We start from the raw sequence: 126,109 nt of genomic DNA, 5'->3' as shown, positions 1-126,109 counted from the left end.
CAGCAGATTAATGATTTAATTTTTTTTAAAGGACGATGATTACAGCCATGTTAAGTAGTCAGGAACTGATCATATGGGTGGATATTTGCAATTTCGTCATTTATAATACAGCTAATGCATGATCACATCTTTTAGAATCAATAGCAGATTGGCAGACTCAGATATCTAATGCAAGCTGTTGACTGGTCCACAAATCAAAGGAGAATATTCTGAAAGGACAGAGAAACACTGCAAGTAACAAGGGCAGTGATCAGCACAGCTGGTGCAGAAAGCCCAGGGGCAGAGTCTGCAGCCCGTGCTCTGTGCAGATGTGACGTGGTGCCACGTACACAGCAAACCAAAGGGCAGCAGGGCCTGGGGTCATCGAAAATGGGACTTGTGGGCACTTCAAGAGTGGGAACTAAGCTGAAAAGAAAGCACAGAGTGAAGAGAGCATCTCTTCTGGAAGAACAGAAGAATTGTTTGTGACACTTGGGTTTCAGAGACACATTTGGTGCTACAATTCAGCCAGTGGAAAAACAGCATTAAAGCTTCTAATGATTATTTGCTAACACAAATAATATTGACTTCACTCTTGGATAACTCTTTTAATCCCCTTATGGTGTTGCCATGGAATCAACCCATGATCTTGGCAAACTCCTGTTACATATGGGCAAACATAACACTTGCAACCAGTAAAATAATTATTTTATGTATTTTGTACATCAAGATGAGGAAAAAAAAGTAAGAAAAATTTAAAAAAACCCCACAGAGATGGTAATGACATTTTTTTAAAGGATATATTTATTCTGGTCGACAAATCACTGCTACTGCTACTGGCAGATAACACAAAAATGCTGGCAAATACTGGAAAGAGGAGTGGTAAATTACAAAGATGAGCTAATCATACAGACCAATCTGAAATATTTGGGAAGCAGAAAACAAAAGAGGCTTGAATTCAGTCAACATCCCATGAATGCACCAGGAACAAGGCACTGAGGTCCTTTCTACAGAAGCAGGGCTGTATCTGCAGGGAAGTGATCCAGAATAGAAATTACAGATTGCTGCTGGTTGGTATGAGTGAAGTTCAGAGGAAACCACTAATTTCTATGTCAAGGCAATGATTGCTGTAGCATTTGGATTAAAATGTCCCTAAAATTTGCTTTACTCTTTGTAAGGAAGTAAGTGGACATCAAATCCACAAGGCTGCCTTTTACCTACAGCCAGACCTCTGATAGCAGGAAGACAGGAGTAGATAAAAGTGTCTTCAAATGCACATTCCATTTACTTCTGGGAAGCAGTCATGTTTTTCACCTCTGAATCTGTGTGCTGTTTTCCTCTGTCATGATTAAATGGTCTGTAACAAAAGCATAAAATAAGGTGATTTTACATCTCTTCATAGAATTGCTGAAACTGAGCCTAGAATACTGCTTTCAGTTCTCGTGTCTGCATTTTAATAAGAAGGTTAAAAGTTTGGAGACAATTCAGGGATGAAAGGAAAAAAAAGAGTTCACGGTTAAGAAAAATCTTCAAAGGGTAAATTTACTTAGAGTAAATCTTTTTAACTGACTGAAAAGGAGATTTTGAGGAGAATTGTGATTAGCAGGAATTAAATATTGAGCACACCATAAGGAGAAGTAATGAATTTTCACTCTTTTCATCCATCTACTCTAGCTGAATGCCTTTTAGAGTCTGATTGAGCTTAACACTAATTTCTGAGCTAAAACCAGACACAGAGTGGTGAAAGGGACACTTATTTTTTTTTTTAAGTTGATTTGGTTCTTTGGTTCTTCTGTAACAACATTGACCCAGACAGCAGTTCCAGAATTTTACCAATAAATTCCTATTTGAAGAATCAGCCCAAACAGCCATGGGCACACAGCATGGAACAGATGGCCCTGGTCTTGTTCATATCTACACAGCAGGTGAACTTTGGCTTGCAGGTGCAGCTGCATATCTTTGAATATTACCTTTCATTTTATTCCTAATCAAGTTGAAGCTGCAATGTGGTGTGAGTTTTGCCTTGTTTTGCTTTCAGGAGTGCTTTGAATGCTCCCAATGGGACATGAAAAACCCATTAAGGGTGAATGGAGGCAAAATGAGCTTTCAGTCACTTCATGTTGCCTAGATATGGAAGAGAAACTGTTCTAGCTTCATAATGTGACCTATGTTTCTTTTACCTGACAGCACTGAACTCCTGCCATAATAAACTCTGCAGGTTTTCTGACTCTAGGCTCCTGTCAGTGAAGGAAACTTAAGGATTTGAAGGGGTTTTATTCATTACTAAATACAGTTCCTTGTTATTGAAAGCAATTTGACTTAATTTTTTACAACCAACTTTAAGTTAGAAATAGTGTATATTTTTACTAAAATGTTAATTTTAAAAGCTTTTTCAAAATGGTAATACTTTGATTGTACTTTTTTATTCTTTTTGGGGGAGTATATATTCATTGATACATTTATGACTATATATATATAAAATTCAGCACATACCTATAGGAGTTTATACTAAACTAGTTTATATCCTCTTTTTTTGGGTTGACATTGTAATTTTTAAATTAAATTTCTTTCCCTTGGCTGTTTCAAAAAGTTAATATATATATATTGTGCTATAATATAGCATTTAGCTGGGGAGTTATTTTTACTGGGTTGATGCAATTAAAATACAGGCTGGAAGAATTTGGAACCAAAAAAAACCCCTTCTTTTTCTAAAAAAACCCAAAGAAATAGAAATTATAAGTTAGCAATATTTTAAGCTGAATCCAGATCCAAGACTGATTGAGTTGGATTTCTAAAGTTATAATGCAACTCTTGTTATGCTTTAGCTTACCAAATTTAAGACACTGAAAAAATCACCTAATAAATAAACTTAATGTACATAATTATGATAACATTTGGTGGTTTTTTATACCATGATCAAGATATTTTAACTTTTGAATATTTCTTTTTCTCTTCCATAACTGGCTTTTGACTATAAAGTGATGGATCTCGCCTGTGGCATGAACTTTGGAGCCCAAAGTTCTCTTAAAAGTCAGTGGTCATTCTTGGAACCACATTAAAGTGAGCTTTGGGCTTCAATATGACCAATTCTTTGGTAATATCCTGAATATAAGTATGTAAGTAGTCATGCTAACTGGAAGAATAACTTCCTATTTTCTGTTTAGACCAAGCTTCATTTGTCTGAAGGATGATTTGAAAAGAAGGTATCACCTACTCAAATGCAGTGAGATAAATTTAGATTTAAAGGCATGGTGCCAATTTTGCATTCACACTTAAAGAGTGCTTTAAAATCCATTGGCAAATTCTGAGGGAACCTTCCTAGAGAAATAGTTCCAACTTTAGAAACTTCCATCTTTGACAATTTTAATGAATTTTATTATCTTTAATATCCCAACACTTTTTTCTGGAAAAACTCAGAGCAAACCCTGTGCACATAAAGTCCTCCTTGGGCATTCAGGGTTCCAGTTACTTACTCGGTCATCCTGGAGCTAAAAAAATGTGTTAAAACTATGCTGAAAAGCAATAAACTGAGCAAAATCTCATCCATCTTCTCAATTTTTATGTGGAGGGATTAGGGATCACCAAATGTAAGTTTAAAAGAAGTCTGGGTTTTATTACTGCTTTTGTGTGTGTGTATGTGTACATTACCAGTGTGAGAAAGTTTCCTGTTTACACCTAAATCATGTACAGCTTACACCGGCTCCCTTAGGGTTACTGGGGAGGTCCTAAGAATGGCTGAGGACAGCCCCCCAGCACTGTCTCATTTTGTCTGGGATGTGGGTGAGAAACACCTAGAGGTGTTTAACCACTCTCTGGTGTAAAGTACCACACACTTGCTTTGGTAGTTTTACATCTAGTATGCTTCAAACTACTACTTCTGTACTCCCATCAGATCAATACATGCATCAGTTTGCAAGAGCTGCCTACTTTAGACTGAATTTCCTCTGGTATAAATAGATTTTGCTGTGGTGGCTACTCTGACCTTCCTTTGTGATGTAGATACCTCAGAACTGAGCAGTAACTTCTGCCCAAGAAAGGATCGAAGCTATTTCCACCCCTCCCCTGCCTTTTCAGCAAATATAAATGTGTGTGTTGTTTCTGATGATTCATCTGCTAGAACTGGAAGAAAGAACTTGACAGTCTGCAGTATGAGACAAATAATGTACTATATCTCCTTGGGTTTACTTCAAATTCAGTAAATTAAAAAGAACACATATTGCCCACGTGGGAGTGGAAGCTTCAGGTCTTTTAAATCTCAATTTCTATAAGCTACAAAAATACAATTAATTTTCCTTACAATCTTCCAGTGTTTGATATGCCTGCAGATAATGTTAGAAATGCTTGAATTGCTGTTTCTTGACAGTGGGTGAGTCATTTCCCAGGTAGCTCAGGAACTAACCCTCAGCTCAGGCTTGGGCTGCTGGCTGAATCTCTGGTTGTTCCTGTTCTTCCTCTTTGATTGGGCTGCCTGGTCTCCCAGGTTCTTAGAGCGGGTTTGCTCTGGTGTCAGCATTTCTGTCTCCATCACAAATCCAGTGAAGGCCTAACACTCAGTTCCTAACAGCCTGGCTCCAGTACCATTGCCATTTATTGTGTGGGTCTTTGATATAAGAAGATGAGAGCTGGGATGCTGCCTGTTCTATTCCAATACCTCTATAGGCAGCTCTAAGAGAGTTTGGATTCCCTGGGGTCAGGTTTGCCCATGCCAGTTGTCTCTTCTTGTCAGCTGTGTTTGTTATAATAAAAGATATTTTATCTACCTGTAACCTTGCCTTCAGTAACACTGCTTGGTCTGGACCAGCTCCTGAGCAGAGAACAGCACAAGCCTAATTCTAGTCAAAATTAGAACTAGGCTTCAACTAAAAGCCTAATTCTTTGTCAAATTCATCTTGGAAACTAGGGACACTTTCATCACTCGCAGCATGTGGAGAAGAAAAGGAGATTGAAGATAAATGGGAATAGGTGAACAAGAAAACCCCAGAGAACTAATAACACCAGACAGCATCAAGTGCTGTGCAGAAAACAGCTGTAAAGTAGGACAGCTTTTCCCAAGAAGCAGCTCCAAGACTGTGCTCCCTGCTCCTTCAACTCTGTTTTTAATGGTATTCTGTTCCTACAGCCTCAGTGAACACCTGAAGTCTCCCTCCTTGAGCAGTGGGCTTCAAGAGGAGAGAGCACAGGAACATTTCTGGCCTGGTGTGATTGTGCCTGCAAATTCCTTGTCTGTGTCTTCACAAGAATCAAAAGAACAAGGGTGGAATTGTGGCCATACTGAAGCTGCAGGACCTTCTGCATCCATTCAGGACTACAAGGAATACACCAGTCAAAGATTACTTTTTCTAACTCTAAAATTTCATAAATACTCTAACATCTGCTTTTAACCAAGAAAATGGGTCAGAGACTGGGGAATTAATATAATTGGAATCGTAATTGGCATTGACAACATGGATAATGTATCAATAGTTGTAAATAAGCAGAAAGCTCTGATCCTTATTTTTGAAACTTCTTTAGACTAATGATACATACTTGAATTGAAATAAAAGTTTGATTTGCTAGACCACAATCTATAATTTATAGTGTGTCCTAGATTAATAGTCTTCCGTGTATATTTAGACAATTGATCTACTTGCAAACTCAGAAGAAAATAAGATTGCCCGTGCACGTAGAGGGAACAGGGAATAATGAGATTACACATTGGAACGGGCTGCCCAGGCGGCTGGGGGAGTCACCATTCCTGGGAGTGCTGAAGGAAAGACGAGGTGGTGCTTAGTGCCACGGCCCAGCTGCTGCCACAGACCGGATTCCAGGATCCCGGCGGGCTTTCCTGCCTGCACAATTCCGTGACTCTGTGACCCCGCCCTGCCGGGAAAGAAAGACAGACAGACAGACAGACAAGACAGACAGACAGACAGACAAGACAGACAGACAAGACAGACAGACAGACAGACCCCCCCGCCCCTCTCCCCCCTCTCCGCCCATAGCCCCGCCCCCCGCATTAAGCCACGCCTTAAGCCACGCCCCTATCCGCTCTGGCCCCGCCCCCGCCGCTGAGCGCGACTTCCCGCGCCTTTCACTTAAGCGTAAGCCACGCCCCGCGGTCTGGCCCCGCCCCCGCCGGGGTCGCTGCGCGGTGACGCAGCAGGAGGAGCTGAGGCGGCGCTTCCCGCCCTTCCTCCTCCTCCTCCGCGCCCGCCGGACGGGGACAGAGCAGCGGAGCCGGGGCTCCTCAGCCGCTGCCGGGGCCCGGGGGAGCAGCCGGGCTGCCTCCGGCCATGGTGGCCCGCTCGTCGCCGGCGGGGCAGGAGCAGGCGCGGCGGCGGCGGCCGCCATTGCTGGCGGGGGCCGCGGTACTATGAAGGATGGAAGCGGACGAGGTGACGATCCGGGAGCAGAACTTCCACAGCCAAGTGCGGGAGTACACGGTAGGTGCCGCCGCGGACCCTCCCCGAGCTGTCACTGCTCTGTGCCCCGTCCCCGGGCGCGCTGTCCCGCTCTGTCCCGCTGTCCTTGCCTGCCCCTCGCCCCGGTGTCGGAGGGGCCGGGCCCTGTCGCGGTGGGAGAGGCGAGTGCACCTTCGCGGGGTGCCGCGGGGGCTGCGGGAGCCAGCGCTGACCCCTGGAGGGTTTTGCTCTCGTGTGCCTTCGGCGGGAGGTGGAGATGCGGTGTGTGCTCCGTGGGAGTGCCCTCGGGGCAGGTACCGCTGCAAACACCTCGGGGGCAGCGCTCGGCTTCGGTGGGGATGGCTGCGAGCCGACAGCATGGGTGTGCACAAGAATCTAAAGGTCAGGGGCCAAGAGGATGGACCGGGCTCTGCTCGGTGGTGCCAACCACCAGGAGATGAGGCCATGGGCAGAAACTGATGCACAGGAAGCTCCACTGAGCATGAGGAAGAACTTTTACTGAGCACTGGAACAGGCTGCCCAGAGGAGCTGTGGAGTCTCCCTCCCTGGAGGTATTCAAGAACACCTGGATGCAATCCTGTGCCGCGTACTTTGGGCTGACCCTGTTTGATCAGGGAGGCTGGACCAGCTGACCCACCGTGGTCCCTTCCAGCCGTGACCCATTCAGGGATTCTGTGAGCACCTCAGTCCTCAGGTGCAGCCTGGTTCCCGTCAGGTGTGCATGGGATTTCATGGTATTGCTTGTCATACTGGGATTCTGCTGCCTTGCTGGGCTGTCTGCAGTGCTGTGTGTAACTTTGATGTTTTCCCTGACTCCTCATGCCCCGTGCTTTCCCAGTGGAGCACATGGCAGTGCCTGTGCTGTCCCATCTCCCTCAGCCCTCTGTAGGCACATACAGCACTACACCCTGTCTGCAGACAGAGCAGTTTCAGTTTCCTCCTTGACAGCCTCGTAATTGTTCTCAGGACTATTCACATCTGATAGAGGTGTTTTGATGGGGCTCAAGTCTCTCCTATTTCAATTCCAGGAAGGAAATACAGGCTGCACAAGGGAGACGTGCAGCACCGTGTCCTGTGAACTTGCTGTCCTGGCTCAGCAGGACAGGGAATCATGGGAATCATATTTTCTGTGCTATCCCTGTTGTTTGGGGAAAAAACAGATTTCTTGAATTAAAATTTCACAGTTTAGCTTTAAGTGTTTTTCAGCCTTGTTGGGAGACTCTAAAATACCGTGGTTAAATGATTTATGTAGCACTATGGCTAGGTCACTTGATAGCAGACTTGCATGGAATGTGTTAATTACTCTTCTATAGTGTACAAATCCATGTTAAGACCTTTCTTGTGAAATATTCTATTTCAGGGACTTATTTTTCTGGACAGTGCAAAACAAGCCTGTATGAGGAGAACAGCTACTTTTTGGGGATTTTTTGGAATTCTCTTCCTTGGGCATGGACATAGTGTAGTGTATGTCCTAGAAGTCATAACTAGTGGAGGGCACTAAAAGTAAAATACTTCTTTGTAAAAAAGGTTCTAAGTATTATCTTAAATCACCTTTGTGGTGTGGAAACATGAATGTATGTTCAAATCTTCTTTCTTTTCCCTCATGTCTGTTTTTCCATTTGTATTCCATTGTGTGCTGATTATCTCCTACTTACTTTCACCAGAGTCTTGTTCTGATAAATTGGATGTTACACATTGTGGTTTCATTCAGTAGGAAACAGACTTCTGAGTCTGAAGGAATGGCTGTGTGCAGCCTCTCTGGGTACTGTTACAGATGGTGAAGTCTATTAAATTCTTAAGGAACTAGTTCATCTGTACTGCAAGTACTCCTCCAAAGTCAGAGGGATTTTGGAGTCTCTCCGGAGCAATTGGTCAATCTCCCTACTGTGAGATCATGTGAGAAATCACAGAGGACATCAGTAACTCATATTTTAGAGGTGCAGTGTTGTTTTGTTTGGACAGTGGACTCGGAATAGTCTTGCTTTTGAAACTTCACTTTGATCTTAATATTCATCACAGGCCAGCTTTGTTATTGTTTAATCAGTAGGAATAATAATAACAATGTTGCCTTCTAAATCATACCTTGGTACAGTTGTGATCTTGTCTTTAATTTATGTTGGAGCACCAGAAGGTTTTATGAGTGCATGGAGTGCTGCCACCCCCATCTGAGTGTGCAGCCCCCTGTGGCTCCCACGTGGCTGCAGGAGAATATTGCAGATGTAAATGCATTTGTGGTTAGCCTGAGCATGCTGGAGCACCCAGAGTATGTTGCTTACATGTGCAATTATGTTAACATCCTCTCCTTGCCAGTCCTGCCCTTGCTGCTCATGAAGTTACACGGTGAATAGAATTTCTTAAAATATGCAAATAGACAGTTGTTGTGTGGGCAGTGGGTGTAACCATCAGCCCCTCAGCTGGAGAGGGAACATATTCCACTCTGACACGTGCATTAAACCTTGATTCCAGCTGCAGGTGGGCTGGGGCAGCAGAGCACTTCAAAGAGGCACTTGACATTACAAGATGCAGTGGCTTTAAATTGAAATAGGGTAGCTTTAGGTTAGATATGAGGAAGAAATTCCCTAATGTGAGGACAGTGAGGCCCTGGCACAGGTTGCCCAGAGAAGCTGTGGGTGCCCCATTCCCTGGGAGTGTTCCAGGCCAGTTTGGATGGGGCTTGGAGGTACCTGCTCTAGTGGAAGGTGTCCCTGCCCACGGCTGGGGGCTGGAAACAAATGTTATTTAAGGTCCCTTCTGACCCAAACCATTCCATTCCAGTTTGTTGTGGAATATTACAGCAGAGGAGACCTCTCTATGCCTGTTAGAAGCAAGAGAAATTTCTGTTGTCTGTTAGAAGTACCTTTGAAGAGCTTGTTGTGTGGCACAGTCTTTACTGGAAGCAAAAATGATACATTCATGAGACAAGATAAATCAAAGTAAGCTGATGTAGTTGAAAAGAAAATCCTTTTCACTTTTCTCTTACAAATTTTCTTTGAATACATACAGAATTTCTATATTGTGTTCTCTGATGGAATCAGAGTCCTAAGGGCACACTGAGTTTAGCTTCAGTGTAATGCTTTATTTCTGTTTCATGTATTCTCTCAACTGGCAAGCTACAAAGTTTTCCATAAAGTTGTGTAACATAAAAAAAATTCAAGGCTTGTTATGCTTTTGCTGGTGGTGCCTGTCTCTTTCTGCAGGTGCCAACTTCTGCTAATTCCACCTTCAAAAACCAAATATTTCTGAGACATGTTTATAGATTGAGCAAGGGTAGTAAAAGATTATTCTTTAAAAAATACATCCTTCATCTCCTTTTGAGGTGACTCAGTGGTTTAAGGCTTAATATAACTCAGGCCTGTTTGCTCTTGACCTCATTTGGAGTGTTTGCATGGCACCCGTGTTTCAAGAGGGAGCCTGTTTGCAACAGAATCATCTGCCTTGGATTTTGTTGCTTCATGAGGATCATCTGTGCTACTAGAAGGTGGTTCACTCCCTAGTCAGGCATGGCTCTGCAAACATGAGTCTGCTCTGTGGAGGATCTGGTGTTTTGAACAGTTGTTGAAAACACCAAGACTTGGTTGGAGTCTGAACTTTAAAATTCAGATGCAATGAGGTAAATGTGGAGACTGTGAGCTGGTGACCCAGTGTAAGAGACATGGCACAGCCAGCAGTTTTCTTGGAGTCAGTGAGATCGTTGGCTAAAGGCAGCATCTTTCTGAAGAGCAGCTTTAGCTGATTGCAAAGTACAGAAAAGGGTTTGTGTGCTGTACTTGGTCACTGTTTGTATGAAAGAGTTGAAAAGGCCAGACAAGATTCTGTTAGTTTGCCCTTCTTGGTCCTTTAGATTCATTTATAATTTGCTGAGATCTTGCACATGCATGGAAAATTTTTGAACTTCTAGGGAAGTGCTTTTCCCTTGGGTCCTGTTATTATGCCTGTTTATAAAGTGTTCCATGTTCCACTGGTATTGTTGTGAACTGTTTATTTCAAATGCAAATGGAGCAAGTGCAATGCTTGAGCCTCTTTGTGGTCCCCTGGGTTTACTTTTTAGAATATTAACTTCCTTTTTTTCCAGTTTGAGGCTTCTATTCTGCAGTATTAGCTTGTATTTTTAAAATTACAAGCTAATTGTTTTGTTCTTTTTCCACTTAAAAATGTAGGATTTTGACTATGTAAAAATATGCACATACACCTGGTGATGAGGGTTCCTTGGCAAATTAAATACACTGTGCTTGCATTTATAATGTGGGGAGAACTGGGAAAGAGCACAACAGAACTACTAGGTTTTATTATCAGCACCATAGAACTATTAGTTAGGCATAAACATAGTATATTTGGAATTAAGTTTATTATATTAAATATGTAATAAATCAGTCCTGGTAGAATAAGTTCAAATACAAAAGTGCTGTTATAACTTTTAAGTGTTCCATGCAAGTTCAGGCAGATACGGAAACTGGTGTAATATGGAGTTTTATGTTAAGTGTGATGTGCTTCCATTTGAAGGACTAAATGTTTTCAGGGGTGCAGGCTTGAGATGTTAAATATTCTGAGAAACTTAGTTTCTTTAATTCTTACGTTAATTCAGTGTGGCTACTGCTGGTGTTTTTCCTCTATAAGGTGTAAAATGAGGGAGCTGATTAGAGCACTTGACTTTTGTTGGTAGCAGGCTCTTGTCTGTGACCAGTTGTGCATCCTTAAAAACCTGAGATTTCCACAGACTCTTTTTCTGCCAGCAATGATGATATTCTGATTAGAAGTGTGGGTGATTTGTAAGAACAAACTTATTACAAATACTGAAATATTTTGTTTGAATGCTTATGCAAGTTTATTTTTTATTAAAAAAAATTATGCCTTTCAATTTTTTTTTTCACCTGTACACTGAAAACTTGAGGACTACTTTATATCTTAAATGGCTTCTTGTATTTCAGAAAATAACTTTGTCTAGATTTCTCAGCATTGCTTCTTTTTTTTCCCCCCCTTAATATTTTGGGGAAGATTTGTGACCGAATAAAGAAGTAGCAGTGATGTGAGAGATAAAGCTGAAAGATTGATGCACATTTAACATAATTAAATATATAAAATGTTGGCATAATTCTGTCATCTTAAAAGTGTACTTTCACTTGTAAACATGGGTGCTGTACTGAACTTTCAGAAGTGATGAATCATCTTCTGGCTGTTGGTCCTGGGGATCAGCACTGTGGGTCCATCTGGAATCAATAGGCAGCTCAAAATACTTGGCATGGACAAGTGCAGAGAGATACTTATTCCCAAAACAGAAACAGCTTTTGGAGAGTTCCACTATTTCTGTTTACGTGAAATAAGCATGAAAGGCTGAAGTGTAAAAATTCGTAAATAGTTACAGTTCAGAATAATTCTTTTTGAGTTACTGGTGTTTGTTTGGAGGAGCAATTGACCAAAAGGGCAGCACACATCATGGAGGGTACAGGCATATGTTTAAGAAAATTTTGTATTAAGGTGTAATCAGACTTGAGAAAATCCAGTGAAAAGAGGAAGAACTGACAGTAAACAAAACCAGCTTTTCATAATGTGACCTAAACCAAGCATATCCATCTTGGGTTTTGTTTGAGTGACTGGGCACGGAGTAGAGGGACTGGGTAAGATGGGAGGGCTGTAATAACAACTCAGTCTTTGATCTGGGGAGGTTGCTGGGTGTTCCTGAGCACAAGACCCTCTGGAAATGGCTGTTTTCAGAGAGGTTAAAGAGAGTTGAGCAGGTGACCAGAGTAGCAGAGGAGATGGTGGTAAAGTCAGAGAGAGAATCTGAAGCACGTTGCCACTGACATTATGATGAACTCAGGGCTCGGTTCTGTAGACAAGGATGGAATTTTGGGTTGAGAAACACTAAAGGAAACATTCCATTCATTATAAGTTTACTGGTTGTATTTGAAGATTATGCAAGATTATTCACTTTGTTATAAAGTGAAGTGCTTTCTCCTTTCCCGTCTTTCAGCCTTTCCTATTTAATTTGGTATTTATCTTTATTTAGGAGGGCAGTGATAACTTTTGTTGAGTAAGTCTTAACTTCTGCATCACTCTCTACTCCCACGCTCTCCCCCTTACCTTGAGAACCACTGACTCTTTCATGTGTGCTGTCAAATGACTTCTTGAGAACAGTCTTGCTCAAGAATTTAAATGACTTCTAACGCAGGAAGAGGAGAGACTTTGGAAGTCATGACTGGAGTTTGTTTTTATGCATCCAGTGACAAACAGCCTTGGTTGTTGTGCCACTCTGGAGGGTGAGCACAGAGCCAGGCAGAGGTGACCTGGAACAGGCTGCTGCTCTGACCCCCTGATTAGGTGTGACAGGTGACATTGCTTCATGCTTTCACAGCTTTGACCTGTGCTCTTTGGGACCCAACTGAAAGACGGTTTCAAAACTCATGTTGCAGTTTTATCAGCTGGGTGTTGAATATTCATGTACAGTATGTGTTGCTCCCCACACAGAGCTTTCTAGTTTTTTGATTTGCTGGATGTGTTAAAAGTTGTTTCTAACTACCATCAACATGATTTCAAGAGAGAGCCATGGACTTTGTACTGTTCTAACATCTAAACATTTGAATAATTTTTGAAAATTTTGATTAACTGGAAAATACAGAACTATGTTTCAGTTTCTCTATTTCTGAATCATGTGTGCTCCTGCAGCAGGTAGTGTGTATTGATGGCATTGAAGTTTGCAGGTTGCTGGGTTAATGTACAGAGGACAGAAGCAGTGTATTGTGTGTTATTTTTCCACCTTTACTTTCTTGTGTGGTTTCAAGGATAGGCTTTGCAATTGTCATCAAAACATGGTGCTTCAGCTCTGCTGTTTTTTTAAGTGCCTGTTTAGGCCTTGATTATCCAATTTTTTCCATTATCTAACTGGAATTTCTGTTTTTAATGTGTTTGTGGAAAAAAAATTGTGCTGATGAGTTTTAGTTGAATTTGACAATAGCAACATGTCTCAAATATTTGCTGATTTTCAGACTGTGATAACTTTTATCCAGTAGAGAGTCTGCATAATTGGTGAGAATTATGGAAATATACAGCTATTGCAGGTTAGGTATTTTGTGTTTTGGGAGTGGGGGTGCCACTTAAAAATGCTCCAGGATACATGTGTGAGGAGACAAGGAAGAGTGTTTTTATGTGTTAGGATGAGAAAGTTTGTCAGCTCTGTCTTCTAAGATCTTCTGCATCTTGCCCTTAAAATTAATATTGGTTGAAGAAGCTGTGTTAAATAAATTGTTTACCAAGTCTGTATTAATGAGGCTTTTGGGGTTATTTTTTCAGAAATGGATTTTTAATGGTATGACTCTGGAGTTTTGATATAACTGATTGTTACAGCCTGACTTTCCAGTTTTTGAATAATGCCTCATTCAGGGACAGAATGTTAGAATGATCTAGGTTGGTGCTATTTTGTTAATTCTAGAGTGTTTTTAAATCTTGTACCTATGCTGAAAAACATTTTTGACTGAAGGGCTGTAGAAGCTGGTTTTTATCTTCAGCAGAATTTCTAGTACACAAATATATTTATATATATTTATAATTTATTTATATTTGTAATATATTTATATATACTTATCAAATAGAATGTATTTTTGAGTATTTCTTACTTTCTGTTAGATCCTGGGTGTTTATTCTAGATGAGCAAGTCTAGGCACCTGCCTGTGAACCATTTATAATTTCTTCATGACTTAGGAATCAAAAAAAGTGGGTCAGCCTCTTGCAAATGTTTTAAGCCAGGGAGGAGTTCTGAGAATAGACCATACATGGAGGGGAATCATAGGTATGGAGAGCAAAATTCATCTGTGGTCATAGACAGTCATAGGACATATTTGATATTTTCTCATAAGGTTAAATTTAGTGTGTCATGCCAAGTGTATAAAGCTGGCTGGTTTAGAGTGAACTTAATCTCACCACAGCAGAGTTCATGTCTCCTTTGAGAAAAATGAGATTTGCAGAGCAGATGATACAATGAGTGCCAAGGTCAAGCTGAGACCATAGATAAAGATTTAGTTTTTTTAGTGTGCTTTGTTGGTTTGTCACTTACTGTTGACACATCCAAAACAGGTGGAATGCCTTGTTTGCTTTTTAGGTGTCAGTGGGATAATTGAGTTATTAGAAATAGACCAGGCAGAGCTGCTTGTCTCCACCTGTATTTTCTTGCTGTTTATTCCCACCATCTTTTCTATGAGTAAATAAAAGCAGTTGCCAAGTGGGACAGTAGGAGGAAGCTTTTTAGTTGCCTTGTGGTATTGTAATGCACATTAAAATACTTGAACAGCATTAGAGCAGTAAGAGATGGGTGTGTAATGGTGTGTTTGTTGTTCTCTATTACAGAAATTAAAACCCAGAAGGGCAACACTATTATTTTCTGTAGATAGTAATCACAAGCAAAATACTGACTGTTTCATTTTCAACACTTAAACATGTAAATAGACATATTCTACATGGGAATATTACCCAGAGTGATCTGTGCCTTCTCTTTTCTCTGTGCTGTTTTTTACTGTTTAAGGAAAGGACACATTCTGTAAAGTAACTGCTAGAAGTGGAAATGTTTTCATGTCTGTAGCCTTGTTTTGTGTATCATTTGCATAGAAATGCTTGTGGATGTAATAGCAGTAACTTTATTTTAATACTGACATGGCCACTTCATTTTAAAGTTACTTCCTTTCTTCCCTTACGTTTTGGAGCTTCTTGATCTTTCATTTCCTACACAGTATAGCAGAAAGTTGTTTGCTGTTTGTCCCTTGCTCCTCCAGATTTTCCCTCTTCTACATGCTAGTATGCAATTAAATTGGAGGAAACACTTATTTGCTTTGATGCTTTTCAAGTGGAAATGAACCTGTGTTGAATCTGTGTTTCATCCTTGGAAGCGTGTTAGGTTCAAGAACATTACTAAGGTGTGGACATCTCTCTGGGAAGGAGTTCTGTGGTGGTTCCTTGCTGCTAAAAGTTGTTCTGCAAGATGTCTGGCTCTTTCACAGTGGGAGGACATCCCTGACACAGCCCTACAGGGGCCTGTGCTCAGATTTAATAAACACCTTCATGAGTGACCTGGAGGAGAGCATAAATTATGAAGTGACTACGTTTGTAATGGTGCTTATTTCGTCAGGTTGAGTGGACTCTAGGCTCCTGCTCATAGGGTCAGCTATGGTATCAGACTGCTTGGGGCTTAAAAACCTCCAGAATGGAGATCTGTAGCCTTGCTGGGCAACTGGTTCCACTGCTTGGCTCCCCTCATAGAGGGGATTTCTTCTTACCTCTGTCTCATCACCATGGTGTGCTATATAAATAGCATCCTGTACACAGAAATGCAGCTTTTAATGTTCACACACACAAATTGCAGTTGTAAAAGATGGTTGAATCTTGTTTGTAAGAGGGGGGAAAAGAGAACCTCACACATTTTGAGCATAGCCTTTCTTAGCATGAAAGTGTAGCTGTTATACTTGCAACAGAAGATGATGCTTTCCCAATCTGAGTCATGCATTTCAGTGCCAGAGTTTTAAAGATAATGCACATGGACAAATTAGTGTCAGCTGATCTTCAGTAATTGTCAGTGGGATAACTAAAATGTGATTTGACCTGGTTCAGACTGTTACTGCTCGTGTAACCTTCAGTGCTGGCCCTTAGAGGCAGATAATGCATGTAATTCTCACAGGAGCTGGGAGATGTGTGGTACAGATCCAAAAGTATGGTGTGGATCATACTTGGATGCCTTTGGATAAGAGATCCAAGGGTATGACACTGTGGAAGAGTTGGTTACAAGAGACATAAGAACGTAGTGTAGTGTGTCTCCAGAAGCAGCCTCTCCTGGCGTGTCATCTAAGCAGGAGCAGAAGGCACTTCCTTTCCCAAATAAAGATTAAGGGCTTCAGGAAAAGACAGATTTCTTTTTGCATGTCATAGCAGAAGTTGTGTTTAGTCCTTGGGAAGAAATGCAAGTGAATTATATGTTTGAGGTTTGAAGATTTCTTCATGTGCCATCTGTTTAAAAGTAGCCCCGGGATGTGGCACAGAGTCCACGTGTCTTGTTTTCAATTACTGAGTGCTATGGAGGGGACAGGCACACAAAGACATAAAAATTATTAAGAATTGCTTTGGATGACTGTTTGGCTATAACCATGGACAAGTCTTGGGCTCCTTGTAATTTCTTTTATATTTTGATCCACCTGGTTAAACATGGACAGTGTGTTTCCCCTGTAAAGTCAGAATGTACCCTGGTTGTGTTTAAAGTAGCTTCCCAGTCTAATTATGGCAACAGATCCACAACTGCTTTGTCCCTCAAACGTGGAATGAATTTAAGGAAATACACTTTAAGATTGAAAGGTATTATTTCTTGTGGAGTGGAGGATGTCAGAAATCCTTATTCTTCACAGTTGGGTACATTGTCTGTACAGTGCCTTGACTGTCTCCTCAAGTAAAACCTGGAAAAGCTTCATTCGAGCTCCAGTGAAAAACTTGCAGAGAACTTGGGGATCTGAGGAATACAGCTCATCCTAGATTTGCAGCATCCTTTTGTCAGCTGTTGTTGTAGAGATGGGTGATGGCTTTAACAACTGCTTTTTGGTTGGAAACAACTTGCAATATAATTTGGATTTAACATTGTATTCCAATGTTGCCTCTAATACTGACACACAATTTCTGAAGGAAAGATGGAATTAACAGAATATAGGCTCTTGTTTTTACTGAAGGTATCAATGTAGTTTTGTGTATGGTGTTCTTTTGTGTCTAGTGCCCTATTTCAGTATGACTACCTGTGCTTTTTAATAAGTGGTTAGAAATGGAATTGATAGATGATTGTATGTAGTGTGACATTAAGGTGTGGTTTAAAAAAACAAAGACATGAACTTGAACAATGAAACCAAGTTTCTACTGAAACCTGAGAGCCACTCTGCTGTAAGCAACTGTGGAGGACAGTGCTGATGGATCCAGTGGCAGGAGGTCAATGCTGAGTTACCAGTGTGGTCCTCAGCCTGAACAGAGACTAGGCAGAGTTAAGGGGAATAAAGAGGATATTTACTGAAGAGCCTTCAAAGGCCACAGCCATGGTTCTGCCTGGATGGCTCCAAGTTGGAAGCAGAAGAGGGCTTGGTCACAAGAGCTCACATTTTTATAAATTAATACAAATTGTCCAATTACAGCTTTAGCCCATGAAGTCCCATCCTTCTTGTTTTTCTCTCTTCAGTCCACGTTGTTTATGCTCTTGGGCCTGAGATCCAGATTGGCTGTCCTTGGGTCCAGGCTAGAGAAGGAATTGTTGTGTCTGCCTGCTCTGTGAAGAGATCTTGCTGTCCCCTCATTTAAAACCCAGACCCACACCTTGCCATCCCCTAAAATGAAACCCAGACCCACACCTTACTATTCCTTTATTTGAAACCCAGACTCACACACCAAAACAGCACAAAATCAGAAAAAAAGGAAAACAAAAAGCTAAAACCCAAGGTATCAAGGTGAGCATGGACAAGCATTTTCAGTGCAGCAAGAAGGATTTAGTGCTGTTACCTACAGCTGTAAAATCTTACCTGGAGTGCTGCATACAAGCCCAGCCACTCATAATTGAGAAACATGAACTGAAACTACAGCAAATACAAACAAGGCGGGATGTTTCTTTCCTAATACAAAAATATCCTGAAACAAACAGCAGTATGAGGAATAGGAGGCCAGGGTTGCAGTGCTGACAGGACAGTGGAGCCTATTCTTCAGCTATCATAGGCAACACATTCCTTTTCCCCAGCTTAACTGAGTTCTACTCTAAAAATAGTTGGGATGCTGACTTGAGCTGTTTCCTTCAGAAAGCTATTCAGAATGCATGGTTAGAAACAGTTCAGGATCAGAGGTTTCACTGAGTGTGAATTGGGACTGCAGTGATGTTTCTGAGTTTGCTGTTTAACTTGTTTTGGTCAGTAATGAAGGACTTTTAATCCGAGTTCCTTTTTGAGATCATAAAGTTTTCACTTAATAGAATTTATTTATTTTCTAGCCAACAATTTCAAAATTTTGTGGATTTTCAGTAATAAACAGTTTTATAAAACATTTACAAAGTTGTTCTCAAATCTGACAGAAGTAGAGGGGGAATTACACCAGGATGTAGAGTTACCCCTTATTGCTGGGTTGCAGAGTAGTTGTTATCTAAAACCAGAAATCCAGCATTTCACAGTTTGTGTTACTGGACAGCTTTCATCTGCTCTGCCCTCAAAATACCTCAGTTATCTCAGTGGTACCTTGTAAGTACAGACCCACATTTTCATTATAACCTTGCTATCACAGATAGAATAAAGGTCAGCTGTTCTATTTGAAGGTGTAAACAAGACTGCAGTAATTTTTATTCTTGTTTTAAATAAAATCAGACAAAAAATGAGCTTAACTCTATTTTTCTTCTACACAGGTTATGCTGTGTTATTTGCATCTGACAGATTTTGAAAGAATTCACTTACCCTGTATATGTGATACCTGATTTTCAAAAGTGGGTGCCTAAAATTAGATGTCTCTAGCTGTAGCCTTGGTCTAGTTTTCAGAGACCTGGAAGCTTAGAGAAGGATTCTCTTTCAGCACTGGCGATGCATTTTCCAATACTGACAGGACGAGCTGTGTCAGAGTACTCTGAAAAACCAAGGCTGTTCTCAGTTTGTTTTGCTCTTCCTGTTTCAAAAATATACCTACTTTTTTTTTGTTAAATCTTAATAACATTCTTTAGAGTTACTTATTTAAAGCACTGAATTCTTTCTCAAAACCATTTCTTCTTTGAGGCATCCTTAAAGTTGGAGTGGTAAGCTCTATTCAGATTAAAGATTGGAATTCGGAGATCTTGTTATGAAATCTCATTTTTACAGTGCCTGTATTTTGGGTGTTGCTGCTGTGTTTCCTGCACAGAGAATGAGCTGGGTTGCCACTTTCAGACTTACAGCACTGTTGTCCCAGGGAGGGACCTGGAAGTCACCCAAATGTCATACTCAGATACTTGGCTCTGCTTGGGTTTTTAAAATGTGAAATGTCTGACTCCACCAGAAATATAACACTTTCAGTTTATATTTATCAGTATTTATTAGAAAGTCTATCTTTCATGAACAATACATCGTTCTCCACTTGATTTGCTGTTTTGGATGCAGTATTGTTACTTAGATGCAGATTTATCAGGGCTATGATCACTACCTTCACTTTCATTTTCCCTTTCTCTTAGGGTAGCCTTTCTGCTCTTGATTTTTTTTAAGACAGTGAGTCTTAAAAGCAACAAATCTACAAATAATAGCTTAAAGCTATTGTCAGCTATTGTCCAGTGGAGTAAATTTCCAAAATGGAATGGCATGTTCCATTTCTGACTGACTCATGTGTTTAATAGGCATAGGCATCCAGGATTAAGGAAGCAATGTTGAGCCACTGATGCCTCATTCAGGAGCAAATAAAATGTGTGGGGTTTGTTTTTGTGTTTTGTTTTTTTACCCCACAAAGGCTTGGGGGGTTAAAACTTTGCTGCTGTTCAATTCCTTTCCTATAATATTTCCAGCATGTTTTTAGGTGTTTTGGTCTTATTGTATTGTAATGGTAGTGCTAAAACTTATAAACAACTTGGTCCAAGGCACTGTGGGCTGAAGGTGTATCTGACCTAAATAAACCACCAACCTTGTGAGAAGGGAAGTTGTGCCCTTGGCTTCTGACTGTGAAGGAAACATCATGTTTGATGAGCTCATGCTTGGACATCCACTGTAGGCACGAGTCTTTGTGTGTGTTGTCACCTGGAATTTGATTCAGGACAGGATGCACATAGTAAACATGTTTGTTTCTTTCCACATGTGTGACAGCATAGTCCAAAACAGATCCTCAAGAGCCCATTATGTAAAATACAATTACCCTTGGGGTAGGTTTGAAGGGGATACAAAGCCTGATAACTTTTACAAATCAAGTGGATTCAAACTTCAAAAATCAGCCCAGCCCACTCCACTCACTGTCCCTCAAACAAAAAATCACATTGTGAATAAGTATTTTCTCAAATTTAGATAAAACTTGCTGACCATGTAGTTGATACAGTACCTGTTGCTCTAATCAAGCTGTTTCAACGAGTTTAACTTTTGTTAATAAGATATAAAGCATAACAGTCTTGAAATTTACATAAAATATGCTGATATTGATCTGAATTAAATTTTAAATTGTTTAGACTAGATTTACTGCTTATTATAATCCAGGCATTTCTTCATGACCTAATGCAATTTTTTTTCCAGATCTGTTTTCTCCTGTTTGCTGTTCTCTACATCGTTTCCTACTTTATAATCACAAGATACAAAAGAAAAGCAGGTAAGAGTAGAATTTTTTAATGTGTCAAAAAAAAAATTGTTTTTCAAATAAATAGATTATTCTTTTTCTGTCCATCTCCACAAGAAAAGTGGAAGAAACAGAACTTTTTGTTAGGCTCCTGGTCTATGGCAGCCTGCACTGACCTGGTTGTGTATGGCAGCCAACATGTTAATTGTTTTGAGATGGAGGAAAGGGGTTCATGTCAAAGTAGGTGCTTCTGCCTCCCTTGCTTTCAGCTCCTGTTGTTCTCCTTTCACATCAGCTTTTCCAGAATAAGTATCTTCAGCTGTGTTTTGGCAGCAAAATCAGGTTCTGAGCTTTTGCTAGTAAAGTGAGAGGTTGCCAGTGCTACAGAAGGGAAGTAGCATTATTTCTTCAGAAAGTTCTGCTCTGATCAGGTACAGTTATTATTTCAGTTGTATTAACCTCTTTGACTTCACCACTGAAGTTTATAAAATACCTTGAGATAATATTATATTTTTTTCCCTTTGGAACCACTGTTTAATTTACATTCTAAAACTAGTCTGTAGGAACCCCTGTCATTTCCTTCAATATTTTTTTCTAAAGACAAATAGCGTAAAAATCAGTATAAAAATCACAGAATCTTTGATTTTTGACAGCTTATCTGGGACCTTGGTGCTTGATAATAGTCAGGCTTTAGAAACATTGTTGTGTATGGTGATCTTGGTGCTTTGAACTTTATTGGAAACTGTTTGTGAGTGACCTATGTTAATGTAGAGCTGCTGTCATGGATGGATTTGTGTTTTAAAAAGTAAACTTTTTGTGGAATTTAATTATTTGGAAAAAAGGCACATCTCTGTAAACATAGGAAGAGAGATACTGTCTTCTGATCCTGATATGTATTTTGGACATCAAAACGCTGCTGCCATTTGGAGATGGAAAGAACAGGAAGGGGAAGCTGGTTTGGCAAACACTGTTGGATGCAAAGACACTTTTATTACCTTTTGTTGGCAGTTATCTCCTCAGCTGGGAAGAGGAACTGCCCTGCAGCTGCCCTGACTTTGTGAAAGCTCTGTGAGCATGTACTTAGGCACACTTTGTAGCCTGCTATGATCTTCCTGATGAGAAATGCTTGAAGTGTTAACACAACTCCAACTCTTTCAGGACAAATTGTTCACTGCTTTTTAGCCAAAATGATTCATAAGAGACCTTTACTTAGTCTTTCAAAACACCATGAGGTATCCATCAAAAAAAAACAGCAACTCCAGGTTCTTTCACAGAAGAATTTCAAAATAGCATGAGGTTAATGGTTGTGTGTTTATTTCAACTGTGTGCATGACTCTTAAGAACTTAAATTTATTTTAAAATTCAAGAATAAATAAAGTCAGGTGTACTATCTTCAATGGAAAATAGGAAAAAATTTAGAATGCCGAGTGTAAAATTATCTCAAATTCAGAATTTTTTATTTCAAAATGCCTGCATTATTTCAAGTTTAGAAATGCTTACTTTTGTGTACTGATGGGCATAGAGAAGTGTGTAAAGAATAAATGAAGGATGTGTTAGTGATTCATCTGAGTTAAATGTTATTGTTTGAAAAAGATTGTTTTAGTGAAGTATTAAATGAGGATTAAGTGAATAAAAATGGTCTAAAATGTGAAGTATCAGAAGGAAGTCATGGTATCTTAAGTGCAAAACAAATAACAAGAATACAACTACCTCTCCTTCCTCCTCTCCCCCAGATCCCCAGGAGCTGGGAAGAGGAGTAAGTAAAGGGAAGCAACTGAGTAGTCATCACTATTGCTCTGGGTATTCTTTCTTGTTTTTAAAAGTGAAATAACTTTGTTACATTGATGAAAAAGAGTTTGACTAGTGAAAAAACAGCATGAGACTATTAATTTTTGGAAGGAACCTTCTTAAAATATTGATGCTCATGAATTGTATTAGTCCATCTGAATTTTAATTGTAAATTAAAATGATGCCTATCTATGTACATTTTAGCCTGAAGAAAAACAAATGAGTATTGAATATAACCTGATGTAATTTAATTTTCAGATGAGCAAGAGGATGAAGATGCCATCGTTAACAGAATATCGTATGTATAGCTCTTCTTGGCAGAACTTCTCCTGAATGTATTGTTGTGATAGGAATCTTCTGTGCTTCCAAATAAATAACAATCTCTTTGACATATTTAAGTATACTTTAAATAGACTGCTAGAGGTTCAGGGAAAAGGATTTGGTGTAGTGGCACCTTGAGTTATGAAAAGTGTTGTGAAAGTTTGGTTTAGGCCTTTTTTCACCTGTGGTTCTGCTGGTAGGTATGAAGTTGGCCAGAACATTGCAAGAGCTGGAATTGAGTGCAAGACATGCATTTAGGTCTCCAAACATGGGTGTTTGGATGGGAGGTGTTGTAAGTGGCCACAGCAGTGGATGGAAGGGAGGCAGTGATCCTGTGAAGCAAGTTAGCTCTCTCTGAAGAAGATACCTTTGATCAGTGTACAAAAGCTGCAGGAAGGTGACAAGTGGAAGACAAGCACTGATCTCTCCTTTGCCAGCAGCTTCTCCTTATCCTCTTGCTGTGTGAAGTTAGAGATGAGTATCTCCTATTTGAATATGCCTCAGGATGTGCAGAGCTGCCCTGGCTGGTGCTGCCCTCCCAATTACATCATGGGCTGAGCTGTGTGAACTGGCTCCTTCTGTGTCCCAGTGCTCCTGGCTTCCCTGGTGCTGCTGGCATCCCCTTGGAAGGAGAGCTTGGAGAAAAGTGTTGTTGTAAATAGAAAATGTTCTTTTTCCTTTCAGCCTAAGCTTCTTTAAATGTGCATGTTATTTTCCTAAAAGCAATAACTCTGAAACATATGTAAATAGATTTTTCTTCATGGCATAATTGTCAGGATTTGAGGTGTGGAGGGATGAGAAAACAAAGGCAGAGGGCTGTAGCACTTTGCTGTAGTTTGTTAGGTTTCCCAGTTCTGGCTTAGAATACTTAAACATCCTTAAATAGAAGGAAAAAAATCTCAGAAGCCGACAACAACATATAAGAATATAAGAATATTTTAAAAGTTGAAATTACTTACTCATACTTTCTTTTTGAAATATTGTATGAATGAAAAATGGATTTGTAGACTATTAAGGAAAAGTTTACAGATGCTGCTGTTGTAGGGATGTTCTATTTATTTTGTCATGCAATTTTGCATTGAGAATTATTTCTAGTTTTATTATAGCATTAGATAAGTTCTGTAAGAAAGTTTTGTTGATCTTATTTGTTTTTAAGGACAGTTCTTTTTAATGCCACAAGATGGCATTTGATGTTAGTTGTATTTGGGATCTAAAAAGAATAAGCTGAAATATTTGAAATGTTTCTGACAATTTCTGTATATTGACTTTACATCTATGAGATGGGAACTTGAATAACTCCTTTGTGAAAAAAACCCAAGGTTTTTTTTTTTAAGTTTGGTGTTCAAATATTTATGTAAAATTGTACTGACTCTTTAGTGGTAGAATGTTGCTCTGATTTTGAAAATTGTGCTAAGAATGTAGAAACTAAATATTTTTTATTGTGTATGTGTCTGTGTGGGAAATTAAAACTGACAGAGGAGACTGGTGAAAAGATATTTAATGAACTCCAGTAGTTTAACCTTTGTATTACAATAAAATTGAATGCATGCATGTGCCAAAAGAGTAATTATGGTAGTTGGAAAAACAAATTATTTGTATTGGGTTCTGTAAGCTATTTTAAATTTGCTTTTTGAAAGTCAAATGTTTTGGAAATCGCAATTTCTCCTGCCCATTTATAATATAAGAATGTATTGCCTTTAGACACTGATTAGCAGGTAGTTTAATTACTTTTTTCCCTGCCGTTCAGAGCATGTTGGTGGTAACAGTGGTACATTTCTTTAAATTTCAGGCTGTTCTTGAGTACCTTCACTCTAGCAGTTTCAGCTGGTGCAGTCCTGCTTCTACCTTTCTCAATAATCAGCAATGAGATCCTGCTTTCTTTTCCACAAAACTACTATATTCAGTGGTTAAATGGCTCACTAATTCATGGTTAGTACTCAGCATAATTTAATTAAAATCAATGTCTTGGTTATATGTGCCCAGATATGTCCTTATTTTCAAACTGATAACTCTTTTCATTTAATATGCTAATTGTTAATGTGCTGTTGGCTAGTTGGTTTTGCTGCTGTGTGAAATATCACAAAAGTCTGTCTTAACTGTTCTGTTCTTTTTTTAAAGAATTGTGCAGGCTTGATGGAATTAAACCAAATTCACTGCTTTGAACATTAATATAAATAAGAGCTACTAGAAGCTAACTTGAAACATGCTGTTCACACTTCTTTATGTTAATGCAAGATTTATATGCCTTTCTCTTTATGGTGATACCTATAAATTTATTCTCAAAATAAAAACATGTTTTATGAAACTTGCTAGCTGTGGGCAGCTCAGACGAGATAGTTAAATTCAGCTGTTGGTGATTTATGTGCAAACAAGGAAAATTGTGGAATATAAATACGTGATAAAGATGTGCAATAAAATAACTGATGGAAACAGAACATTCTTTTCTAGGTTTGTCTGCAGAAAGTATGTTCACTGTATGAAAATATTTAATCTGGTACAAATAATTTACAGGTTAACTGTGGTGTTCTCTTTAGTCTTGTGAAGAGAGAGCAATTTGACTTTGGAGGGTTTTGCTTGGAAAAGTGCATGCTTTTTGCTAAATGTCTAATAATATTCACATATAGCAAATTCATGGATTTCTGGATCCCTGACTTGCAAGGATTTTTTCTTTTTTAGTTTGGGGTTTTGTTTTGTGAAGTGAGAGGTGCGAAGTGATGTTTGTAGGACATAAAGGAATAATTCTTCACAGCAGGGATGGCTGAACAGTGAAAAAGGCTGTCCAGAGACACTGGGAGTTCTTGAAAGTATTCCAAAACTCAGGTGGCCAGAGCCCTGACGGGTACCTGCAGTTTGGCTCTTTAAGGGCAGGTCAGACCAGGTGACTGTACAGGGTCTTTCTAATTGAGTTATTTTATGATGTGTTTTGTGACATGTCGTGGAGATTTGCTAATTTGGTATGTCTCCTACATGGGAGAAAAAATCCCAAGCAAAATAAATGTTTTTACATAGATTTAGCTGCTCAGACATTTATATTCTTTATTCCCAAACATGAGAAAATAAATTATTGGAAGATGATTCAGACACAGAAGGAAGGATTATCTTTGGAAAAAGAGCAGTAAAATCCATCAGAGACTGAAAATTATATGAAAACCATTTCAGAAATTTTTACTGTCACTTGTTCCTCCGGCAAATTTGGGTTAGTAAGAAATCTGGAATCGTTGCTGTTAAATAGGAAAGCCTTTGAATTTGCCAGTGACCATCTTTTAGCGTGAGGATGTTTGAAAATACCGCTTTATGGATACACAGTGTAATTTCTATTTGGCCAGTCCAGCAGCAGAGGCTAACAAGGAGGGGAATTGGGCATTCTGGCGTTTCCAGGTGTGTGCATTGCGGGTGCGATGGCGGGCAATGGATTTGGGGCGAGTTCCGGCGGTTTCGGGTCCGCGCTGGCCCGGGGCCGGTCCCTGGGGCTCGGGCTCCCCCGCGCGGCCGCGCCCGGGAGCTCTGAGGGCGCCCGGCCCCTCACACCCGGCCCGCACCGCCTGTGGCCTGTGTGCTGCCTCGAAAATGCTGCCCGAGCCTGTGTTGCTTTAAAACACTTCAGTGGTTTTTTTTTTTTTTTTTTTTTTTTTTTTTTTTTTTTTTTTTTTTTTTTTCTCCTCCTAGATTTGTGGTTTACAGCTATCATCTGATAGCTGTACTTGAAGTTGACGCTGAGGGTTTTATTCTGTAGGTTGTTGCATTACGTCTGGCAAATAAAAAAGCTGAAAATATATGTCTGAAACTTTTGAAACTAGGCAGAAAGGCCGCACCTGGATCCAGTATAAACACACTTAGCTAATTAATGTGCTGGACTAACCCAGAACTAGTTCTGACAGCAGTGCTCCCTTGTGCTGCTTTTGGGTACAACCACCAGGTGGGGGTAAAGCGTAATGAAACTGCCATGAGTAAGAAAAATGGGAAATTGCTTGGGGTCTAATCTGTTCGCCAAAGCCTGAGAAATTTTTAATTTTTGTGTTTTATTTACTTATTTTATGGGGGATAATCTTTGGTCACTACAAATGAAAAAAATTCTAATTGGCTGCTTAAAGCTTTTCTATATGTTGATGTCAAGTGTCCTATGAAATTTTGTGATGCAGTCAGTATAGTAGAAAATAATTATTTTTGTGTCTATTTTAATTTGACTTCTGAACTATTAAATGAGGATGAGAAATAGAGAAGATCCTTACTCTGAGGGAAATGCATGTGCCTGTCAGCAGCAGAACAGCACTGCCCTTGTCTTTAACTTTATGTGCGTATTGTAACTCTGTAGTTTAATATTCTGTAAATGTGTTTCCTGTATGCTACTAATGTGTAAATTTATGGATTTTAACTTTTTAGAAATCACCCTGGATGTGCACCAGTCTCCTCTCCCTTAAAATGCTCAATGTTCTCTGCAGCTCCTGAGCACTGTTTTCTGTTGCAAAATACTCGTGTAATAGAGCTGCTGAAATTAGGATAAGCAGGTATTCAGCTTTGCATCAACTGAATGCATTCTGTCTTCAGTTAGAGAAAACTGCTGAAATAAGACTCCCACCCCCATCAAGTTGTATTTCTACTCTTCCTCTGGTGTCTTTTTTAGAGGGGGGAAAGAAAAAAAAGTGCAGACTGCTGGAGTTAATGTCCCCTTGTAAGGGCTGTTAATGACATTCCTGCTGATGTTGCTATGCCTGAATGTTTCTCGAATGGTAACAGGAGCTTCCTGGCAAAGCAAATTCAAAAGGAAAAATCCCCCTCTTTGTTAACTGGAGTTTAGCCACCTTTAGGCACTCTGTTTTCTTTAGCAAATGAGTGTTATATTTCACGCATCTTTTGGAATTTTCTTGTTTTGTTTTCTGTAGCCTGTTTAGCTGAGTTTGGTTGCTGGTGTCCTGCTGCTGTCAGTTGCTGAAGTTCACTTGGCCCCCTGTTCCCCTCCAACTTTTATTTCTCCTTCAAGTTTGAATGCTGTCATTTAAGAAAAAAGGAAGACTATGATAGAAGCATTTTTTGAGAGGGTATAGGCAAAAATCACTGCTAAGTTTTTTACACTTGGATCCAATTAAGAAATTTCTCTTGATAAAAATGAGTACCCTGGACATCCAGTAAATGTTTTTTCCTTCCCTATTCTTTGCAAAGTGGCAAGTTTCAAAGAGGAAAAGGAACAAGCCTGTACATGGGAAGAAGGAAACGAACAAGGCTGTTAAATTTTTTTTTTTATCATGGGGAAATATTCTTTTCTGAGTGATATTCAGGTGATACAACACAGTCCTGCAGAATTGTGGAAATGTGTGTGGTTTGGAGAAGGAGGGGAAGGAAACCTGTTTTTCTCTACAGACTTTTTTTTAAGGATGCAGAACATGTGACAGTAGTTAGACCTGTTAGCTACTAAATTGCAGATAAGCTTCTGCTTTTATAAAGCAGAAACACTGCATCCTGCACAACTTCTGATAGGATGATTGATGATGGATTCATGTTTAAGCACCAGAAACTGACTGTTCAGAAAGTGTTCAGCTTAGAAAGTCTTAGTAGAGCAGATACCTTAGCAGAGATTAGTTATCACTTCAGCTTGTTTTCTAAACCCTTTCTCTTCCTGCAGATGTCACATGTGTCTTACAGATGTCCTTGTTGTAGTGAGTTGTTGATTTTTCACATAGATCACAGAGTGGTTGAGGTTGGAAAGGCCTCTGGAAATAACCTGCTCCAGGCAGGGTCACTCGGAGAAGCTGCTCAAGGCACTCCACTTTTAGGTTTGAGTATGTTGAAGGATGGAGATCACAAAACCTGTGGTCAATCTGTTGTACTGCTTGAGTACAGTGGCAGTGGAAAATGTTTGGGATTTTTAGTTTATTTGGTGTTTTATTTTATGAATAAGTAAATTTTCTAGTTTTTCAATTCATGCTTCATTACCTCTCCTCAGTTTAGTGGATACCACTGTAAAGATCTGACCCTGCATTCCTTCCTCCCTCCCTCAGCAGATATTTATGTACATGGATAAAATCTCCCTGAGTCCTCTCTTCTCTGCTCTCTGTTTGCCTGTTGAGGTTCATCAGAGTTGCAGGACACTGCTCCCCATTCTGTCTCTTGAGCAGGTTTGCAGGGGATGTGCCCTCTCCCACCACCCAGCTCCCTGGTGAAGGTGTTTGACCCACCATCATTCTCCTAGCGTGTCCACAGCATTGGTGACACAACCCTGGGAGCCCAGAAGCTCAGCCACTGTTCAGTCCACCTCAGAGTCCACTTACCATGCCCATACCTCATTAATTAAGCTGTGAGGGGGTTCATAGGGGGTGATGTTGAAAGCCTTATAAAATTGAGATGAAAATATTTGCTGCTCTTGTTTTGCCTGCTGAGCCAGTCATCCCAGTGTGGAAGGCTGCTGTTACCATGATGTCTTCTTCTGATTTGGAGGTGATGATGGCATTTGTGCCCTCCACATGTTGAAATCCATGGTTTGCTGGGAGAAATATGGGAGAAAGGGAGTATACAGAGCTGGATTTTGTGAGATTTACTGAGAGTAGTAAAATACCTTTGTCCTGAGAACTTCTGCAGTGGTTCTCTAAAGAACCTTCAGTGAGATTGTGGAAGTGATACACCTGAGCTTGCAGTTTGTCTCCCAGGGTTTCAGACATTTGCTATTGAAAGGTAAGTTGTATCCAGGTTTTGTTTGAAGATCATGATGCAGGGAAATGAATATTTTCAGCAGTGACCTGTAAATAACTATATCCATAACCCCTGGCACTTGTACATACATTACATTGTTATATGTGAAGGAGGAAAATGTGATATATTTAACTGTGAAACTTATAATGTAAACTTTTTGTTTGTTGCAGGTTTGTGGAATCTTGCCTCTCTTTTTTCAAATCTGTGTTTATTTGTGTTGATGCCCTTTGCATTTTTCTTCCTGGAATCAGAAGGATTTGCTGGCTTAAAAAAGGTAGGAAAACACTATTAAATACAGAGTAATTGCAGTGTACACTTAATTTTCAGCCCTTGTTTCTGATGAAACTGAAATTACAGATTGGGGAGGATTTGGTGCTGGCATGTCTGCTTATGTTGAAGGTTGTATACAGCTGCACACTCTGGCATGGGCCAGGTATACTGGGGGAAAAAGGACTCCTTAAAAGCCGTGTGTACTGAAATAAAGAAAATTATGTTAAAAAATCAATTATTCAATCATGGGGTTTTTTTTGGGAAGAAGTTTCTGTGGGGATGTTAAAAGGAGAGAAGGTTCAAGAAATGCACTAGGAATAAAATAATAAGGAAGAGGAGGAGAGGTTTTTTGCTAATGAGAAGGGTGGTTAAATAACAGATGACCATGAGAATACAAGATTGATTTGTTAATTTTAAAGATTACAGACATCCCAAAAAAGGTTCAAATATGGTGGATATTAACAATAATATATTAAAAAACATGTCGTAAAATATTCAACTTAGTTCAATATATTCAGGGTAAGAGGGCTGAAGCAGGCTGAGGGCTGAGTAAAGCAGGGAACTTGGCAAAGCAATTTTTGAACAATAAGATAATGATTGTAATAATACATGAACTAAAGAAATACAGTGAAAAATTACTATAGTGGGAGGCACATCAAAATTAATTTCAAATCATAAATATCAAATAGATTAAACTGGAATCAGTGTCTGGGGACCAATTTTAGCAGTTTTCCATTAATCTTTATCATCCACATGATTACACTTTTGTTTTTAATGATACTACACTTAAGGGAATTCCACTCCCTTTGGATGACAATTGTCAGAAAGCAAAGGGTCTTGGAAAGTGATCTTGAAATCTGGAGAATTAAAATGAATTAAAGATGGATGCAAAAGACTATGAGTCACTGAAGCATGGCATGTAAAGCCATTAAGGAGTAATTGTGTTTGGAAGGGAAACATCATTCCTGGTTGCATTGGCAGGAACTGGCATGAAGGCAGTGAAGTTACCATTTTGGTTCTTGGTGGGATTAGGGAAAGCTCAGCTGAGGTGTTCCATCCAAGTTGGGATTTTTGGGCTCACTTGAAAACAGAGGACAGCAAAACAAATGAAAAACAACTTGGGAACTACTGTGTGTAGGAAAATTTTAATTCAGAGAGAATAATGTGGAGAAACAGAGACTTATTTCCACAGCAGAAGGTACTGGTGGATCACAGCCATGCAGCTGTGTTAGAAAACACCTGCAGGGCCTGGCCCAGGTGGTGTGTGAATGTTGTCTGGTGTCACCTGGGCATTGCTGTGCATTGACCAAGCTGCAGAAGTAGCCAAGGTCACTTCAGTTACGAGTTTGAGTGACCAAACTAATGCATTCAGCAAAGGAGTTGGGTGGTGGGCTGCTGTGTTTAACTCATCCATCTTGGCTGGAAAACACTTTGTTCTTCATTCACTTCAGGTATCTACAGGGCTGAGAGGTTTTGGCAACTCTGCCTTTCCAGTTTTCATGTGGAGCCCACTCCATTTTCTTTTTGACACTTAAGTATCTAGCCACAGCTAATATTTATCTTCTTAAAAATGTGTTAACTGGTTTCACTGGGGTTTGTGTTTCCTGCAATCCAACAAAGCCAAGGATTCTCTCCATTAGAATACTGGGTAAGATCCTTCTGCTGGTAGAGTTCTGTTGGCTCCAACAGATGCTTTGTGTATCCCAGCTATGTGAAACTTGCACTTTACAGGAAACTTTTAATAGTTAATGTGGTACTTTCTTATGGTAGTGGCTATCAATGAACCCCATTCAAGATCAATCAGATCACTATTGCACATTTATGCTTGAAAGCATTTGTGAGATAAGATGGGTAAGATAGAATCATAATCTTCTGTAGATGCTAGGGAAAATATGATTTTTTGGTGCTTTGAAGTTTGCTTCTTCATGGGGACACGTGAGGTCAGGTTTTAGTATCAAAATCCACTTATTGGAGGGGAGGAAATTCCATTTTGCTTTTTTTTTTTTTTTTTTACTTTGAGTTCTGGATGTTTTTGCACCATCCCAGAAGCCAAGTGTGGTTCCTGGTACAAGTACTCCAGGATTTTTTCCAATGTCTGTTCTATCTCACTTCTCTGTTTAAATTTATCCAAAATGGATGGAATTGTTTTGCCAATTTGAAGTGAGCCTTGAAGCTGCTGGTCAGGATTGAGGCGTTGTTGGATGTTGTAATATGAACATACCTTGTCTTTGCTTTTCTTGGAGAGTAAGTGGCAGATGGCACTTCTGGACTAAGGTGGTAGTTAAATGTGCTGTTCTTTTCAGATGCTGATGTAAATAAAGGGTTCTACTTGTAATAGTTGCTAGATATGTTTTAAAGAATTTTATCACATACTTGGGTGATTAGAATCTGGGAAAATTCATGATCAATCAAACTCATGATTACATGTAAGGTTTTCAGTTCTGGCATCTGTGAAGGAAAGGTATTTCCCATCAAGTTTTACTTTCAGTAGATTTTTGTTGTGTTTGTTACCTCTTTTCCAAGAAGATTTTGGGACCATGATTGCTTTATAGAATGTTGGCATTTGAACAAATTATTTGTGTGTTAATTTAAAAAAAAAGTCATATTTTGTCATTCATTGCATCAAAGTAATGGACCAGAGAGATAAAACATTGTTCAAATACTATTACTGTGCACTGGAGAAATCAGATTTTGGTGATCTCAGTTTAAAAGAACATTTCATACATTTGGCAAAACTTACAGCATTTAAGAGAAGAATGATCTACTGTAAATGTGAAGACATTCAGTAAAGAGGTTTGGCATGGATCTTTAATCTTTCAGTTGGGAGTTGGGAAAGCAGCTGGTTCTAGATACCCAGCTCAGATAAAAATTTGGATAAAAAGACTGTTCCAGTGGAAGCTTTTATGCAGGTCCTTTTGTCATTGAAGTGCCTTCATCATAACGATCAAATAGGTCACTTGGGATATAGGTGTGTGCACTGAAGATGTCTATTTGAAGGTCTTAATATATCAATTACTTGTTGGACGTCAATAAAAGTTTTGAAAGTGCATAATTAAAAGAGGTTCATTCCTGAAATTGAAATGATTTTTTCATTTTTTAATGGATGCCTTTGTTCAGATTAAATAGCAACAGTAATTTTAGTCATTATCACGTGTGGGTCTGACTCCTGAAGATTTTAGCCATCTGTTTATCACAGACTGTGCTATAAAAGTTGATTGTGTGTATTGACTGTAATGTGATTTTTTTTTGCAAGCTCTGATATTTCAGATAGCTCATAAATTACTGTTGTGAGCTTTGTATAACTTTTCATTCCATGTTCCTGAGTGGTAGCATTGCTCCCTTAACTGTTCTGAATCAGAATGGGTTTGATTAACCATCTTCCAGTTTCCCATGGCCATTTTCCCTGGCTGCTGGTTTACTTTCTAGATGGCACATGGCCTCTTTGAGAGGCTCTCTTGGCTTCCCCAGGGCAGCAGTTTAAAACAACCAAGGGCTTGCATATTGTGCAGAAGAGAGAAATAGGGAAATGAGTCACTGGCCATGGATGGATGCAGTGCTGCACTGGAGTTCAGACTGATTCTCTGCTAGGTTTTCATGAAATCCACTGTGTGAATTCAGAAAGGGTATTTTGGGCCTGGGGGGGCTGATCAGGCCCTTCTGAAGAGCTTAAATGCTGCTCTTTACTCTTGTTCATTTCCACTGGAACAATTCTGATGTCAGGACAATAATAATATTATTATATATAATAATATATTGGTAATAATCCAGCCAATACTGGAGCTGTATAATATACATGTGTATATAGGTAATCTTGATATATGTATATATGTGAATATATATATATAATGTGTATGTATGTCTTTGTGCATCTGCCATGTGTGTATGTGTGCACACACATTTTTGTGTGGATTGGATTTTTTAAGACTTTGAATTGTGATACATTCCAGCTTAGCCAGTGCTGTTAACTGAGCTGTTGATTCACCTGATATCACTTTAATCTCTTCCATCAGTATTAAAAACTGTTTTACATCTTTCTCTGTTCTTGTCTTCTTTTGTAGAGACTGTGCATAAAATTATGTTTCTTGTTTAGATAATCTTCTAGTTCTTTGTTACTGATATGCTCCAATTGTAGTTATGAAACAAAGTTGTCAACAGTGTTTCTTAATGTCAGAATTAACCTCATTCTAACAAAAAAAAGAAAAATTGTGCTATTTGCACTTGAGTAGGTCACAGTGCTGATGTTTCCATGTGTGGTAACAGACTGCACAGAAAATTACATGTGTGCTGCTGTGTGAAGCAGGCAAACATTTTTGAGGAGATAATTGCCATACCTTTTCTTGACCTTTAAAATATGACCTTTCTCTTGATGTAACTTCAATGGAAATTTGTATTTATTTGAAGTTAACAAAGAGAAGGATGTTTTGGAGTAATTTCCTTTTAAGAAAATACAAATAGTGCAATTTACTACTGCAAGAAACTGGAAAAACTAGGTATTGCATAATCACAAGTGTAGTTTTAAAAAGGCTTTATGAAGTATATTACCTTAATACTGATCTTTGAACTTGTAGTCATAGCATAAAGTTTAACATGAGCGACAGCAACATCCTGACCAATTATCCAAATTATCCAGACATCCCAAAATGTTCAGAACACAACACACAGAGTCTGTGGATTAAGAGGTTAACTCCTGGAACATCAAAAGAAGTGCATGATAATAAAAACAAATAGTACAAAAATTTGAGGTAACTTCCTTGCTTAATTAATTAGGTAGACCAGGTGGAAGCGAAGAGGCCAGAGCTGGTGCTCAGAATGTCTATAAAGCTGAGCAACATGACAGCACAATGGAGGAGGAACAAAGATTTTTTTAATATACTTCTATCCTGTGTCACAGTTTGAAATTGTCCTGGTTTATGTCCCTTTTGGCAAACTTACATAAAAGTGACCCTGTACTGTATTTTATGACCAGATGACTTTTTTCCCAGTGGCTAATTTGTATCAGACCCCCATCTTAAAGAGACACAGAAATGAGTAGGAAGTCCAAGCCGGTTTGTCTCAATGAGCTTTCATTGCATGCTTTCATTATTTTTGCTCGTTTTTGCCACTGATCATCCATAAATTGTTGGAAATGAGTGATTAAGGAAGTGCTGCTTAGTGTTAGTGGCACATGCACATTCTTGGTATGTTTTTTGTGGGTGAGAGGAAATCGTGTACTGCACAAACAAAAAGGAAAACTCCTGCTGGGAACCTTTCAAGGAAATTTAACTTGCGTAATGTTTTGATCTTGGTGTTTATTACAGAAAATAAGAGTAATATTTCACCAGCTATTGTTATGTGTCAGCTAGTCTCTCCATCTGCTTGCCTTTCCTTGATGGCTCTTCCCAAATTCTCAGTTTATTTTTTATAAAACACCACTTAAAAATGTAGCAGTTTGTTCATAAGCTGAAGGCAGGTGAGCTGGAGCAGTGGTCAGAACATTTATTGTGTTGTGCTTGCTACTGTAGAAAGATTTGGCTGTTGTGGCTGCAAAGCCCTGCCTGTGTTAGCAGCTGCAGCTTAACCCGTGCAAGTAAAACATGGGGGTGCAGGTTCCTCAGAAATAGTGAAATGCAGAGGTCTTTGCTTTTAGAGGCAGATTTCTTTTCTTCATCTCTTTTAAAAATATGTTTTGTAAATAAAATACTTATTTGGGGAGAGGATGAAAGTTGAAGCTTTGCAAAAATACTATTATTAACAATTTTCAAACTGCTTTTTTTTGTTGTACTCTGCTGTTAGCTTGCTGAAAAACCATAGTCTGTATGTCTTCTATCTCCTCAGTATTTTATTTGATTCACTTTTTTAATATAATGGCTTTTCCTAGTCATTGCACTATGAAATAGGACTGAACTAAGCTTGGGTTTCTGATGTATTGTGTTGCAAATTCCAGGTAACTAAACATAGTAATGAATACAGTGAAAAGTGAACCTGTTGCTTTTTTATTTCTTGGTGGCTATGAAAATTTTAATTTCTGTATTTTTCCTTATAGAAAATCTGTACTGCCAGCTTTGCTGTTTGTACCAGTAGAACTCTGGTACATCTGTAGGTGTAGACTACTGTAAAAGACATTTTACAGTGTGTGATGACCATGTAGGAAGTATGTTCAAGGTTAGCTTTGAATTATTTACATTTAGAAACTTTTTCACTTATCTCAAGCAGTTTTCCATGGAAAGAAATTGTTCCTATATTGCAAAACACTGGGAAATAAGTGGCTTGGAAATCTTTTCCAATATGAGATGATCTCTAATTAAAATTAGTTTTTAAAATTTGCCTTGATCTTTCTGTAAAATGGATTTAGAGAGTTCAAGAATCTTGAATGTTGTTTGCAAACAGAATTTCAGTGTGCTTTGTTTACTTCTACCCCTGACTGCAGTACCCAAAGGCCACTGTGTGTATGGCTCACCAAATAGTCCTGAGGTGCCCTGATGGCAGTGGATGATTATTTGGCATTTAAGCTCATATTTATTTGTCTATAAAATCATTTAGCATGAACTGAGACTTTAGTGCTCTGATCTCTATGAAATGTTTACTAGTATGCAACTGAATTATTGTACATTATATTACAACCCATTTACTCATTCCATTAGTAATACCAGAGACAAAAGTTGTTTAATCAGTCACATCAAAGGCAGCTGTTTGGGTTTGAATTTTTGACATAAACTAACTTGTTAAGTTCAGATATGAAGTCTAGTTTTTAAACTGGAGTCCTTTAAAATGACACCAACTAAAATTTATTAGAGTTTAGAAGCAGATCCTGATGATTCTGGAATTTTGATTTGGCAAGTAGTTTGATTATGCTTTTTCCTGCTTCTATTTAAAATAAAAGTAGCTGATAGTTGTACAAACCCATAGCATAATCTGTAGGATGTAAGGTGCAGAGTTAAGGACTGTATTTAACTGTAGATCTTGTGTTAAGGATGGTGCCTGCTGAACCTTTGTGTGGTTGCTGCTTCCACCCAAGTCTCAGAAACAGCTTGTGCATGGCTGAATGTAGAATGTGTTTGAAATTTGTAATGTAGAGGGTAACCCCATCTAATACTAACAATGAGAAGAGCTCATAGAACTTCTGGGAAGATGAGAAGGTTTGGTATAACTTGTTGGCATGTAACACTGACAAGTCTTACACTGAACTCTGAAAACATGTTAAAATTACAGCTTTACACTACCAAGTCCTTCACTTGCATTTCTGCAGAGTTAAAAAATTTCTTACCTTGCCAGTATATGTATTAGCAAATTAGAGTTTGGTGAGTGATTGGCCTGCTTCTGTGACTGGAATCTGTAACTCTAGTGTAGATTAGTGTGAAAATGAAAATACCTTTGTAAAAGTCATGTCTGTTTGCAGTGATGTCTGCTGTCCTTTCACTATGGCTGCATGAAAATTGCTACAGGTAAGTCAAAAGAGATTGGGAATCCTGGTTGTGGTGGTTTTTTTTGTATTTCAAAATCTTGACTTCAAAATACTTTTTTTTTTTTTTTCCCCTGAATGTCTGTATTTAGACATTTAGGATCAAAGGCTGTGCAGGACAGGTAAATAACATCCATGTATTTGTCAGCTTAAGGCCATACCATGTTTCACTGAGAGTGAGATAAAAATAAATTCAATAATCAGTGGCCAGGAGAGAGAAACTTGCTAGGCGATGAATAATGATTTAATGTGAATTAAATAATTTTTATGGTTAAAAAACCATTTAATGGTTTTGTATATATATATAATATTTTATCAGGTTTTTATTAGACTTCTTGCTTAAGTCAGTTGGGGACATTATATGCAAAAATCTGCCTTTTTTATATTAGCATAGGAAATCTGTGGTTTGTTGAATACAAGTAACAGTTCTGTATCTGGGGACAGCTGAGGGGGAAATAAGGGAATGCTGGTTGTTGCACACATTGGATCAAGATGTGATGAGATGTGATCTGTGCTCCGTTTCATTGAAGTAGTTAAATGTCAGTTGGTTGCTTCCATAAATTAGATGGTACTTCGTTTAAAGAGGCCTCAGTGTAAGGTACAAAAAGTAGGCTACCAGGAGATAAACTGATGGTAAAGTTTATTTGGTACAGCTTTTCTGCACTGGCTGCCTCACTGCCACTTCATTATCTGGGCAGGGCTTCAGCCTTTCTGCAGCTGTGAATAGAGTTGAAATTATAATTACTTTTTTAATCAATTCTGTAATGTAGATAGAAAATCTAAATCAGGTTAGTTTGTGTTCTGGCAGTGTTTTAATGTATTTGAGCTGTGGAAATTCATACTTGAGCTGATGTAGTATTTTTACACTAATATTGCTAACAGCAAGATGAACCTAGTGTTGTTAGTAATATTGGGATAAAAATACTGCACAAAGAAAGTGGTGTTATTTTGAAATGTGGTTTTCTGACTGACACATTATGAGTAGGTAGAGGCATCTGTAAAACTACTCACTTTTGGAAGCTAGCACTGGAGCATTGGTTATTGCACCTCACCCCAGCCAGGAATGGGCTGCATTGCTAAACTTTTGTGCTTTCCCCACGCCTACGTTGCCCTGAACTTACACATTTGTGCTGTATGTAGCATGCTTATGCTTTGTAGAATTTCCACAGTTTCTGTTAAGAGCCTTAACACGTAGCTGGAAGCCTGCAAATGGAATAAGAGGAGAATATTTTCCTCTGCTGCTCTCTTAGTGGATTAATTGAAGGGTTTTTTAATGGTTTTTATTTGGTTTTAGGGTAGCTTACAGAGCTCTGCATGAGAAAAAGTGTTAAAATATGTTTAAACATGTTATATACTTCTACTGCTTGTAAAGTGGTACAGCTACCAATGCTGAGCTTCAATCTCTTATTTTATCACTGATGTAAACTGAAGCACAGGATACTAAAATATTTCTTCTTCCTAAGACACTTTTTTTTAGGCAGAAATAAGTAGCTTTTAAATTTTGTATGTATGGAGCATTATTAATGTCCTCTATAGACACTTCTGTTTGTGGAAGATGATAGCTGTGTATCTAAAAACCTAGAGATGTATTTTTAATTTATTTTACTTGTCAGTTTATAATAGAATTCATGTAACAATTTAATACTGAAATGTTTCATGGAAAATTTTGCTATCCTTTGGGAAGGAAGTATTTACACATGCAAGATCCCTGAAATAGCTGTGATTCAGATCCCTTTCTTAGTCAATGGAAACAGGCAAAGAATTTGGCATACCTGAGTTAGAGCCTTTAAGAGGCAGTGTGAGCATCTTCCCATCTCAGGGTGTTTGGATTTATTTCAATAAATTGTCAGAAACATTAAATTGATTTGCTGTTAGTTTTAGTTGAAGGATATGATTTGTTTTATAAAAGTGGCTGGTTTATGCATGAGGACTGTCTTATTAACACTTGAATATTTAAATGTTTCCACATTAGGCAATGTCTTCATTTGAGTCTCCATTGACATCAAGTAGTGACTGTTCAGAACAAAAACTGTCTCTATTTTAAGTCTATTTATGCACTTTTTTTGCTTTCTAATAAAATTTAAAAAGATTTTACAGATTTACTATAATTGTAATTTTAATTCACAGAAGAAAATTTCCAGGGAATTTTATATTAGTAGTTGAAAGGTTTAACATAATGTCTTAATCATAGAGAGGCATTTTCTGATGGGTTTTCATTTATTAAATGAACGTTCACTAGGCAAACACCACTTTTCATTCCTTCTCTGAAAGCACTGGGTTTTTGATACTGATAACCATGTGATATTTAGACTTGTAGTCTGTATTACTTACTTAGTATTACTAAAATTACTTCACATTATGGATTGTTCTGTATTAGGAAGCACTTATTCTGAACTGACAAGGAGCTTATAGATCTGTAGTGAAAATTTGTGAGGCAGACAACAATTTTATTTACAAAGGAGGGGAGGAGGGAGAACCAAAGACTTTCACCCATCCCTGTCCATTTTTTTTGGTACTTTTTTCAAGAGTATCCCAGCTTCTTAATAGGAAATTCCAGCATTCTGATGCTTTGGCCAGTTCCTAGCAGTGTGCTTTTTTCTTGGGCTTATTCCCCCTATCAGGGCATTAGTAATAGACATGACTTCAGGGGATTTACTTTTGTTTTCTTTACTTATTTCAGAACATTAAAAGTGACCTTTGTGCTTGTACATGTCATTTGCTTTTGGTAACTGTCTTCAGGGTTTCATTCTGCCAGAAACACAATCACAAATTCCAAGTCTTTCTTTATACTTAATGTTACTTATCTTAATGCTCTGCCAAGCTACAAAGAAGTTGGAAAACATCTATTTATCTTCCTATCAGGCCAGTCTAGCAGGAAAGATTCTTTCTGATCCAAAAGTAAATGATTAGAGGGAGACTCATAGTGTCAGAAATCCCACAGCTCCCATGTTGTTGTTGCAGGTGGCATTGGAAAGTCTGGGAAACTTGGTAGGTGGAGGGAGTGGATCATCTGAGAGCTAATTAGTGAGAGCTGGGCTAGTGAATGGAACAACAGAGCAAACTTGTGGGGGGAAGTGACCATTTTACTGTGATCATCCTTTCATTTCTCATTTCCCTTCTCCTCAGAAGGTGTGGGTTGGATGTCCACAGATCTGCATCCATCCCTTTTATTGCAAGCTGCCGCAGGGCAGTCAAGTGCATCTGACAGCTGTAGATTGTAATTATTTTATTATAGTTAGTGTCTGCTTGCATTTTGGCTGCTATTCTGTCTAGCTTTTCCTCACTTTAAGAAATTGGTATGTATTCTGTATTCTGGTGTGTATTCAGATACAAAATTTGTAAGCAATAACACATCAAATGTACTATTTCTCTGTTGAATTTTCAAGAGCAATGCCTAATGTGGAAGGGCCAGCTCTTTGCTTGAGTAATTTCAATTCACGTATTTGAAACAGTGCCTTAACTGCTAGGCATAAATGAATCCCAACTTATTGTTCTCATTGGAGTCCATCTTGCAGTGGATAATTAAACAGATCCTAGGAAAAAAAGTGACAAAGAACTGTTTTTTATTCTGGTCACAAGGACTCCAGTCTGCAAGGAGTCCATCTTGGTTCTTAGGTTATTTCATGGCGTTATTTGTGTGCAGTGGTGTCAACAGGAATGTTTGATGGGTATGGAGCCCAAACTATGCTAGAACATTGTGGTTTGGGTGCTTCTCTGGGACACTGAAGAAAGGAGCACAAGTTTTCTTTGGCACAGGACTCACTGCAGTGACTGTACTGGATCCTGAATAGGTGGACTCCTCCCCCAGCTGTTAAGTAAAGACATCTTTTTCTTGAGCTCTATTTGAGGGATTTTTGGTCCTTCACTTCCAGCTTGGCAGGCATAACTCTAATGCTTATTGTTACATGTCTTTAGCCGGTACCCAAAGAAATAATTTTGGGTTTTTCCAGCAAAACTTCAATTTTTCTGGATTTTCAGAATTTTCTGGTTTTTGTTACTTATCCTGTGTGGCTGTTAAGTTTGATACAGTTCAGTATTTTGGCTGCCTACTCTTGCTCCATTGACAGCATGATAACTGTGAAACCATTTGAGAAAAGATGCTAACAGAATAATCATCTGAAAGTTGCTGGGAATGTTTTATGACTGACTTTTTCATGTTTGTATTGTGTGGAAAGGAAATACGAACTTAAAAATACACTTGTGATGTAAAGTGCTCATTTTAATCTTAAAATCCCTATAAACTGTGAAGATTCTGTGAGGGAAGAGGTGTGGGGGAAGACACAGTGCTAGTCTGAAGTATTTGATTCTTTTATGGGCAAGGAAATGTTGGTTTTCTTTTTCCCCTACTTATTTGAATCTGATGCTTGAATCTATTCCTTCTTGATTAAAATTTCTTAGCTTGCTTCATGAAGGTTCTGAGTCATTAGCCGCTACATTTTTAAAATGAACTGAGTTTTCCTAAAACTACAGCATCTTTTTTTGACTTAGGAATTTGTGTAGTCTCAAGGTAATAACCCCTTGACTAAATATCAGTGTGCTAAATGTAGTATGTGTTTAATGTTGCCTGATGCAAAATTGTTCTCCTTTACTTATTAAAAACTTATTTGTGGTCTGTCTTGAATAGGTCACAGCAAGGATTGCTCCAGTTCTGGTGTCAAACCATAGAAAGGGGTGAAATGCTTGACACATCTCTTCACTAATGCTAACAAATTGAGAAAGAGGGGGTGTCACATGCTAAAAAACATAATTGGGGTTAATATATAACATCCCCAACCTCATACCCAGTGTAATTCTCCCTTTTTTAGTGCCTCCCCTTCTCCTGCAGATGTTATCATGTGTGTTTGTTGCCATCAGCCCCTCACTGAGCAAATCTTGAGGTTACTAAGACTCCTTTCTGTCACGTGAGAACAATGGGCGTCGTGTGTACTTTAAATGTGCCATGAGTGCAGAAATGTTTCCCAGGCTTTCCCCATGGGTCAGGGCATGGTGTAAAAAGTGGTGTTTACCTACCTTGCAAGAGGTCAAGATGTCCAAGCAGAGCTGTGTTCACATATTCAGCACCATAGAAACTTAGCACTCTCTGGTTTTGTGTAACATGTAATTTTTATTTCATTGATGATAGGGTGTTTTATTGTTCTTTTTCCTGCACAATTTGCAACCAGATTAAAATATCAAATTAATAAAAGCCATTCCATGTCCTGCATTGGCAATGTAGCTCCAAAAATGTCCATTTTATAGGAGCTAATATGTTCATCAAAATCTGTATAGTCAGGTAATGGTCCAACAAAGAAATGCTTTTTTTTTAAAGTGAGGATGGGGCTGTAGTTCTTTCACTTTACCAGGAATTTTGCCTCTTGCCTAAAGAGATGACAACATACTGAAAGGGTTTCTGATCATTCATCAGCATTAAAACAAAAGAACTCCTGGTAAGTATCTTGATGTACATGTTAAAATCCACATAGCATTAGACAGCATTAAAAACTGTGCTTAAATTTCTGAAGAATAATAATTGGGTTTCTCCTCACAACTGGCAGAGCAAAAAATCGGCAACAAACGGCTCGATTGCTTTCATTTATTTAATAATTCTTTCCCAAAAAATAACAGCTTGTGGTTGTCTGGCCCAGGTTGTGGCACATTACTTTCCACAGTGTCTCTCCTGGAATATGGTGCATGTCTTACCTTAGCATTGTTAGAACAGCATTTCCTTTTAAACTTTCCAGAGTTTTCATGCAGCTCTAAATGGAGAGAGGAGCAGGCAGGAGGTTTCTTGCACTGTCCTTGTGAGTCAGGAGAGATCCCTGTGCCAGCTGCTGGTTGTGTGAGAGGCCTGAAACCTGCTGGACAGCCAGCGTGCAGGGCAAGGTCTTCACTTGTTACTGGTGCCAGATTAATAACAAAGCATGTTGTGTTGTTATGTTTGTATAATTCAAAATAGTTACAGAATTTTAAATGGGGAAAAAAAACTCCCAACACTTTTGCCTCCATTATCAAGAAATTTTTTTTCCTTATTGAAAAGCTGTAAGGACCTATCATCACATGTTATCTTCTAAAGTAAAACAAATCTCTAGGTGTTACGTGTGAACACATAAAGCAGAAAAAGTCTTAATGTGTTTTAAGTGGCATAATAGTCATCCCTCAACACAAGTATACTGCAGAGGAGAGGTGGTTTCCTTGGTAATTATGCTGAGTTGCTTGTTTGACATCTGTTATTCCTTCAGGACTGTTGCTGCCATTTGTACTTCATTGGGTTTTTCAGATGAAGAATTACCTTTTTTGGCCATGTGCTGTTTTTTAATATCTTTTGCCTATTTGTCATCTGGGATGACTTATCTGTGTTAATCATAATAGAAAAGAAACATGGTAAGATTTTGATGATACAGAGCAGCAATTAAAAATTTGTCAGAACACTTCTAAAATAATTAAAACCTTTCCTGCTAAAATTAGGCTTTTCTGGAAACATGAACCCTTAGGCCTGGTGCTCCAGGCAGCATAAGTAGCTCAGGATTAAGCTATAAAAACTTCTGATTGTCTTGACAATTGAATTTTAGAGAATTAGAAGTCTGAGAGTCAGATATCTCTAAGGCTGTACAAACCACAAGATCCTTAGAATGTGTTTGTAGGACAGCTTTTATTTGCAGGCAGGCCTTGAGAGCTTCAAATGCTTTTTTTTTTTTTTTTTTTCCACTCCCCCCATTAGTGCAGAGAGAAGATGACAGATATTACTGAGCTCCTGGCAAGTTGCAGTCTGCTGGGATTGATGTGTTAAATATCTTTCCTTTAATAAAATACTTCACTTGGTTAAGTGCTCATGTTAAAGAACTAGGTGGATTTTGAAAATATGCTGTGAGTGAAAGTGTAGGTGAGCTATGGACTTAGAAGCTGTGAAACTTTGAAGTTTAAAAAAAAAGAAGTTGGGGGTTTGAGGGTATAATCTGTCAGTTCTTTTCCCCAATTTTCTTGATAAACAGCTAAATTACAGTTTCTATTGGATTATAGTAATTTGCTTCCAAAAGTTTTTGTTTATAATATTTATTTTTCATCTTCCACGAGAGACTCCTTTAATGTGTCAGTCAGCCTGTAAGGTGTCAGACTTCTTCTTAGGGACAGTAGGGAACCACGCAGGGCATTGACTTTCAGGAGTGGCTTTTGCTTTATGGGTAGTTAAACTCAGCTGGAAGAATCTGTGAGGTGTTGGGTGTGTTTTGTTTTCCTGTTCAGCTGTTACCAGAGGTGTTGATACGGGCTTGTAGTGCAACAACAATTGATGCTTTATTCTAGATACCTTCATGGAAAAAGACATTAAAGTGGAGAGCTAAAACCAAAATCACTGTTGAGAAAGAGAAGTACTGCCTTCCTTCAAACTGGTGGATGTTCATGTTTCCTAATCACTGATCCTGAGTCCATCCTGGGAACATGTGCCTCTCCTTACTGACATGAACTGAAGACCAAGATCAGGCTCTCTTCAGCACTTCTGCCTTTCTTTTTAGCGTGCATTAGTTTTATCATTTTGCTCTTTGTGGTGCAGTTCATCTCTTTCTCCCTCTTGGTGTACACAGCCTTCCCTCTTCTCTGCATGTCCCTGGAGAGTAGGCATAACCCCAGTGTGTACAAAAGTGAGGGTGCTTTCTGAGCCCCTTCATGTCACTCTTAATTTCTTTTTTTTTCCTCTGATATCTTCAGGGAGTGTTTGGAGAACCAAACACTTTATATTACTTCATCTGTTTCCATTGATGAAAATATGTCCTGGTTACAGATTCAAGTTTTCTAATCTTAGAGTGGCAAATAGTCTTTCTAATAGTAGACTTTGTGTTATGCAAGATTTTTTTTAAAGCAATATATTTTTCCAGGTCTTCTTACTTCACAGATTTCTTTCCCACCTTTTTCCCCTCATGCACAGAAATGTAACTTGAAGTTGTAGCAGTATTTGTAGTGTACAGCAGTGAGTGTATGAAAGTCCACCACCTTAATATGCATTTCCATTGCCCACTTAATTTTATAATGTCGAGCTTAATTACATTTTGTGTATTTTGTTTACTTCTTTTTTTTTTTAACTCCTCCAACTATAATCAGGATCCCGGCATTATTTGGCCAATGAAAAGTAAATGTCAAATGAAAATTTGACTGCCCTAAAATAGGAGTACTCCAGGGGGCAGCTTGTTTTACTGAAAATGAAGCCAGAGGTTGTCCAGAGAGGTTTTGGAGTTTCCAAGATTGGAGGTGCTCAATTCCTGGGCAAGTAGCTTTAGGTCTGCTTGAGCTGGGGGCGGACGAGGTGACCTCTGAAGGTCCTTGCCAATCTCAATCATTCCATGATTCTCCAGAGGTTTTCTCCATGTGCCCAGAGGGGAAAATTCTGTACCTTTCATTCCTTTCAAATAGCAGCTATTTGGCAGGTACTCTAATGTCTGTAAGTATGAACTAATGTGCCTGGAACATTAATGTTTTCATAGGGCACAGTCTTATGGGTGCCTAATTGAGATTAAGTATTTACCTATGTGCTTTAAGTGTCTTAATTTCTTTCTTATCCTGGACCATTACCAAGTATTCATTAGTGTCTCTGACAGAATATTTCTATTTATCACTTCACTAAAGTTCTTTAAAGTATTATGATTTCACTATATTTAGATGAGTGTGAATCCTAGTCTGTGTGTGCTGTGCAATATAAAAATTCTTCTGCCCTGAGCAGAATGGAGAGAGTTGTCAATGGTGATCTTCCTGTTCTGGAGAGGAACTGGTGAAGGAGAGGAACTGGTATGCTACAAGAGATCAGTGCTCATGGTTAGGATGCCTGGGGTCCTCGTTCATGGTTGGATGCAGTGAGTAGAGAGCATAATTTTTAGGGTAAATGTCATATGAAGATTACCCTTAAGTCACCCCCTAGTTAAGCAGTGAGGGAAGATGTGATAAAAATAGAAAAAATAATAAAATAAAACAAATGTTCTGCTTTTAACTATCAAGTAGTCTTTGCAGTGAAATATCCCCAAGCTGGGGTGAACCTGTATGAAAAACAAGTTAGATTTGCTCGTGGAGATGTATACTGGCAAACAAAGGAAAAAAAAAAAATAAAATTATTTAAATATCAGTCTGAGGGTTCCTTAATGGCGTGGATGCCTGAAGAAAGCATCCCAATCACTTACTGCTCAAAATTAGTTAAATTAGTGATACCAGTAAACAGTAAATCTGATTTATACCAGCAAAAAGTAAATAAAAAGTAAATGTGATTTTTTATTTGGTGTATATATATTAGCGAATGGAGCATCAGCTGTCGGATTGTTGTTCCCTTTTGCAGAGGTGGCGGCAGTCCCGCAGCCGGGAGCGGCAGTCCCGCAGCCGGGAGCGGCAGTCCCGCAGCCGGGAGCGGCAGTCCCGCAGCCGGGAGCGGCAGTCCCGCAGCCGGGAGCGGCAGTCCCGCAGCCGGGAGCGGCAGTCCCGCAGCCGGGCGCTGGAGGGCTCCGCAGACTGACGGCTGCCGAGCGGCTCCGAGGGAATTGCTGCATTGTACCTGCGCAGGCTTTAATGCTTGCCGGGCCATTTGGCTATTTGCCATAATTGGCTTTCCATTCCCTTGATTGGAATCATAGATAAAAATTTGCTAATCCACTTTCTTTGCTGAAAGTATTAGAAAAGTAATCCATCTTTTAAAAATGCTCGAACAAAATCATGTGGTATAAAGAGTACTTTATGGAATAATGAGATTAATGAGAACTGTAAGGCATATGCAATTTAAAACGTTTTTCTATGGGTTTAAGGGGAAAAATGCAATCTGGGCACTATAAAGCCATAAGTACTTCCTTTTTTTATGCACTGCCTTTTAAATGTGCATTACATGCTATGCTTTTGTCTACATGATAAAATGTAAGTATGTATTCAGGGAGAAGGATCTGCTATTTACTTGTAATTTTACAAACGTTTGAAAATACCTGATTCAAACTTCTTGGCTGTGTTTTTTTCCTCCCTCTCCCCTCTTCTGCCCATAGGGCATCAGAGCACGGATTTTGGAAACCCTTGTAATGCTCATTCTTCTTGCACTGCTTATCCTTGGAATCGTATGGGTGGCTTCAGCACTCATAGACAATGATGCTGCCAGTATGGAATCTTTATATGGTATGGGATGCAAAAGAACCTTCTCCCAGTTTCATTGTAAATACAGAAAAGCAGCTTTCCAGTTAAATGTATTTCTAGTACATGCTATGTGAGTATTGCACAGGTTGTGAAGAATGTGTCTGAATTAAGTCAGCACCATTTTGATGTTAAATTCTGTGACATAAGTAGCCTCTTGGTAATTAGCTAAAGCTAAGCTCAATGTTTTCTTTACAGACCTCTGGGAATTCTACCTCCCATATTTATATTCCTGTATATCACTGATGGGATGCTTGTTACTGCTGTGTAAGTATTTTCTTCATTATTCCAAAAGATGAATGATAGTATGGTGGGGTTTTTTTTGTGTACTGTGTTCAGTCTTTTTATGGTTAAAGGAAACTTTTTGATTATGAAAGTTGAGTGGGATTTTCTTTTTCTGATTAAATTTAGGTGTGAATTTGTTAGGTTTGGGTTCTGAAGTTTAAATAAATGGTACCTTAGATTTTCAATTTTTGAGAAACTTTCCAACTCACCCAGTTTTGACTAATAACTTGTTAAAGTAGGTAGTTGAAAAAATAGGGACTCCATTCTGCAAAGAAAAGCACAATTTTAAAATGGAATATCTGCAGGAGGCCGGTAGTATGGTGAGAAAATGATTTTGGAACATTTTGTCCTATATTCAGTAAATTACCATTCTTTCTTTTGTAATTGAAAATGTTGCAGTATAGGCAGGAGTTGGAAGGCAGTGCAGCCAGCTTTCATAACCACACAGCTGGTCTCTGGCCAGTCTGCAGGTCAGTTACACAATTGCACTTGAAGCAAATGCAGTAAAAACCCAACCTTACACCAACTGCTCCTAACCAGAATTCAGTCATCCATGTTCAGGGGAATAAGAAACATGGAAAGCTCCAAATCCCACTTATAGTCTCAGCCCCCTCCTTGAAAAATTTCTAGAAAATGGCTGAGAGGGACAGAACATCTCCCTTTCTAGATTACTGTGGTTTCATCCCTTCTCCAAGCTTGACAGGTTCAAAGCTTGCATGGGGCTGTCACTGTGGAGGAAGGGTGGAGAATGATAATTTTGCTATCCTTTAAACAGATCTATGAAAGAGACCTCACTGAGTCTTCTTGAGTTCTCTGTATGTGCAGGTCCTCAGATCCCCTTTGGAGGAAAGTGGGAGGATTAACAGTGGGCTTCTCAACATCTTGTGCAGGCTGTTCCAGGGTGGCATTCACAGAGGTGCTGAACACTTTAATGGGACGTTGGTTTACAAAACTTCAAATCTGCCCTGCAGTTTGCTTCAGCAGAGCTGAAAACTCAGCCTCTCTTCTGGGGCTGTTGTAAACCAGTTCACTGAAATTGTGCCTAAATGCCAGGTTTGGGAAATGTGTAACTTAAGCAGATCACTGAGGTGAAGGCCTCCAAGCTGTGTAGCTGAAAGGGCAGTAGGGGCAGCTGCTGGGTAGAGCTTTAGCTCTTCAGCTGGTTTAATTGCTGAAGCAGTGTTTGGATAAAGCCTATTGCAGTGATGATGTAGAGCATCACTTTGTTTGTCTTTTCTCCTTTTCTTGCAGGGTTCTTCTGCAGTAAAGGCAGACTAGGTTAAGTTAGATTTTTGAATACTCCTGTATTTTTTCTGTAATATGCAGTAGCTATAGTGAAACACTAGTTAATAAAAAGAAATGCAATCCTCATAATAAAATCTTGTCTTATTTTTTTTTGGCAACTGTGTTTTATTATAATGGAAACTATAGGTGTACATGCTCATCCATATTGTTATAAATTCTTTCATCTCTGACATATCTCAGTATTTGAAGGCTGTTTTCTCTAAACTGTTTTTTTTCTACTGATAATTTTTTATTATCATGGTTGAGCCTTTCTCCCAGGAAGCATACATGCATCATTCCTGAAAACCATCACAGGCTAGGATCAGAAAGGGCCTGTTGTTATTTCACAGAAAATAATCTAAAGTCTGGTAGCTGAGTCTACTCTCAGTGGAAGTTGAAGGATAACTTTGAGACCAAAGCAGCTTCAGGATCTCTTGGCCTTGCAGCTACACCTGTGCTAAAAGATGAAACGTGCCTGAGATGTTCTCCAGTGCTGTGGCCACCCAGTGTCACTCCATCCAGGATACTGCAGTTGGCAGGTGTCTGTGCAGCTTTGGCTCGTGATAATGGTCCCTGGGCTGCCTGAACTCCAGATGAGAACTGAGAATCATTTGGGAAAGTGTTAACTGGCCCAGGGCAAATCATGCCAGGAATAGTTCTAACCATTTACTGGTGTAAGCAATCCAATCTTAAAGCCCAGGAATGCATTCTGGCACTGCTGAATTTACTAGTGAAGACATAGCCTCTGGTGCCACATGCTTTGAATAAATAATTAATTAGTTGAGCAAGTTTAAGATCTCTGATCATGTGGTGTTCCTTGTTGACAAAAAAAAGTCACAGTTAAGGTCTTGGAGAGGAGAGAAGCTTGTCTTGTTCAAAATTCATGTGATTGCAGTGGGCTTGAAAGTTCATGTTGGAGCTTTAAGCTCTTGCAGTTCTTTTCAAAACCAAAAAATGGTTATATGTGGAATACACACTAAGCATCCAAATAAAAACACCTGGTCTTTGACTTACAAATGACTGTTGTGCATGCTCTTCCTTCCCCCACAGTGTGCACGCCAGTGGGGCTCTCGCGGATGTTTACAGTCATGGGGCAGTTGCTGGTGAAGCCGACAGTAAGTGCTCCACATTTCCATGCTCCACAGTTCTGTCCTGCTGTGCTACATGTTTCTGTCCTCCTGTCCTACCTGTGAGAAGGTGGAATGGTATTTGGGTACTTTCTTCTAGAATGTTTACACTTCTACAGAACTCTTCAGTTCATCAGCGCTTCTATAACCACTATTTATGTACTCATTTCACATTTCTCATACAGCACAAAAGCCTGGTTTTTTCCCAAATTTTTTCAGACTTCCTCTGATTTTTCAGTTTATGTCAATGCTACTAATATTATTTATTACCAGTATTTCCTGCTTTGTTTTACCAATGCCTGAAAAGCGTGGGCATATTCTGAGTTCAGTAGCAAAGAATACAAGAGCAGACAAAGTCTGGATAACAGGAAGGGTACCTGGGGTACACAGATGGGTGAAATGTGGGTAGTTGTCATCTTTAAGAGCTTGTTACACACAGATGCTCTTTGGTTCATGCTCTGAATGCTGTGAGGGACGGGAGTTTGTGCCATATACAAGTGCTCTTGTGACTTGGGTGTCACATGTCCTGGTTTGTATTTATTAATATTTGTGTGCACTTAGATCTTGCTTTCATTTTCATTAGTTCAGCCCTGGAAATACAAAGAAAATACCTGCTATTTTTATCTTTAGTCTCAAAGCACCTGGTAGTTGAGATACACTGACTTCATTTATTTGGTTTAAGCTTGCAATAAAAATTTATATTTGCAGGAGATATTTGCTTATGTGAAAAGTTGCTTTTTAATGCAATTTTCCAAAATCTTTAGTTATTTTTGTTTAAATTGGGTGTGAAGGGTGATACAATTTGAATGTAGGTCAGACATACTGTTCTGTCTCTTTAGATTGAAACTGAACATAAAAACCTTAACTTGAAATAGAAACTTTAAAGTAACTTTTCTTACAGTAAAGACACAATTGTGTGACAGAATGGAATAATCTGTGAAATTTTTACTTGTGTCACTATTGTAAAGTTGTAGACTGTATATTTAAAGTGCAGGTTACAGGAGCAAAGTGAATCTGATTATGTAAGTTCAGTCAGGAAAACAAGTGTCTCTGATAGTCAGTTCATGTTTCTGTTTGCAAACAGATCCTGGAAGACCTAGATGAGCAGATGTATATCATCACTTTAGAGGAAGAAGCAATTCAGAGGAAGCTTAATGGTATGTATGTTATACCTGTAATGCACTGATTCAGATGCAGTATTTAGAGTGGCTCTGGTCTGGAGTCTCACTGTTGTGCAGCCTCTTCTGTCAAAACAGAAAATTCCACCATCTTAGCCTGTAAGAAGTGTTAGAGCTGTACATTTCCTCACTGGGTTTTCCAAGATTGACTCTTATGCATTGCTTTGGTTTTGTTTTTGAATTGTTTATCAGCTCTCCATTGTGGGAATGTTCTGAGCCTGAGAGAGCAATTGAGTAGTTGTCCAGACCCACCACCCTTACTGCAGAATAGCTTGGATTGGTAAATGACTCTATTTCAGCCTTGTTTGAAGGACAATGAACTGACATTAGCAAGAGGTTTGACTTTCTGCAATATGAGTTTTTGGTTTTGATTTGAAGGATTTTTTGTGTTTTAGTTGATTGTTATTTAAAATCTTAGGTAATAATCCATTAAAAATCAGAGCACTCCTTTGTAGTCTAGGAGTTATTTGTTGAATTTAATAAATAAAAACATCCTATTAAGTAATGGAAATTAATAATTACAATAATGTTTTTAGACTTACTGTATTTAGTCTTGAAATTTTGCATTTCTTGATAAGGTGTTTCTGTTATGAAGTGTTTAAAAAACATGAAGTAAAGTATGAAGTTTTGACTTAGAATAGAGAGGAGTGTTGCAACAGGCAGGCTCCACTTATGGAAAATTTATTGGTTCTGTAAACTGGGAAATCATGTTGTACAAATCTTCTGACTTGCTTTTAACTGCATGGATAAGCCATCCATCCATAATTTATGCAATTACTGCAGTTTCAAAAACCAAGGAATTTTCATGTAAGGTAGCACAACAATGTATGTGTCATGATGACTTATTTTAGCCTTAATTTTTTAAATTTCCTGTATTTTCTCTCCTGCTTTTCAGTCTTCTGTCATATATCTTAAGCTTTCCTTCTCTGAGGTCTTATGAAGTCTCCTTTTGAACTTGCTTGGTCAGGGGAAGTACCTTTGATAGCAGAGATCATGGTGGTTATGTTTATTCCAGTGTTTAAAATTTGTGGAGGAGCAGTGACTTCTTTGTGCTGAAATCGGCCATCACTCCAGTTTAAAAGTAATATTCAGCTTTTCAGATGTTTATAGTGACACACTGTGTGTGCATTTACACACAGGCACACAAGGTGCAGGCAGTGAATGTCTTTGTAGCTGTGATGGGGTAATGATAATCATTCTGTGTGTTTGATGTTAGCTGGGAACTGTAAAATATTTGTTATTGTTAATTTTATGTTGTCATGGTGATTCTGCTTGTGTACAACACAGAGCAATGACCCAGTAGTTATTCAGGAATCTGTTGGAAGTAGTGTTCAGATGGGGAATGTGATTATTTAAGTGATGCTTGGCTGCTCTTTTTCGTGCACAAGTCCCTCAACAGTTGCTTATATTGCAGTTTGATGTCACTTGTGGAGTGGACCTAGGCTGTTGTAGGTGCCCACTAAATGGTTATGGATTTGGGTGTGTGCCAGGAGCTCCCCTAACACCAGCCAAGAGACTGGATTTGCTTTCAGCACATGGTTTGGTATTCAGTGAGAAGTGGAACTGCAGCCCACCCATATTCCATGGAGCACTCACCAGCCTGCTCTTGAGCAGTGAAAGATGTGGGGCTTAAATGTCCTGAGACAGGAGAGGAACTGGATTCCCTCTGTTTCCAGTGCTGAGGGAATGGCATTGACACCCCCAAAAGGAATGCTTGAAAACCCCTAAGTTGGTGTACAGAGAAAATTCATGCAGTTAAGCTGAAAGTTAATGAAAATCTAAACTTGCATATAGCATGTAGTTGGGGCAAGATGTTATATGTGTAGGAAGATAGTTTGCAGGATTTTTGTAGTAGTTACTTCAGTAAATTTAAGCACAGTTTTCACTATGGTGAACATGGAAACCTTCATCTTCTCTTCCAGAAGTCTTTCTAATACATAAAAATTATGCAAGAATTATTGACATCATTATTGCCAGAACTACGAAGGGTCATGCTTGCCATGATTATTGCATATTAAAAACTGTGTATAAATGGGGGTGGTGCTAATTACATCAGTGAATGTCGTGCTGTGATGTTAGAGGCCATAATCTGTGATTTAGCACCCAGATTGTCACTTTGTTGCTGTATCAGTGGATATATTCAGCTGCACACTTCCTCTGCCATGGCTGTTGCAACTCTTCCACCATGTTGGTGGTGGAAATCCAATGGTGTTTAAGTAACACTACTGGGCAGGTTTCCAGTAAAGTCCTCTGAAATTATATACTTTATTTATATGTATAACTAAAGAGTTGAATTTTGATTAAAATGAAGAGGACCAGAGCAGAGGCTTAAGTGATACTTGATGATTGTAAAGCTTTTCATATTTGAAAATAAATCTATCTGTGAAACTGTAGATCTTCTTTGTGGGAACTAATTTTCTTCCTCCTCAGGTGTCTGCAGTGTCTAACTGAAAATCAGAGGAGGAGGGAGGGGAAAGTTTGATTGTGTTATCTACCCTAGTATTTTTATCTATTGAAGAGATACTGGGCTTTGGGAAAATGTTTGTTTCCAGTGTATTATATTTCAGTACCCACATCACTCCTACAGTTGAAAAATAAAGCTGGGACTTTTTTATATTAAAAGAAAAAAGTTGCCTTCAGCTATTAGTTTTCCTGAATCCAAAGAGACGGGTGGGGTAGGATCAAAAATACTTACTTGATCAAAGTTATTGGCTCTGAAGGTATCCTTACCTATGTAAGAAAGATGAAAGGTGTTGTTTTTATTGCACACTAGTAACAGTGTAATTTTGAACTAATTGGTGGTGAACTGCCAATCACCTTGGGGGAATGCAAATAGATACTCTTACAATTTCCTTTGAGGTACTGAAATCTTATGTCGGGGCTGGAAGAAAAACAGAATAATACCGTTAAATTGACCTTAAATGAGCTGCTTTGTGGCTTTCTTGGAGAATCCCTTCTAACTTTTCATTGCTAGTCCAAACAAGTCTCGTCTACCAATTTGATTTATTGGCTAGACAGCGCTGACATTGAACTTTGTGCGTGTTTGAAATAAAGCTAATGTTAGGGAGCTTTTAAGAATTTAGCTGCATCCTTTCCAAATACTCTTTTGACTGATCTGAAACCTTGCCTCTCTCATAAAATATCCTTTTGTATAGCAACCTGTTGTTTGCAACTATTTTTAAGGAGGAAACACAACACCACTTAGATATGATTCAGAATTTCTACTGACCTGTGTCTTAGGGACCTTGTGTGATGATGCTGATTTGTTGGATAGACTCCCATGAAATCAGTGTTTTGAGCTCTGGATTTTTATGTTGAGAAGAGAAAAAAACATATATATTGAACTGAGCTTTTCCTCAGAGACTCCTAAATCAGTTACAGCAAAGAAGACATCAGATGCTGACTTGAATTTTCCTTCTTGTTCAGCTGCTTCCATAAAAGTTCTTTTCCCACTGAGCTCTATTGCTATCCTTTTTCCCACCTAATGGTAATTAGTCATTCCACAAAACAGATGTTTTAGACTTTTCTGAGGGAAAATGCATCATCACAAAAGCTTATTTTTATAGTGATAATTAGCTTGGGCTTTTAAAAGACTTTTTTTCTGAAAACCTGTGTATTATGATTAATTTTTTTAAAAACACTGAGAAGTGGAGCTGGCACTTGTATTTCAGGCACGAAAAGTGCTAAGATGTTCTAATGAACAGTATCTGTAGCTCTTACTGGATATCCTGAGTCCCAATTTATATCTTTGAAGCCCTTTCAAATATATATTATCCCATACTCATTATTTCACTGATATCCAAGATAAATGTTTAGACAAAGCATAGAAATTACATTTATATGCAAAAATGTGTTTGAAAGAAACATTCAGTTAATTAGATTAAACATTTAAAATTTTAAACAGTTGGATGTTTCATTGATGATTTGACTGCATTAAACAAATCAGTATTTAATAGTCTGCAATAAAAAGAGTCACCTTTTTTCTTGGATTGTGGTTGCTGGATGGATCAGGAGACAACAGAAAATAAGGAAATAATGAGACTGGACTACAAAGCAGTGTTGCTGTGCCAGTAACTTAAGTGCTGTTTGGATTTTGTAGGCAAGTGATCAAGATATCAGATAAAAGCCTGGACAAGAATATTAATCTCATAAATTTATTAGAAACTGTTTAAAAAAAGTCCATGGAGCATGGTGCTCTTACAGGTTAGCCCAGGGCCAAAGGTGGGGCTGAGGGTAGGGGATGGCCAGCAGGTGAAAGGTGTGAATGTAAATCAGCAAAACAACAACAAGAGAGGACTTTGGGTTTAAAACCTTGAGCTGTCACTGCCATGGTGTGTTATTGCAGAGAGAAACTGGCCTGGAATAGACGGGGAAAATATAAGCCCTTAACTTATTTTCAGGTGAGATTGCCCAACTTTCATCCCTTTTCTTTTATCCCACTTCTGAACAAAGGTGAGTGGAGAGTTTCTAATTTATCCAGGCAGAATATTTCCAGGTTGTGATTGCAGAGAGTGAAAGCTAAAGCAGAAATAATGGCATGGGAACTGAAACAACAGATTTCTAGTCAGCACTGCAGAGCTGTGTCAGTGCCTGAGCACTGTGCAGGGTTTGTAGAGGAACTGGCATCAAGGAGGGAAACCCCAGTGTGCTTGCACTGGAAAAGAGGAGTGGTTGGAAGAGAATGGAAGGTTGAAGAAGAAAAGGATGGAGAGAGGAACTGGGCTGGGTTTCCTCGAGGCTGCCGAAAGATAGGAAGAAAAGTTGATGAGCAACTTTTAGGCAGAAAATTAGTAGGAGGAAAGGGATTAATATTATGGTTGTCAGGGCTAAGCTGATGTACAGGAGAAGGTATGAGGAGTTGCACAATAGTGACACATGTATGTTGTAAACTGAAAAGTGGAAAAGGTTGGTCTCATGGGTGGTTGTGGGAATATCTGATTGTGGGATGGAGCAGGCAAACTGGTATGAGCAGAAGATCCATCAGCAAGCAGGCCAGCAGTGTGGAAACAGCTTGCTGAGGAAAGGGAGGGAGGGGCAGAAGCTGAATCTTGTGCTCTGGCCACTTAAAAGGCAAAGGCCCACTTTTGCTAAATAATAATTCTCCTGAAGGGCATCCAGGGATTCTTTACATATTGGTATCAGAATCATATAGGGATTAAAGGATGAGGCATTTGAGACATTCTGTCTGTCACACTATGGCTGGTCACTGGACTTGTGTGAAAATTCAGCAGCAAACAGGCTGGGATCACAGGAGATGATGCTGAAACCTCTGTGCTGAACTCTTCTGGGTAGATTCTGCTGTTTTTGAAAAGTATTTGAAGAGTCTCCAAGAAACACCCGCAGTTTAAAGTCACAAGTGCTTAATGTGATGCTTCCTAAATCCAAATTGTCACTCTGTGCCTTGCAGTCACATCCAAAAGAAAATCATGTCTTTTGTTTTCAAAGGTGTATCTTCCACAGTGGAATACCAGACAGTAGAGTTGGAACGTGAGCTTGAAAAAGTGAGAAGCAAGAAAACAAATCTAGGTAATGAACTTTTTAGTGTTTCATGTAGATTGTAGTTTACTAAATGACCTTCAGGTGCTACGTTTACTTTGGAGCAGTTGCTTGACTGATTCCAGTTTGTTCCTAACTAAATTTGTGCATTTGCAAATACAATACATTAAATCATTGCACCCCTCCAACAACAACAACAAATTAAGGGAGGAGTCTGATTTGGATCTTATTTTTAGCATTCTTTTAGAGGAATTGTAACACTTCTTTGCATGGAGCTTTTAATTTATAATATGCTTATGAATATTTGGGCTAATTGATGCTGTTACTTTCCTTTTTGTGTTTGAATTAGTTCTGTAAAATTCAAACAGTCTTTTCTTTTCTTGCTGATGATGTCCAGTGAAGTTAGTTCTATCTTTCCTGCATTACAAGAGAAAAATACTATTTAAATATCTGAAATTCTGTTCTGTCCCTTTAGGTCATGCTAAAATATACATGTAAACAATGCATTTGTAAATTCAGCAGATTTTAAACTTTGTGGAACTGTTGTGTGCAAGGGGAAGAAAAAGGTTAAGGGAAAACATGCATCTAAGAAAAATCTGCTTGTCTCTGTCTCCCCAGCCTTTCTCTAGAGAGGTTTCATATTTTTGCCATTGCTTTGTAGATCTTTACAGGGTGGATGTTCTTATGAACTGGTTGATGTTTGTTCCACATCAGGATACTGTTGTTACTAATATTTATATGAGGTTATGGGTAGCTGAATAATTCTTCCTTCTTTTATTCTAAGGTGATCTATGGTATTATAGGCTTATGTTTTTTCTCTTCTGAACAGAACGGAGGAAAAAAGCTTCTGCTTGGGAAAGGAATTTAGTTTATCCAGCTGTCATGATATTGCTCCTGATTGAGACAGTAAGAATTTACTTTTTTTTTTCCCCAGCAAAAAGTATGAAGAGTTCTTTGGTTATTTGAGGGAATAGTTTTAAATTTTTTGAATGAAGATTGTTTAAGCAACAATCTTGATACTCTTTTCTTGACTATTTAACAAAAACTTGATATTATGGAGTTTGGTGAGGATAAATGAGGAATATTCAGCAACATTTTGCAATCTGAAGTTAATTTGACTTTCTACAATTTAGATTTTAAAAATGTGTAATACTTTTCAATAACAAGATTGTTTCTACTTGTTTGTAGTCCTTTTCAGTTCTTTTAGTCGCTCTCAACATTCTTTACCTGTTGGTTGATGAGACTGCAATGCCAAAGGGATCAGGGGTAAAGTAATCTTCTCTTATACTTTTTGTAATTTTAGTAAAGCTTCAGAGGCCTTGCAGAAGTGCAAGTGAGGGCTTTTGCTTTAATATCATGGAAACCATGAGCCTTGACCTTGACTTTGCTTCTAGGTTTCATTCCTGTGCCCACACAAACATTTATTACATGTCATGTTGTAGTGAGTGCTTACTAAAATAGTGCAGAAGCTTGTAGACACAGTGATGCACTAAAGCAGATCAGTAATGTGGAGTTTGCAGTTCCCTTTGCAGTACATTTCACTGCAGTTTGAAAGCTGCTGGTGCCATTGCATGGGGTGGGGGGAGTTGGAGGTTAGGACATCAGAACCCCCCTGAAACACTGAATTGAGAAAAGGCTGTATTGCATGTAAGATGTTGCATGTTTTCTTCTTGGTAGAAGTTAACTTTATGAACTGTTGCATGTATGTTATTGAATTGTGTAAAGTATCTTTTTCCTTGTAGGGACCTGGAATAGGAAATGCTTCCTTATCCACATTTGGCTTTGTGGGAGCAGCACTTGAAATCATTTTGATTTTGTATCCTTTCTGAAAGAATTCTGTCTGTTAAGAAGTATTCTGTGTAGTTTTCTGGGACACTGGTAATACACTAAGATGCTAGCCTGGAAAGAAGAAAGATAAGTCAGTCCTTCTCAAACACTTGTTTTTGTTTCTTTTTTCTTTAGTTCTTAAGACTTTTAGGAGAGTGCTGAGAACTTGAGTGAAACTTGCATTCCTTGGAGGTTCCTTTTTTCCTTGATTCTCACAGCTATCTTATGGTATCTTCTGTCGTCGGCTTCTACAGTCTTCGTTTTTTTGAGAATTTCACTCCCAGGAAGGATGACACAACTATGACAAAGGTAAGGTACAATCTGGGATGGGCATGGCCCCTCCTGTCTTTCTTGCCACCCAAGACAAACTGACTCTCTTAGTAATTGCCCTGAATGGCTCATTTGCAGTGATCAGTATTTGTTTGTAGGCTGCGTAAACACAAACTGGAAGATTGTCAAAATGCTGAATGAGTGGGAAAAAGGATGTGCTCTGTTTAGTTTGGATGGCATCCATTCACTTGTAAAAAGCCAGGAATGGCAGAGCTTGTTAACTGGCTATAGAAAAGCAAGTGAAAGAACTTCCTTCAAAGGAAACTTATTGCTAATGAGTAACTTTGATTGTGTTAACTGTACTTCAGGGAGCTTGTTTGAGATCTGAACAACGTGGATGCTAGAAGTAATACAGAGAAAGTAATTCAAATTTGAATAATGAAACTAAGACTGAGGACAGCTATTCAGCAACATTTTGCAATCTGAAGCTAATTTGACTTTCTCCAATTTAGCACTGGCTTTAGAATAACCAATGATGCTACCTAATTGGGAGGAACATGCCTAGGTTTTTGGCAAAGTATTCCTACAGCTGACTTGGGGAAGTCATCAGTAACCAAGGAACAGATGTTGAACTTAATTATTTTTTCAATATGTTTCATTGTTTGTTTTTTAAATTTTTTATTTAAGTAATGGATTAAGATACTTTTACTACAAATTGTTGGAAGTGAGAAAGGGGGTATGCACACAGAATAATTAGAGTAATAGGTAGTAGAGAGTTGGAATGTTCTTAATATTTCGTATTGATTGTTTACAGTACACCAGTATAGTATGGAAATAAATAGTGAATGTAGAAATGTCTACCTATTTGCAAGTTTTTATTTTTTTTCCTTTTGGCTTCTGATGGAACTAGACCTGAAGAAAATGATCCCTTTTGAAAGAAAGTTTCAATTACGCTTTCTAAAGGCTTTACAAGAACAAGAGTAAAATCTAACAGCTGTGACTTTTTTCGTATTATTTAGAGTAGACAACAGGCATTGAATTGAAAGGAAGCTCTTTGTTGTAATTTTTTAAATAGTGCTAATCCTGCAAGCAGTTACATCCAAGGCTTAAGCTGATGTATCAGTCATCCATTCTAAGCCCATGGAATTGTTCTTTTATAAAACATTCACAGGAAGTAAGTAAGCAGTTGATGCTTTGCAACATGATTGTTTTGAATGATTTTGAATCTGAGCATACATAACACTTTGACTAAAAGCATGTGAATACATATTTGATTTTTTTTCTTGGATCACCTTTGTCTTGTGTAACACCATGTGGAGAGGAGTGACAAGAGAAGTCAGCAAGACTAACAATATGTTACTGTAAATTGCTTTAGGTTCAATTTGAAGAATGTGCCTTTTAAGAATTACTGTTTTTCATCTTGACTGCTGTTTTTCTTTGTGTTCCCTTCAGCAATCTCATTTATCATTTAAATGCTGTTTGTCATTTTCAAACAGATAATTGGAAACTGTGTCTCAATCTTGGTGCTGAGCTCTGCTTTGCCAGTGATGTCAAGGACCCTGGGTAAGTGAAATGGAAGTAACATCATAATAAAGGATGTTTAATTGAATTAAAAAAAATACAAGAAAAAAGAAGAGCCTGTTGCTGTATTTTTCATTGTAGTTATGTAATTTGCCATCACTTTCATGTATCTGTGGCCTTCATTTCTACACAAACATGAAATGTTGAACATACGTCTATGTACATGAACTGCAGAACATGCTTTGTGAAAAGAAAAAGATGCTAAGCATTTTTTAGAGAATATATTATTTTAAGAAGGTCAGATTTGAGACTTCTTAAAACAGGAGATTGTGAGATGAAAAAATAGGAAAACTGATTGTCCAGAGCAGTCTGAAATAGTTTCATGTTCACTGTGAAATTAGTGCTTAGTTCCTGTCTAGAAATACATTTGGAATTTGGTGTCTGAAATTTGAGGTAACACTGAGTGCAAATGGCTTTTTAAAAACAGTTAATGACTCTTCATTTATTAAGTTTTTTAATCAGCAGTGATACCAGGCTACCTTCATTTCCCCTACAATAATAAGCTTGTATTTTTTGTTAACTTCATTTTTCAATTTAACAATCTGAGTCTACCATAGCAGAACTGAAGAACTCCTGATTTTATTGCAAAGGATTGGCAGTAGCATTTGAAGTAGTTAAGCTGTTTTAAACAGTTGGGAAGACGTGTTGTATCTTCACTTTAATTAGGTAATCTTCAGCTTGAATTCTTGAAGTTAAATTGCAAGGCTATTACATGTTTTAAGTAGTGCAGAATCCTTGTAACTAATGTGAATTTCATTGGGAACATTAAATAGAACAAAACAAAAATCTTCACCTCAGGCTGTACAAGTCTTAAGTACAAGCTTAGAAGTTTGAGCTCAGGCCCACAGACCAGCAGTGTGTGCTCAGTAGTTCTCTAGCTGGTCTTCATTTCAGGGAGAATACTCTTGAATCAAGAGTAGTCATGATTTTCCAGTATTATACTGTATATTCTCATGCTATGTGTATCTACAGAGGGGATGTTTTAATAAATTATAATTTCTGTAACAAATGAAAATCCCTCTGTAATGCATTTTGGAGTGTTGAATCTTAAAATAAGCATTCTAGGACTTGCTTATAAAATTTGTAGTAAAACTCCACAAAAATGCAAAAGGTACTTAAAGCAGTGCAGTTTTAAAATATAACCAGTATGATAAAGGTCTAAGAAGTGAAATAGTTCTAGCATGTAGAGCCAGATGTTACATAGAAAAATCACTGTTTTAGAATAGAATTGTAACATAAGTTTGTGTCCACTAAGTTACTGCATTCAAGACTTGTTTAAAAGAAAATAAAATTAATTGTTAATGATCCATGAGATTACCAGTTGATAATAACCAGATTCTGTGGGAGTAAGTGTACACGCTGGGTCCATTGTTGTCTCATAGGAAACAGATTAATGGTAAAACTCACTTAAAAACCAGACTAACAAGTGAAATTCCTGAATAGTTTGCCATAGAGATAAATAAAAGGAGAAAAAAGATGGAACAATTAACACACAGCTAACAAATGCACAGTCACAGCTGTCCAAACAGGATTAATAGAGTGTATTAGAGTACAGTGAGTCATGTGGTGCTTTTGCAGAAATATCAATGTGTGTTGCACTACATGCCACCACCCTGTGGCACTGAATAGATGAAAAGAAATAAATATGTTAAGCAGATTCATAGTCTTTTCACTTTATTTAAAAAGTGAGATTCTAGGCTATGCAGAAAAGACTAGACTTTATCCTTATGGGAAAGGTGAAAAAGCAAAAGTTATCTAATACATGCACTGACCTTTTTCAACTTTTAAAAATGGAAATAGTTTCTTCTTACATGTTTCATAGCATTCTAATTAGATATGTAGGTGGTGGATATGTCTAATCTGTCATTCTTCTAGAACTCCAGGAAAGTTTTAAACTAAAATAAGTTAACTCACGTTTCCCCAGAGCTTTTCAGCCTTTTTCAGCCCTTCAGAAATGTTTCCCACCAACACCACATTGCTAATCACAGAGAAACAAATTAGAAACAAGGCACTTAAAGTCAAGAATACAAACAAAACAGAGGAAATTGAACTTTCTAGTATATGGAAGTTTTCCTAGAATTCTACACTTGAGTATTATGTACAAATAAATGGGGATTTTAAATTTGTGTGTCCTGTCTAAAATCTACCATTTGTTTTTTTTTTGTTTAATAGTTTATTTGGTAAAATTTCATCAGCTTTTGTGTGTATATATTTGTGCCACTAGATATGCAAGGTTTTCTTCAATTACTGAAGAGTTATTAAAAGTCTTATTATTTTTTTCTCTGAGGGCTGAGTAGGTATTGCTTCTGTAAGAAAGACATCAAAACCTTTTTTAACCTTTTTCTCCCATGAGTTTACAGACTGTTACTCTGTCACTTTTCTGATGAGCAGTGACTTTTTCTGTTTGTAAGAAGAAATTGAATGTAATTTATGGACAATAATTTTCCCACCTACTCTAACAGAAGTGTCAGGGTTCATTTCTCTTTGTCCTGGTAACACTGCTCCATGGCTCACTGTTCTGGACCTCTATGTGTCAAGGAATGTTATTCCTTTTCCAGGGAATTCCAGTGCTCTGCCTGTTTTGTTCCTTTTCCTTTAAAGTTTTGGGAGCCTGTACATTCAAACCTGACTTTCTTAATTTTCATGTGGCTTCACAATCTGGCTAAAACACTGCTGCTTTGGAAATGCTAAGGACACTGTTTGCCTTCAAGTGGGAAAGCAGCTCTGTGTTTATTGTCCTTCATCTCTTTACCAGTTAATTCAGTCAGTTTTTTCTTTCTGTGCTAAGACCTTCTGTGCTTTTTTTAGTATTTCTCCCTCCCTCTTCTGCTGTTTTGATCAGTGGTTGTTTTGTTTCATCCTTTGAAACGTCTTCTTTTAATATTAGTATTTTTTCCTTAGATACCAAATTCAAGTCCCATGTTTTAATTTAAATGACTGATGCTGAGTATATCTCTTAACATTGTGATAACTGGTTTGCAAGTCTTGGAAATGCAGATACAGTGAGATTAAGTGTCAGGTTTACTCTTGGAAGAAGTGCAGCTGACTCTTAATTCTGTCTCTTCATTTATTATCACTTTTGAAGTCAGTTTTTAAAATCCTCACTTTCAAATTAAGATGGTAGAAAATCAGGAGCTTTCAGGAGTTTCAGAGCCAGGGCTACTTTGTGATTGTCTCGTTTGCTGCTGCCATTTTAGTTTTGGGACAGGGTCAGCTTCCTGCTTCTGCACTTTTGTGAGGGCACAATTCCCTCTGACATCATTTGTGCCAAAGGTTTTTTTGGGAATACAACAGCTTTTGCATCCTAGACAATGATTATGTGGCTGGTGTCTCAATGTTCTCCTGTGTTCAGTGCAGTTTTCCATGACATCTGACAAAGGAACAACCTGTGGTTCTTCCCCTTCTGCCTTCTGCCATGGGCCCTGCACCTTGTAGATGTTTCCATGTTTCAGAAAAGTGTTGTTAATTTAATTAGTGATTGACAGGCCTTTGATCAGCACAAAGCCCAAGTGTCAGGGTTGGGGGTGCCCTGTGAGGGAGACCTGTCAGCACCATCTTTCAGCCTCTTTTCCTGCTGTGCAAATGCTGCATGGCTGTGGTGGTGGGTGTATTCAGGAGAAAAACTGCAGTTGGAAGGATGTCTTTAAACTTTGGTTTCAAAAGCAGTGCTCTGGAAGAACACTTTAAAAGCTTAATGTTTACCATAAGATGTTGTGGCTCTCAAAGAAGGGCTGTTTGCTACCTGTATTTGTTAAAATAAAAGCTCAAGGTGCATTTCATTCTTTTCTGGAATCATTAAAGATTTTATAGAAACTGAGGTTTCAAGCAGTTTTTATACTAAAGCTGATTTTTTCCTAGTTACATTTACTAATGTTATAAAAAGAGTTCTTAGCTAGAGTAGACAATTCATTTCAACTCCCATTATTCAAGCATTTTACTACGAAATTTAAAAAAACGTTTTGATAAAGGTGTCTTACAGTTTTACACTGACCAACACTGTCTTGTGTGTTTAACCATGTGTCTTCTGGTGTGCTGTCTATAAGAATTTGCATCCAAATTTAAATCTAATATAAGGAAATTTTTGTGTTTATTAAAAAAAAGTTATTATTATTTTGATCTAAATTTTGCATGCCATTGACAGGAATCACCAGATTTGATCTCCTTGGAGACTTTGGAAGGTTCAACTGGCTGGGGAACTTCTATATTGTGTTGTCTTACAACTTGCTCTTTGCTATCATGACAACATTGTGTCTGGTCAGAAAGTTCACATCTGCTGTGAGAGAAGAGCTCCTGAAGGCATTAGGTAACACAGCCCTGAAAATTCACTGTGTGCTTGACCACTCCCTTTCTCCACCTTGATGTGCTGCTGCTAAACTTTTGTCACAGCTCACAGAATACTTTTTGTTTGGCGGAAATTTCTCGAAGTTGAAGTATTAGGATAAATAATGTGTTGTTTTTTGAAGAGTCCAGAGCTAAGGTACAAAGTTGATTTCAGTGATATGCCTGTGGTACTTATTGGTCTCCAGTTGGATTTTCAGTCTTTGGAGAGCACAGAGGCATTCTCATTGCTATGAGCAATTATTCCACATTAAAACTTCAGCTTGTGTATGGGTTGTCTTTCTTTTTTGTCTAAAGCAACTTATTAGTTCCCTATAAATAGTTAGCAGAGATCTCAATTTTGTTGTCATACTTTTTTTGAACATATAATCAGAAAATCATTGTACAGAATGTACAGAACATTAGTAACTGGCTAAGTAAAACCTGTACCTGATATAATAAAAAATTTGATCAAATCTTGCATTGATATTTCTTGACCATAGAAGGAATGATTGAAACACATTTGATACTAAGAGCATAAAATGTTTTTTAGTTATTTTTGTCACTGCATCTTATATTTACTAATTAACAAAGCTCCTCTCTCTTTAGATTCCTAGAGTAGTATTTGCTTAAATTGAGAGGATTAATGGTGAAACTTTAGTGTTTCTTTGTAACTGAGGATTCAGTTAGTGACATCAAGAAGTTACTCATGTTAGTTTTCACTGCTTTGGGTTGTGGTGCTGAAATAAAATCCAAGCACTTCCCAGAGTGCTGGTGGAAGATTAATTTAAAATTATTGTAAAATAATTAGAAATAAAGTGTTTAATAAAAAACTACAGGTGTTGAAGGCAGATTAAGAAACATGAAAAGGCAGGCATAGTAGGGTAATGGTCACAAGTAGAGAGTCACAAACCCTGAAATTTGCAGGTTCCTGGCACAGACTGGGTTTGTTTTCAGTGCTGCACATCACAAACAGTGTCTGTTAAAAACTGTCCCAAGGAATTCAAAGAATGAGAACCAAAATTGGCCTATTACCAAAAAATTAACATATTAGGACTACAAACAAAGCACTATTAAGAAGATTTTGGTTTTTTAGTAGTCCTGTCAATTTTGGAATTCCAATCCCAACAATGCAAGAAGTTTAACTTTGCACATCATGGCACTTCAGTAAAACATTCAGTGTAGTCTACACAAAATGAATAAGAAACTCTTCCCAGATCCTTTGCTTTAGAGACTTAATAGAGGCTTCAGAGAGAAACTGTACCAAGCAAGGAAGGACTGGCATCATGCCTCTTTTGAACAAAATATGGCTAAATTTGCCATCTTTCCTCATCTCCCTCCCTCCCAAAAAGAGTAATTTAACTGCTTGCTTGGGGCAGGATGTGAGACTTGAATTAGCATTCACCATAGAGAATTGTGCAATAAGAACAAATGGCTGGAAACAGAGATAAATCAGTAATAAGTGTAGTCCTAAAAATTAGTAATTAGACATATAAATAGTTTAGAGAAGAGATCTGGTCATCACCAATGACATTAAGATGAGCAGTGGGTGATTTACAAAAAGATGTTATCTTTTAAAAGAAACAATTAATTGTTAATTATCAAGTTAATAAAATTAATAATTTTAGGTAATAATTTAGGTCTTTTTAGGTGACAGGGTAAATTATTGCAAGTCTTTCTTGGTTCTTAACATTTGAGTCTGTGATTGAAGCAGTGGAAAGTTAGGGTTCCCTGTCTTCCATGCTTGTCCACTGGTACGGATTTTCTCACTTAAACAACACTGAGGGCATTTCCCAGAAGCAATTCTTACAGGAGGCAGAACATCAGTTCTGGTCTTCAGCAAGTGTGAGGTCTGCAATCATGATGTGAGATTTAGGTTGTCTGTGTTCTTTTGAATACCTGTGTGCATGAAATAAGGGGCAATCTAAGTTTTTCCTTATTCTGTAATGTTTTGCAGGATTAGATAAACTACATCTATCAAACAATCCAAGAGACTCGGAGACAAAGCCTTCTGCAAATGGCCATCAGAAAACACTGTGATAACAATCACCTTCAATCAGCAGAGCTGAAAACATCAACCTCATGGCATTCCTGTCATCTCATCAGCATTTTTATATTGCTTTAGTTGTTAGCTTGGGTCGAGCCTTGTCTCACTTTGATGCTGTGTGCTTCTGAGGAAGTTAGGTGTGTCAGATTCTTCTCTTTCCAGTGAACTTTTGGTCTGCTTGTTTGTTTCCCAGGAAGTTAATGCAGGAGGTGCCTTGAAGACTGGAAGCTGAAGAGAAAAATGCATTCCTTTTTATTTGTTGAAAGTCTCACATCTTTATTTTTAAACTTACTACCATTTGAATGCACAGTACCTCCTGTGTTATACAAACACAGCTATAAAGAATAACTTTGGGACTTGATTAAAGAAAAAAAAAGAAAAAGAGGAAAACACACTTGAAGGCCAATATGACCCTTACTGGAAATGTAAAGTAGCTGGAGGAGATACCTGTGACAGGAGATAAACAGCTCTACTGAGAGCGACTTAAAAAGGACAGGAGAAATCACAGTGCTGGATGCAGTAGGCTGTGTCATGGTGCTTTCTCAGAAGGCCAGTGTTTTCAGCTCTCTGTCCTTAGCTCCAAATGCCAGCTTGCTTTACTGGTGGTCAAACGATGTCTTATGGAAGTCCAAGATGAAGATTAACTTCAGTGTTAAATCTGAGCCTAGTATGCTTTGTAAAAAGCTGTGTAGACCCACCGTCACAGCTCTCACAGTTCTGTGAGCTGTTGTGCCCTGGAGGTCCCTTCCCCTCCCCAAGACCCCCTGTGAAATTTTTGATGAACTACTGTGTGTAAGCAGTACCTGGAATCAATGCAAGGAGCACAGGCCTGGGAGGCTGCAGTTGCAGTTTTCTACAGTCTTTAATTTGAAGTAAATTTCTCTGAATTTATACTTCAGTTACCAGGATTTCTGTTCAGTGGCATAACCTAGTTATCTGTCACTAGCTTGTTTTTAATGTACACATGAACATGTACATAGGCCTATATGTGTAGATATCATAAATTAAATTCTAAGGTTGTAGAGATGACAGTAGGTGGTTTGGTAAGTAAAACATGTGTGCAGTCTTGGTAGTTTGAATTTCTGAAGTGTTTAACTGCTCAGAAGCCTTAGATTCAAGATGGCATCAGTGGGTGATAATGTCCTTTCTTGTAGCATTTCCTTGCAACCTTAGGAGTCCTTTAAGCAGTTTATAGTAAAGAAAAATACCAAGTAAGTATTCAAAATCTGGTTGCACTTTTGTCCTGCTCAGCCACAAGTAATCTCCAAACAGACTGGAATGGGGATGCCTTCAGTGAGTGCCCCTTCATGCAGGGAGCCAGAAAATTTTCCTGTTCATTTCCTAGTTCTGTAAAACGAGTCTGCCTGTCTGTGGTTTGAGGTCTTTTATTAATTAGTGACAACTTGGTTTCCAGTGTGGTTCCAAAATAAGGTAAACCTTGTGTCAGAAACTCTTTGGCTGTTCTCTTGAGGTGACTGCTCTGGGCTGTAGACCTTACTGCTGTGTGTGTGAATGTCTGCTTGTTTTTTTCCCCTAAAGTGCTTCAAAAATCAAGCTCCAGTACAAATGAGGATTTATCTTTTTTGCAGCTGCCTTTTCTGACTTGAACTGGGGCGTAATGTAAATATTTCTGTAGTAAATATGATGCTAGAGAATGACTTCTTTTGTGTGTGTGTGATTAGTATAAATTCAAGGTTTATTGAACTGACTATTGATGTGTTGTATCAAGTCTTGGAAGAAAAAGTAAAATTACTTGATTTCACTAAGATTTACAAGCATCTTTTCTCTTGTTTAGTGCTGACACTTTAGTGAGAAATCTTTATCTGAGTCAAAGTTTTGCCACCAATAACAGAGAGCTATAAGTAAAAGTTGTTCTAAAATGAGTTTATATTTAAAATATTAGGAGATATATTATTAGGGGCATCAGTCAGGTATTCTCAGAGCTTGTAGCCTTATGTATTGATATCATAGTTAAAACCTGCTGAAATATGTCCACTTTTTCATGCAAGTCATTGTATGACCAAAATTTGTCCTCATGTCTTAATGGGGCTGGTGAACTGTGGTGTGTGAGGCCAGTTAGCTTTATAGAGATATTTCTGTTACAATGCTAAGGCAGTTAATACACTCTGAAGAAATTAATATTAGGAATAAACCTAGGAGTATGAACCAGCTTAGGTCTTGCTCTTCATGCCTTTGGAGAGATGTTTGTCATGGCATCAGTGACCCAAGAACACAGAAAAAGGTGGATTATAGTGTGTGTGTGGCTTCTGCTAGTGAGTTGGGCAATTACTTCAACTGAGCAGGGGCAGTTCCTGCTGAGAAGCACCCAAGCTTCAGGCATGACTTTAAAACTCTTTTTCAAAACAAATGTTAGGGCCTCGACTGTCCCCACCCCTTCTGCTGGATTCTGCAGGCAGATTTGTGGGTCAAGGCTATGTTAGGGAAGACTTTACACTGGACTCTCTGGGATGGCTGAGGTGCTGTGTGGTTTCAAAGATGGATGAGAAATTCAGAACTACCCTGTGCAACTACTGACAGTGTTTTGTTTTAAAATCAACTGCTGATATTGTGACACTGTCTACATTAAAATATGCCTTTTGCCTTGAAAATGACGTGCTTATGCAAAGCTGTGTCACTGCATGCAAGACACAGGTCACTGTATACTTTTCACAGAATCATACGGTCACTTAAGTACAAGCAACTGGTAATTCTTTAATGGATATTGACAATACATTCCTAGTATTTTGACTCATGTAGAGTCAGGTGGTCTATACCTTCAAGGTATATACAGCTGATCTTAGTAACATTAACATCTGCCTCACTTCTTATGAGGCAAAAAGCACATCAATGCTTCCATCTCCAACTAGATACCACACAAGACCAAAAAAGTAGATGTAAACTGAGTGTTTTAAGTTAGCTGTTTTTTGGCTTTTTTCCTGTGTTGGTAGCACAATATTAAATGCAATTGCAGAACTGTAATATTTGTGGGGTTTCTAAGCATAAAGCACACATGCTTATCACTTTAAGCTAAAAAATAGTAGAATTGGTTACTGTACAAGTAACAGTTTTGCATTCATAGGGAGCTTTGTTTACTGTCTGTAATGTGCTGTTTATCTTTGGCCCTGTTCCTCTGATACCTTTGACCCTGTTGGCTGTTCTGGTGTCATAGAAATTAAAAGATTTGAGTTGTTGTTTTCCTTGTCCTGTTCCCAATTACCACCTGGAGCACCAGTGGAGGGAGGGCTGGGCTGCCCACGCAGGCAGGGAGGAGCTCCTGCAGCAGGTGCTTGGCAGGAGGGAGCAGATCCTGGGGACACATCCTCTCCCTGTGTCACCAGGAGTGTCACATCTCCCCTGTGTCACCAGGAGTGACAAGGGGGAGCAGCCCCTGTCCATCCCACCATGTCTCTCATGAGTCTGTGCAGCAGCTGATGCTACTTGAGGTGCTCACATGTGCCCAGTGCTGTGTGCTGAAGATATGATGGCCCTTTTCCTAAAGAATTTGCAGTCTAAATTAGAAAGGAACAAGGTAGAAACAGAAAGCAGTTGGCCTCTTCCTGCATGTGGCTTTCCTTGAGTTCTTGAAGCATGCTCTGGGTTATTTCCCATCTCTTCTTCCTCTCCCAGAAGTGGATGGTGGTGTATGTACAGCAACTGAGCCTTACCCTTAGTGGACTGGCATCTAAAATTTTGAAATAATAAATATAGGAAAACAGCTAAATTCTGTTTAACATAGTCTCTGATCTTGAAAATAGCCTTTTTTTAAAAATCGGGGTGAAATAATCTAAGCAGAGACAGGACATAAGGCCACATAATAACCTCTTCAAAAAGAAATGTACTTAGTTTTGTTTTAAAAAGTGTTGATGTGAACTGTGAAACTTTAATGAAATAAGATTCCCTACCTCCTAGTATTAGGATTTTTGTTGTTATTTTGTGCTGAGTTGAGACAATATTGCCTACACTGACTTCCGTCCCCAACCCATGAACACTGAATTTGCTGTTGGTAAGCTGGCAGGTTATTTCAGTCACATTGTCAGATCTGAACTTTACAAAAATGCTGCTTTTGAATTTATCCCATTCAGCAAGAATGAACTAAGGTCACAGCCACCAGCCACACAGTGATACAACTTCTGCCCCCTTTTTTGCCTTGCCCCCTTGAGACAGACAAAACATGAAATAGCAGAAGAATCCAGATAGATTTGATTTATGCACTGTAAAAAACCATACCAGAAGGCAGCTTTAATGGAAGGCTTTTGAAATATTTCACAATTGAAGCACCTAGAACTCTTCTTTCAAAGAGACAGAAATGTGTATCATTAGTATACAAATGTCAATTGTATATTATTTAAATAGGCCAGTAATACACTGACACTGAAAAAAAATTCATCACTTCTTAAAATCTCTTGTGATTCACAGTGAAGCAGTATATTGGACTTTTATAGAAGCCTGTGAACTTGGCAGCAGAAACCTTAGGATGCTTGCTAGTTTTGTGTTAACTACCATATTTTATCAGTAACTTTTTCATTTCATTTATCGCTCAAGAATTTTTTTTAATATACATAGCATTAAATATTTTAACAAATACAGAAGGTGACTCCAAACAGAGAGATAGTGTGAGAAATATCCTGTAAATGCTGATATTCTTGACATACTGAATTCCAAGCTGTTTAGAAACTATCTGTATGAAGGCCTTACATCAAAGAGAAATTAAGAAATCCTAATTCTTAAAGACTTTTAGGTGTCTGAATGTTGATATGTACCTACTTGAGCACTTTGGAATGCTGCTTCTAGATGTTTGTTGATCACTAACCCCAAGGCTGCTGTTGCTTTTCTCCCCAAACCCATTACATTAAATTTTATAGTCGGCATCACTGGATGAAGCTCCTCTCCTGAACAGGGCTTTATTTTGCATTCCTCCTCTATTCCCTGCTTCCATAGATACCAGCTATTGAAGTATTGGGGCACCTGCTTTGATTTGAATGTATTTCTTTTCCCACGTTGCTTGTAAAGAGATATTCCCTAGTTAGAACTCTTCTTCCACTACAGAAATGTTCACATTTATGAATTTGTTTTTTACTATTATATTTCATTTAAACAATCTTGTCACTAGAGAGTCCTCTAACAAATTACCAAGAGCTCAAGTCAGTTTGAATAACGAGTGAGAGGGTTTAGTCATTGCATATATTTGTGCTTTTAGCTTCCAGTGGTATGGGGGTACAGCCCCACTTCTCAGTGAGGGGAACGAGCTGGTTTTGGCCACTGGGAGCCCCTGGGGTGGCTGTCACTGCAGGGGGGGTCCTGTTGTGGCCCTGCTCTGCAGCTCATCTGCTGTGGGATGTACAGAGAGATCTTCCTCATGGGAGGTGGACACACTCTGTCAGCTCTCAGCAGGGTCAGGCTGTGTGAGGTGCTCAGGTGAGGCTCTTCACCTGTGCTCTGGATTTTTGTATTTCATGTATTTAAGCATATTTTGGGCCTTCTCTCCCCATGTGAATCAATCATTCAGAGAAGTGGCATGGTAGTGATACCTGTGCAGTGGATTCAGTGGGTGTGTGTATATGTTTAAAAAGAAAATTAGCTGGTGCATGATTTCCCGTTTCCCCCTAACCATGAGTTTTTTTAAGTCTGGACCAAAATTCTTAAGAGTCACAAAATCTCTGTGAGTACCTTCTCCTCCTTGGCTTTACGTAACAAAAAAATTTCGGTTACTTTTACTTTCTTAAAGGTAGCTTTCAAAAAAGTATTTTTGCCTTATTTGTTGTGATTTCTGTTGCTTTAAGGAGAAGTGGTTAGAAAAAGAAGATGCATTTAGGTAATGGGGTTTGAAATCTTGGTGTGTGTGTGTATGAAACACGCGTACACAACAAAAGGGTGTATTTCCTTTCCTGTGGGGTTTGGGACCCAACCCCACATTACCTAAATAGAAATCATGTGTTGCTCTTGTCTCCACTGAATATTGTCTTTGAAATTCCCAGTGAGGAGACTGAGGATGTTCTCAGGGTGCTGCTGCTGGCACCCTGATCCCTGTCACACAGAATTGGCTTCATGTGTGTTTATAGGTGGCATGACCATAAAAACACAATTCTGAGCTGGTCCATGGCTGCTGGTGCTGCTGGCTGGGCTGGGCTGTGATGGTGGCAGCAGTCCCTTCACTGTGCACATTCAGGATTTCACTGCAGTGTTACTGGTTAATATCACAGTTTACAAAAACAGTTATAAATTGCGCACAATTTCTAAACTGTGTGAGGCTGGGAGGTGCTGGATGGAACTGGTGGTCCCCTCTTGATCTGATTTGTGCTTTAGGTTTTGTAAACTCCACAGTCTGGAGCAGCCGACTTTTCTTTCACATGGATGTATCTGACCAAGGTATAACACAGCTGAAAAATTGTGCTTTGAGTGTTACTTTAATCCCAACAGTTTTTGGTGTAGATACCTTCTCCCCATCAGCCCTTCCTGGTTCATTTTAGGTTATCCAGAATTATGATTTATAATGTTCTCTGTTGTGGGTATTTTGTTGTGTTACCAAAAAAAAAAAAAAATCTGCTGCCTTAGCTAGGCTGATTATTTTGTTTTGTGGAAAGCAGTGGTAATGTTTTTTTCCTTTGTTTGAGATGTTTCACTGAATGTTTTGTAGGAAAATTTTTTTTACTGTGTTTTCAATAAAGGTAAAGTGTGATTTATAGCAGAGTTTTGTCCCTTTTTATTATAAGCAATGAAAAAAATAATCTGTGTCATTCTAAGTTATTCTGTCTGTAATTGGTATGAACAGTTGTGTTCCTCTCTCTTCCTCCTTCTCTCTATTTAACCTGCTTTTGAGATTTTCAAGTGATTGCATTTCTGAAATAGCTGAGGTAGGGAATGTGATGGAGATTCCTCTACACTGAGGCATCACAGCCCTGTGTTTTAAGACAGGTGTGCAATTAATTGGAATGCTCTGCTTTAGGCCAGTGGGGATTGTTTATAGCAAAGTATGCTCATTATGTAATTTGTAAGTAATTTGCAATTCCTTAATAGTTTGACTGAAGGGCAATTTTTGCATGTTAAACCCCTGACCACCCTGCTTCCTAAACTGTAACTTAAACAGCTTCAGACTTTAAATTCCATTTCACAGGAGAGTCTAGGCTGTTTTTAAAGTTCAAGGATCACGTGTCTGGAAGGGACCTGGAGATGTTTGATCCATCCAGCTGCACAGGATCAAACATAGCTGCATTATTCCTGGTATTTAACCAGCCTGGCAGGGGTTATCTGTGATGGGATTGCTGTGCTGTCTCTAGGCAGTATATTCCAGTGTTTGATTGTCCAAGATTTCATAAATGTCAAATGTGAAGGGCCCTTGCCATGCTTTAAGCTTTAATTTTGTTCTCAAACATCCGTAGTAAAACAAGTCTTTCTGCTTGCACCAGCTTTTTCCATACCTGAAAGGTTACATTTCCCTTTCTTTTCCCCACCTGAAAGGTTACATTTCCCTTTATTTTCTATATGAGAGTGACCCCCAATTCCCTCAACAGTTTTATGGAGGCCTCTTATCCTTTTTGCTCTCTGTGGGGATGCTTATGTATTTTTGGAAATGCAGAACTCAAGTGGACACAGAAACCTCCAAGCCTGAGCTCTGGCACTACATCATGTCTTCAGTACTTTTTTCTTTTTATCTTTTTTTGGCCTGGTTGGTTTGGGTTTTTTGACAGACAGTGGGAGAAGAGGCATCTCAGGTGTTGTCCTCAGTATAGACTTTTATGCCTTTTTACTGCCTTGAATATGTTTCTGCATATTGCAGTTTCTGCATATTGCATATAGGCCTGGGCAATCTCATCTTCATATCTGAAGATGCTCCCACAGGGGCTCAACAAAATAAATACATAAAAGGATTGCTTTTCTTGAATTTAATCATCCTGAGTGCAATCCCAGCTCACTGTGGCCACCTCCTCCTAATGTACCCCTGTGTCTGAAAGCTCTGCAGGGATTCACACAAGTCTGTGTGTCTCTGCCCATAAATGTGTGCAGCTGTTTTAAGGGACATTTTGACATCTATATCATGACCAGGCAACGTGAGCCCTTTTTTCCATGCATTTCCTGTGAGAGAAAACCTGCTAGGAAAGGGAGGAGCCATTTTTTCAGGGACTGTGGGTTGGGCAGTGGGAGGTGAGGTGGCAGAAGGGTTGACCTCAAGGTCAGACAGTCTCATGGCACCTGAACACTTTCCTATTGTTTCATTTCAATTTTTTTTTCTTTTGCTAACTTTTCCCTACCAGCACATCTGCTCCCTTCCAGCTGTGAAAGTGGCCCTTCTTAGCATATGTCAGAGTATTTAAAATGAACTTATCAAGACCCAAAGAATCAAGAGCCCGAATATCACAAAAGTCCCTCAGAAATTATGTGGAAAACTCACTCAGAATTTATATAAACTTTGAATTTCCTTAATTTTCTGCTAACATGACCTCATATTCTTTTTATTCTGTGAGCTGATTCACTGCTAACTGAGAACTGTTATGACTATGTTCCCAAATGATCCCTTACACAACAGGATGTTGAAAGGATGTATCCATTTGTCAGCAGAAATCAGACACATTTCCATGTTAGTAAATGCTGATTTAGCAATGTAGCATAAAAGAAAGAAGTTCCCTGAGAGTCTTTGTATTGTGGATGTAATTAGATCCCAAAGTGATGGGGAAAGCAGCAGCCTGTACTCTGTGACAGAATTCTGTGTAGCACAGAGCGGGTGGGGAACCTGGTTCTTCCTCTCACAACTGCTCAGTGTCAAGAAAGAAACATCCCAGTCTCGTTCACACTGACCTTCCAAGGTATGTGTAACACAAAAAATAAACAACAGTCCCACCACAGGCCCCCTCCAATATTTACACTTTGTGGTCTCCAAACAATCCCGACTGGTGACACCGTGTGCTCTCTGAATGACTCGTGAAACTCTGCTTATATCTTTAATATTTTAATGTGACTATGTGTTTAATCAATAGCAACCCTGGTAAATTGTACCTGACTTTTGCTAGCTGGGTTCTAGAACTGAATCTCTGCATTGCAATTTTAACTGCTCTTACTGATTTCATATTCAAATCTGGCTTCAGGAAGAGCAAGGTAAGATTACACCCAACTCTTCCATAATTTGGGGTTCCTGTTCACCAGAGATTACACCCAACTCTTCCATCATTTGGGGTTTCTGTTCACCATCAGGTAAAGGTTGATCTCTTTGAAAACACTTCTGGCCCTGAGTTATGCTTGGTCTTCATATCTAGTGGTATCAGACTTGACCAGACCTGACCTGGTGTTGTGAGCAAGTGAACATCCTTGAGATGGAACTGTAAAAAAAAAACAACAAAAAACCCCCAAAAACCAACCAAACCAACAAAAAACCCCCCAAAATGAGGAAAATTCTTTTCCTGCATGAGACAGGGATCTATGAAGTTTCTTTGCTCCTAAGATGCTATCTTCTTTGAGCTCCTCCTGGATTTTCTGTAGTATGATCTGACCCAACTCATATCCATCAATCAGTAAATAAAGTCTAACATCTTTCTTTTTGGGAAGAAAAAGAAATGTAACTGAAATTTATCCCAGAATTTTTGCTAACTGCTAAATCAGCATGACCTATCAATGTAAACAAAAAGAAAATCAGCATTTTGAATAATTTGTTATTGTAATGTTCTAGGATGTAAAAATGAAATTTTAATGCGTAATACCAAATAATATTTTTTTTATTCTAGAATAACTGAAACAGAGCAATTGAATTTATTTCTGAAAACACCATACCCTGTCCATTTTATGTCTGAGACTTCCTAAAGCTTGGACAGAGTGGCATAGAGTGAGTGTGCAATCCCCCATCGGTATGCAAAGCTGCATCAGTCATCTGTACAGCAGCACAGGACTATGATAAAATGAAACCATGAAACAAAGCACCGAGGTGAACTTTGTCCATGGGGAAGCCTTTTTAAGTGATCCAATGTCAGCAAATTGCTTACTAATGTGTTGACTTATGGCAACCCTCAAAAGTAAAATGAAAAGGCTGGAATTTACAGCATATCAATGAATCAGTTGATAAGCTTTTACTGGTTTAATATCCTCCTAGTTTTGCTGCTTGGAGCCACTTCAGGTTAGCAACAGAATGTTTACCATCTCTGTGTGATAAAGGAAGTCAAACGACTAAACAAATTCCAGGACCATTATGCTGTTTGGTGAGATTTAAATTAAAATCGTTGGGAGAAATCATGTGGAAGGGGGGAGGAAGAAACTAAAGTCAACTGCATCATTTCACAATGACTTACCTCGCTTCCTAAACAATGGCAGGATTTTTAGCAGAGCAGGAGATAATGTAATGCATTAGAAAAGATTTAATTGCACCAATAAAAGGCTACACCACAATTAAATGACATACAGAGTGACATTTATAGGTAGGATCAAAGAAATTCACTACCTAACATGCTGAAGCAACACCCTGCTCTCTGTGCATAGGAGTGCTAAAAAGTAGCCTACTTTGGTTTCAGTGACCTTTCTTATCTCCTTTGATCTAGATTATTAAAAATTTTAATGCCAGGTGTAATAAGGGCTACTGTAGCACCTTGGAACAAGCAATATGTGTCTTTCCTAGTACTAATATTTCAGACCTTGTTTTTTATTTTGTGATATTTATTTAAGCTTATGAAACTTGACATTTAACCTTTGTGAACCTTCCAAAGGTGGCAGGGTTATTAAAAAAATAATTGGGTTTTTTTCTGCTATTGTGATGCCATTTGATTATGCTAATGTTTAGGGAGTGACATTTTAAAAGCACTGTTCAATTTTGAGAAGCAAATTCTATTTTAGAAGAGCTTTTTAGTGTCTGGAAATGGATGGCTCCTTGTGAAAACTTTAATGTTTTAATTAACCAATTTTAAACTTAATTGTAAAGTGTAAGAGCGAACAGCAGGAAAACTCATCTACAGTTCCCACTTGAAAGCCACTAAGAAAAATAAGTGCAGGTCCTTTAAACACGACTTGCACTGAATTTGTTCAAACCTGGCTAATCATTATGAGAAGACTTTATAAATTTATTCTTAATAGAAGGTGGAAAAGCAGTGCTCATTTTGTTCCCTGTAAAATCCTGAAGTGTTTCATGTGAGAAGGAGTTCCTACTGCTGGGGCCTCTCTGTGGACACTGCTGGATGAAGATCTTCCCGTGGCTTTTGAAATGTGTGGTGCCAGCCAGGTGCCAAGGGCAGGGTCCCCAAAGCCCAGGGCAGGTTTCTTGGAGGGTTGCTGCTGTAGCCAACTGAAGTTTAGTGAGAGAAATTTTGACCAGTGGTGTTCAGCTGCAGCTTTCAGCACATTTAGGAGCCTTCTCCAGCCTCCTGTTGCTGAGACCTTGTTTCATGGCTTTGCATGGGGTCCTGGGCCCACAGGAAACTGGCATCCTTCTTGGGAAAGAAGCCTACATCTGCTTCCCCAGACTCTCACACAGCAGGAAAACCCAAGGGTTGTCTGATCCAGTCATGCTTCTTGAGGACAGTCACAAGCCACTGACAGGTTAATTTATTCCAAACTTAAGGACTTGAGCACTTTTGAGTTGAACATCAGCATTCTTCAGTCACCTTCATATTCTTTTTCTCTGCTACAGGGAAGGATTTTGTGTTGGTTCTGAAGAGGATGGAATGAACTGACTGACAAAACAACTGGGTGGCTCCAGTGCTGCCTGTTTAGTGTGAATGAGGAGGAGTGAGTGACAAGGGAGGGAGCTGATATTCGGAGTTCTGCTTTAAGGAAGCTGAATCGCCCCAAGGAAAAAGACCAAGGAAGCAAATACAGCAAAATGTTGCTTTCTTAATTTTCTAACCTTAGGAGGCACTGCTTCCCTTAAGTATTTAGACTTTTTTCTAACAATATATCCCCTCCAGGAAGCTTAAATTCTCTAAGACACAATTCTGCTCATTAAGAGGAAACTTGAATTTTTATAATTTAGTTATTTATATGAAACCATGATTTATTACATTTTTTTTAACTTTAGCTTTTCTAGTGCATGCATTCTGTCTAGTTTTTTACTGAAAGTGTAATGCATTTGGAACATTATTAAGAAATAAATATTGCCTGGTGACACACCTGTAGCAGAAGTAAGGCTTACCTAATTAATTCAATTTAACTAAGCATGTCCCATCATGTATTACTATAGTCTGATACTGCTCTTTTCTATACATAGGACAACTTTTTACCTGTAAATTTTTCAAAGGTTTTCAGGTATCACTGAAAATAATTACAGTTACTTACAATATATTTGATCTTGTTGGTACAGATAAAACAGGCTAGATTACAGAATGTAAAAACAATTAATTAATCAATCAATGAACACTCTACAACACGCAAGTTTTTAAAATTAAAGTGTTAAGAGAATTTTGTAAGTCTCCACATATTCACATGAAATTTCATGGATTAAATTATTTCAGGTTAGTATACTCCTGTATAGCTCAGTTACAAGCTATATTTTCCCATATGCTTTAAAAAAAGGTTGTAAAAAATAATAAAGTGCTTCATCATAAAATAGCTTTAAATTATATTTCTTACCATAAAAATCTGGAATCAAAATTACTTTTCAAGATGATTACACTTAATTCATTAAGATATTCACTTAGGTAGTTTAATTGAAAGACTCATGTATTATGTGCTTGAATAGTTATATAAAAATGTACTCCCTTAATGGACTACATGGAAACATGAATGCAGCACCTGTTTTTTCAAAGGAAAGAAAACAACCCCAGAACCAAACCTGACTTTAAAGCATTCTAACAGCTGAAAAGGAAAAAAATGCTGACAAGAAAAATTCTGAAAGGTCATCAGTTTCCTTCTGTGATTACTGCACTCTTTTGAGTGAAAACAAAATTACTTTGTGAAATTGTGAATTTTGTGTTAACAACACATGGGGTGGCAGAAAGCAAGAAATGGCAACTGCTACTGGCTGGAGGAAAAAATTCTAAAGCAAACATTTAAAATGAAATCTGATTTTCTCCCCTTTCCCAACAGAGACATTGTGCTCCAAGAGGTGATGCACATCAAATGCAGCGTTTCTCACATACAATAAAAAGAGAAAGTAAGGCAACAGACTACAAGAAAACTTCATCTTTATTTGACCTAGATTCCCACCAAACGCTGATGATCTCTGTCCTGACAAAAGATACAGAGTTGAACAAAAAAAGCAGTTTGCTCTTAGAGGAAGGGGAAACTGGGGAAGGAGAGAAGCCCAGAAGAAGCAGAGAGCACTCGAGCTGGCAAGCACGGGAGGATTAATGGCCAGCAGCCATCTGGAGGGAGAGTGTCAGATACAGTGGCTTTTTCCTTCAGGGAGGAAAGCTAAGGAAACACCGAGGACAAAAAGAATTCCAGAGGCATTTGCCTTTTTGTGCCAAATCTGAAGTAACCTTTTTAATGGGTGCTGTCTTTTGTTCCTTCTTGTGAAGTTTCAGACTTTCAGGGTTGCCAGAAATTAGCAGATCTTTCCAGACCTCTCCCACCTGTCTGTGGACAGTCATTCACCTCCAGATAATGTTGATGTAAAAAGAAGTAACAGCCCTGTATCTAAGGTTATTCAAAGACTTTGATTCACAACACACACTTGGCTGTGAAAACTCTTCTAAAAAATTTAAAAGGGGAAGAGGCAGAAAAACTACCCTAAAATGCACTGTGGAAAGGAACTTTTATGCAACTGGGATAATTCCTCTACTTACCATCATCACCTCTCTGAAGCAGCTCTCTGTTCATTTGTCTCTTTTTCTTAATATTTTCAAGATGATGGATTGGAGAATGTAATAAAGCAGGATGTATTTATGCCCATGCTACACATGGGCATTGAGCAAGCCATCAAGGTAAAATGCAGGCATTTCATCAAATAACCTGAGGAAGTGACTGTCTGGCCTTGGGTGTACACCTGCTTTGTTTCCCAAATAGAAATACCTGTTGTACTCATCTGAAATTAACAAAGCTTTTGAGAAGGCAAAAATATCTTGAATTGTACAAACAGCAAATGTTTCCCGGATGAACGAAGGCCAGAGTGATATCTAACAGGAGTTTATTTGAAGCAGAAAATACCTGCTTTGCAAGAACAGAAACAAAGGCTTCTCTACTGTTACAGCATCAGAAGTGCACAAATACTACCAATCTTCCTCTACCATGTCATGTTCAAAATAATATCAGAGTTGGCCACTGAGTTGGTCCACTAATTAAAAGCTAAATGGTGCCTGAAAGTAGAATCTTTCTTTCATTTCTTCCTCCAGCTGATGACTTTCAGCAGTACCTCAGGAAAATAAAATAAGTAAATACAATTGTGAGTCCACAAAATTATTCTATTTGTACCCTGGGTTGAATAGCAAATTCCTTCCTGAATATTGGACAACACTGTATGAATTTTCCATGCTGTTTGGATCTCTTTTTATCCATTCTTCAGCAGGAAATGGCAAGGAAAGGTGCTCAGCTACTCCTGATTTCTGAGCAACAATAACAACAAATCTCTGAATAAACCCCACTGGCCTTTACAGACAATGAATTTTCTTCATATGAAATTTATTTATAATGCATTTGCTTGGAAAGTATTTATACAGATATTTTATATAAATCTATCGTGAGACAAAGCACCATCAGGCAACACTTTTCTTACTATTAAGTAGCTGAAGGGGTCACAAGAGAGCTGGGCAGGGGCTTCTGACAAGGGCAGGGGGAGATAGGACAAGGGGGAAATGGTTTCATACCCTAAGAGGGTAGGTTTGGATTAGATATTGGGAAGAAATTCTTCCCTGGCAGGGTGGTGAGGCCCTGGTACAGGTTGCCCAGAGAGGCTGTGGCTGCTCTATCCCTGGAAGTGTTCAAGGCCAGGCTGGATGGGGCTCTGGGCAATGAGGGGTAGTGGAAAGTGTCCCTGTCCATTTCTGGGAGCTGGAACTGGATGATCTTTAAGATCCCTTCCAACCTAAACCATTAATGGATTAGCTATTCTGTATTATCAGAACCTCTTTTACATAGAGGATTTTTTTAATGCATATTTTTATTTGCTGAGTAATTTGAATTTGATACTTTTCAGAGCCTTTAAAATGGGATCAACTAAAGAATATAACAACACATAATTTCAAATAATCAGTATAAATAAAATCTCAGAATTGTGAAGTTTTCCTCAGCATTGCAATTATGCATTCTTAAAAATAAAAGTTAATCAAGTAGTATAATAAAGAACTGTGGCTGCTGCTGCAAAATTCTGAAGCTTAATGAGGCTGTGACATAAGAAATAAAGAGCATGAAGAGACAAAGAGAGGCCAGTGACACTGTCAATGCTTCAGCTGAACTTGTCCATCTCCAGCAATGAATGTGAGGTGCCTGCTGCATGTAGATGTGAAATCTCTGCTTTCTTAAAGAAGGAATCAGTGAAATTCCTCACATATGAAATACTTAGTGTTCCTGCCTGTCCCTACAAGTGCCAGATAGAGTCCAGTGTCAGTGCCTCAGCAGCACAAACCAAGTGCTAGCAGAATACAGAAATTTGTCATCTTTGAGGACCAGAAGAAGCTGCTTGTTGATTGACCAGAATCCATGGAGAAATGTCCAAGGTTTGTGTAACAAGGCAGTAACTTGAGTCCATGGTGAGGCCTTAACAGTGTTTGGCAAAACAAGAAAGGAAAAGTGACATACAATAATTGCAATAATTGCAATGCAAGCTGATGACACCTAGATGAGAGTTCCAATCCTAGATGGGAAGGAAAGGGTAAACTCTTTTTTTCATACCAGAATCTTTGCATAAATCTGACAGTACTGTGCAGCACATATTTGTTCTGTGTAAGCTTTCAAAACCCCTATCAGGCAGTTTGTGCATCCAAACCCATTTCTCATGAAGAAAAAAAGAATCCTAGCAAGTCATAGGGCTTTGGTGATCCCCTTGCTCAAGTATCTCATTATTCTAGGGCAGGATTTGTTAATTTTTGAGGCTAAAATTCTCCTTCTGAGCTCATCCATCTACAGATGTATATCGTTAATCATCTAAAATTTGCACAAACTGCCTTTGATCTTTTAAAAGAACTTTTGAGAAGTACTAAAGGATCTATCAGGAATACTGTCTTCCCTTTAGCTGAACTATCTGCCTAACCCACTTCCTTGTGAGGTCATGACATCCTTCAAACATAAATCAATTTGAATCCATGTTTTAGAGCAACAGCTTTGAGGTTTCAGCTGGGTCAGTTTATGCTTTTGGAAAAGTTTGGGGAGTGATTTCCCTGCCTGTGGTTTGGTTCACCTAGACCCTACCTGGTTACTTTTGTTATCTCATTTTGGTGGCCCAATCTATCAAGTGATGGCCTCTGTGATGAGAAAATCTGGGTACAGGGGGAGTGAACAAGAAAGCAAAGCAGTGACAGCATGAAAGACACTACCACAACCTAAAAATGCCTGATCTTGGTTTCTTTCCAAGCACTGTGGTCAGAGGCTGTTTTAAGGAAGAAAATGAGATGGCTTTGTGGAAAGCCTTCTGTATACCCCCAGGGTAGGAGAAAATTTTTATTTAAAGCCTTCACAAATGGATTATTTGAACTGCCAAACAAGAAGAGATTGGCAGCAAAGCTGAACTTCTAAATAATACAAAGCAGATGGGACACTTGTGAGAGACAGGTTGTACATCTGTTTAGAAGGAAAACTTTTCTACAGCAGGTTCTGAGGGAAATCTGGCAGCAGGGCACACAAGGAGGGACCTGTGGTCAAGGCAAAAAGCTTTGTGGAGATGTTCTCAAAGCAGCACTTTGAGAAAATACAAGCCATGAAAACCCACATTTATCACAGCTCAAGATATCCAAGAATTTTCATCCTTATGCATCAAGTTTAAAAGCACAACCGATTTACTGACACACCCATTTACAGCCAAGTTATTTATCCTAAAATAAACCCATCGAAGTGTCTACATAGATTTAGCTTTAAACTGTTACTACTGGATTTTAGGAATCAAACCCTTATTGAAAAAAAGGAATGAAACTTTGTTTGATTAGCCATAAACTCAAGAAGAAAATGTTTCATTAAATTACATTTTCAAAGTTGTTTTGCATTTTTAATGTTTAAACCACACAATCCTTATTAAGGAATAGAAAGTTTGACAGATGCATTTTGAAATAATATGAGAATATTGGTGAAAATACTACAAAGTAAAACCCAGGAGCAACTGAAATTTCAAAACGTATTTCAGAACAGTGTTTTGAATCCCTTTCACAAATATTTGTGTGGAAAAATTCAGTCAGTGCCGTGATTTAAAGAGAAAATACTTAGTCTTTCTAATAACAGCAGAAAACATGCTCACACCTGGGCTGCATTTTTTCACCTCAGCCTTTAGCTTCCATAATCACTCATCACTGATGTTCATTTTAACCCCAATACCTTTTCTGTTTTTCCCCCTGCTATCCTGTCTTCAAATGAAACAAAGAAAAAACCCTGCCCTCTTTAGAACTACAACCATGTAAATATAGTGCTAATTACTTCATCTTATTAGCTCTGTCCTGTCACTGGTTGCACTCCCTTGTTGTGCACTATCTGAAGTTTCCCTCTGAATCTTCAGCTGATTCCAAAGGCAGATGTGCTTGGAGGGAGCATCCCTGCTTTAATGGGCTGCCTCTGGAGCTGGGACTACTGGGACAGTGCCTGTGGAAAAGCCAACCTGATATTCAGGGAGGCCAAAGGGAGTTTGCATGAAAAAGAATAAATAAATCAGGTATTAATGATGATGAAAGTTTATTGTACTCAAAACTGCAAATTTTGGAGGCAGAAGGTTCTTTAAGTAGTGCCCAATCAAGGCAGCAGAAAAGATGGACACAAGAAGATGTTCATGGCAAAATTAGTGTTGAAATCTTTAGAAAAGGGAAATACAGAGAGGCCAGAAGAACATTTGATCTCCTGGTCTGTTAAGATGCTCCCTGGCTTTGTTTTTCTAAGCAATATCGTCTGTCGCTGCTCCACAACTGTATTATTCTAAAGTGAATTTTCTCACCAGGCATCATTCCAAGCCCTCACATCTGTGACTTTTATCTTGCTGCATGTTTGCTTCTAAATTTGAAAAAGGTATTTAGCTACAGGTGTTAATTCTTCCCTGGTTTAGCCCCAGGACCATTGTATAAACAAACCTTTTTAACTTTGAGCAAAGCTGGGTAGATATTAACAAAGAATACATTTCATGCAGCATTATTAAATGTCTTTTTACAGAATAAGGAATAAACCAGACCATTTCAAATACACTTTAAAAAAAGCTTAATGCTAGAACCTGTCCCCAAGTAAATATAGTAAGAAAATCACTGTTTTCTTAAAAATAAAATGTAAAGAAAGTTATGACATTCAATAGATATTAAAAATACTTATTGCTTCTAATGAAGAATATGTCTTCATCAAGATGCCCTAGCTTCACATTTTTACATTCATTGTTACCAGAATAATGTTTTAAATGCATTTCAGATATGAAAAGACACATTTAAGCCACTGATGGCAATCCCTTTTTTTACCTAATGGCTTAAACTGCTGAATTTTGATAAATTTTAAAACAAGATACCATGCTGTTTAGCATTTAAACATCTTCTGAACAGAAAGCTTAGCTTCCACCTTTTAGTTTATTTTAAATAAAAACAAAAATTACAAATCAGAATAGTTTACCTAATGTCAGCTGTGGAGCACTGGGGTCAGGAAGATTCTCCTTTTTTGCATCTTCATTGCTTTTGTGCTTTTTTTTTCTTAGTCTACTATCTACTATTATTCTGACTATTTCTTTTATTCATGGGATACATAAAAGTTCTTGGTATTCCTTGTCCTTGACTTAGAAGAATATGTTAAAAGATCCTGCAGCTGATGATTGTGCATTATATGATCCTGCAGAGCAAATGCAGAAACTGCTCTTGTCTCTTGTTTGGAGAAGCAGCACTAAAAAGCAAAAAAAAACCCCAACTAATCTTGAATAATTATTGTTATAAATTATTTAAAACCATACATATTATAGTAAATTAAATGAAATTCTGTACTTAGCCAATATTTTTGGATTGTTAAATGCTTTTATACACATACAACTCCAGTAGCTGAAGCCTAACATGCAATTACTGTAATATGAAATTTAAGATTGATGTTTCTGACACATCCTAGTTCTAACTTATAAAAAGTCAAATGAAATCTTTGATTTATCATTTATATTAAATAAAATAACAGTAATTTTAAAGTTTTAATTACCGAGCTCATAATTATTATATTCAAAAAACTCATTATGAACCATAAAAGTTTGGCATGCCCAAACACATTTTAATTTCATATAATTAAAAACAATCCCAAAGGCTAATTTTGCCTTCCAGAGCACTGAATATAAACAAGAATGTATTATTTTTATACAGGGAATGGGCTTATCTACCTGTTCCTCCATTTCTCCCCATGCTTGTTCTTTATTTTAGGAGATATGAAAGAGTACCCTGTAAAATAATGATGTTTCCTTGCTAATCTTTAGCTGATTTGACAAGAATGGTGTTCCTTTACAAGCAGATATTTTCAAGGACTTCAATAATATTTCTCAGGAGAAGGAGTCTCATCAATAGCAGCTAAGAAACCTACAATTTCTGTTTTCTCCTCAGGATGCCATGGGAAAGAGCTTCACATCTGTTCCAGGCACAGAAGCTAACTTTGGATCTATAAATCACCAAGTCTGTTTCCCTCCTGTAATTTCATTTCACCTGCAGTGTACAGGGAGTGGACTCCAATCACAAATTCCAGGCTGAGCTGATGAGAAGAGGTGGCTGCAGCAATAAACCCAGAACTGTTCTGCAAGACTGGCTTGTTGTGGAGAGGGAAGCCTGTGACACACAGGGCAGGGATGGTGCTGGCAGCCCCTTGGGGCTGAAGCTGCTGCTCCGTGGTCCCACCATCCCCACTGGAACAGCAGGGACGTGACCTGGTACCAGGGTGGAGGCTGCAGGGCATGAAGTGACACCCCTCAGCTGTGACAAGCAGGAGCCACTGCTTACAGGGCTGCTCTGATTCACACCCACAGCAAGGTTTGGTTTGGAGGGGACCTTGAAGATCACCTTCTTCTACCCGCCCTGCCATGGCTGGGGACAGTTTCCACTATCCCAGGTTGCCCAGAGCCCATCCAACCTGTCCTTGAACATTTCCAGGGATGGGGCAGCCACAGCTTCTCTAGGCAACCTGTGCAAGGCTCTCACCACCCTCCCAGGGAAAAATTTTTCCTAATATCTAAACTAAATCTACCCTTTTTAAGCCATTCCTCCTTGTCCTACACTCTGTTCCCTCTCCTGCTGTCCCTTAGGCACTTGAAGCTGCTCTCAGGTCTCCCCAGAGCCTTCCCTTCTCTAGGCTGAACAGCTCCAGCTCCCAGCCTGTCTCCATAGCAGAGGTGCTCCAGCCTCCTGATCACCATTGGGGCATCCTCTGGACTCACTCCTCCAGGTCCATGTCCCTGCTACACTTGGGACCCCAGATCTGGATGTTTCAGTGTGTGGCTGTTCCACAGCCAGCCCTGCTCTTCTCCTCTCACAGCTCAAGATGGGATGACCAGAGAAGCTGTAGATGTGGCACTTGGGGATGTGGTTTTGTGGCAGTGGTTAATGGTTGGATTTATTTGTCTTACAGGTCTTTTCCAGCCATGATGATCCTTTTTAACCTCTTGTCCCTTTTCCCCTGCAGAGCCCCAGCCCCACAGCCCTGCACAGGCTCTGAGGGAAGAGTGGCAGTGGGAGATGTTGCTCCCTTCTCCTCAGAGGGTGGAGTGCAGCCTCTCCTGGCTTGATACCAGCCACAGTCCATAGGGAAGCCCCTGGGAATGATTCCCTTCTGGTTTCCCCTACCACTTCTGTGTCCCACTGTCCCTTGGCAGTGTTTTCCCCTTTAGCTCTATGTCTGTGTGGTAATGTGGAGGTTAGTGAGCATTAGTTGTGTCCCTCCATGTGCATTTGGATTTGGAGACTTTTTTGCTGTGTTTTTCAATTTTTGATGTGTATTTTTAACCTGGCAGGTAGTAAGGCAGGCCCTGTGATTATCATAGATTTATAGAATGGTTTAGGTTTGAAACAACTTGAAAAGTCCAGCCATTAACCCAGCACTGCCAATCTGCCACTAAACCGTGTCTCTAAATGCCACATCTACACCTTTTTTAAACCACTTCCAGGGATGGTGATTCCACCACTTCCCTGGGGAACCTTACCCAATGCTTGACAACCCTTTCAGTAAAGATATTTCTCCTCATTTCCAATCTAAACCTCCCTTGACCCAACTTGAGGCTGTTTTCTCTCATCCATTCTGCTTGTTACCTGGAAGAGGGGACTGACCCTCACCTGGCTACAACCTCCTTTCAGGTACTTTCAGGTACTTGTGGAGAGCAGCAAGGTCCCCCCTGTGCCTCCTCTTCTCCAGGCTCTCCATCCCCAGCTCCCTCAGCTGCTCCTCACAGGACTTGTGCTCCAGAGCCCTCACCAGCTTCCTCACTGCCATTTTGGGTGACCTCTGTCTTTGGCAACTCTGTAATAGAATCACCACTAAAAAAAAGAAATATTTGTAAAGAGGACAGATGAATGGTATCCATATGGATAAAACAAAGATCTTTGGCCCCTAGTATCCTGTCTTTGTCTGAGGCAAGAAAGAAAATGGCTCAGGGATGTGGTAAGGATGTGTTTAGTACAGCATCAGCTCCTTCTGGGACTTCCCACATTTTAAAATGTGGCTTCCTGAGCCAGTAGCACTGCCCATGTCTTTGATTAGCACTGATGCGTTTCTTTCAGATGCAGAATTGTGTGGAAGTCCTTCTAGAAGGAGTGTGGGCTTCCCCTGCCCATTTTCCTGGTTATTCTCACTTGGTGGCCCTTTATTTTTCACGAGAACTGGCACAGATGGTGCCTCAAATCCAGGTGTGCAATTTCTTTGATTTTTTTAGGTTTAAATACTTGTCAGAGTCCTTCTCAGCTGCTGCTGACTTGAGAGATTTGTTTTCCTGTGGAAGTGACATTTTCTGAGCAAAAGCAGTTAGGCTGTCCTGAGAGTAATCCTTTGAGCAGCATATAAATGGAGTGATTAATCTACTGGATGCACTTCTCTGTAATTACAAGTAATTGCTTTAAAGTCAAATCTGCAAATGAGAATACCTCTCTGTACGGTAGGGGAAGATGTAAAAAGCAGCTGAAGTGGCTATCTTTAAAATGACATTAAATCACTGATTGTTTCTGAAGGCAGGAATAAAAAGATAAAATAGCGGTTTTTAAAGCGAACCTGCATGTTATCCTGACACCAAATATGATGAAGGGATATTTTACAGTATAAACTTCTAAAGATTTTCAGTAATAAATTTTAATTAGGAAATAAAGTAGAAAACTTGATTTTGAGCTGTCTAAAATTAAAATGAAAGGGTAAAAGCTGAAATATTTTCAAAACCCAACCCACTGATGTGTAGAAAAATCACTGAGATGTATCATTATGGATATAAAGATACTGAAAATTACCTCTCTTGTGCCTATTTCAGTTTCAGTGTTATGCTTGAACATGATTCAGCATTCTTGTGTCTTTTCAGTATTGCATTCGATTTTTTTAGAATCTATGACTGACTTTCCTAAAGTTGCTAATAAGCTTCTTTTCAAATAATGCTTGCCGTCTCTTCTATTTCTGTCATGCCTCATTAAGGTGATCCTATACACATGTATGCTTAATTAAGGCTTTTCGTTATAATAAGCCTTTAATCCAGAGGTGCTGGGCCTTAATTGAAACTCAGAGAAGATTAGTGTCCTCTCTTATTTTGGTTTTCACTTTTACTGTACTTCCTACTGCTTCTAAACTAAAATGCCTGTGTTAGCCTGAGCTGATACATGGCCAGGAAGAAATTAAAATTCATACTGCAGTCTTCTGGAGAGTAACCTGCCTTAGTAATTGCCATTTCTTATTAAGTGCCACCTTTTACCAAGAGCCTCCACTTCAAATGCAAAAGGTTGCTTTAAACACTCCAAGGACATTAACATAATGAACACGCTGCCTGTTTTGAAGGTGACTAATAAGTGACTAATGATACCTGGTTTTATCCATGTGTATAATTTTTAAATGTTAATTGTAAGTTTAAATAGTGCTGAAATCTCAGATCTGTCTTGAATGACTGACTTTTACAGAATCCTTTTTAAGAAGACCTAGGAAAAATGAGGATTTTTAGCCACAGGTTAGCTGCACTCATCTGAGGTACTGTACACTGTAGTAAATTTTAAAACCTTTTTGGAGGAGTAAGACACAGATTCAACAGCTTCTGGTCTTCTAGAATGAAATGCATCAGCCAAAGAGCCAATCTATTTTCTTCTTGTAGAGTTGCAACTGGGCATGGTACTGCTAATCAGCAGAGGCAGGTGGCCTGCTGGCATCAATGTCAGGAGAGCAACTTTTCAGGAAGAGCTATTAAATTGTGTGGGCTGAATAAATCTGATACAGAAACAGCAATGCTGGGGCAAAGGTTTGAAGCAAACTTTTTAGTGTAGCAACTGTAATGGGCTTCACTGATATAGAGTCTTTACATCATGAAACTTTTTGCCTGTAATGTGTTTTTACACTGAGTCGCATTAAAAAAGTGTGATAAAAATATGAATGTAAGTGAAAGGAAAGCAGTACTATTGTGCAGGTTGGTTCAGACTGAATGGTGCTTTCTAAAAGGATGTGTTATAAAAGGTGTATTAGCACAGTAAGTAAAGCCTGAGGAGAGCAGTGAGCGTGGTGAGGGCTCTACCTGCCCTGAGCTTACCCCTTAAAGGCTTTTGTTAGGTAGGATGGTCCAGGGGTGCTCCCAGGGATGCTGGGCTGTCCCTGCCTCCCAGCCAGGCTCCAGGGTGTAGGCATTGAGCAGGATGGGTAAACTTTTGCTGTGTGAACATACAGATTTTTTCTCCCAGTGGAAATCAGGGCATTTATCCTCCTGGAAGCCTACAAGCCAGTGTTCCTTCTAAGAACCAAGTGCACTGCTGTCATAAACAATGAGAGCCGAGTCTGAACGCATTAAGGAGGAATTCCAGCTTGAAATACTTCTGCTGGCTGAGGAGGGCAGGTTTTGGCAAATCTGCACTTGTGAGCCCTGCCTTTGACTCAGCAAGGAACACCATGTCACAGACCTTTGTAGTTGCCCTGTTAAAGGTTGTTTTAAGAGATCTGAGTCAGACATCCTTAATTACACAAATACAGTGTCTGCCCTTTCTTCTCAGGAGTTTGAAAATGTTTTACCTCGTTTGCTCTTTGTTCACATATATTAAATATCTGTTTGTACACAGGCATACCATGTATTTGTCATTGTTGTGTTATTTTCTTTGTGTTTGCATTTTCTGTGAATTTCTGTAAACTTTCAGGCATGTGCTTCCAACTCGTAGGAAAGCTGAGCAATTTTAGTTTGTAAGGGTAGTAGACATGTTATTAGGTTTCATTTAAAGCCATTACAAGCCAGTGAAAAGGTTGTCACTTGTTCGTAGTTGAATTAAAAATCTGCTTTGTTAAGTAAATATTACTTCCTCCTCAGGGAGAAAAAGCTTAATTTAAGGATAAATTTGTATATATAAAATATTTGATCAAATTAGATTCCAACTAAAATGTGATTTCACATACTACCATTGGTTTTTATTGAGCATATGTCTTATTGAAAATATTTTTTACTCCAATAGTGCACACTTAGTGAGGATTTATAGATCTAATGTGCTTTATATTTTTGAAAATGTTAAAATATTTTATAAGAATGCATTGGCAATTGCTTAGGTAATGTTGCTATTAAAAGAACAAAACATCTTTGCAATATTTCTGCTGCCTGTGCATTAACCCTGTGTGGTAGGAGGCTGTGTAATGTGGTAGACGTAGGAATGTTTAGCTTTGGATCTTTTTATGAAGTGCTGAGAATGTTCTAATATTTAATTTCCAGTCAAATTAATATTTGCTTAATGGAGACATTTTTTACTTTGTGGGATATCTGTTGAATTGTGTAAAGGGGGAATTTTCTGCAAATGTGTTCCACAGAGTGCAAGCCTAGAATTCATACCATTGTCAGCATTTAATGCACTGAAATTTTTTCTTCCTTTCTGTTTGTCTTTGGAGAGGTCCTCATTCCTTGGGGATGAAGTAAAGCTCTGGTTCCATCACTGCAGCCTTCAGAATGAGCACTGAAAACACAGGATTCTTTCCCTGGATTGATGAAAGTAATTTCTTGTTTGCTGTGTCAAACAAAGCATGCTATTTGTCACATTGTGGTTTGTGTATCTTTTAAGAAGCTTTCAACTTTGATCTGAGCCAAGGTACACTCAGTAGCACAGATGACAGAAGTAACAAACCAGTGATGTGCATTGTCATTCATACAAACTCTTTAAGTCAACAAATACTGAGACTTAGATGTAGAAAACCATACTCCTTTTGAGAGGGCTTGTGCATTCTTGTGAGAAAATGAAGACCTTTGCTTTTCTTGTTTCAGACAAAGGTGTGGAACAATTTATTAGTTAAGGATTCAGTTCAGTGTCTGCAATCAAAAGGTGCCTCATCTAGTCCAGATTCTGGCCCTTGCTGATATTTTCTAGGTAAACAGTTGCATTTAAAAGACATTGTGGAGATGGGCTCAGTAGCACATAAAAGCTGCTTTCTTCAAACTGTCATCACAGAGGTTTTCAGAGCATGCTTTTAATACTTCCAGAGCTGGTGTTTGTGTCTTTTTCTCCCTCTTCCTCCTCTCTCTCTTTATCTTAAATGCTATTTGAAACAGGAGTGTTTTTTTAAATACAACTTTCACCTGCTTTTTACCTGATATATCTGAAGGGAAATTAACCTTTTGTGTAACAAGACTGAGGGCTAGAAAACTGTTTTGCTGTTTCACAGCCCTAGCATTTTAAGAAGATTCAAAAAAGAGAAAATGATAAAAAGTCAGCAATAGTTATGAATGATTGTGTGGTTCTGGAAGCTGCCATATATTAAAACTTTGAGGTTTGAGGCACTGCTTGATCACCCACTTTGGCCTTCTAAGATTGTGCAAGGAATTTTATGGAGTTGTTTAGACCTTAAACCGTTTGTTTAAATATGTATTTCAGAAAGACATCCAGTTTTCATCTAAAAATTTCATAATGTGGAGGAGGTTGTTTGTTCAAGTGATTAATCATCATGACTGTTACTCTTTATTATATCTCATTTGAATTTGTCTGGCATCAGCTTCTCACCATTTGCTCTTTTTATGCCTCTCTCATCTAGGCTGAAGAGCTCTTTATTAACTGGTATTATTTTCTCCTTGAAAAGATACATTAACGATGTCATCAAGTCATCCCTCAATTTCTGTTGTTAATCTGAATAGATTGGGTTTGTCAGACCACTTGAGACATTTGCCTAGGCCTAGAATATTTTCCTGTCTTTTTTGCACCCCGTGCATTACACAAATTTTCAGCTTAATAAAATTAAGATATTTGAAAAATATAGTATTCTGTTCTTTGTTTCATCAGCTTATATAAAACAAAAATATTTCTTATTCTTGCTTACTGTTGACATTTCTTCATAGAGCAAAAGTGTATGCAGCAAAAAACAATCTTTACAAGAAAGGGTATTTTCCTATAATTTCACTTGTCTCCTCTTGTATTTGCAGATTAAAATGTTCCATTTCCTAAAGGCTGCTCAGACCTCTCATCTGTGCAAAATACACCCAAGAACAGAAGACATGATAAACAACTGCATCTGTGGTGCAACAAGGGGGAAAAACACCTCTAAAGAGGAACATTTCTGTGAATAATAAAACTTGCAAATACTGATATAAGCAGCTTAAAGGAAACTCTGAGTAGGGCTTAATGTCTGGCATCAGGATAATGTAGGTATAATTTATCACTTGTGAAATATGGTGCTAAGTTAAAAATCAATGAGGGACCATAATTCATTTCTCTGTACTGTGTAGGAAAGAGATTGGGATGTGGAAGTGGGAGGCTGCAATATAAATCCCATAGGTTTTCTTTAGACAAGAAAAGTGAGGAGTTAATAGGACCAGGAGAAAATACATGGGCTAAATCCTGCCTTGAATAGGTTATGAGTGACAGTAAAGAGCACAAAGCAAAGACTGTTTTCTTCTCTGACGGGGTTTTAAGGCAAATATGAGTAAAGATGACAACATTGGTGAGTATTGTTAAAAAACAGGGGTTTATTATTATTTCAGAGCCATTTGCTTGTAATACAAGTGTAATTAAACTCAAATACTTCAGAGGAAATTTGAAGAATGCTTCTAGTGATAATGTGCTGAAAATACATGAGGAGTCACCAAGGCACAGAGGGAACAAACTGAAAAGACAAAGAGCTTAAGCAGAAACAAAGTGTTTTGGTGGCTTAGAACTTCAGCAGAGCAGATCATAAGGAACCACTTGCCTTAGAATTTGCTATTTACAAAGAGCAAGTGTTGCCAAAAGCAGTGATGTATATACAGGGTTTGCAACAACCCATGGAATTAAATGACAGTGAAAGTCAGAACTTGTGGCATTCGTCCAAGGAATCTGAAGGAGCTAAAGAATTGCTAACTGAATTCCTATTAAAACTTAGGTAATTAATCAGGAAAATGTGATACAATAGAGGAACACTGGAGGTAGCCAGCTTCATACAAAACCCTTTTGGGATAAGTGGTTCTGAGAATGCTTCCAGGAATTACAATGGTGAACTTTTTTGGTGTCAGGAAACTTAATTGATAAAGTCATTAAAGATAAAAGACCCAAATCTACAAAGAGCCTGGATGGAGTATATAATTCTAAGGAAAAATAACCCTGATGGTTGCAACAGTGTATCTTGCTGCTCCAGCCTTGTAGTGTATTTCAAAGATTAACAAATTAATGGAGCAGTTTACAAGTACATATATAGTTTTATCAAAAAGACATGAGTTCCCCAAAAAATACTAGACAAAGCTTTTCTAGAGAAGCTAGTAGCACAGCTCAGCATAAAAATAAAAACTTAATAGTTAGGGTGAGATAAAAATAATGCAAATGAGGGGGAAAACTATGTTGATGATATAAAACAAAAGATATCCTTAGAAAAATACATCAGTGGGATATTCAAGGATCATTGTAGGTGTGTTTAAACTACCACAGGGACAGGGCATGTGCCTCCTCTTTTTCTGACACAGCAGGTCCAGCTCCTGAGCTGCCCTGTGTGTGTCCATTCCTGCACCTTCCCAAACCATGGAGGTGTCACAGACCTTTCTGTGCTGCACCCTATTGTGAATCTGATTTTGGAGGAGAGGCTAGAAGTGGCGACTAACAACATCCCAATTTGCTGATGAAACAAAATAAAGCATTTTCTCACCATGTTTCTAGGATAAAAAAAACAACCTCAAACACAGAAAGGGTCAAGGGGGAAAATGGAAATGATTAGAGGCATGTGGGGAGCTTCTTTACAAGTAAATTAGCAAGAATGGTCCAGATTTGCAGCTGACGAAAATTGGCACATTTCCACGAGAATCAGGGCACGTTGCCAGTTTACACCAGCAGAGAACCTACCCCAATATGTTTTTAATATAAAAACCAGGGTGATTATAGCAGAGACCTAGAGCAAAAGACTGACATAATTATGAAAGCAAGGCTGTGCAAAGGCTACAGGGTGTGTATTTAGAGGTGTGGGGGTTTTTCAGTGCTGGTTAGGGTCAGTTTTTTGCAGTCAATGAAAAGTTGCTTTCTAATCTTTGCTGTAGGATGCAGATTTCTTCTGTCATATCCCAGTCTGCTCCAGTCTAGTCCTTTCTCCTACCTTTTCCCAGTTCCAGTTCTGGCATCAGGGAGGGTTTTTTAACTCTGCTATGTAGGCACCACAGAGCAAAAGGGGAGCACTGGGAGTGCAGGAGGCAGTTCCAAAGCCCATAGAGCTGTCAGGGCTGTATTTCTGCTCCTCTGCCATCTGCCCAAATTACCTTCAAGGTGGGGGACTTGCCTTCTGCCTCTGACTCTGCATCACACAGACGTCGTGGGAGCTAGAAAATCCTTCTGGAAAACCAGGCTGATACTTGTGTGGGTGGCCCACACTGAGCTCAAGGCAGACTTGGTGATGTGGATAAACTGCCCAGGGTGTTCCACCAAGATTGGATCCACAGATCTCAGGCTGTGTAAAAGCCACATTTCTCTGACCTAGGTGTTTATATTCTCCTACACTGGTGCAGAAAACATTCCGTGTAGGCTAATAGGACAAGAATGGAGGCTGGTCAACTTCTGGGGGTAAAATATGGTCAAAGTGGTTCCATTTTCAGAGCTCTAGGAAGATGGAACATATTATCCAAAGACTGAGGGTTTATATCTGCCAACTCCAACAAGACTCCCTTGAGCACATGGAGAAGGATATGCCCCAGTTTTATCTCTTTTTTTGCAATTACCACACCAGCAATCTCTGAGAAAGGAGTGTGTGTCTTGAATGCAGACAAAACAGTTTTTCCACTCACATAGAAGGTTTTCCACAGAAATTTTCCAGAAGAGTTTCTTCCCAAGACAGAAACCTGGCATGGAAAACAACTCAAGTTTGGCAAGGTTGTGAGCAACTGAAAATATGTAATAAAGTAGTGTTAAACCACTTAATTATAAACACAGTTACCAGCTAAATAATTTGTGCGGAGAAGATGTGCTTGATGCAGCTAATTGCACTTCCTGATACTACCTGAAATAAAAGGTGAATTAATGAGAGGGAAACACAAAGTTAATGAGAGTTAATGAGGCAAAAACCCCGTGCAAATAGTTCCATCCACATGGGGGAGAGAGAGAACCAATCCCTGTTGGTTCTGTAGGGCAAGGCACTGCATGGAACAGTAACACCTTCGATAATTTTGGGATAGGTGTTACTGAAGAACAAGTTCAGATGGCATCATTAATATCCAAAATTATTTGTTCTAAGTCATAGTGACTACAGTTCCATCCAACTTCAGATAAACCCAAGGTTTCCCCCTACACTGTATTGCACAATAATAGTCCTTTAAAGGGACTATTTCTTCTTCTAAACCAGAAGTCACTTAATATTTTAGATACTGGTCACTGGGCTATTTGTGTATATTGATGCCCCATTATTTCTCATTTAAAATTAATTTTCTCCCCTCTTTTTTTATTTTAAATGCCTGTGAAATGCCTGTTTAAATGTGTATGTATTTTCTAGTTTAATTTTTTATTAACAGAGAGTAAAATTTCCTAATAACCCTCATATTTCTAATTAGAATTCATCTCAGAGGTGAAAGAACCAGCTTAATATTTGTTGAATAGGAGGCACAAATGCTGTTGCTAATGTGATGTAGCTATTGTGCCTGTGTGAGGCTTATGTGCACAAGAGAAAATAAATATTTATTCTGAGTATATCTCTTAATTTGACAAATATTATTAAATCTCTTTACATACATCATCTCTCCTAAGTAGAGCTTTGCATATTTTTTTCTAAAATTATGCTTTGGATTTGGAAGAATGAGTAAAATCAGACATTCTGTCAAAAATATGCTAAGTTTTATGGTAGTCCATACAATTAAAAAAGTAAATTGCCATTCAGGTTTAGTGTTGTCAATACTGATGGAAAGGTTGCTGAGTAGTTCTTGTTGAATGAGATTTTCTCTAATGTTTAAGCCACCAATAAAACCTCCAGTTAAGCCCTTCACAGGAAACTTAAGATTTGACTGATGGGAGTCACATGGTTAAATCAGTGCTTGTTATTCATAATTTATTCAATGGTTGATGGAAAAAAATTGTCCAATTATTTGACAAATACTGCTTGGCAAGATGATTTACAGAGAATAATGCAAGTATTTGTTGAAGAATTTAAAGTGACAAAAACTGCTAAAATTACGGCCTTTATTCTCAATGCAGTGATTAGAGCTGATTGAATGATATTCAGACAGTTTGACTAATTTTGAATAGTCCTTACACAGGCAATATTCCCATTGACTTCAGCTGGAATTTTGCCAGAGTAAGGACTGCAGGATTGGACCTTTGAGTGTAATGTCTTGAAAGGGTCCCTTTATAAAGCAGCAGCTTAAATTCTGAACTGCAGTGAAAACCCATTTTCACTTTCCTCTGTTGCTTTGCCTGTTCTGTGGAATTGCTCTGTGTGAATGTTAATCCCATTCCCTCTTTATCAGCAGAGGGTGCTATGGGAGTTTTGTGCTCTCCAGTAGCCTTTTGTTTATGCACAGTTCAATCTAATTTAAGTTGAACTGACCATTTCAATGGGAGTCAAGTGTGTATTTAAATGGTGTGTGGGAGAGCCATAGTTTAATGGCAAACCATTTCCCTAATTGATCCAAGTTAAAGAAGGGAGACATTTTAAAGTGGATATTTTCAGATTCCTGGCCTCTACCCCCATACCCTCCTAAATGGGTCACTGAACATGGTCTTACACCTTTGCTTGATAAATGATAGCATTTGCATGTGTTTTTGAAAGGCAGGTTCAGTATTCCAAATTACTAGAAATGCATAATAAACTAATATTTTTGAATATAATATTTTGTGATGTTTTAAAGTTCCTGATTTTTCTAAATGTTAGTAGAACTTCAATATTAAAAAAAAACTCCATTGTTTACAAATCCCTGATATGGAAGTGCCCAAAAGTGGTAAAATGGTTTTTCCTAAGTCAGTATATCACATGCTTTGTTACAAGAGTGTTAAGGTTGTAAAGTCAAGTGTAGAGAAAACAGAAAATACATAGACAATCTTAATTCTGGTTATTTTTTCAATCATTCACCATCATCCTGACAGGGATATTAAATTACATGATTGCACAGCTACTTTTTTCTATGAGATGTCTGTGCCTTTAACATATACAAAAGAGATGGCTGAATAGGAGCTTTATGAAATGTTTTTATCTGAATTGCTCAGTGTATGCCACTGAGTTATTTGCTGCACACCATTCTGTCCAGCACTGAATGCATGATTCTCAACTTCCTGAAGTATCTTTCTATATAGTGCTACCATAAGAGGGTAGTTTATTAATCCTTTGCTTAATCACTGTTTAAATGATTTTTTGCTATTTAATGCACAGGGAGAGAAAAAATGGTGAAATGCAAGGTAAAGTGATCAATTTTATGAATTCGAGATGCCTTAAACCTCTGACATTTCAGAATACACTTCTTGTAAGGAAAGCAGGTCTGTGGCCAACTTCTGCAGTTCTGGATTCCCAGCTCTTTCATAAATCAGACCTGTGATTTCAGGCAATCTGGGTTTGCAGAAATTTAGGCCAGAGCTCAGCAGTGAAAAGTTCGGGGCAATCTTTTCAACATTGTACGGGTTGTGGCCAAAACTGACCTGACTGCAATACTTGAGGATTATATTCTTTTATTTAATGACCTCATTTTTAACTTTCTTCATGCACTGCCCATCTTTCAACTCCTGCTGTCAGTGAGGGACGGTCCCAAAGATGGCATTCCCATTTCCAGCTCTGATGGGCTCCCAGCCTGCTGGCCTCTTGGTGCATGGAATGAAATGCCTTAATGTAGATGAAATCTAAAGGTCCAAAACTACTGAGGTGCTGGAGCAAAGTTATGGGGGGATTCCAGAATGCTGGCTTTTCCCAGTCTTACTTTTCATAATGCTGTTCTGTGGAAGGAAGTGAGACTTCAAATTTGTTGGGAAGGTAGTTGTAAAACTGCACATGTTGATTGCTTGAGACACTGGCAAAGACAAAATCCTTGGATGTGCTGGACAATCTGCTGCCATCATTATGTGGCCCAGTTTCCACTCTGAACTTTATAATTGAACTTTATCCAATCATGCTTAAACTTTTCTGCCTGATTCTCAATCTACTGCGATAATTTGCAGTGTTGCTTTCTAACCATGACTGAGGAGAGAGAGGGGGGATAGCAGACAGAGGAAATAAAAGGTGGAAGAAGGAAAAAATGTACAGCTTTCATTGCTGGTGGGTCTGGTGGGTGCACACAGACAGAAAGGCTCACCAAGCCCTGCAAGGGGATGGACCTGTGATTCAGGAGGATCCGACACAGTCTGCCCCAGCAGGTTTCAGTGGGTCCAGCTGTGCTCATTCTCTCTACAGTCAAATTTTCCACTCAGTCTGTGTGGGCAGATGTGCAGAAACTCATCACTTGGCTGAATTTGTGGACATTTTTCACAAGAACAACAGAATATTGATGCTATGGCAACTGCTGTGCCATGTTTCCAAATCCTGATCTGAGTCATGGAGGGAGCAGTAGCTTCTCCACCAAGCAGCTGTAAAAGGTATTTTTTACTGAAAATGTAAAAGGTGGGGTAAAGAGGGAATAGAGAAAGAAATGTATTCACCCTCCCAGCCCTGAGAAAGAGCAGAATACTTCTAGGTCAACATTTCCCAAAAATTTCAGCCTTAGCAATTTGCAAGTCTCTCCACCCAAATCATCACAGTTTGGGGAAGATGTGAACTCCTGTAAAGGTGGTATTTTAGTGGGGAGTCTGAGACAGCCTTGTCTAAGAGCACTGCCCTCTGCAGGTAGTATCTCCTCTGCCATAAATCATGGCCTTCTGTTGGTGAGAAAGTTTTGTTCATTGTTTTTGTAGCGCCTCTTAACCACCTGAGAAATACCTGTTTTGATTAACTCCAGTCCTCGCACAGATTAATTCTGTTTCCTCTGGCATCGTCAAAAGAATTTTTTTTTTTTTTTTTTAAATAGTGCTTTGAAATCCAAATGTGATGCCTGGATTGTTTGAGGCTATTGCTAGAATAGATGTAAGATGATGAGTTCCCTGAAAATGGTTGCAATAAGAGAAACAAAGGTTGAATTTCTAAAAGACTGTCAAACAAGAATTTTTTGTTCTTGTTTGACAATGTAACTAACCAGCGTGCTTCGCTTCCAAATGTGTTTACCTGGAAATTTTGCTTATTGCTCATATTCACATTTGTGCTCTTAGGACTTCCAGCAGTAGAATTTTCTTGTAGGTCAAATTAATGTCATTCTTCCTTATTGATCTCTAAAAAGTGGTCTTGCTCTCTAACTGCCAAGGAATAAGGATTTTATTGTTAAGGACATTTTTGTTGTGTCATGTCTCTTAAGTAAAAAAAAATGTAATTTTTTTAATATTTAGGTAGCTATTTAAGAAGCGATATAATACTCTTAAACCTAGTGCTAGAAGAAAATATTTGACTTGCTGTTAATTTGTTAATTCTGTCATTGAAAGAGTATTTTAAGTAGTGCTCTGTACTAGAACAAAACAGATTCAGAAAAAGTTTTTCTTATGCCCACTGAGAAGGTTAAGTATAGCTGGAGATTTTTCTCCAGGTAAGTATTAGGATGTGTATGTGTTTTTTCTACTGCTCTGACTCTCTTGAAGAGGGTGTTGCTGAGCACTGAGACCTAAGCAGACAGGAGAGACCAAAGAGATGAAATTGTACTTCTTCATCAGGAAGAGCTTTCTTGCCAAGTTTTTCAGCACATAATGTGTTTTGTTTTATTAGTTTTTACTGTTGTAAAAGTCTCTGTAACCTGCTTTTATGCTGGTTACAATAAGGAAGCTAAATGCTTTCCTAGTTTGTTCAGATCACTTGTAAAATTATTGGTGCCAAGTTAATACGGCTCCATTTTTATTTTTATTACTACTAAGCTCTTCTGCCATGCTCTGTGCTCTTATTTTATGTTACATCCAGTTTGAGTGAAACTGTCCCTGCATTGATTCTTGTGGTGACCTGCCAATCACCTCACTCTGCCTACACTTCTCCACATGCAAGGGCCTCCTCTCTTTGATATCCTCCCTGTTCAATCAACAGCTCTTCCCAGTTCCTGGGATGTTTAACTTTTAGATTAGGCTATCAAAAGGCTTTAAATCTCAGGCAAATTACATGCAAGTATGTTTAGTATAGATGTTTATCAAATCCACACTTTTTTCCATTCTCTTTCTATTATTTCTGATTGCATCCCACTGATTTTGTTTCTTCTTCAGCCCCACCAGTAAAGATCCCCTGTTTTCAAGGATTTTCATTATTTTTATATCTCGAAAGCATTTGAGCTTTCTTTCCAAGAGGGATGAAAAAGGGAGCATTACAGAAGGAAAGACTTACATGGGAGAAGGAACCTGAAGAATGAAAGAATGAAAAGAGAAAGCAGAGGATTCAATTATCTCCCACAGAAATATGATTTATAACTAAAGCTCCATGTAGAAGGAGTCTTTGGTCCTTCATTACATAGTAAATGCAATGTAATATCCTTTTTCCAGGGCAGGATACAATATCTAAATTAGACATGTGAAGTATTTATTTATCAGGTATTAATGCATTTGGATTCAGGCTTAATCACCAAAGTGACCCAGAATATTTTGTTCATGATGATCCAAAAACCTAAAGGAGGGCAAATCTTCCCAGTCTGAGTCACTTAGATAACACAAGAAAATCAAAAGCCTGGGGTGTTCAGAGGGCAGAGCACCAACAGTGTGAATTGGAACAGTGCAAAAGTGAGCATTCCCCTTCTGATAGATCTTTATGAAGAAACACTTTGCAAACCAAACAAAACAAATTGGAAAAATATTTTGGAGAAATCAAATTGGAAATGCTTGTGTTTCTCATATGGTTTATTGTGTTCATTAGTTACCTTGCCATGTTCAGTAAGAAGGAGCCAGGAGACATATGCAAATGTGATTGGTCCTTATTTGCAATAAAGCCCTCTAAGAACCAGGACTCAAAATTCCAAATTTCACTGATCTGTTGTTTCTTTGATGCTAAAGGCAGACTGACTGGGAGCTACTAAAATATGCTCCATTCAGTAAACAGTATAGGAAATTCCAGTTTCTCTTGCTTATGGAAACTTAGTCCTGGTCTAAAGACCACTTGAGGTCATTATATTTTGCATTATCTCTCAGTGCCTTTATCCAGGGAATTCCAGGAAGTCATTTATCTCATGGGACAATAGCCTTTGGTCAACAGCTTGTACCCTTTGTGCAAAAAGTAGATAATGGCCAGTACTAATGATATTGTCCTGGGAGTATGGGCTGTAAATCCCTTCCAGGAAGTCTGGCAAATGCTTGGGTATTTGGCATGAAGAGTATCTGAGCAAACTTCATTCAGGACAGGTTGTGGATGGCTTGGTGCATGGCAGTGACTGTGTGCAGATACTGGGGCAGTGCACATTATTTTGAGCAGCAAACTCCATCAGTTTGCCAGCATAAACTCCACCCATTTTGGTTACTCCACTCATGTTTCTCTAGTGTGCAGAAGTGTGGTGGAGAAGATTTTCCATGGTACATTAGCAATTCCGTCACTATTCTTGAATGGTCATCAAGGACAGCTGACGCCTTGTCATTGTGAATGTTATTTCATAATGCTGATGTTATCAGGTGGCTGCTTAATTCCTCATCTGTCACCTTCAGCCTTATCCCACTGCTGGCAGAATAAATACACACCCACCTCAGCAAGCATTTTTGGAGCAGACCAAGAATTTTCTTATTTTCTATTTTTATTTGCCCACTATCATTCTTTAAAGAGCCTGTTGATGCCATGGTGGTATCATCCATGTAAGTGAAAGAACACAGCTGAGATTTTGCCCAAAAGTATGTAGTGTTTTTATGCTCACTTTTCCTTGTTATTACTTTATCTAAAACCCCAAATCAGTTCAGTTTCTGTTACTTCTTATTTATGCTTGTAGACCCGTTGGGAATGACTTTCCTGGAGGTGTCAGTCTCAGCTGAAGGAGTTGAGGAGGAAAATGCTGTGTGCTGCACTGCACTCTCCCTTCCCTCTTCCTCCAAGGCTTTATGTTAAAAAAAAAGCCCTGGAGAGACACGGTATGGGTCTGGACATGGGGAACCTTGATTCACACAGTCTAATCTCCGCTTATTTGATGCTTTCTGATGCTTGAGATTCCTTGAAAGCTTAAAGGCAACATACAGCTGCAGTTGGAGTTTGGGCTGCAAGTATCTGGACCATGAGACCTCAGGAGTTGAAGAATGACCACTAGAGTGTTTCCTACAGGTGTGGGTATGAATAGCTGGGAGTACAGAAGCTGGTTTTTTAATTTTTTTATTTTTTTGTTAATAACTTGAGGCATGTAAAATACTTGAATAGTAAGATAGTAACAGCACTTGACAGCATCTTGTAACTTACTTTAGATTGGAATGGCCACCTTAGAAGAAAAGCTCTGTATTCCTTCAGACTTGGGGATGTTACAGGTATATCCTACTAACACAGTCTGCTCTTTATTAGGTCTTTTCCATTATGTTCCTGTTTATCTGCTGTAACGAAACTCTTAAATGAATTGAATGAACTGGAAGCCACCTCTGAATAAAATACCATTTTTTCTTGAGTATTCAAATCTAAGACTCCATGGGTGGGAAATGTTTTTATATTGTCATTAAGAAGTGGTAAAAATCTGTGCGGTAGAAGAACTAGGGTACAGTGCTTCATGGTAGTTACATTCTTTAATGAAATACAAAAAAATTTTGATGTCTTTGCAACCTACCCAGCATCTTTAGATAGACATTTTGGAATATTTTATACATCCAGCCTTTAAGCAATGACATGCTATTATATAATATTGCATTTTATTGGCAGCCCTAAAATTTTCTGTTCTGGGAAGAAACTTCCCAGACCATATTCCCACAAGAAGTAAGTTTTAATATGTATCTCCCTGATCCTTTTTTTCTTCTGTTCAAAGAAAATGTCAGCTCTCTTTACAATTGGCCAGGAAGCATTTGCAAGAGGTTAAGTGATACTACAAATATTCCTTAATTGAGTTTAGATGCATTCCATACATTTTTACACCAGCATCAAAGAAAACATCTTTCCAAAGATAGGCAGCTTCTTCTCATATTTCAAAAAATCATCACGTATTTTCATCAAGCTTTCAGGAATGAAAGCTGCTGGACTGCAGTGTTGTCATAATAAAAAAGAAAGGTGCACACAGAGGTTCTGTGATCCAGAGGTGACAATTGCTGAGCAAACAGCCCGTGAAGACATCTTCCTACCTGACAGCATCTGTCCCATCCCTTCTTGCCCTTGTACAGGCTCAGATATGTTTGATCAGCTTTCAGATGACTACCCTGGCAGCAGCAGGTGAAAGCAGTCATGATACTTTGATTCAGAGTAGAGTACAAGGCAGTCTGAAGGAACCTTTCATTAGCAGCTGATACTCTGTTGACAGTGAGATTCGTATGAGGAAGCTGGGATTAAAACAGTTTTCCATTTCCCTCCTTTCTGAGAGAGGTTTGGTTAGGGTAATGTGTGTAAGGAATTTCTGCTCTCTGACTTAGACATTAACACATTTGGTATTCAGATTTATTGCTGCAAGATATGAGTCCGGTTTGTCTGCACCTGATATTTCCAATTAAGTGACTGGGTTATTCTTTCACTTGGGTTTAGGCTTTTAAAAGCTGTTTTGAAACACACCCATTCCTGTGGCAGAACCAGTGCAATTCTCTGTAAGAAATTTGAAATCACTCCAATTTGAAGCAGCTCAAACTAAAACCTGACCTGAACTTGTCCAACAAGGAGTTGATTATATTTGTAGTATATATTGGTACTTCGGGATTGGTTACCTGATGATGGTTTTGCTCTCTGAATAGACTGATGAACATCCCAGGGTGTTCACATCAAGAAAGACTCTTTGAAATATTCTCTATTCATGCAACTAAAAATGAGTTCAGGTAAATATCCATGAATGAAGAATAAAAAATTAGAAATCTAGTTAGTCTGAATAGATTTTGGAGTATGAATGTTACTTTTTTAGCCCCCTTTTCTGTATTTAACCAGTTCTAGTGTTAAATAATTTAATTATATTGAAGAAGAAGATTTAAATTCTCATCAGCACTAAGCAGATGAAGTCATGCTACTAAGTCCAGTGGGGTTATGGATTTTTAATTTTCTTTCATTCAAAGCCACATTAAACAAACAGAGAGGCATAAAGACTCCATAATGCAAATGAGAATCAAGGCCAGTGGTGCATTTTCATATTCCTAATATCTGTGCCTCTTTTCAGCATTCTTGTACATCACATCCTACCATTTTTGTCTTTTAATCTGTATCTTTGTCTTCATCACCTCTGATAATTTATAACATTATTTGACCTTAAACTTTGAGTGCCATGACCCGGCTTAATCAGACATTAATTAAATATTAGCTACTAATGTTATCTGCTGACAGTTTTTATCCTGTACACATTCAATAAAAGAAATGCCTTTTGGATTAAAGGTGTTTGCATTTCACTTTGGCATCTCATCAAATACTCATATTTTGTCACTAATACAACCTATTACAATTCTCTCTGCTACAAGGAACTGCAATTTTAAGAATCAAATTGATGCTTATGAAGGCTTTAGTGATCACAATCTTTGCGTTTCTTCCTCCCAGTTTCCTCCATGAGAAAACCTCTCCAGTTAATCTTCCCTGAGCCATGAACTGTCCAGGGTGAGGTAAGATGGAACCATGCTGGTGCATCATGAGAGGTGAAGGCTGGTTGGAGAATTGAGCTGTGAAACAGATGAGGAAGGGTACAAATGGCAACCAAAACAGTTGAATGGATTTTTTCCTGTGCCAGATTTACAGAGTTGCATCAAAATAAGATTAGATCCTCACATGAATAAAAGATCATGAGATAATGAAATGAGATTCTGCATGTCTAGATTCTACAGGCCCTCTTCTGCATTTTTATAATAAAAGCAGGAACTCACGTGAATAATTTACCTTTTCTGCAATACCTTCTCAGCTCTTATTGCAATTGAACAAAACTTACCATAAATCAATGTTTAATTACTTATAAAATTGTAAAAGGATTCCATACCTTATTCTGGAAGCCTCGGCATCACATTCTTTGACAGACATGTGAAAGTGGAGTTCTCTCTGGCCTCAAAAATAGTTACAGTGAGCAAAATTAACTAAAATGTTCTCCTGCACACAGCACCTTCAACCAAACATTCCCTTAGAGACAGAATCAGGAGCTGAAAGGTCTCAGTATCCGTGGGACTGTTTTGGGCTTGCACACCCAGGCTCATGGTGAAAGTCTGACTGTGAGCCCTGATGTGCTCAAAGTTTATTTCCCTTGTCATCCGTTTTATGGTCTTTGTTCAGTGCACTTGCAAATACCCTCCTGTGTCCTGATAGACTCCTTTAGCAAAAAGAGAAGTGTACAAGAAAATGTCTTAAGCCATTTGTCTTTTATTTGCTGTAATAACAAGCTGCATTTTTGACTTTCCTCTGTTTTTCAGTGAAGAAACGTTGTTCTTACATTGCCTGGTTCTACTGTGGAGCTCAGGCCAGCTGCTGTAAATTAACCACACAGCATTTGCCTCATATGGAATACCTGGCTCTTGATGCAAAGGACATGAATAAATGAATAATCTTTACCTTAACTCTTGATACTGATGATTTCTGACTAGGTTGACAATGATTTTGAAAATAATGAAGAGCTTCTTAAAAATAAGAGGAATGTGTGAGGCACATTTTGTAAGGATATTTTGAATGTGAAATGGATTTAGACACAAGAAAGTATGCACTGAAAGTGGAAATTTTCAAATTCCTACCCAGACAATCCCACCAAATGCCTAATCTTTTTTACATGTCAGGGTTGGGTTGGTTAATTTTTCTTACATGGACACATTAGAGAAAAATTGAGAGTCTTTGATCCATAAATTGTCCATATTCACTCTCAATAAAGAAATAATATCAAGTCCAAAGGCAAGGAAAAATGCTCCCATAAATCTTCCACCCATAAAAAGGCTGAAGAAGATGGGATGTTCTCAAAGAAGCAGAATTTTTCATTTCCACAATGGATTTACTGGTTGTCTTGCATGTTGTATCATTTCAGATGAAACTGAAGCAGCACACAGCAAAATGATCAGAGATTTGGGGACCCTGGCTGTAAGGGGGATTTTCCTTATGGTGACATCCCCTGCCATGCAGAAACCTGTCCAATTCCAACTGATTTTGGGTGATCGCGAGATATTAGAGTGGGAGTGCAGGCATAGAAGATTCTTGCACCAAAAATTTGTAGCAAAAAGCTGTTTTCTTTCACCTGCACCTGCTTCTGGCATATTCTTTTGCCTGCACAGCTGAAGTGATTATTCTTAATTAAAACCCAGTAAAACATATCCCATTTCTCAGTTTGACATCCAGAACTTCTCTGGCTTTGGCAGAGGTCATGTTTGGAAAATGCCTGGTTGCTGTCATGCCTTTAGGATAGTTACATACTGTAGAATTCTTCATGTTTAATTTATTTTTTAAAAATTATTTTATTATGTCTGTTTTCCTTAACTGAGTTTGTATCCAAGGAAATTTTTTGGCCTTCCTCTAAAAAAGGAGGACACCCAAGGCTTTTTTTACTCTTTATATGCATGAAAGTGTGATAAGAGATTAGGCAGAAAATTTAAATGCTACCACTTGCATAGTCTAAAACTGTAAATCCCCACAAAGTAAGGTTAATTAAAGTCCCTGTCTTCACCAACAGACCATTAATACTCTGTCTTACTCCAAAAAAGCCATGCACGTGGGGGATTAGCGAGTGTCTGCATTATCAGATATCTGGCATCAAGTAACCAAGCAAGATGTCCAAACTTCTGTGATTCACTGGAGCTGTTTATATTTTTCCAGCTGGAGCAGGCATTCATCAGCTCTGGGAAAGCAGGGAGGGAAATACACCACACCTCCAAATCCCGTTTACTTTCTCCCTTCCCACAGGAGAGAATCACTTTGTTGAGAGACGAGGTGGTTAGAAGTTAATTGCAATTTAATTGCCCCCTGTGTATACTTTTGCAGCTAAAGAGAAAGACAACCTCTCAGTGAGTATCTTCATGCTTTCAAAAACAGCCCAGTGAGGCTTTCCAAAGAGGTCTGTAAAGCTGGGATGCACATTTTACACCTATAGACAAGTGGATCTCTCAGTCCTGCTCTCACAAATGCCTTGAGGCAGCAGATTTTGGTTTGATTTTTAAAGATGTTTTGCCTATGATTAAAATGATAAGACTTCTGAGACCAAGCTAGAGGTGTCCATCAATCAATGAGCACAGTATTAATGAAAATATTGCCAGGATTTCTTTCATTATGGCTAGGATTTTGACAGATAGGATACAGTGCTATAAAAACATGATATAAAAATACATCCTTCCCCCAAAGCCATGTAAAATCTTAAATAATAATTTAAGGGGAAATTTTCAGATAAACCTCTGAAAATCTAACCTATTCTGTGGCCATGGTCTTTTTAAAATATAGCATAATTGTTAGGCTGATAAAGACTACCTTCTAGCAGCTCCTTATTTTGCCATTAACATGAAAATACAATTATTTTCATACAGTTTTTATTATTGCTGTCAGAGATTGTTTTTACAGAACACGGTGTAATCGGATTTTATAGAAACCTTCACAGTGAAATTCAAATATTTGTCTGATTTCAAAAGCATGCATGTCTGTATAAAATTGCAGTTTACTCAGCAACCTGATACAGAGGCAGAGTGAAAATACGTGTAACAAAGGAAATGTTAAACCCAACATTTTCTGGAGAAGATCGATGTGCAGTAGATACAGCAGAAGACTGAGATTCAGGAATCAAGTGCTGCTTTTTTTGTTGTTGTTGTTTTCTTTTTAAAATGTTTTAAATTCTTGTGTGAAAAGGCCTGTGTAAATGCTTACTATTGGCTTGTTCCCATTTCTTCCATGAGCTCCTTGTTTAACCAGGACTAATAATCACTTAGCTTTTGTGTGCCTGCATTCACTCATGAATGTAGTCACTATGAGTATTTCGACAGAGGTGTCTTTACGTTACATTCCTTTTTGAATCTGAAGATAAAAGACCTTATTTTAATAACTGTCTAATTCCTGAAGCAGCATTGATTTATTAAGTAAAATAGTACACAGTTTTTATACTGCATTTAAAAAAAATGCTAAACCCAGAATGCATTTTACAAATATATATTTTCTCCTTCATATTTATAGAAGAGGAACGATGGATGCTGCTAGAATTTTTTAAATACAAAAAGATCTGGTGGTAACATGGTACATCTATAGTGCTCTGCAAGGCTCTGAACCCTGTGGACAAATAATTTTAAATGCAAACTACAAAATTCAATCTTTGGCACCTTACAGGATAGTTTGACATTACCTTAGCAAAGTTCTCAGGCAAAGTGACAAGAATATTACTTTGTATTTGCAATACGTTTTTGCTGGAATTGCTCTTAGTGCATTTTGCAGATGGAGAAAATGAAATGCAGAGGAAAGGCAAGGCTTCAATGCAATGAGACAATAAAATGCGTCTTTATGATGAATTTTTTAAAATATATGTCTACATATTATGCTGGCTTGGGGCTGAATTGTTTGGGGTGGTACAGCAGACAGTTCCAGAACTGAGACTATTGGAATCTGTAGATTCTCATTACTCTTTTTTTTTTTTTCCCCACTGGATTGTGATTAACATCAACAGCAAAGATGAGAAAATGCAATCAAAAAAGAATAAACCTGACCAGCAGGTGGTTAACACTTTTACAGAATAAGACATTTTCCATCTTTATTAGCATTAAACAACCAAGTGACACCAGTGGTGATGGAAGAGAATATGCTAGAAAAAGAGGCATTCCATATGCAGTTCAAGCCTATACGTGCATTGAAAAAAAACCCATTGAACTCTCCTGAGCAGTTTTTAGAAATAGTGTGACATTGAGAGATGTTATAGTTTTTATGTTCTTTGACATTAATCCTCATGAATGCTAACTAAAGTTTTGTGCATGCAGCTTTGTGAAATAAATATGTGCATTTGCCATAGAATTCCTGCAGATCAACAGCATTTTTTCCCAAAAAAAGCATATAGTGTTCAACAGACACTTTTAAAATAACATATTTTTCCTGCATTTATAAAGAAGATTTAAATTGTTCAGTGTGTTTGTACAGCTAAGATATTTTATTGATATCACGTTCCACAATGTCCGGCTTTGGGCTTTGGAAGGGACCAAATGGTTTCTGAAGGTTTGTTTTGGTTTTTTCTCTTATTTTTTTGGACAAGATTAAAGAATGTAAAAGACTATTTGTATTAAACAGATTAAGCTGTTAGTAAACATGTCCCCTTTAAATTAAGTGGTGGTGAAGACAAAGAAAGTGCTTTGTTGTTGTCAGATGGATTTGTCTTAAGTCAAATGGGCAAACAAGTTAAACATCAGTCCTCTTTAAATCCCTAATGGCTGTGCAGATTAAATCTCAAAAGGTCTGTAAAATGAGTAAAAAAATTAAATTGCTTTACTTCTTCCTGTCATTTACTTTGGCTAAAGCATTTTTTCTTCTTCCTTTTCTTTTTTCTTTTCTTTTTTCTTCTCATACAGCTTTTGAGAACTTTGTTTTCAAACTGCATTAGCATACAGACACATATTAAACAAGAATTTCACTTCTCTGCACTCTTGTCACTTGTGATGAATACATCCTTGCTCGGTAAGTGCTGGTGACACATCATTGTGGCAGCTTCTGCCTCTCAACAGAAGTATAATTAATCTTGCTATCAACACTCCTAAACAGAGGTAGCTGCTTCAAAGTTTTTATTCCATAGAGCTGCTTTGTGTGGGGTGGGATTCCTTCATTTGAAATATCTGCCTGTGAATCCTGGCTTTTCTGTGATTTGCTTTTCTTTAATGCTGGGGGTGTTGATCTGTGTGGGAACAACAAAATGAGCAGGGTTTGTGCCTCTCTCACCTGGCACTTTTATGCCTTAATAAAGCGGGAGGGTGCAGAAAAGGTTCCAAGTCCTAAGGTGGCCTCACAGGAGTGTGAAAGGGAATTCAAGATATCCTTCCACAGATTCTTCTTCCATCCCACTGGCTTCAGTGGGAATTTGGGTGGCTGGGTTTCTGCCAGGAAGACATCTGAAGTGTGTTGTTTATTCACCCCAGATATGAGTGTGAAAATATTTTCTGTGCACATCCAACAGCTGTCAAGCATCAGAAGTATTGGAGAGGGGTTGGAATGCTAGCTTGCTATGCATTTAAAACTGGCTATTCACCAATATTCCCCCCAAGAATTTCATCATCCCAGCAGCTCTGTAATGATGAAAATCAACCAAGAGAGTATTTGCTCCAATTGGATTTTCATTCAGTTTATTAATGATAAAGAAACTCAACTTCATGCATATTAAAAGAGTGTTGATTGAAGGTCACAGAGGTGTTAGCTGTGGTGTCCTGGCTAAATTCCAGTTGGCTAATTACAATCTGCCTTCCTAAAACTCCCTTGTAGTTTCATTATTTAGATCATTATCTTTTTATATTTAGTTCCGAACTCCTGGTAGCACGGCTCTATTTTTGTTAAAGGGCTCTCACTCTTGAGCATGTTGGGTCCTGGGAAGGCAAATGGTGAAGCCAAATTTCTGCTCCTTGAGTGCAGCATTGGTGGTATGGATACGGGATTTAAATGGGAATTTATCTAGCTCCAGCACAAAGGGACTGAGGCATGTTTTGCAATATCATGTCCCACTCTGTGACTGTCAATTGTTGTTCTAAAATCAGAGGGCATCCTATGGAAAGATGTATCTTTTAGCTACTGATCCCTAGTTACCCAAACACACAATTTGATGTGATTTCTCCCCACACTCTAATTTTTGAACTGTGTGCTACTCACTCCTGCTTACCTGATGCGTTCTGCTTTTCTGGAGGGCAGTGTTTATTTTTTTGGAAAGGTTTGTTAAACCAAGCAGGCCAGATGGACAATCTTTTTTTCTGACTGTCCCATGTTAGCTGTTTTATCGCAAAACATGTGAGCTGTCTGTGGCCCTTCTAAAAGGGGTTGTGCTGGGATACAAAACAGGAATATATTTTCTGTTTTGCGGTGCAGAAGATGACTGCCCTCCACTCCAGACAAACCCCTGCTTGGTCAGAAACCCCAAAGCTCTCTGTAGGTTCTGTGCTCTGTTACCCACTTGGTTCTGTACTCAAGGACTCATGTTGCAGCCTGCAGAGCTGATCCCTAGACTTAGGGGGTCACTTGATTTCAGCAGCATTGTTTTCACATTTAACAGGGGTCACACATCCATGGTGCTGCCTAGTAGTAGCAGGCTGAGGGCAAATTTGGCTGTGGTCTGCACTGGCTTTGATTCCATTCGTGGTCTTTGATTGCTGAAGGTCCACTGTGGACCCTGAGCAGAAGCAATGGAGCAGCTATTTAGAAATGGATTCAAATGCAGTTGAAATAATTTGCTCTAGAGATTAGGCCCATGCTCTTAATTGAAAAAGGAAAGGAAAATGATTTATCAATTATTCAGTATGTTTTCTTTGTACAAAACACTGAGGGTTTTTGTAAGTATGTGTGTCTCAATATAGTGTTTTTATTGAACTATTAAATGTAATTAGAAACCAAAGGTAAATGGTGTCTCAGTGAGTCAAGAAAGCCACAGAGGAGCTGAGTGGTGTCTGTAGCTTTCTGAGCATTGTCAGTTCCCCAGGAAGCCTACCTAAGGGTGATTAGCTCTTTACCCAGGCTTACTTCAGCTTGTTTCTAACTAATGATGATTTACCATTTAGCTAAATGCTAAGCAGCATTTGTTTGACAGAGTGCAAAGTGAGGGCTCAGAGAAAAGCAGGTAAGGATTCACTACAAAGGGCCTGTCAAAATACTTCTAACATAGACTGTCACAGCCTTAAACAATTTATTAATAAGCCTATTAATAACCAAGGATTTTTTGGTGTGTGTGTCTTGAGGTTCTGTTAAAAACATCAGTGTTTAAGATGCTATACACACAGGCTTAATGCCAGAGAAAGCAATCCCATTAAATTGGACCTCATAAATATTTCATGAGGTCCAATTTAAAATTAATCTTGGCATGAAGCCAAACCAGGCAGTATATTTGCTACTGTATTAAAAAGAAGCAGCAGATGAGGTACTTTTTCACAATAGTAATCTGACTGGATTTTTTGCAGCGTCCTATCAATATTTTTAATAATACAGCTGTTAGTTTTGGCAGGAAGAAATGCATTTCTTTCATCACCCGTTCACACACGAATCATACTGCAACTAGTGTATTTTAAATGTTGTCATTCTAGAAAATTATTTTATTTTCCTGGTAGATGAAATCTGTTTTCTGAAAAAATGTCACCTTGTTACTTGAAAGAAAATAAATAGTCAGATGTGTAAATTAGCAGGGAGAGTGTAGGTTTCTTTGGGAAAGGGCTGTGAAGAAATCAGTTTTCAAAAGGGATTTAGGCAGGTAAGAGGTTTTCAATGTGATTTGAATCTGAAGTACCTCGGTCATCTGGGAAATGAAGTTTAGGTTTTTAAAGTAATTTTCATTGTGAAATTTACTTCTTAGTAGGCAAATTGGGAGAAATTAAATTTGACAGCAGTTGAGACTCAGTAAAAATATATCCCCAGGTATGCTAGAAATTTTCTCAGGAAGCCTTTATATATTTTTTTGAGACAATGTCTCCAGATTTTAATGCCTCTTTGAGTCATTCAGGACACGGAATCTGAACACACAAGACACAGGCAGAGAAAAGAGAACTCATTTACTTTGCTCATTTAAGAGATCAGATGGTTCTGGGGGACTGACTGATGGGAAAAGAATTCAGGCTGCAAAAAAATTACTGCAGAAAGAAAAAGTCTCCTACTCTTGGCAATAACCATCAGATGAGGTCTCTAAATATTTACCAATTTTTGACAAGAATATTAGAGACTTTCTTTTCTGTCTATCATATATTGCTTGTTTTCCTAGTCTTTGTCCAAATTCCAGTCACGAGAATTTTCCTTTATATATTTGCAAAACACTTATAAATGTGTGTGTGAGGAAAGCGAATAAATAATAAATACAATGACAATATAAAAGCTTGAGTAACAGTTTGTGTTTTATGGCTTTAAAGCTGGTGTGAGGATGAAGAAGAAAGCCTTTTATGCTGGAATAATTTCTGGGAGACACTGGTAAGAAACAAGATTACAGGGTGTGTAGAGATGTGCGTTTCAATAAGGAGCAATCACCATTCATATGCATACGTTTCATTTAAATGCATTATAGACACCAGCAGATTGGGAGGCAATCCTGAAACATTGAACATAATTTATTTGGATTTGAAGGAAGCCTTTGCTTTTGTGCCTTACAATGGATTTGATTTACTAAGTCGGGAGACACAGTGGAAGCAAATTCAAATGGACTTGCATTTGGCTGAGGAGAGGGGAATAGTGGTTGTGTGAATGTGGAGTTGGACAAGGGTGGTGTGGAGGCAATGCCACAGGGTTCAGCACTCCTGACTTGCTTCCTGAAATTCTTTTTTAGGTGTAATGGAGTGAAGGGGGAAGGGGATGCTTCTTCAGGTGGTGACTTGTGCCTCCTGTCCTAGAGAACTGGATCTTCTTGTGAAGTCCTGCTCTGCCCCATTCAGCACAGGAGGAGCCTACAGACCCATCTTGGACTACAAGCCTAGTCCAAGAACTAAACGAGGTGAAATACCAAATTGGTTCTTTCCTATAGGTGTGACTTGCTCTTTGCTTGATTGCAAGGAGTGAGAGACTTACGTGGCCATTTAATTTATCTAGACTCTTCTCTAGTGGGTTTTGGACTGGGCCCTGTGGAAAGGAAGGAAATGAAATGTTTCCCGTGAAGGAGAGGTGACTTTGATCCAACATTGCTTAGTGTGACCATACTGGATGGGTTCTGCAGCTCTGGAAAGCAGTGGGGATTCACTGAGGAAGGGTCACCTCCAAGCTGACAGTGAGAGCTAATCCCAGCTCAGGAGTGAGCTGCACGTGTCCATGCTGCAGTTACATGGAATAGTCTCTGAGATCTGCATTTCAGAGTCTGTGACATATGAATAAAAGGGCACTTAAGAAACAAGATGGGTTTGATCCTTCCAAAGACGTGTTTCTCAGAATGGGGAAGTGAAAGATGCAGGCTTTTGAGAAGTAGGGATTTCACTACTTCAAGGAACTCTGGCCACAAGATTTCTATTGTGTAGCAAAATTTGGCCAAAATTTTAGTCCTGTGTAGCTTTCAACTTACTTTCCCAATTATAGAGGATCAGAAAATGATTGAGGTTGGAAGGCACCTCTAGAATTTGTCTAGTCCAGCCTCTCCTGCTCAAACCAGGGTCAGCCACAGCAAGTTACCTGGAGCCATGTCAAGTTGGGTTTTGAATACATTCAAGAATGGAGACTCCATACCCTCTCTGGGCAACCTATAGCAGTGTTCAGTCACCTCTACAAGGTAAAAGCTTTTTCTTCTGTATAAATATAATTCCTTGCTTGAATTCCTTGTTTTTTTGGATACCACTTAGGAAAGTCTGGAACTGCCTTGTGCAGACCATCTCAGCAGTAGCACATGCAAGGCCACGGTAACCCCAATTTTGAGTCTCACCATTGCTTTAGGCATTCTTTCCTGCCCAATCAACATGCAGTTCACAGTATCTTTCTCTAGATACAAGAATTAGGTTGTCTTTCTGAAGTTAATCTGCTTTTTCACATGCTTTTCCCTGCTTCTCTCTTTCTCATATCCTCTCAGCAGAAAGAAATCCTGTTTCCTTTTTGGCCTAGGATGTAAATTCTGAGCTACTAATGAACCTCATCAGTTATGCCAAAAAAATTGAGAGCTTCCAGTGATTAAGAGTGAAGGTGAAAGCTCATGTATTATAAAAGAAAGGATATACTGGATTGTGATACAGGTATCTTAGTTGGGTATGTAAGAAGGAAGAGGAAAAAATACATAAAACATAATGATATGAAAGCAGTTAACAAAAAGAAATTCCTGTAATCTGGAAGCTCACCCACACAAAATGACAAAGAGGGTAGAAAGTCTGGAGTCTGGTAGCTAACAACAGGATGGCTGTGATTCACCCAAGTGACTGCAGAAAAGGCAAATGGAAAGCCTCAGAACCAGTGTTTCCAGTAATGATAAAGACTATTAATGTCATCTCAAAAAGCACTGTTAAAGCCTAGGGTTGTTTAGCCTAGCAAACACAGCAGTGTAAGTGGATATGTCTTCTCTGTACACCCAGCAAGGGAGGAAAAGCACAGGTGCTGGTGGAGCTGGAAGATGTTGGCATTAAAGCAAACGGGCTTAGCCATCCGTGAGCAAGGCTGGCAACATGAACAATATTTGTATCAGAAAGAGCAGGTAAAGTTCTGGAGCCACCTCCCATCAGAAACTAAGGAAATAAGAGTGGAGTGTGCTCAGTCTATAAAAGAGTGTAATGCAGGAAATTATGCCAGCTCACACTGTGTCCCAAGAGCTTTCTTCTAGTCATCACACTGCTGAAATCACAGGGGGGCATTCAGCTGCCCAGCCATAGATATCTAGTGCATTTTGGGATTCCTTTGGGTGTCCTGGCCATCCTTCAGGTGCCACTCCTGTGTCACATCTGATGCTGCAGCATCTCAGAAGGATCTCCAATGGCCTTAGATCCTTGTGTCTGGGCAGCTGAGCCAAGCCCTGACAGTTAATAGAGGAGAAGTTGGGAAAGTTAAACTCAGCTGTGCTGATCTCTGGTTTGTAAGGCTGGTGGAACATGAGCACATAATGCTGATATATTGTGCTCCTCCATCTATAGCTTTGATATGTGTTTAAGAGATTTTTTTAATGAACTCATTAGAAATGAAGTAATTAAAACTATATGAAGCGTAGTTTGTGAGTTATGAAAGAAATATCTCTTGCTGCTGACTACTAAACCATGCTGTAGAGGACAATTTAGGAGCAGCCAACAGATGATTCTATACAACACAAACATGTTTATCACTGTCTGGAGTCTGTATTGTCCCCTTGTCTTCTGCAACTCTTTCTTCAGTAACCTGTGTTCTCCCACTTTTTAAATTGATGAGTAAACAGTGACATCTTCAATCTGTGTCAGCTTCCTGAGATGTCATTATATGTCATGTGTAACAGAAATTATTGAGGATATAAGCCTATTTTAGAACTTTCATACCAGTGAATTTGCCTCAAAGTAAGTAAAATATAGGTTGACTCCAAAGCCTACTGAATGAGCAAAATCAGTTGAATATTATATTGATTTGCTGAGATTAAGGAAAATCTATGCATGTGAAAATAGAATTAATAAGTTTCTGTTGACTGCAACATAACCAGAGCAAATTCTCCAAGAAGAGGTAGAGGTGCTCTTAGAAGTGGGACTGGCTGATATTGAATGAAACTCTGGAGCTGATGGAAGATAAGTTTGGCACTCTACGAAAGGAGATCAGCATTCCATTCAAGTTGTCATGCTCTCTGTTCAAAAGTAGACTTTTATCTCCTGCCATCAGAAGGAAAGCATGTGATTTTTGCAACCAGGTGTTTCTGACCATAAGCCAATATTATTATTATCAACACATTAATAATATTATTAGGAGATTATCTGCTGTGCACATGGAGGCTACATAACATTTGCAATTTTGCATGGTAATGAGTGTTTGGAATAAGCTGGAAGGTGAAGTAGATTTGTATCTACAATTGTGAGCAGTAGCCTGACAACATGCCACTGTTTCTCCATTATATGGGCTAAGATTTATACCAGACTACCAGCACTCAAGGTTGCTAGCATTATCTTTGGCTAAACATTTTATGGAGGATTTTTGCTGAATAGAAGGAAATTACTTGATTCTAGATAAGATTTTCTGTGGAAATTATCGGGCCACAACTCAGGTAATTCCATTTACAAGTTACACCTGGAAAAGGAGAAAGAATTTGACTGGATGACATGATGATGTCTACCTATGATATCTCAAGAATATGTTTGAGATACAGATGATGTACCCTGTAAGATCAGAACTTTTGTTTTTGGAAGAGATTTGATGTCAGTTCTGGCAATGCTTCACTGTTGCTTCAATTAATTATGTGGAGTTTCAGGGATGAGGCCATTATAGAATTACAGTGTTATGGCTTTGCTAATCTTGGTCTACACTAGTGATACAGATATTTAATCCACTCAGGAACTGAAGATATTTTAGATTTTCCATGGAACATCCAGATTCAGCTAAGCTTTTTATCTTGACTGATTCTATGGTGTGGAATTTTCTGTGCCTTTGAAACCTGTTTCATTCCCCTTCTCCTTCCCACCCTTTAAAATAAACCCATAAACCACATTGGCTTTAGACTTATTTCCTCTGCAGATATGTTTTAGGATTGAGTGGTGTTACCCTATTATTCCTTAACTTGCAGTCTTCTTTGTTTCTCTTTGTAGTTAGAGCATTCTAATGTGTTTTGATGTATTTACATTATCATATGCTCTTTTTCCTTTCTTAGAATAAATACTGGGACCTGTCTTAAGTGACAAATATTTTAATTCAAGTACTTATCTTCTAGAATACATTCTTGATTTAATTAAAAAAATATAAGTTCTCTTTTGTAAAATCCACAGTTTAGTCTAGGCTAAGTCATCATGAAATGTTAAAGCATAACAGTAGGAAAAGCCAATTTGGACCCATATTTTGCAGAGAGATTGAACCTACAATGTGATTACAATCAGGATTAGTAGAAAACAAAACACTGCTTGCATAGACAGGCTTAGGTTACAGCAAAGGAGCTGTTTCTTACCCTAATTTTATGGAGTTTATGTACTAGAGATAAATAAGTCTTCTTAAGTGGAGTGAAAGATCTTTTGAACTCTCTCTGGAATCTCAGAATTGAAATTACATTGTTCTTCTGGTGTAGATGGGTATAGACAGGTAGTGCAAGGCCAGGTGAAATGTATCAAGGAGGCATTTTTATTAATTTGGCATACTTACAAAATGCTTTTAATCTGGATGGCAATCAAAGCCCTGAGATCTGAACCAGTGTCAAACCCTTAGGACAACCTTTGGTATTACCACATAGCATGATGCTTGTAGAAAGCTAAAGAAATCTAGCAAGTATTGTGTGTTCAATGAGTTTGGCATACCATAAGCATTTTTTTGGGTCCTCAAGAGTAAATTTCTGGGGAGAGTTAGATGTCCATCTTTACAAATATGAGTTGGTACAATGATTGGCTCTGATAAAGGATTATCTATGGAAGAAAATTTTAAATGTATCTGATTTTAAATGTTGCAGGGATTATGAGGGACTCCATTTATGTGCTCAGAAGCAGGATTAATTACTTAGATATGGCTCTATTATGAAGATCAAGATTTCTTGAAACAAGTCTTTGTGATTTACCTTCTTTAAGGCCACACCAGCCATGGATACTTTCCCAAACATCAATTGCATGTTATAAGATGTGATGTCCATGAATTTATGCACTCATGCCAACCCGAGGGGCTTATATGTCTAGTAAAGGTGAATTTGTTTTTTTCCACAGATGAAGAAGGAGAGCGAGAGAATTTGATAAATAATTGAGTTTGTTCCAAACAAATTGGGTGGTGCAAAGTAAGGAATATACATGAAAGGTGGTGAAGGGGATGGATTTGCCAGAGTTAAGGAGTGTAGGAGGAGATGAAAGTAGAGATGTGGCTTTGAAAGAAAGCTTTGAAAGAAAGAAGAAACATGGATGTGGGAGATTGGAGGAGATACACCAAGAGAGAGGGGCTACAGAGAGCTGAGTTTAAAGTGCTGCTGAGCCGGAAGGGAGAGTGAGGATGTGCGATGGAAAATAGGAAATTGAGTCATAGCAACGAGGATGACAACTGAAGACACTAATAGAGATGTAGGAAGTGGAGAAACTTCAGGGTCTGCAAGGGAAAACAATGTGGATTCATCAATAAAAAGCCTGGTGTTATCAAACAAGTAATAAGGAAAATAAATATGATATTATTCATGTTGGGTCATATTTTCTGTGAACTAAATGGACCTCACCAGAGAGAGTTTTTACCTACTGGGTGCACTATGAAGTGATCTTGAGGATTAATGATATAATAAAAATATAGACATTTTAGGATTAGAATTTAGAAACTACAGGATCTGTAGAACGTAGGGAAACAGATTTTCAGGGTATGGCAGAGGAGATCACCTAAGAGACTGAGAGAGGTAATTAGAGTGGAGGAAATTGTCTGAGAGAAAAATCAAATTAAAAGCTTCAGAATGCAGCCTGAGAAATGTCACTGTTTTTTATCAGTTCTACCTCTCCTAAAGATTTATAAAAGACATTTATTGCACCAAGCAGTTGCTACTGGTGGAAGACAGATACAGGAATAGAAAGATTAGTGTTTAGAACAAGAGAAATTGCTTATTGAGAAAAATGGGTGATAGTCTGCACATTTCATCCTGTTTTAAAAAATGGATTAAATCAATTTGCATCTTCCATTAAAACAGAAATAAGTTTCATCAACACTCTGGGATCTTGGGAAAAAAACCCCTGATTTTGCCTCAACTGTATTTTGAACCAGCATGCATTTTGAGAAACCCTCATAGCTAGGCAGACAGGGCTGCATTTTTTGTTTTGTTTCACAAAGTGTATGTGTTTGTTTGTTGCAGATTTGTTCAATTAGTAGTTTAAATCACCACATTTTCAGAAGTGATCTAGTGTAAAGCCCATAATTTCTATTCTTCTCTGTATTTTACAAATTGAAATCACTGACTATGATTTCTTCTGAAAAGAATGTATTGATGTCTTAAAAGTAGCTAAAGAGTAAAGATGCTTAAAGAAGCATTGGTGTCTTTTGACATTCTTGGTATGTCCTGCACACAGCCAGGAGCTGGGCTCAATGATCCTGAGGGGTCTCTTCCAACTCAGCATATTCTACAATCATTTGATTTTAACTCAAATAATTTTTTTTGCCTCTTTCACAGGTTTCATTCACATTTGTTTCCCTCAGGATTAAAAAAAATGTTGTGAAAAAGCTGATGACTTTTTGAGGACCTTACTGTATTGCCCGCCTTCTATAATTACATTGACTTAAATCAACTGATTTACTCCACTCTGAAACTAAGTAAGCCTTACTCAGCCTTATCACACATATTTATCAGCACTGTTCTGTTTTGAAAAGTTATTGGCTGTAGCAATTACAGTCTTCATAATTTACGATATTATAATATAAGCTCTTTTTTGCCTGGAGCACTAGAATTTATTTGTGTTTTTATTTACATAGCATATTTATTACTTATGGAAGAGGCTCCAGTGGTAATGCTGAAGAGTAACACATGGAATGCACGCACAGATGAGTAGTTTTAAGGTATTTGCCATCTTCTTTGAGACCCTCTTATGAAGCTGGATGTTCCAAGTGGCATCCAGAAATGATTCATTCCCTTCTTCTTTTCCAGTGTATTCCTGTTTCAATGAACTCCTACATGAATAGCATGTTTCCAGCATTCTTTCTCTGTGTGTATGTAGCATTTGGACTTCTGTGGATACCAACAGGACTATGGCTCAACTTCAGTGCATGCATCCAGAAATACACGCCCCAAAACAATGGAACCATGTAGGAGTGTGTCTGGTGTTTGTGCACAGACTCACTTTCTGTTTGCTGCTTTATAAATATTCCAAGAGCATTTAGAGCTGTAAATCCTGAAAATCAAACCAATGATGGTTGATTCATTGCTTAATGCCTCCAGACTGCTGGTTTGATTATGTAGATGTGATCAGTGCCCCTCCTTGCTTAACCTTTCTGTGTTATGAGACCCTCACTGTCATATCTGGAATCCATAAACTGTTGGTGCTCCATGGAATTTATCCTCTGTTAGCCAACTAGGTCAACATTAAGTACCAAAGAGGAAAAGAAAGGTTCTGGTCTTGCACTGAGGAACTTAACTGCTGTAAAGATGGAAGGCTGTAACTGAATTTAGTAAAAGGGCTCTCAGAAAAGTAGCTGGTTTCTGCAGGCTTTTAATATAAGACTGTGTGTGGTGTGAAACTCATGCAAGTCTGCTCCCAGTTTTCAGGATCATGTCTTCATGTAGGAGTATTTTCAATGTGTATGTGTGGTCCCAGGGAAAACAGCAGGAATGCTAAAATGGACAATGGTTCTCAGGTTGAGCTTCTGCTTACAGTAAGAGAAGTGGGTGGATCCCAAAGCAAACAAAAGCATGTCAATACAAAAGAGTGTGGTTTCCGTGGGCACATCATCATAATGAAAATCTTATGCTTACTCTGTATCTTAAATTCCAATGGAATATCAAGAGTTCTCAAAATGTGATCAATAAGGTTGCCTTAAAATATGACATATTGAAATACAACGGAGTGTCTTGCTTTTAAAAATGAATGGGATCAATACATTTTGTTTAGATGTCCACAGTCATGGAATTGATTAATCTTTAATTCTGAAAGGTAAGTGAAAGTGCCCGAGATGTTTCATATAATAATAATAATACATGAAGACATTCAGTATAAATGCTGTGAGTCCTGTGCCCTGGAGATGCCAGGAAGGAACGTGGTTTCCATAGGCAATGCTCCTTGCTCTGGATGCAGTGCTTGCTCTGCAGGTCATACCTCCAGCATGACGTGTAAATGGCACTGGGTGTCTTTTCAGTGCCACTGGTTACATGGAACTCGAGTGTGATTTTGGCAAGGTGGTGTGTCATGGGCTCCCTCAGTCATGCAAGACTTGCAGATAAACAGCAATAATTGAAGTTCAGAGTGGAAGTGTTGGCATTGTGTTTAGGCACTAAAACTTTAAATGGTTCCTTGCTTAAATGGTGGTGGCTGCATAGGAATGTTCTGCTAAGAATGAATACTTCAAAAAATAGCGGGCTTGACTTGAGAAGTCTGCTTCAGAGGCAGTTTAGCCAATTCTGTGCCTATCAATAGAAGAGTCAAACAGCTTTTAGCAGGAGTTTTTCTTTCTTTTTCTTTTTCTTTTTCTTTTTTTTTTTCCTGCTAGTCAGCTGTTAGGAGACCCAAGGCCGACTCAGTCAGTTCACACGAGTGTGCACTGTAGAATATTTCACTCATCCTACTTATATAGAAGAAGAAGATGGTCCTGCTTTACAAGCAAACTTCCCCTGGCTGTAAGTGTTTCTGGAGTTTCTGGAACACTTTTTGTCCTGATGTGAGTGTTATATCTTCAGTTGCAGGTGGTACAAAATGATTCGTACCACTCTGAAGCTAAGCTGGTTAAAACCAAGCAGCTAACGTTAGTAATAAAAGTGATGTCCCAGCATAGCATGTCTTTATTACAACCTTAATAATCCTTCCATTGACTTCTAAATGTTATACTTGTTTTGAAAAAATGTAATTTTGGGTGAGTCAGAGCAATTTGTGACTATAGGTTCGAGTAAATATGTTTTCCTGAAGAAACTACCATGGAAAAGAACATGCTTCATTGTAATTATGCATCCATGCCCTAGTCAATTTACAGTACCCATGCCAAGACTTGAGAGCTTATTTGCTAAGTGCAGATGAATATGCCAGTTAATTAATTAGGAACTATACACCCTCAATTATATGTATCTATCATACTGATATAATTTATAGTGATATACATTTGTCTGGATAATTTATTGTCCATGGAGGGATGTAACCCATGCTGTTTATTTAAGGTATTTGATTTAGCTGTGATTTAGCACACCAGAAGTTAGGACATTCAGTTTCCATGTTAGGAAAGAGGGAGAGGTACCTCTGAGTGCAATCCAAATCGAGCACATCTGGACACATGAAAGTGCTTCTGGTGGGCAGCAGCAATGAAATGAAAGAATTTATCTTGTGAGACAGGATGAGCACTAAGCACTAATCACTAGGCTGTGTTTCCACAGCCTTGGATACAATTCCTTCTTATCCTAGATTTTTTATCTGTTTGTGGAGCACCTCAGCTCATTCTTTCTGTTTCCTGCTTGTACCAGTGAAGTGATTGTCCTCTGTCCTACAAGGTGACAGTAATCTGTTTTGAAAATCTGATTCTTGCTTGCTGAAACTCAATTGTCATTTTGTACTTCTTGGGGTAGTGATTAGTTTGTTTATTTTCTCTCCTGTATCATCATCTACATGCCACAGGAAAAGAGGAATCGTCTGTGCTTTAGGAGTGACTGTAATTGGAACATAGCAATGGTTTGGTATGTGTGTATATATCTGTACATAGTTGATCATCTAGGTATAAGCTTAAATATATGGTCCAGGACACTGCAAAGGCAAAGTGATGTACATAGTGTCACTGGTTTTAGTACGAGGCTTTTAAGAATCAGCAATTTATAAAGGAACCAGGCAGGATCTTAACTTTTTTTTCCTACGACATGTTTATGACTTAATAAAGATTTCTAAATTAAATTTTTTGCTAAGCTTTGGAGGAGATTCTCACTTACAAAGTATTGCCTCAAACAAAACCAAAAGGAGACAAACAATAGGTACCTATAAAGGAAAAGTATGCATCTTGTTCTAATAACTCTGTTCAAAGCTCACTAGGAATGCTTGTGGTGTTCTTGTCAGAATATATTGCTGCCCAATGACATGTAAATAAATAACAAATCATGTCAATACATTTGAGAGATCTTAATAATGTTAAATAATTGATTACTAAATACATAATTTGATGGTTTTAATTAATAATATGCTGTAGTGTGGAGTTCTGTCACGGTGACCCCAAGGTCAAGACCTGTAGTTTATGGACTATTAATTAGCCATTAAGTAATTCACTCATCTGACCTGCAAACCTATCAGATTGATGGATAGCAGAGACCTTTATGTTCCTAATAGGCATTCTATTTAACTTTCAAAATTTTCAAGCAAAGTTTGATGCCTGAGTAAAATGAAGTGAGAAGAGAGCTTAACAATTTTTTAAGGCTATTTCATCACCTTTCACTTGAAAGCAGATATTAACTTGAAGAATGCCATTGCTGTCTTCACTGTTCTCCCAGGACTACTGACTGAAAGGTACAACTAGTACCTTAATTTTGTTCCTTTAGAAAGAGGAAATCAAAATGATTTTTACAGATCTTTTGAATGTGTAATATCAAGCATAAATTTTAATTGCACTTCATTTACTAAGTGGTGCATTACCTCATCCTTTGGTTTTAACAATGGATTTTCTATAAATCTTCATATGGTTAAACATGATAAACTGCTCAACATATCATGGAACATGGCAGTGCTTATTAGCACTTGAGAAGTTATCGATTGCTTATCTTGATTAATCTTTTATGGGTCTCTGTAGTATTAATTCCACAGAAAAGGCTTTGGAAGTTCTGTAGCATTAGTCTCCTCATTCATACATTCGCTTTCAATTACATGGATTTCTTTGACTGCTCTTGCTAGATTAATTATAACCTCTTTGTCACCAGATCTTGCTTTCAGTTTATCAAGAATTAGAATTTTAATGAAAAATACATATTTAAAAGATTCTGAGAAAGAGTGGCATTAATGAGATGACATGTTTCCTGCAATTTGGTAAAAGGAAGAAATTCTTAGTTTTCTGACATATAAGGAAGAGAAGTTTTAGAGGCACAGTTTATGATGTATGGGTTTTGCCAGATATTCAGCTGCTTCATTTCAGATACAGCCTGGGAAGTTTCCTCTCATCCATTTTTAACTTAATGACAAAGCTTTTCTATGACAAGCAGTATCAGCTCTATCATAAAGCAGAGACAGACTGCTTTTTTCTCACCAATTTTATCTTCAGGAAAGCACAATTCCTATGTCCCAGAGAAGTACCTGCTCTGTTCAGCGTTAGGCTATTAAATGGAAATCTTGGTATGTTTACATCTTCTTCCTGTTGAAGAGTCAAAATATATTCTGGGATTCAAAATTTCATGATGTCTTTGGTCTTGGACAATCCTAAAATCAAAGATCATTACATTACACAAAATTCACTGGTAGGTA

General features: G+C 38.4%; 2 protein-coding genes and 1 long non-coding RNA gene across 5 annotated transcripts; 2 read left to right on the top strand and 1 right to left on the bottom strand.

Annotated features, from left to right (window-relative positions):
- Positions 1-6,119: 6,119 nt before the first annotated feature.
- LMBR1 (limb development membrane protein 1) lies at positions 6,120-73,339 on the top strand. 2 transcript variants are annotated; one of them, XM_064435308.1, is made up of 17 exons: positions 6,120-6,401; positions 20,591-20,663; positions 22,677-22,716; positions 24,529-24,668; positions 29,591-29,694; positions 47,106-47,232; positions 47,446-47,514; positions 49,867-49,931; positions 51,028-51,100; positions 56,567-56,647; positions 57,447-57,523; positions 57,806-57,883; positions 58,360-58,433; positions 58,663-58,753; positions 60,211-60,277; positions 64,437-64,598; positions 66,570-73,339. In XM_064435308.1, exons 1-17 carry the CDS (start codon positions 6,339-6,341, stop codon positions 66,650-66,652), a joined length of 1,467 nt encoding a protein of 488 aa, XP_064291378.1. In that variant the 5' UTR covers positions 6,120-6,338; the 3' UTR covers positions 66,653-73,339. The 2 variants fall into 2 exon arrangements, with proteins under 2 accessions (XP_064291378.1, XP_064291461.1); XM_064435391.1 differs by lacking the exon at positions 24,529-24,668 and having other exon boundaries at positions 6,334-6,401.
- Positions 73,340-78,393: 5,054 nt separating this feature from the next.
- Positions 78,394-88,109, bottom strand: RNF32 (ring finger protein 32). The gene is given in 6 exon segments (XM_064399877.1): positions 78,394-78,537; positions 78,776-78,836; positions 78,838-78,874; positions 85,281-85,404; positions 85,407-85,544; positions 87,978-88,109. Coding segments are annotated over 6 exon segments (636 nt in total).
- Positions 88,110-104,447: 16,338 nt separating this feature from the next.
- On the top strand, positions 104,448-106,870 carry LOC135286943 (uncharacterized). Of its 2 annotated transcripts, XR_010350912.1 has the most exons (4): positions 104,448-104,588; positions 105,098-105,178; positions 105,882-105,943; positions 106,736-106,870. It is a non-coding gene; the product is annotated as an uncharacterized LOC135286943 (long non-coding RNA). The 2 variants fall into 2 exon arrangements; XR_010350911.1 differs by lacking the exon at positions 105,098-105,178.
- The last annotated feature ends 19,239 nt before the right edge of the window (positions 106,871-126,109 follow it).

Source organism: Passer domesticus, chromosome 1 (genome assembly GCF_036417665.1).
Source record: "Passer domesticus isolate bPasDom1 chromosome 1, bPasDom1.hap1, whole genome shotgun sequence".
Lineage (NCBI taxonomy): Eukaryota > Metazoa > Chordata > Aves > Passeriformes > Passeridae > Passer > Passer domesticus.
Note: the sequence above shows the minus strand (reverse complement) of the source record. Positions and strands in the feature narration are given on the sequence as shown.

Bases quoted from the DNA above. Each gene is read 5' to 3' on its own strand.
- LMBR1 (XM_064435308.1), top strand. From the start codon at position 6,339: ATGGAAGCGGACGAGGTGACGATCCGGGAGCAGAACTTCCACAGCCAA. The intron at 49,932-51,027 runs GTAAGTGCTCCA...GTTTGCAAACAG, and splicing joins AGTTGCTGGTGAAGCCGACA to ATCCTGGAAGACCTAGATGA. The intron at 57,884-58,359 runs GTAAAGTAATCT...TTTTCCTTGTAG, and splicing joins CAATGCCAAAGGGATCAGGG to GGACCTGGAATAGGAAATGC.